The sequence below is a fragment of the Dipteris shenzhenensis genome, chromosome 5 (assembly GCF_047967505.1).
Source record: "Dipteris shenzhenensis isolate YYH24624 ecotype China chromosome 5, Dip_SZ_1.0, whole genome shotgun sequence".
Lineage (NCBI taxonomy): Eukaryota > Viridiplantae > Streptophyta > Polypodiopsida > Gleicheniales > Dipteridaceae > Dipteris > Dipteris shenzhenensis.
The window spans coordinates 24,354,255-24,498,433 of record NC_141600.1 but is presented as its reverse complement, the minus strand read 5'-3'; the positions used below and the strand labels follow the sequence as shown (position 1 = coordinate 24,498,433).

General features: G+C 41.2%; 2 protein-coding genes, 1 long non-coding RNA gene and 1 other non-coding gene across 5 annotated transcripts; 1 reads left to right on the top strand and 3 right to left on the bottom strand.

Moving 5' to 3' along the window:
* The first annotated feature begins 38,270 nt into the window (after window positions 1-38,270).
* LOC147901773 (uncharacterized) lies at window positions 38,271-53,415 on the top strand. Its single transcript, XM_087374792.1, has 10 exons — window positions 38,271-38,408; window positions 38,521-38,638; window positions 38,908-38,975; window positions 39,060-39,119; window positions 39,436-39,594; window positions 51,722-51,868; window positions 51,973-52,187; window positions 52,502-52,610; window positions 52,921-52,988; window positions 53,117-53,415. Exons 1-9 carry the CDS (start codon window positions 38,322-38,324, stop codon window positions 52,978-52,980), a joined length of 1,023 nt encoding a protein of 340 aa, XP_087230918.1. The 5' UTR covers window positions 38,271-38,321; the 3' UTR covers window positions 52,981-52,988; window positions 53,117-53,415.
* Window positions 53,416-71,438: 18,023 nt separating this feature from the next.
* Window positions 71,439-72,193, bottom strand: LOC147901772 (uncharacterized). The gene is made up of 3 exons (XR_015540953.1): window positions 72,055-72,193; window positions 71,899-71,957; window positions 71,439-71,765 (listed from the first exon to the last, which is right to left on the bottom strand). It is a non-coding gene; the product is annotated as an uncharacterized LOC147901772 (long non-coding RNA).
* Window positions 72,194-80,883: 8,690 nt separating this feature from the next.
* On the bottom strand, window positions 80,884-136,487 carry MCM9 (minichromosome maintenance 9). 2 transcript variants are annotated; one of them, XM_087374663.1, is made up of 21 exons: window positions 136,193-136,487; window positions 135,829-136,023; window positions 135,587-135,689; window positions 135,390-135,504; window positions 134,987-135,125; window positions 134,570-134,636; window positions 134,149-134,323; window positions 133,754-133,853; window positions 119,395-119,489; window positions 93,831-93,896; window positions 93,434-93,526; window positions 93,077-93,193; window positions 92,148-92,220; window positions 88,905-88,971; window positions 84,943-85,024; window positions 84,685-84,806; window positions 84,483-84,553; window positions 84,267-84,376; window positions 81,771-81,818; window positions 81,491-81,643; window positions 80,884-81,397 (listed from the first exon to the last, which is right to left on the bottom strand). In XM_087374663.1, the coding sequence occupies exons 2-21, from the start codon at window positions 135,987-135,989 to the stop codon at window positions 81,048-81,050; spliced, it is 2,307 nt and encodes a 768-aa protein (XP_087230789.1). In that variant the 5' UTR covers window positions 135,990-136,023; window positions 136,193-136,487; the 3' UTR covers window positions 80,884-81,047. The 2 variants fall into 2 exon arrangements, with proteins under 2 accessions (XP_087230789.1, XP_087230790.1); XM_087374664.1 differs by lacking the exon at window positions 81,491-81,643 and having other exon boundaries at window positions 80,884-81,439; window positions 135,829-136,487.
* On the bottom strand, window positions 83,646-83,743 carry LOC147901771 (U6 spliceosomal RNA). The gene has a single exon (XR_015541074.1). It is a non-coding gene; the product is annotated as a U6 spliceosomal RNA (small nuclear RNA).
* Window positions 136,488-144,179: the final 7,692 nt, after the last annotated feature.

The following is a 144,179-nucleotide window of genomic DNA, read 5'->3' as shown; positions in this document are numbered from 1 at the left end:
ACCTTACGTAGCCAAGGCCTTCCCAAAATCAATGGATAGGCACGTGCATCTGGCTTGGTAGGGATCACTTAAAAAGTAGTCGGCAAAAAAATTCCACATACATCCACTTCTGGATTCTTCAGAACTCCCAAGGTCTTTACCCTAGTGTTGTCAGCCAATTTGATGCGATAAGAAGAAGTAGTACTAGAGTATTTTAAATCAGCATCTATCATGGTCTTCTCACTCATGACATTAATCGATGCACCTCCATCAATGTAAACATTAGAAATCACTTGACCATCAATGATCACATCAACCACAGGTACATCATCATGAACCTCTATATCTACCTTTTGAACAATAGGAATTGTACTTTTCTTCTTTTTCTTCTTTGACACTCTTGTGCTTTTGTTAGCTTTCCCCATTCCTTCCGTAGTTTCGGAGACAAAGCAAGTAATTAACGTGATATGAGCTTTCTTTTCTTTAAGGTCGGACAACAAGTCAGAGCTTCCAATGCCTTGTCCTAAAGGAAATTCGGACTAGCTAATTCTCCTTCTAGATGCCCTCTTTTTCTTAATATGGTGTTCCTCTTCCTAATGTTCCTCCTGTACTTCTTCCTTGCTTTCTTCTTCTTCTTTTGCTTTACCACGCCCCCGTTTAGCCATCATTACCTCTCTTTTCTCATCCCCTAAAGAAGCTTCTAACAAGGATACTTATTTTTCTTCTTTCTTTCTCAATCTAGAACACTCAGGGCGATAGTGACCTTTTTCATTACATTCATAGCAAGTGACCCCACTCTTATCTCGAGGCCTATCCTCACTCTTTAGTGCTCTAGGTTGTCGTGCATTAACCAAATGCAATTTCAAATCAGCAAACTCTGCCATCAATTGGAAGATATTATGATCTAACTCAGAGGACTTTGGTACTTGAGGAGTGCCCATTACCTCCATCTCAGAAGTTGAAGCTGTTGAAGACACAAAAGAGGATTCGATCTTTAGAGAAGCTTCTTTCTTGGTCGCAATGCGAAGTGCCTCCACGTATGTTGTTGGATCTTTACTCATTACTTTTGAGCGAAGACGAGGCTCCAAAGCCATAAGAGGTTGGGAAGTCCAGAGGGCCGAGATTGAAAAGGCCTCCTTCAAAGCACAATACATCAAGAAGGCACAACAAGATGTGATTGAAACTATCTCTGGCTATCCATTAAGCATGGTTCAAAGACCGCATTGGAAAAAGGCCATGGCCTCTATCGCCAAAGCTTTAAACACTAATTTCACAATGCCTAGTTATGATGTCATTTGTAATCAACATGCAGGATGCCTGGATAAAAGAGGAGATGTAGCAAGCTGTTTACGATGGCATTGAAAATACAGCTTGCACCATCATAACTAATGGATGGAAGAACATTAGCAAGAGGCCCTTGATCAATGTCATGGTTGTGATGTTCAAAGGCGAGGCCTTCCATCAATTGATTGATACAACTGGTGAAGCCAAAAGTGAGGAATTTATTGCGGAGCAAACAAGTAGAGCTATTGAAGATGTTGGCCTCGACAATGTCATTCAAGTGATTACTAATAATGCCAAGAATTGTCGAGAGGTTGGAAACTAATAAATCTAGATATCGGCATATTTGGGCCTCACCATGCGCGTGCCACCACCTCGATCTTGTCCTGGAGGATTGGTACAAAACACTTGAGACCTAGTTCTTTAAATTCTCTATGATATTCTTGTGTAAGTGGAAGGATGAAGAAAGAGAGCCAAACTATTGGAAATCGTTACAATTGAGCATGAATCTATCTCAATCCAACAACACTACCAAGAGTTGAAGATACATGTTATAGCAACTTAAAAAATCCATTTGTATAATTCAAAGACATTACAAATGCTTCAGTAGCTGCAGCCCGCCCGATCGATCCTGCTGCAGAAGCTACACCATATCAGCAGCTAGCGCCTCGATCGCAGTATATATGTATCTTGCAATTGATTTGCATATTTGATATCGATATCGCGGCACGCCGGCCAGCAGCTCTGATCAATTGCAAACTATCTGGTGAAGGTTTTTTGCCAGCAGCTGTACTATGTACGCCGCACCCTAGCTAAGCCAGTTTCATTCGATTCACCCTGCAGCTGTACTATGCGTGCCGTGCCCTAGGCCAGCAGCTCCATTCACCCTACAGCTGCATGCAATAAAAGGGCCGTCTGCAGCTAGTGTACTAGCTGCGCATGCGCAGTAAATCATAGTTAAAGGGGATCCGGAATTCGAAGCACCTCGAGATCTAGAGCCCATTGCCCATGACTCCGTGACCAGCTGCAGCTCCCAAGAGGATCGATTGCGACAAGAGTACTTGGAGGATCGAGCTCGAGGCAGTAGGGTACTGTACATTTGCAGGTCAACTCCCGGTCATCTCACCATGGGCAGCAATTCCCATGTACTAATTCCATCCACTTACCAAGGAATGTTCTAGCATTAACCCCCATTTTCTATCCTAGAGTAACTTTATCTCTTCATGTAACAAATCGTGTCAAAATTGTTGCCGTAAATTTGTATATGCCTAGCATGTTTTGCCTATGTTTATGCTTCTATATTTGTATAATATGCTTGTACATTTTTATTCTTCTATATTTATATGCCTACTTTATGCTTTATGCCTATTTGCCTATGCTTCTATATGTCTATATGCTTTATGTGAATGCCTATTTGCCTATGCCTATTAAGTTTATGCTTTATGTAAATGCCTATTTGCCTATGCTTCTATATGCTTCTATATCTTTGCTTTATGTTTCTATATTTCTATAGGCTTCTATATATTTATGTTTCTATTTAATGAATGCCATTGCGTGCCTTACTTTATGCTTGCCTATTAATGCCTTATGCTTCTATGTGTGCCTATGCCTATACTTCTACACTTGCCTATGCTACATACATACATACATACATACATACATACATATATATATAGTATATACTTTATGTGAATGCCTATTAAGTTTATGCTTTATGTGAATGCCTATTTCTATGCTTTATGTGAATGCCTATTTGCCTATGCTTCTTTAATCTATGCTTCTATGCCTATTTAATGAATGCTTTATGTGAATGTCTATGTCTATGCATCTACGTTTATGTGAATGCCTATTAAGTTTATGCTTTATGTGAATGCCTATTTCTATGCTTTATGTGGATGCCTATTAAGTTTATGCTATGCTTTATGTGAATGCCTATTAAGTTTATGCTTTATGTGGAGTTTATGTGAATGCCTATTTCTATGCTTTATGTGAATGCCTATTAAGTTTATGTTATGCTTTATGTGAATGCCTATTAAGTTTATGCTTTATGTGAATGCCTATTTCTATGCTTTATGTGAATGCCTACCTGCTTCTATGTCTATATGCTTTAGTCTATGCTTCTATGTCTATATGCCTATTAGTCTATGTCTATATGCTTTAGTCTATGCTTCTATGTCTATATGCTTTAGTCTATGCTTCTATGTCTATATGCCTATTAGTCTATGCTTCTTTAGTCTATGCTTCTATGCCTATTAAGTTTATGCTTTATGTGAATGCTTCTATGCCTACCTGCTTCTATGTCTATATGCTTTAGTCTATGCTTCTATGTCTATATGCTTTAGTCTATGCTTCTATGTCTATATGCCTATTAGTCTATGCTTCCATGCCTATTAAGTTTATGCTTTATGTGAATGCTTCTATGCCTACCTTCTTCTATGTCTATATGCTTTAGTCTATGCTTCTGTGTCTATATGCTTTAGTCTATGCTTCTATGCCTACCTGCTTCTATGTCTATATGCTTTAGTCTATGCTTCTATGTCTATATGCTTTAGTCTATGCTTCTATGTCTATATGATTATGCTTTAGTCTATGCTTCTATGTCTATATGCCTATTAGTCGATGCTTCTTTAGTCTAGGATTATATGCCTATTAAGTTTATGCTTTATGTGAATGCCTATTTCTATGCTCTATGTGAATGCCTATATGCCTAATTCTATATGCATGTTTTATGCTTTATGCTTTATGGATCTACTTTTTAAATGTTTATGGATGCCTTCTTTATGTTTAATGCCTATCGCTATGCTTTATGTGAATGGCTATTAAGTTTATGCTTTATGTGAATGCCTATTTGCCTATGCTTCTTTAGTCCATGCTTCTATATCTATATGCCTATTAGTCTATGCTTCTTTAGTTTATGCCTATGCTTCTATGTCTATATGCCTCTAAAGTTTAGTGGAGTTGAATATAGCTAGAGAGAGGAAGATATATACAGGTGGTGGATCTCCTCAAAGCAGTCTAGCAGGAAATACTCAAAGAAGAGGACCCTTGTAAATAATGTGAGTTGGCCTTTCAATTATGTGATATTTTATAAAACTGTATATTTGTAATATAGATATGATCTAGTCAATGTATTCTATTGTGTTTCAAAGGACGAAACGAGCAAAGTTCAAAGAAATCAGGAGCTTGAAGCAACTAGTCCTTATATTGACAAGTCTCCACATAATTCAATTTCAAAGAAGATATGTTCAATACATTTAATGGTTCTCTAGCATGAAGTAAAAATTTGTATTTATTTGCATAATTTGTGCCACTTCTTACTTGGATTATTTAACTCTTTAGCAGTCTATTGGAGATTCTATTTCTATTAGAGAGGAATTTCATGTACAAGGATATTCAACATCTCAGGTTGTTGATGCATTTGAAAGATATGTTTTTTCAATAAAAATTAAGAATATTGTACACCAATTAAACTAAGTTCTCATTCCTTTGGATTTCAAAATGATCTATAAGAGTTTAATAAAATTTTGTATGTCTATTTGAAACTTTTTAGAGATATATGGAGCCTCAAGCAACTACTCCTTGTATTGACGAGTCTCCACGTAATCCAATTTCAGAGAAGGTATGTTTATATTAATACCTTGAATGGTTCTCTACTTTTAGTAAAAAATTATACTTTTTCGTGTAATTTATGTGACATCTTACTTGGATTATTTAATTCATTGGCAGTCTATTGAAAATTCAGTTTCTATTGGAGGAGAATTTTATAGACAAGGATGTCCAACATCTGAGGTTGTTGAAGCATTTCCAATAAAAGATATGTTTTTAATTTTATAAAGAATACAAAATGTTTTCTTTAATAAAATCATATGTTCTTTTGTGTAGATAGATAAGTTCATGGCGAAGAGATTCGAAGGGTTTGAGTATTATCACTCTGATCAGGTGTGTAAGTTTCAATCATGAGTTGTCTTCTATTTTGAAAAAGTATTATTAACCATTCAGTTATTCACAATTCATCTATCTTGAATATTTTATGTCAGGATTCTTATGGTGAAGCGAATGTTGATATGAATAGATGACATTTTCTAAGATGCTTCATGGTGACATCACTACAAATGAAGATAAGGTATGAATTGCCTTTATCTTTTAGATATGCTTATGATTGAAGCTATTTTCTTTGATTCAATTGTGATTAGCATCTTCTTTTTAGACAAGTTTTAATTTAATTTTGTCATATTTTTAGGATCCAATATCAAATGTGATTGATTCTACGAATGAAATGTCTAGAAAAAGTGAACGAAAGAGAAAGGTAAAAGTTTTCATTTATGCAATACCCTTTAAAAGTAAAGCAAGTACTTTGTATGCTTGTATTCTTTACATAATTCTTTCCAATGGCATTAACACTACTTGTTGTTTATCATTTATAGGTGAGTGAAAAAATGAGAGATCACTTAGAACAAAAGACCGTGCAAAGAAGTGATAAATCCCACGGAAAGAGATGCAAGGTATTCTTATATTTAGAATTTACTTTCTATGATTTGAAGTCTTTATACCTTGATTTTAATCTCAATTTTTTATTTGAATTAGAACTTAAAAGATATTCAAGATACAGACATGGAGGTGACTACGATTTTAAGCGAGTATAAAAGAGTATGTAACAGCCTTTTACATTAGGCTTGATTATTTAAATCATTTGCTTCGAATTTGTTAATATATTGTCACTTGTTTTGTTATTATGCCCTCAAGTGGATGACATTTTAAAGGAAAATATGGAGACGATACTTTTGAAATACATGGGAGTCCACATAATTCATGATATGTACTTTTCCTTAAAAAGTACATATGTAAAGCTTAAAAAGATGGAGAGTAGCTTCAAACAGTACTCTACAGACATCAAGAAACCAGCCAGTAACATTATGATAAGGGACATTGTGCATTGGCTTATTGAAAGTCAAAAAGTTAGATTCATGGAAAAATCTGATGTGCTTAGTTTAGAAGATATAGAGATTTTGATGTGACATTTAGCTTGATTCAAATAAGTCTTCAAAGATGTTATGTAGAGCTCTTTTAGCTCTCTTTGGTTGTCTTATATTTCTTATAGTAGAAGTTTTTTGCTTTTTCTTTTGAATATTGTAATAACGAATAGACTTTTTACCTTCTTATTATTTGTAGAAATATTAAAGAGAACTCCATAATCTTTTTGATGGTTTTGTTGCATCTTAGTGTAGATAATGTGAGTTAAGCTAATTATAGTAACAATTACTTATTGCTCTAGGTACTTTAAATGTTCAGATTACTACGTATAAAAATGTGAAACATGAGTGCTTCATTTCTTAAATGATATAACTTAGACAAAATCACTTATTTCGTGTTCTCCCTATATAGGAAAATAGAAGATTCTCAATATTGTTTACTAGTTCATAACCAGGAAGTTTGCAAACTATGAAAAATGGGGCATTTCCTAGTTTGTCTTACAAAGAAAAAGAGGATTCTCTATATCATTTACTAGACTATAACTAAGAAGTATGCAAACTAGGGAAAATGGAACATTTCCTAGTTAGACTATGTAGGGAATTACTAATGAATTTCACTATCTAGGATAATTTTCCTATATGGTGAAATTCTCTAATGATTCCCTGCATTGACTTGCATAGGGAATTTTTTGATTGATTCCCTAGATAAGGTAACTAGGAAGTGTTCCATTTTCTCTAGTTTGCACTCTTACTAGTTATGTTCATTTCAAACTAGTAAATGATATAGAGAATCCTCTTCTTTTCCTATACAGAGAACGTCTCAAAGTTCCTTGTGATATATTTGGAGTAAGAAAGGTGAGCAGAAAGCAAAAGATAAATAACAATGGGGTTGAAGGATCCGAAGATGAAGAAGACCAGTAAACGTTCCTGAGGCGGCGCCAGTGGAAAGTTGTGGATGGTTGAACATGGACTAACGATGCTTCACGCTCCAATTGGCAGTTGCCAGGCTCGGGGATGATTTGCGAGTCGCGTGTCTTATGGCTTCTCATACAGAACTCGGGGTTCTTGTGTTCCAGGATGAAGAGCACGACTCCTGTGGCACCAAAAGCCACGGCAATCGAAAGCCAGAACTCCCAAGAGAAACGCTTGAGGAAATCCCACAGAGTCCTGGCGCTATATTGGAAGGGTGTGCCCATGACGAGGAAGGATTGGATGTAAGGCTGCGTGAAGTCTACTTTTTCCATGCGGTCTCCGGTGATGGTGAGGTCGGCCACAATCGCGTCTGCGCCCTGCAAATGAACGTGTCAAGCATCGAGGCATATAAGGTTCACACTCTCTCTCTCTTCTTATCACGATCTAGATCATCCAGACATCGGCACAAGCACACGAGCTAGCAGCCGCACAGAAAGCGTTATCCCGACAGAGGCCTAGAGAGCGAGAAGAGATACCCCATTCCACACCATGTCCACCATATTGCCATAACTTGGATCCGATTTTCCGTCTTCGAAAGGAACAAAGATGTAGGTAAATGGGACCGAGAGGCTCTAGACAGCTTCCCGGAAGACTTGGACAGAGAAACCGTCGAAGGAGGTGTTGGTGGGGAAGCTCGACCAGTTCACGAGCTGGGTGAAACCAATCTTGAGGCGCACGAGCACTCGGAGAGGAGCGGAGGAAGAAGAAGAAGCAAGCACAAGGAGAACCTGCAACATGAAGAAGCATCGTGCACTCTCCATTATCTGCGATGGGCTCACAGTAGGTTGCACTTATCGTTATACGTATATGCATTCAGGTCTTTCTCCTTCCAATCAGAGACTGCACGAGCATTTGCTGCCACGGTCGGGTCTGGACATGGAGTCGCTCCATTTACGACTTACTGTAGGTCAAGTTTTTGCAACATCGATCATTTTTGTCGTTTAGCTTGGCCCTATAGTCCCTCGGAAGCCCTAAGTCGAATCCATGTCCTCCACCGTAAATCCGTGATACCAAAGGAATAAGATACACCGGATGTGGGCCCAAGAGAATAGGCTCCTCTCCATGAGAACCAAAGAAGTATCCAAGGAGCCAAGATGGAGGAGGAAGACGCCTCGTCCATAGATATTGACCTCCTAGATGTGGTCATCATTGAGTGCCAAGGTGGCCTAAATCCAATCCTTGATATGTCTCCTCAAGGGAGTGAGGCCAACCATCCTCCCTACAACTACCTTGTCCTATAGAAGATTCACTTGTTGTTGTACTTGTTGCTTATCCAAGGATGAAAGAAGCACTTTGATAGTTATGGGAACCAAGTGTGCTACCATAGAGCCCCTTTGGCCAAACCAAAGGTTGTTGCCACCAAAAGTCCCAATCATGCAAATGAGCAATAAACTGCTCCTCCCATTAAAAGGAAGGAACTAGAAAGAGGAAGGTGAAAAGAGAGGGAAAAGAAAGCACCCGTGAGGAGAAATTCTTCTAAAAACATGTCTCGACCTCGTCACAACCCAGGAAGAACCTCTATCTGAAGCTTGGAATAGGGAGCAACTTAAAAGAGATTCAATAGAGGAAGATTTGTTGGAGGCAAACCTACCTAGAGTGCTTTCACAAGCAAGCTCAAGCTCTCAATCTTGGACAGCGGGGCAATGGAATGCACAAGGTGAGATGCCAATCCTCTTTTGAAGCACAATATGCACTTAGGGTTGTGTTCAACAAATGAAGGCTCGAAAGGGGCTAGTTGAACCATCAAAGAAAGGACTTTGCTAGCTGGTCACTCCTTGCCAGCCCTAGTGCTAGAAGGCTGAAGTTCGCTATGAAAAATGCACATAATGAAGGCTTGCTGGAACTCAATGCACCAACGTGAGCTTTGACTACTGATCCATACAGGCTTGGGGGTGATATTCAGATGTAAGCAGAGTGCCTATGTGCTAGTCTTGGTTGTAGGCTGTGGTACACCCTTGAGAGGTGGGCTATACGGTGCAATCACAATTTGTACAGAGGGCTGTGGTGTTAAGTGACACAAAAGGAGGTCACGAAATCATCGGATGTGCACAGTTTTCAAGCAAAAAACTACAAGCAAAAAAGTTCGAGTGATAATTTTTGTCACCAACCTCTTGTATTGGTTAGATCTACATCTCCACTAACCGAGTTTCAATATCCTAGGGAAACTGGTTTGGTACTTACAAGTCTCTTGGATGACAAGTGATTGATATCTACTTGGGGTTAGTACGAATTCGAATCTCAGCATAGCCCAATTTGACAGTCATCAAATCAAAACCCCAATCATGCATTACCTTTGCACTTTTATGCCAAGGTCAACCCAACAAGATTGGGTACCCATTTTTCCCATAGGTATGACTAATGGGCTTATTGTGTAATAACCAATATTGTGATAAAAACATTTTGAAGCACTTTTGGCTCCACTCGTCATTGATCCACCATCCAGGTTTTGAATGGTGATGGCTTCAAATGCTTGAACGTAAGATGCTTGGCAGTAGCTTCTGCTTGATAATTTTCACTGAGATGAGCGTTACCTAGTAATCTACCACAGGGTACCAATGATTGGGATGGTCACTAGAGAATCAACATTTTTGGTTGGTGTCTATCCTTAGCTTGGAGTTACTACATTCATGCAATAGTATGAGGCAATTTTCAACAACTCAACGATGGTCATGCTGACTTTTATGTCATGAAAATTTTCCCATGCCTTAGCCACTTCTAATGTCAGGCATTGCTCAGTACAAGGCATTTCTTGTGGTCTACCTGTGAAAGCTTCACCAGGTTTTGTTGCCTGTACCGGTGAACTTGGCTTGGGTTGCTAGTCAATAGCAGGCACTTTCCCCTTTAATTTTTGGGTCAATTTCTTTCTATGACTTTCATTCAATATCACCATCTGACAGTGGATCTTATTTTGGGTGATGACTGGAACCTTTGACTGGGTAATTGCATAAGCATCGACCGAATCGACAAGATCATTGAGGAGTATGGCTTGATAGAGAGCCAAGGTCCATGTCCCATCTTTCAAGAGTGTCTTTTAGCACTTTAAGATGCTCCTACCATCGTTTGCATTTGGCTTGGGTGTGATTCTCTCCATATTAGAAACATTTTTTATAAGACCTTTACCTTTATCATTCCTTCCTTTGTTGTTGCTTTGCTTAGGCCTGGGTGGCTGTCCTTCTTTGAGCTTGGTATTTGTTGTAACTTGGTTCACATTTACTTTATGTTTCTTGGCAAGCCAATGCTTTGTCTCATCATGGCCCCACTTGGTGCATATGTTATGATACTTTTTATAGCAGTCTTCTTCTGTATGTCCCTTCTTGGAGCATTTGTTGCACCACTTTTCATTAGAGCTTGGATTTTCCTAATAACCCATCTTTTTGAAAGCCTTTCTAATAGTAGACTTGAGCTTGTTCTTCTTTGGTGAATCGGTCTCATCCTCACTATTATTCTTATTTTTCTTTGGCTTGGACTTGGCTCCACCACTTTTCTCCAAAGCCACCACTCGGTTTAGCAAGTCTTCATATGTCTTCATAGTGATCTACAATTTTTGGGGATCGGATATCTGCCTGAGTATAACCTATCAAGAGCTAAGCATGCAAGGACTTGTCATTGGGTGGCATGCTGAGTTGGTTGATTAAGAAATACATCCTTAAAGCAAAATCCTATATAGACTCATTTTCCTTCTATTTGCGCTCACTTAATTCAATGCAGACATATTCTTCGTTGATTTCCTATCTCTGAAGTGCTTCAAAAAGGCCTAAGTCATGTGCTCCCAATCCCAAAATAACTAATTAGAAATTGGTTATACCCCTTTAATCAACTTTTACCAAGATACAAGGGAAGTAATTTATATACTCCTGCTGTTAATGTGACAAACTTGGAAGAAGCTCTGCAAGTGACTATACAAGTCTTCATCATCTGTTCCCTTGTAATTCTGAATTTTACCTTGATTGGTGGAGACACCTTCAGCTTTACAACTACTAGCTCTAGCTCTGGTTCTGGTTCCTTGGGAGGCTCTTCATCTTTCTCACACTCTTTATGAGTCAGACCTCCATGTTTGAGTATGAACATGCCCATAGACTGGTGGAAACCAATATTTGGGTCAAATTTGTCTTCCACCCACTAGTATTTTTAGGTGAGACTAGGCTTGGTCCTCATGGTGGTCTTCCAGCTTGAACATGTGCTTAGGATGGTCGTCATCATCAAAATCCTAGTACAGTAGGACTTGGATCTTTTTGCTTAGGTACTACACCTTGGGATGGTTCTGACTTGCCTTGTCATGCTAAGAATATTCCATCCACTACCTGAAGGTTGCTTCTTGATTGAAGACTTTAGGTTGTCTTAGATGGCTCCCCATAACTGGCTTACTCCTTATGTATTCCAGGTTGCCACCAAGCTCAAGGAAAAGATAATGGTTAAGAAATGGGTGGAATAATATCATTGATATCCAAGCAATTTCACAAAGGATGTGGTTGGTAAAATAAAGCTTGTTGAGCAGCTAGTCACTATTTCTCAACTTGGTTCAAAACATTTAATTCCAGAGCCAACAAAAGAACTTAATCTAGGAAGTGATGATGTTCCTCATATAGTGGTTGTAAGTGCACGCTTAACTAGTGATTAATTGCAAATGGTTAAGGATTTATTCTTGCAATATAAGGATGTGTTTGCATGGAGTTATATAGACTTACGTGGACCGGATACGACAACAATGGTACCCAATGAATCCAAATTATGCCAAACAGGTCAAAGATGAATCGGTTAAGTTAATTCAGGGAGGTTTTATTTATGCCATTAGTCGGAGTGACTGCCTATTCCCAATAGTTTTGATACCAAAGAAAAATGGCAAGCTCTGACTTTGTGTAGATTACTGGAAGCTTAATGTCCAAATAGAGCCAAATAGATTTCCAATTTATTTACAGATAGGATCATGGACCAAGTTGTAGGACATGAGATGTACTCATTAATGTATGGATATAGTGGTTATAACTAGATATCTATTACCCTTGAAGATCAATCCAAAACATCATTCATTGTAGAATGGGGAGATAATGCCACAAAATTCATGCCTTTTGGGTTATGAAATGCACCTTCCCCCTTTTAGAGGTTCATGATTGATACCATTTGAGATGATCTCATCGAGTTCATTTCCATCTACTTGGATGATTTTTGCATGTATTCAAAAGCCACCAAGCATCACATTTACTTGGGCAAAGTCTTTGACCAACAAGCATGCATATCTCTCGACCTAGCAAAAAGTGTCTTCTATGTGCACATTGGCATATTGATTGGCCATGTGATATCTAAAGAAGGTATCCACACTAAACCAGGTAAAAGCAAAGCCATTGAGAAAATGTCTAAAACCAAGAACCTTACTTAGCTTAGGTCGTTTGTGGGTTTCATCAATTTTTACAGAAGGTTTATTAAATATTTTGCAAAATTTGTTGGTCCATTGTATGAGGACCAAGAAGGATACCATGTTTTAGTGGACCAAGGAGCTAGCTACAGCTTTCCATGACTTGAAGGAGCGGGTTGCTAAGACACCCATTCTTCATCAACCCAAGTGGGATGTGGTCTTTCTCCATGTTGACGCATCTCATTGGGATTATCTTGGCTCAACTAGAAGGGAAGTTGGATTACCAATTTACTATGTGAGCAAACTAATGACCCAAGCTGAGTCCAGCTATAGCACCATCGAGAGGGAGACTCTTGGCATGGTTTACAAGATGGTACGATCGGTTGACCTCAAAGGATAGTTGATTCAAGTGAAGCCCTACCAAGGAAATACATAGCTAGTTACTACTCTTAGGCCTAACATGCAGAATATTGTTCAATGGACATAGCTAGGAAAGACATACTAAGGAAAGGCATAGCTAGTTACTACTCCTCGGCCTAACATGCAGAATTTTCAATGGACATATTAGCATAGTAGTGCTATTAATGTCAAGTTTGTTCTAATAAATTATGAGCTGAACGTGGGGTTCATAGAGTCTAAGCTGCACTTATACTCCACTTAATGATGGTGCAAGAATCCAAACTATTGCAAGCTAAAGAAAGATGAATTGTGGCCAGCTTCTTCTTCACAATACACACTCTCTTCTTGTAGCATTGTCATATTCAACTTCTAGGTCTCAAGCCTCCTCACACTCCTAATCCCTTCATGCCTCTATGCTCTCATTATAATAGCCTATGCCTCATCTAATTTCTCCCAGCATGAATCCTCCTAGCCAAATCCTTATGTTGTTGCTGCTACCTCTTTTGTCCTTAGTGCTTCTGTGTCCACTCGCCTCTGGCGTGTCTGCCCCCATTTTCAACCTCCACACTTGATTGATTCCATTGAGGAGCCTCTTCACTCATGAATTCATTGAAATTATATTTCAAGCTTTGCCTCTCTTCCATGGGTAGAAGTTTGGAATGCAGATGCTACCCAAGGCATCATGAGCATGTACATTATCGATGACAACAACATCTTCTTTGATGGTCGATGTATTTCCTTGACTCAAGACTTGTATTGAGCTATGTTTTTGCTTCTAGCCAGTCCAACTTTAGCACCATGTACCGTGCGATTCTTACTTCAAGCTGGGTACATACTCCACATCTCAAGGTTATACAAGCAACAAGTTAACTACTCCAATAGTTTGCCCCTTTGACCATTTTCTTTTGGAATTTATCAGCTTTGCAAAGAGTGTGGGAAATATTACATGTAGTTTTCTTCAACCAACTGCTATAACCTGTTGAATGAGCCTACCTGTTGACTGGATTAGTGTTTTTATGAAGGATTTTGAAAAAGAGGGCCAAAGGGCAGGCATAACAAGCTTGGGCTCCTCTCTGCATACTTAAATATCGGCTTACCTCTAGACAAGTACCTTGGTCTACTCCAATCGCCAATATAATTGCTTGAACACTTGTTCCCTTGGCCTTGCCCCTGATCCCTGTGCTTTCCAGTGACTGAGCATGTGCATCAAGCATTTTCTCCTTTTGCAACCATGCAACATATACCCATTAGTTCACAATGCTATTCTATGAACCAATCACCAAGTAGGAACGTTGTGATAGGCTACCTATGGTGTGCAACAAAGGGCATCTTCTAGCCAAGCACTAGGCGTCAAGAAGTCTAAGGGGTGAGTGGAACCAAGCGTAGAAAGAGACAGAGAGAGAGAGAGAGAGAGAGAGAGAGAGAGAGAGGAATGTTGTGATAGGCTACTTGTGGAGTGCAATAAAGGGCATCTAGAAAGCCAAGCACTAGGCATTAGGAAGTCTGAGGGGTGAGTGGAACCAAGCATAAAGAGAGACAAAAAGAGACAGACAAACAGACAGAGGGGGAGAGAGAGGGAGAGGGAGAGAGAGAGGGAGAGAGAGAGAGGGAGAGAGAGAGAGAGAGAGAGAGAGAGAGAGAGAGAGAGGGGAATGTTGTGATAGGTTACTTGTGGAGTGCAAGAAAGGGCATCTAGAAATCCAAGCACGAGGCATCAGGAAGTCTAAGGGGTGAGTGGGAACCAAGCATAAATAGAGACAGAAAGAGAGAGAGAGAGAGAGAGAGAGAGAGAGAGAGAGAGAGAGAGAGAGAGAGAGAGAGAGAGGGAGAGGGAGAGGGAGAGGGAGGGAGAGAGAGAGGGCAAGAGAGAGGGCACGAGAGAGAGAGAGAGAGAGAGAGTTTATTAAAGTCTTTGAAAGGCTGCTGGGTCTATGAGACTATGAGAATCCTAAAATAAACTGTGAGGGTGGAGCTTGTATCCACCCATTGCACAATGCTTCTACCTTATCTAGAAGTGTTGTTAGTGGAGTATAGGCTAGGTTTGAAGGAGGAAAGTGTGAGTTTGGAGTAGGAAAAGTAGAAACTGCCACTTCTATCCATAGAGTGTTTTTCACATATTTGAGCTTGTTTTTGGGTGTTTTTTGTTGTCACATTGTGGGAATAGCTAGTTGGGATGATTGCTAAAGAGTGTGTGGTGTCACATCTATTGTCACTTTTTCTCTCTTTTCCAAGGTCTGAGGGTGTTAATCACCTACAGTCATGTCGTTGCTCATTGTAGCATAGGTTTTCACAATTGTAGCATAGGTCCTCGGGTCATATTCCGATGAGAGGTGTAGGCTAAAGCATGCAGTTATAGTGTGCACTAGGCAAGGAAGAAGAGTTGTTCACATGGATTGGTGGAGGTTTTCATCTCCATGGGAGTTCAAGGGTTTAGAAAAGGGTTTGTAGGGTTTAGAAGAAGGATGTGGTTAAGGAAGCTATCTAAGGGTTCGAGGGTTTAGAGGGTGTAACATCTCCATCAAGAGGGCTCAAGTCCAATTCACCACCTAGCCGTGATTCGTCAAGTGCTTCCCTTCGATTCATCCATGAACTCCCTGCTGAGTTCCTTGTCCTTCCTTCCTATTGTGGAGCCTCTCTCTAGAATCTCCCCTGAACCCAGTGCATGACATGTGGACCCCTTTTATGCCAAGTGTCCTTTCAAAGGACCTTAATCTTTTGACCCCTCTTGGCATCCTTCTATAATGCTAGGCATTAATTCGGATGTCCACTGTTGCACTGTCAAGCCCTCTGGCTTTCCACTTCACCATATCCACACTCCCAAGATTATGGCTGACTTAACATTCCCTTCCCCTTAAGAATGGTTTACGTCCTCGAAAACAAAATTGGGAAACCTCCTCTGGAGATTGCTTACCCTTTCCCATGTTGAACTCTCTTCAGATCTATCTTTCCACTTAACCAGACACTCTTGCCATATAGTATGTCACGTTCTTTTTTCTTGTTTATCTAAAATTCTTTCTGGTTCATGTGGTAAAGATGCAGGTTCAATGAGTTCAACTAGGACTTCATTTCCAAGGAGATTATCATCATCTCCTAATTTTCTTTTTAGCCTACTAACATGAAAAACTGGATGTACTCTACATCCCTTAGGTAAGGCTAATTTGTAAGCAAGTTCTCCAATCCTCTTAAGTATTGTGAATGGTCCACAATACCAAGGAGATAACTTTGGACATTTACCTGTCTTTAGTGATTCTGAAGATTCAGATACCTTAAGGTAGACTTTCTCATTTACTTCAAACTCCAACTTTCTACGGTGGGGGTTTGCATAACTTTGTGCTCTATCTTGAGCTCTTCTTATTCTATCTTTAGCTAACTTAAGCGCTTGATTCATATCCTCAAGAAAGTCTTTGGCCACTTGAACCTTCTATTTTTTGAGTCCCACTGTCATTGGGGCTCTTGATTGAAATCCATACATCATCGTGAATGGACTGAAACTTGTAGCTGAATGTTTGACACTGTTATATGCAAATTCTAAGATGGGTAGATATTGTTCCCAATTAGTTTGCCGTTTACTTACATATGCTCGAAGCATATCCTCAATGATCTAATTGACCCTTTCAGTTTGACCCACTTTATGGATGATCCACGGTGCTCATATTCAATGAAGTTTCTAACCTCTTAAAGACAGCTCTCCAAAAATGGCTATTAAATTTTCTATCTCGGTCACTAACAATGCCGACTGGTAGCCGATACAGTCTATAGATATGCTCCACAAATAGCCTAGATAATTCTGGAGTTTTAACATCTTCATTGACACGAATAAAATGAGCCATCTTGGTCAACTGATCCACAATTACCCACACAGAGTTGTGCCCCCTCTATATCCTAGGTAGTCCCATAATGAAATCCATGGAGATGCTTTCCCATTTTCCAGATGGAATCTCCAATGGGTGTAGGAAACCTCCTACCTTAAGGCGTTCAGCCTTATTGACCTGGCATTTTTGGCACTTCAATACATAATCTTGGACGTCCTTACCTATTCCAGGCCAAAAGAATTGTCTTTTCAGAAGGACATATGTCTTCTAAATTCTCGGGTATCCAGCACTCAGACTATTATGACATTCAAAAAGGATTTGGCGCCTAATGTCATTCATCTGGGACACATACTCTACCCTTGTAGAGTAGGTAGCCATCTTTTATAGTATATTTTTTCCACTTGAGTCCTTTATCATCAATCTGTGGTGTGTCGCCATTTCCATGCGACTCCTTAGTGAAAGCCTCTTGACTAGTTGGATTAGTGAAAGCCTCTTGATTAGTTGGATCTCTATTTTTAATTGCTTTCCATATTTCAGAGAAGTGAGGATCAAACTCACATTTCCCCTTTAAGGAGTCTAGGAAATCATTTTGAAATTGAGTAAAACACAATTCATTAACAATTGGCATTCGGCTAAGAGAGTCTGCTACCACATTGAATTTCCCTTTCCTATATGTCAATTGTATATCAAACTCTTGCATTAACTCAGCCCATCTAGCCTTTCTACCTTTAAGCTCTGGCTGATTACAAATCCATTTAATGCTCTCTTGATCAAAGATGATCTCAAATTTTGCACCATATAAGTAGTACCTCTACTTTTTTAAAGCATAGACTTAAGCATATGGTTCCTTCTCATATGCCGAGTAATTCCGTTGGGCACGATCTAACTTTTTGCTTTCAAAAGCCATTGGTCGACCTTTTTGTATAAGTACCACCCCGACAGCAAAAGCACTAGCATTTGTCTCAACCACAAATGGTTCATTGGGATCCACTACTTTTAAGACAGGAGCTGCCGTTCAAAACTTCTCTTTTGAGGTTCATCCCATATGAAGGTGCTTCCCTTCCCCTTAAGCTGGTCTATCATCAAAATAGCAATTTTAGCGTAATCTTGGATGAATATCCTATAGAATCCTGACAAACCTAAGAATATCTATAATTCTTCTAGATTTGTAGGATGTGGCCATTCCAATATGGCCCTTACTTTGTCAGGGTCCATACAAACCCCTGCTTGGGATATTATATGTCCCAAGTATTTCACTTCTTTTGCAAAGAATTCACATTTGGATTCTTAGCAAAGAGTGAATTATCTCTAAGCTTGGAACACTTTTTGCAAAGGTTCCAAATGCTTTTTTCTAGTTTTACTATAAATAAAGATATCGTCTAGAAATACTACAGCAAATTTTCCTAGATATGGTCTTAGGACACTATTCATAAGTGTCATGAAAGTTGCTGGAACATTTGTTAATCCAAATGGCATTACTTTAAATTGATAATGCCCATACCTCTAGTATGAAATGATGTCTTAGGGACATCCTCTTCCCTAATTCATACTTGGTGATATCCTGATCTTAAATCAATTTTAGTAAAGTATTTTGCCCCTTGCAATTGATCAAAGAGCTCATAAATGCGAGGCATAGGATACTTATTTTTTACGGTGATTTTATTTAGTGCTCGGTAATCTATGCATAAATGCATAGTACCATCTTTTTTCTTTACCCAGTAAAATTGGTGTAGACCAAGGTGAGCTACTTGGTTGGATTTGTCCCTTCCTAAGATATTATGTTAACTGTCTTTCAACCTCACGTTACTCCATTTGACTAAGCCTATATGGGGGTTTACAAATAGGGGTAGATCCAAGAATTAAATCTATTTTATGATCTACTTCTCTCTCACGAGGTAAACCATCAAGTAAATCACATGGAAAAACATCTTTAAATTTAAACATTAAATCATTGAAAGAAGATTTATACTTTTTAACATTATCAAAAACAACATTACATCTTTCTGATGCAGAAGACATAAAGTCACCAATAAAAGTAAGTTGACAAAAATATACCTCGCATTCTTCTTGGTGTAGTAGTCGTTCCAATTCCATCGAACAAATAAGAGGAGTGTTAGGCACATCATGTTCTCATTGAATCTGGAAGATCTACCCTCTTTTTCAAACATAATGGAGTTATTAAGATAACTCCTCTATAAGCTATGCCCAAGACTATATAGCCATTCTCAACCAAGCACTACATCTGTTCGGTCAAGATGCATGATTTGGAAATCCAAGGCATCCCGATAACCTTGAATATCCACTTCTACACCATGTATCATGGTATCCCAAACTTTTTTATCACTACCCTTTGCCAAAGAGACCACATATTTATGGGCACTAGGGCTCTCAGGCAATTTTTAATTTCTTAACTAATGAGTAGTTCAAGAAATTATGTTGCACTATCATCGACCATCACTCTTACTCTTTGCCCCTTAATTTTTCCATGCATCCTCATTAAATCATGAGGACCAAAGGTGGGTTGCCACATTGCCGATGATAGACAGCACATGTGGGTGCTATCCTCATGATAGACCTCTACCTCAATGTACTTTTCAATACCATTAAGTGGCAACACATGCACCACATGCACTTGTCTTTGTGGAGGTCTATTTGGAGCTTTAGCTCCCGCTGGTTTATTTTTAGGGCAGTTCCAAGCAGCATGGTCTTTGCCCAAACATTTGAAGCAAAGATTTTCTTGTCTGGCCCTTTCATAATCCTCTTTCTTCAAGAGAGGATAATTTTGTTTGAGGTTTCTTAGGTGGTGCTTGAGGAACCTCCTTCTTAAAGTGCCCCTTCCTTTTCAAATTGGGAAATTTATTGAACTTTGGAACAAAGCCTGTTTGCTCTGAAGTTCCAACTCTGAATTTCCCCATCGTATCGTCGTATATTTGGGCATACTTAATGGCTTCCTCAAAGGTTTTAGGAGAATTTCTTTTCACCTCAACCTAATAAGTGTCTTTGAGACCTCTGACAAAACCCCTTATCTTTTGGAATTCATCAATTCCTTTTAGCTTAAGGACTGCCTCCCTATAATTCGCTATGTACTGGACTAGAGTGTTTTTACCCATAGTGCAATTGTCCCAAGCCTCCCACGCTCTTTCTAATTCATTTTCCGGTAAAAACTGTTTTAGGAAGGCTTGTTCAAACTCAGTCCAATATCTAGGAATTCTATCACTCTCCCTGAGGCTCATCCACCATTTATAGGCTTTATTTCCAAGGGAAAGACTTGCTTCCATGACTTGATTTTCAGGAGGTGTATTCCTGAGTCGGTGGAAGTCTTGCCACTTTTGCAAGAACGTATTAATCAAATCTTTATTATGCTCCTTTTCTTCCCCATTAAAAATTGGCAGGTTTAAGTCCTTAAGAATGTTCGATGTTTCTCTAAGCCGAGCGGTAGCCCTCTCAACTTGATTAGGAGGAATTGGTGATTTTTCGATAATAGATACTGATTGAGAATCAGCTATCTTAGTTATAGCTTCAGCTAAGATTTTAATGTTTCACTACTGATAACCCCTAACTGTGTTTCTATATTTTGCGTTCGAGTTTCAAGTTTAGTGAATTCCGCATACGGAATTCCATAATTACTGTAATCAATATCCTCCATTTCTACATTATCCTCTTGCATTTCAGTTTGTATCTTCGCAAAGCGTGCGAGCCCTGAATCTAAGTAATACCTCAGCGACAATGGCATAGCCCTCAAACATCAAACACAATGCTTCAATTCAGCACCATAGCAGACTAGCAATAGTAGCTGAGGCTCTGCGGATTTTGAAAACGGGCTCTAATACCAATGTAACATCTCCATCAAGAGGGCTCAAGTCTGAAACACCACCCAACCATGATTCGTCAAGTGCTCCCCTTCCATTCATCCGTGAACTCCCTGCTGAGTTCCTTGTCCTTCCTTCCTATTGTGGAGCCTCTCTCTAGAATCTCCCCTAAACCTAGTGCATGACATGTGGACCCCTTTTATGCCAAGTGTCCTTTCAAAGGACCTTAATCTTTTGACCCCTCTTGGCATCCTTCTATAATGCTAGGCATTAATTTGTGTGTCCACCGTTACACTGTCAGGCCCTTTGGCTTCCCACTTCACCATATCCACACTCTCGAGATTATGGTTGACGTAACAGAGGGAGTCTAGTGTTGAGAGAGGGTTGCAGGGTTGAGGAGTGGAGAGCTAGTTTCCTTCACTTATTCACGAGGTCAAGGGTTTAGGAGGAGGTTCCAGAGTTCAGGAGGAGGAAGGGAGGAATGAGGGAGGAGGAGGAGGAGGGAGGAAGGAGAAGGGAGGAGATAGCAGGAGATAGGAGGAGAAGGGAGGAGGGAGGAGGAGGGAGGAGTGCAAGGGTGAGAGCATGCTTGAACACAATCACGTGAGAAAGCGTGGACACTTGGAGACTATTTGCACAAGAACACCAAAGAAGTACTGAACACAATGCCACTCAAGAGTGGGAACTTCATTGCATAGGGGGATATTTATACATGAGGGTCCCTTCATTGGTGAAGGCACTTGTGAAGGTACCTCAAAGAGTGTAGGCTTTTAATCGTTCTCTCTCTAGTTTTAGTATTTCTCTCTCCAGATCTTGATTTTACAAGTATGACCAAATCCCTTCAAGAGAGGATTTTGGCCATTCTCGTCCCACTAGATTTCTCAAGTTGTATTCCAATCTCAAGATATTACAAGCAGAGCTTTGACGCTACTCCACACATGCATTGATTGGCCCTTGGCACCACAGAGGCAATGACATCTTACTTACAAATACCAAAAAATGAGTTTGGATTAGTTTGAGTTGACACAAGAGTGATTTCAGCTGCCTGCTTCAAAAAATCTCATGTTTTATGCTCTTAAGTTGTCGTTTTTTGTGCTAATTTGATTTGGGTAGGTAGAATAGTAGTATAACACCCATTCGTGCTCATAAATCTTGAAAAAAAAACTCAAAAATCTTCAGAGATCACCAAAAACTAGTCAACAAGGCTGAGCCATATTGTGAGTCGTTGCTTTATAATGCAACAACTACATGTGGACTGCCAATTGGCCACCCACCCCCACCCACCTCACTTGACACCACGTGGCATAGTGAACTCACAACTATCACTTCAGAGGTTAACCGCTCCCTTAAGGCTAATCCAGTGACTTGTAACGAGCTACTTTACTTAGTGCTGCAATATTTAAACCATTGCGATTACCAGTCGCATTGCATTACTCAGTTGTCATCGCTGCCATATTTGACCCATTGTGATAGCCAAACCTTGCTTTACTAGAGTCGCGGATTTAGTCACCCGTGGCATTATTCAGTCGTTGCTTTAAAAGTCACTACTATATTGCTAATGTGGGGGTTAAAGGTCACTGTGCCTTTACCCCGGTTATGTACAATACTCAAACACATATATAAATGAATGAAAAATAAGATTAGGGTGTTCTGCACCCACCAAAACTTGTGTGGCTCTCTATTTCTCTCTCTCCCTCTTCCGTTCTTGCTTCCATTGAGAGCACTCTCAACTGGTATCAGAGCGCGGGTGATCTGTGTGTGAATGCCTGGAAGCTCAGCAGCTCTGTGGGAGGAAGGAGAAGCTTTGTGGGAAGCTTTGTGGGTGACTTTACTTACATCCGAGTGTGCAGAGACCCTGGAGGAACCTTTGGAAAAGTCACTTTGGTTTTGCGAAGTGATTTTGAGAGCCTGTTAAGTGTTTTCAAAGAAAAAGTCGTTTTTTAAGCTTTTTCCTGTTCCGTTCGACGACAGAGACTCCGTATTGACTTGTAGAGGCAACTATTGCTTGCTTTTGGTGTCCACTTCACTTCAGGAGCTTGGAAACACCTTCATTCTTGAATCTGGGATCATTTCATTGGATTGCTGACTCACTGTGTCAGTTCCTAAGTTTTTCTGCCCGGGTGTTAAAACTCAAGTTTGGAGCAACCATTTGTAGATCTGTCAATTCCAGTGGACTCAGAGGTCTTAAAACTTCTATGTTGCTCATCATTTGCACTCAGATGGAGTTTACAAACAGTTCAGTTTCCAAAAACGTTTTTCAGTCTATGTGTTGGATGTAGTGATTGAGACCACTGTTTCTAAAACCGTCTATACCATTGCATTCTGGACACCCAAAAACCCCTACCTATCAATTCTTGTGCGATTCGGCAGAGTATTTTCAGAGTTATAGATCTCTGTGTATTGGATTTCATCTCTCTGTTATGAATTTTTCATTCTAAGGTTTTGAAACCTTAGATTTATGCCACATGGCAGTGGATAAGTGTTGACTTCCATTTCTCACTCATCGGTTGGGATTTTGGAGTTCCAGCAGAAGAGAGATATTTGCAGATTTTCTTGCTGAGTCCAATTATGCAATGGCACCCATGTTTTGAGGCATCTCAGGTTCTATTTTCAGTAGCGGTCATTGCCGTGAGACCATGATTTCTTGAGCATACCTTATGCAGATCACTCTGGTTGCAGTTTGAGCCATGTGCGCTCATTCGTGGCATGCATTGCACTACAATGGATGATTTATAGGCCATTTGGATGCATTGCCATCCTTATTGGATGTGCTGATAGGCCCAGATTGCCTTGTGGGATGCTATTTTTATGGACACTTTGCACATGGATGCTATTTTATGCTGAAGGACAGCTTTGACACATTGCAGGTGATGCATTGATAGTGTTATGCTTCTTGGATGAGATATTGTTGATGCATATGCCCATGGACAGTGTTTATGCTTGAGCCATTTGGCACTTATTGGCATTTTGGATTGCCATTGCAATTGGCATTTTCTTTTGGGCCAGATTTGCTCATATGGATGCATAGTACATGCACGTGAGTCAGCTGTATCTTTTGTGCTTTGAGATTTGAGTTTTGATGATATTTCACTCTATTGTGGCATACACATTTGGGTGCACCTAGTATTTGGTGTGATTCTCTCTTGCAGGCATTTGCATCATGGCATCCTCTTCCATGTCTGAAAAGGAGTTTTTCAACATTAAAAAGTTTGATGGGACAAACTTTTCTTTGTGGAAAGAACAGATAAGGGATGTGCTTACTCAAAAGAAGCAGATTAAACCCTTGGTAGGGATTGAAGCTAAGCCTGCAAATATGTCTGAGGATGATTGGAATGAGTTGGATGCATTAGCAAAGTCTACTATTAGACTTCATCTTGCAGAGTCAGTTTATTTCATAGTAGTAAATGAGCAGACTACGGAAGATTTGTGGAAGAAACTGTGTGCCACTTATGAGAAGGAAACTGCCTCTAATAAAGTTTACCTCATGAAGAGGTTGTTTGAGCTGCAGATGAAGGAAGGGGTCTCCATTGCTTCTCACCTGAATGAATTCAATATTATTTTCAGCCAGCTTCAGGCTCAGAAGATGAATTTTAATGCGGAGACTAAGGCAATATTTCTCTTATGTTCATTGCCATCCTCACGGGATACCTTCCGTATAGCCATCAGTAACTCTGGTGGAGTGCTGAAATTTGATGATGTTGTCGGTAGCTTGTTGGCCAAGGAGATTAGACAGAAGTCTATGGATGGCAACAAGCAAGATGCAGCCTTAAATGTGCAAAGGGGAAAATCACAGTTCAGGGGGAAGTCCCAAGAAAGAGGGAAGTCTCGTAGCAAATCCAGGGCACAGAACATTGAGTGTTACCACTATGGCAAGAAGGGCCATATGAAAAAGGATTGCTACAAGCTGAAAAGAGAGCAAAAGGATAAGAAAAAGAATGCAAATTGGGGTGCAAATCAGAAGATAGAGAGTGCAAGGGAGGACAAAGGAAAACTAAAGATCGAGGAGATCAATGCAATCACACATGATAGTGACGATGACATTCTCTTCATGTCTAGTTTATCTACAGAATTTCTTACTACTTCAGATGATGCATATTCCCAGGATTGGATTTTGGATTCTGGTGCTTCATTCCATGTTACTCCCCATAGGGAATGGTTCTCCACTTATGACAGTGGAAAGACAGGTTGTGTGCATCTTGGAAATGACTATGCATGTGACATAATGGGAGTAGGTGACATAAAGTTTTCTTTTGCAAATGGGTCTGCATTTGTTTTGAAACATGTGAGACATGTGCCTAAGTTGACCAAGAGTCTTATTTCAGTGGGTCAGCTAGATGATGCTAGTTTTCACACCACTTTTGGCTTTCAGAGTTGGAAAATTCAGAAGGGCTCTATGCTTTTGACCAGGGGTGCCAAGTGTGGGACTTTGTATCCCTTACATGTATCAGGGGTATTTGATCATGTTGTTGCAATAACCGAGCAGCCAAGCACTTCTTTATGGCATTGCCAATTGGGCCATATGAGCCAAAATGGGATGAAACTCTTATGCCATTTGGGTTACGTACCGCATTTGCGTTTCTCTGATTTTGAATTTTGTGAGCACTGTCTCTATTGGAAGCAGACTAAATTAGCCCATAAAAGAAGGGGAAAGAAAGAGTTTGAAAAGCTTGATTTGGTGCATTCAAATGTATGTGGTCCCATGCCTACATGGTCATTAGGCAGGGCTAAATACTATGTGACATTCATTGATGATGCAACTAGGAAAGTGTGGGCTTATGCCATAGCTCGGAAGAGTGATGTGTTCTAGGTATTTTAGAAATGGCTGGCCTTGGTTGAGAATCATTCAGGTAGAACGCTTAAATGCCTACGAACTGATGATGGTAGAGAGTATCTCTCTCATGACTTTCAGCATTTCTATGATACACATGGGAGTAAGAGGGAGCTCACATCCCCTCATACTCCGGAGCAAATCCAGTTGCAGAAAAGATGAATCATACCATTCAAGAAAGGTTGCAATGCATGCTTTCCAATGCAAGTCTTTCTGGTGGTTTTTGGGCTGAGGCAATGAAGACTGCAGTGCATGTGATCAATAGATCACCTAGTAAGAGTTTGGATGGTGGTATTCCTGAAGAGGCATGGAGTGGCAAGAAGCCCTCTTACTCTCATTTGCATATATTTGGGTGTGAGGCATATGCACATGTGCCAAAAGAGCTTCGAAAGAAGCTAGATACTAAGTCTAAGAAATGCATCTTTCTGGGTTATGGTGAAAGTGGAGAGATGGGCTATCGTCTCTGGGATCCAGAAGCAAAGAAGATCATACGCAGCCATGATGTAGTCTTCAATGAGAAGAAGATGCATAAGGCACCCATGAGGGATGTGGAAATGAGGAGAATCACTTTCCAGGATGTGAATCCACCTACATATGTTGATAGACAGCAAGCTGTCCATGCATCAAATGTGCAAGAAATGATACCACCAAGTACTCCCACAGGTATACAATCAAGGGTAGATGATGGATCATCTATTGGTGGAAATGATGAGCCAAATGTGGCTGATATGCAAGTGGGACAACAAGCTGAAATTCCCTTGAGAAGATCATCTAGAGTGTCTAGACAACCTGATAGGTTTGTTCCAGGGGTAGACTATGTGATGCTTATTGATTGCGGGGAGCCTTCTTGCTACAGAGAGGCTATGATGCGTGAGGATCAATGCAAGTGGGAGTATGCTATGCAATTAGAGATGGGTTCACTTATGAAGAATAAAACTTGGGACTTGGTTTCTTTGGCACATGGAAAGAAAGCATTGCCATGTAAATGGGTCTACAAGATGAAGGTCATAGGTGATGATGTGCCTAGGTACAAGGCTCGTTTGGTTGCTAAAGGATTCAAGCAAGAGAAGGGTGTGGACTTTGATGAGATATTCTCTCCGGTTGTGAAGATGACCACACTTAGATGCATGCTTGGACTAGTGGCAGCATAAGATATGGAGCTATGCAGATGGATGTCAAGATAACTTTCTTGCATGGGGATCTGCATGAGGAAATTTACATGGTGCAGTCGGAAGGCTTTGAAGAAAACGGCAAAGAGCATTTAGAAGAAGAGTCTCTATGGTCTTAAGCAAGCACCTAGAGAATGGTATCAGAAGTTTGATGCTTTCATTCGGTCCCAGGATTTTAGAAGGAGTAAAATTGATCACTGCCTCTACACTAAAAGGCTAAGGATAATAGCCTGATAATCCTAGCACTATATCTGGATGATATGCTATTGGCTAATAAGAATACTTATGAGCTAGATGCATTAAAGGCCAAGTTGCATGAGGCCGTTCATATGAAGGATTTAGGACTTGCAGGTCATATTCTTGGTATGCGCATCACGCGTGATCGGAGTAGGAAACTCCTTTGGCTTTCACAGAAGGAGTATGTTACAAAAGTATTGCAGCATTTCAATATGGAGGGGGGGAAGGCAGTGAGTACTCCATTGCCTCCATATGTGAAACTGAGTCATACAGATAGTCCCAAATCAGATGAGGATAGGGCCATGATGGCCAAGGTTCCTTATGCATCAGCGGTTGGGAGTCTTATGTATGCTATGATAGCTACTAGACCAGACATTGCATTTGAAGTGGGAGTTGTTAGCCGGTATATGGCTAATCCAAGAAAGAGGCATCGGGTGGCAGTTAAGTGCATCATGAGGTACATGAAGGGTACCAAGGAGATGTGCATCTGCTTTGGTAGAGGAGACATGCATGTACTTGGGTACATAGATTCAGACTATGCAGGGCATGTGGATAGTAGGAGATCCACTTCTGGTTATGTGTTCACCTTTGCAGGTGGTGCAGTGTCGTGGATGTCTCATGCACAGAAGTATGTTGCTTTGTCTACCACAGAGGCTGAGTATGTTGCAACCATAGAGGGTTGCAAGGAGGCTATATGGCTTGATCAGCTAGTGGGAGATTTGGGGATTCATACAGGTGTACCGACATTGCATAGTGATTCTATGAGTGCTATTCAGCTAGCACGGAATCCGATCTTTCATGCAAAGACCAAACACGTTGAGGTCAGGTACCATTTCATCAGGGAGGTACTTGAGGACAAGCGCATAGAGCTTGTCAAGGTTCATACAGATGATAACCTATAGATATGCTGACGAAGAGTCTACCTAGTCAGCGGTTTGAGTATTGTCGTGTATTGATGGGCATTGGATAGTATGCTCACTAGTTGTTCTCCCTTAAAGGCACATTGTCCTTTAAGTGGGAGGTTGTGGGGGTTAAAGGTCACTGTGCCTTTACCCCGGTTATGTACAATACTCAAACACATATAAATGAATGAAAAAGAAGATTAGGGTGTTCTGCACCCACCAAAACTTGTGTGGCTCTCTGTTTCTCTCTCTCCCTCTTCTGTTCTTGCTTCCGTTGAGAGCACTCTCAGCTAACACAAGGCGACTACTGCTTTATTACTAAAAGTCATGCATATCAAACAAGCCAGATAAGTCACTACGTCATGCAAGACAAGCAGTATATTTCGGTGTATCAAACATCTTCTGTAATGCAGCGAGCTAAGGACATAAACACTATGAATCGCAAACCAGCATCCAATGCTACACTTACCAAGGTTCACACCACGCAAATGAGTGTCCATATAAGGTAGTTGCCAATCAAAGAATTGCCTATTATAAATGCCAAGGGCCTCGCTTTCTTAAAGAATGCCCATACAAGGACATCCAACCTGCATCCGGTACAACATTAACCAATTCGAACACTCCCTTATGCTCCGATTGTGGGGTGGACCATCTTTATAAAGACTGTCTCGAGGCTCCCAAATCGGCTCTTGTTACTAGAGCCAGCATTAACCTACTAAGTATTGAGAGAGGCCAAGTGTCCTTAGTATCAATGAATGTGATTATGAGGGCCCAGGCTATGGCCATGAGTAAGGAGCTCTGCAAATAGGCTAATAGGTAAGCCCAGTGGGTCAAAATGAATACCCCAATCAAACCATGGAAAAGCAATGCATGGTAGAGGCACAACGGTAGTCCGAGAATGTCAAGAGAGATTTGATCAATGGCTCAGGACTAAACAAGGGTATAGACACCATCCATCCCAACCATCTGACCCAAAAAATGCTCTAAAACCTTTGCCTATTCTAGATAAGGTGGATGAGATAGTCGCATCATCAGGAAAGTCTCTCCTACATCATAAGATGTTTGATGAAGACCCTACTTGGCAACAGGCTACATATGAGAACTCCACATCCTTTTATAGGTTTGAAGAACCACAATCTGAAGGCCAAGATCCAATTTTCCAACCTCGTGATGTTGCCAAGCTTGCTGCCTTCTTATCTACAGAGGTGAAAATGCCCATAGCAACCTCGTTAAGAGGGAACCCCATCCTATGGAGAGATTTCTTTGATTGGATGAATGGAGAGATCTATGGAGAGATCTCTTTGCCCTATAAGAGGTGGCTCTTGATGAAATCAAAGCTTCGCTTGAAGAGCCGAGTTTGTTGAAGATACTAGTCAACAAGCTAGGTCAATACTTTGAGAGTGATGACATGAATGCGGTGATTCTAATTTTCTACCAAATTAAGAAGGGCACGGCAATATTGGATGGCAGAGTGGGTGTTAGCACTGTTATAAAGTAGTGCTGGGCAAGATGGGAAAAGCCTGAAATGGAGAACACCAACCTAATTGTTAAACTAGCTAATGTGATCAGTAGCCCTTGATGTTGATTAAAATGTTTAACTATACTAGAGCATTTAATGAGATCATAAGCTTTTATTATTAACAATCCAATATGGCCTTTAGCCCTTAATCTTGATTAAAATATTATTGCTAAATAATTTTATAGCTCAGAAGTTAACCTCAACATAATCTTTCCCTCACCATCTATCTAGCATTGAGGCTAGCAAGGGTCCCAAAATAGATCCAAGGGACTAATTGCAGTAAAAGATAAGAAGATAAGTTAAGGGAAAAGGTGGTCTCTAGCCTTTAATATTGGCTAAAATGTTGCAATATGGTGTCACTAAGATGTTGAGATTTCCTTCTTCCATATAGTCTTTAAAGGGAATTCTTTGGAAGTGCATCACAACTTACTACGGGTGTGATTGGGGAGTGAGCTTCAGTGGTGCATGCGTGATGAGTGGTGTGGTGACCTAAACCACTCCAAGAGGAGTGTGAAATGACATAAAGGTGATGGAGCATATGTTGGGGAGGTGGCCATGATGGGGAGAGTGCCTCAGGGGATGTGGAATGCAAGGGAATCGGGAGATGAGCAAAAGGACAGTGGGGGTAGCCAAGTGCCATCATATCCTAAAGTGCTCATCAAATTACATGCATGCTTGATGTGGAGGATGCTAAACCTCTGGCAAACTGGGTGTATATCTCTTCACCGGTCACCTTCCAAGCATGGAGGAACTGGGGTAGTTTCTGGCTTACAAGCATGATCTACTTCCAACCTACTATTCAACGAGTTTTTTGGATAAAGGCTTCTTTTTTACTTTGGTGTGCAATAAAAACTATTAGGAATGAGATTGTCGAAATGTTTTTTATGCTTTCTAGTGCCTCAGTGGTGTTGGTTATTCCTTGGAGACCTACATTCAGTATTGATGATTTTCTCTACCATAAGTGCCCAGTTCCTGGACTTCTAGAATGGGTGGGGGGACCACTGGAGAAAGTGGTTTCCTCTCTGGGGCAAGTGTTAATAGTTCCGAGGTCAACCTAGGAGCCCTAGGGGAGGAAAAGGGCTTGGATCTTATGGGATAGAAGCCAGCAAATACCAAACTTCATCAATAACAACGTTTCAAATGGAAAATTGTTTACTTGGCAAGTCAATTTTTGGCCTTTCCAGATACATGCTATGTGTGCAAGGAGACTGGTCACTTTGCAAGGATTTGCCCAAGGCGAGAGGAAAATACATGGCTGGTGTGTGGGGAACAAACAGAATCGGATGAAAACTCTCAGACTGAGGTGATGGATTCCCCCCAAGAGAAATATCCAGAAGTAGATGTCTTCTCACGGTAAAAGAAAAGATGTTCCAAGTGATGCATTTAGGCCTCATGACATGATTCCTGTTCAATCTGGCGAGTGGAATATGATGGGTAAGAAGGGCAAAGCAATTTTGGTTGTTAGCAGTTCTACAGGAGAGGTGCTTCATTTGGACAAGCATCTGTAGATGAAATTGCCAGCTAGTCCAAAATGGCCTGAGGGGGAGGACGAAGCTCCCCAGATTAAAGGGTCCACTCAAGCTTGATTTGGAGCCCCTAACACTATTTTGGATTTGGATATGCCCAATGCAAATCATAGGAAGAGGAGCCATGAAGAAAAGAGTCATGGCAGAGAAAAATTTATTAACAAGAATCTTGCTTAAATCAGCATTCCACTGCTCACCTTTTTATCATTAAATTTCTACATTTTGACTTCTTCCCCTTTGCTAAATTCCTTAAAGTACCTCTTTGGGGGGGGGGTGCAAATTTACAAGCCTTTTAAAAAGCCATTTATGCGAACGCTCCATTAATAGCCCTAACTAGTGATCCCTAGCTCGAGATCCCTAGCCCGTAGTAAGAATTTAACCTCTGGTGGTAATCCAATAAACCACCTACAAAGCTTCTAAGGGGGGCTTTCACAAGCATCCATTGGACTTGGGGGCCACAAAAAGTCCATCCATTCATGATGGCTTTTATAAGGGCCAGACAATTCATAATACGTTAACCATGAAATCACCAAACAGAGCTAGTCCAGTTGGTAAGCTGCTACCCCAACCTAGGGGGCCTAGCTTCAAATCCCATTTGGGGATGGTGTTAATAGTCATTGGTTGGTTTTTCCAAGCACTCTCTTAGGTGGAATTTTAATGTCTCTTGACTTTTGTTTCCCACTCAAGCGTGACTCACCTACTAGCTCATTTTTTTGTGCAATATGGGCGGACGCTTGTGAAAAGTTGAAAACACCTATGTGCAGTTTCCTTTGTAAGGACAATGTCTATCGATGTGGGGGCATGGATCCTTGTGACCCCTAAGATTAAATCTCTACTTCACTTGTAAAAAGCTCTCTATAGAATTGATTCTATGGGAATGATCTCTTTCATTTCATGTGAGCAAAACCTTACTTGAGAGAATCCCAAAACTTTGAATTTGCACACTTGTGTGGAAACAAAAACCCATGTGGAGGGGGGGCAAAAAATGGGTGGGTATATATCAAGAAGATGATGGGAGCACTCACATTGGTAGTTAATTGAGGGGGTATTAACATGAAACTGTAGTGATTGTGAACAAATAAGGAAGAATAACTCCTCCTCCTCTCGTAGTAGTGATCAAGTACTTATTGTCCATGATAGGTGTAAGGGAAAGCCTAAAGGTGGTTCAAAGTCAAAGGTTCTTAAGGATAGCCATCTAAGAAGGCAAAGGATAATGCAAGAAACATCCTACACACAATAATATGATAGATCTTTTCACCAAGGCACTATCCTTAAAAAAGTCTAATGCATTATGCAAAGCTTTAGTCTTCCTTCCTTTTGGTGTTTGATCTATTTATCTGTACATATTTATACTACCATTGGGGGGACTTGTTAGATAATGAGTAGCATGGTGTGAATCTACACTTGAAGCACTTTTTCCCTCTCCCCTAGGGTCAGTATTAGGGTTAGTATGCTTTTGTAAAGGATATATTCCTCAATTTGATCTTGCTTTGTAATACCCACTCTGCTATACGGTTCATTCTTTTGTGTGTTCACCAGGAGAAGCAGGGTAGTAATGAAGATTTGAAGGAAAGATTTGGAAAGCAAAGGGATGCGAGAAAAAGACAGAAAGCCCTTTCATCATAGAATCCTTAATTCAAGCTTGGGGCACCAACTCCCTTCCTTTGAGTATGAGATGAATTTAACAACATGCCATGAGTAAAAGCTACTCAAATCAATATGATTGTATTCTACACTAAAAGAGCTTCAAATATGTTTAAACACCTTGAAATTTGGGTAACACATGAAAAAGTTACATGATTTTGAAAGGAGTTGGTTTTTAATATTTAAGTATATTTTTTGTTTTAACCCCCCTCCAAAAGACCCCCCCCTTGGTCTCACATATTATGAAAAATATGTACAAATCTTAAAATTTTTCATATTTTTGGAGTATAAACCTTATGTTTTGTGGGGTAAGGAGGACTAGATATTGTCATATTTGTCCTTTTCATGTTTAAAACTTTTATAGCAAATCCATGCATATTATATATGGACCTTGTCCCCCTATACCCTAGATTTTGGACGAGGGTAGTAACATAATACATATCGAGTTGGTGCCCTGGGGGTTCAAGGAGACTAGGATTCCTCAAAGCTAAAGAAGGTCAAGCAAACAAGAGCTTAGAGTTCATAAATTCTAAGTTGTATAAAAAAGATTTGTAAACACATGTAGAGATTGGGATTTTGAGCTTTGTAGACAATATTTACAAAGGAAGAGCTAACGGTATGGAAGGATAGGGGGGGAACTTGGGTGATGAAGACAAAAGACTCACTAGCCCTAAGAATCATCACTTTATAATTAGTTGGTACAGGTGTACCTTGAAGATGACTCTTTCTATTCAAGATTCTTGCATTTTTATGGAACAAGGAGTGCCTTCACTTTGTTATTGGGTTTATAGGCAAATCTTCGAATCTCCTAGCCCTAGTCGTGGCATTTTTGTTTTCTCTCATGAAAAATTTGATCTGCAACATGAGAACTCCTATGAATAAATTTGTTCACTTTTCTCTATATTTCACCTTTCATAATTTTTATCCATAATTGAATGGTTGAGATACATAGACCCTACAACATCATGCATGGACCCCATTTTCTCATGTAGGACCCACAACATCATATGCCCACATAGCCTCACCAATAGTTTCCCCTCTCGCCTGCTTAATAAGTGACCTCATTGTCGAGATCCCCTAAACCATATCCTATATTAGCTAAAGAAGATTCATTAAGGACATAGAAAAGAACGTGTTTCCCCCCCCCCAAAAAAAGACATAGAAAAGAGCTTCCGCTACAGATGGGGCCGATAAAGAATCAGGTGGCATGTCCCCCTGCATGATTGATTCAATGTGGCATGGATGTCAAAGAAAGGACTTCCACATCTGCATCTTAAGAGTTAGTTTTCCCAAAAGATCCGATTGTGGAATATTAGGGCATTCGTTGAGGAAATAGCTCTCAACGAAATAATGGGGTGGCACATCCCTCTCCTAATCTAACCAATGTAGTCAGAGAAAGGACTTCAACATCTAAATCTTTGGAGTTTGATTCTCTCAAAAGATCCAATTGTGGAATGTTAGAGCATTCATTGACCTTAAGAAGAGGAGAAGGGAAGAGGAAAGATCCACTAGCCACAAGAAACCAGTCTGACCCAAGAAGCAAGCCACATTTACCGACTCACCTAACATCGTAGAAGCACCAATGTCAAAGGCACTAATAGAAAATCTCCTTGGACTTGAAGACAGAGATTGGAACCTTTGACATTCACACCTACCATTTCCAGAAGCCCCAATGTCAAAGGCACTGACAAATAAGGTAAATTTTCCTTGGACTTGAAGAAAGAGATTGGAACCTTTAACATTCCAATTGGCCTTAGATAAGCCTTAGGTAAAAAGCAAGTCCCCTTCATTGACCCATATACCATCCCAAAAGCAGCAATGTCAACGGCACCAATAGAGAAGGTAGAATCTCCTTGAACTTTTTGAAGACTCAATAGTGGAGACTCGTCTCATTGTCTGCTAAATCCTTCACTAGCTCGTGGCACTCAATCCACAAGTCATGAGCTCCTATAGGGCCTCTCTACTCATAAGTTAAAGAAAAAGGGGAAGGTATATGTGAAAAATCTTCTACTTGTGAAGACATTGATGGCAACTACACATTTTGGATATTGCAAGGTGAAATGCACTTATTGTGATAGTAGAGGTGCTTGCAACATACTTGGTGCCATAATGACGATATTGAATATTGAATGCCATACATAATGATAATATTGACAATATTTGGTGCCATACATAATGAAAATATTGAATATCTCTTGCACAAGGCAGTTGGCTGCCCACATGGAAGTTGCCCATGGTCAAAAGTTGTCCATTTTTGGGGTGAATTCTTAGATTAAGTGTGAGAATGTATAGAAACAAGGAGCATTCACCGTCTTCTAGAATACACATTTTTAGCATACATGTAGATGGAGACAAAGGCCAACACCTATATGACAAGGGTGGCAATGTGATGTCTTGGAGACGAAGACCATATGATGAGGGTGGCAACTTTAGCTCACATGAATTTCTAGCTCCCAAAGTACATTTAGAAGATGCAATGCCTATATGACAAGGGTGGCAAGCAACTTGATGTCTTGGAGACCACAACTAATACCTATATGACAAGGGTGGCAACCTGAGCTCATATAGATTGCCATTCGTCCTCAATATGAGATGGCGATACGATTGTGGGAGAGAGAGAGAGAGAGAGAGAGAGAGAGAGAGAGAGAGAGAGGGCCTCTTCATGCGAAGGGCATGGTTTGCAAACTAGGTAGCCATGAAAAGCCAAGATCCATTTACCAATGGGTGTTTTTGGGGGCAGGGTGTGCATGCAACGTGACGTGTTAGCCAGGAAGTCCTGTAGTGGCTATCAAGGTCACGTGGTGCTATTATAAGGGGTTGCAGGCGTGGGTGCTGCATGTGCCATTGTTCGTGATTGAGGAGGGATGAGCCCAAAAACCAAAGGGAGAGGGTGGCTTGCAAACTAGGCAGCTAGATTGTGCTATACTCTCTAGGTTGCTGTGCCTTCCACAAGTCCAGAAGACAGGGGTTCTATATAACGAAAGGCGGTCGGGTTACTGGAAGGGTTACAAACCTATAATAGCTCACCACTTTCAAGTTCTCCAACAGATAAGCAGCCATAACCTCCATGTTGTCGTGTGATTCGGGTGCAGAAGATGAACTTAAAACATATCCATCGTTATAATATGTGAGCAATAGATCAGCAAGATTTTAGATTGAACTTTGAGGTCTCCTCTCAGACTATGTGTAGCTATTTGTTTAATTGATTTTGAACATCTCTTCCCTCAAGAGTAAGATCTACAAGATTGGTCTTATGGAGACGTAACTGTTGCATCGCTTTCAACAAACAGTCCAGAGTGCAAATCATCGTGAAGGAATGATCATTGTTCTCCTTGATGATGAGAAGAAAGCGTTGCACACCAGCAGAAGGCAGCTACATTGAAAAATATGTCAAAACAGGAAGATAGAGACAGAGAAAGGACGATCCTTTTCGATCTTTTGAAAAATATGGGGGAATGAGGTGTTTTAGCCGGATTGGAGAGATAGTACTTCTAGGCACACTTTCAAGACACACCGACGAAGTGCTGGCTCTTCGATACGCTACTGCGGCCGACTACAGTCTACCATTTATGTGACACCCTTCTGGGGATGTGACCTCCCGATAGTAGAGTGGAGGAGATTTGAACAACTATAGGTGACTATGGGATCTAGGATGATTCAGAGCGAGCCCTCAGTCCCGCATGAGATAGTACATGCAGAGTTTGCCATGACACCACTACAGACTGATGCCATCTTCCAGACAGTGACATTCATTCATAGAGTCTGGGACTTACCCCAGTGGAGACTATTGAGGCTAGCTCTGGAGTCATCCAGACGACTAGTTGAGAGCGGAGCGGAGACATGGTATACACATATATCCACATGATTTGCCAAACACGGGATTCAAATGGACAGGCTCCCTCCCTTTTAGTATAGTATGGGATACACCCCTTGAGTCGATTCCACGAGATGAGATTAACCGTATCATACAATTAGATCTCCTCCGACTCCACACATCTTGGGCTTGGGGCGGAGTTCAGGAGCTCCCCACCAGTTCTACCACTACCATTTCAAGACCCAGTTCTACTGCTACCATTTCCTAAGAGTCTCAGAGGAGGGATTCATCATCAGACCCGAGTATCTCAAGAACAGGGGAGTCTCACATGCAATGAGGATCGCCATTGGGCAGATGTGGGTTTCATCCCATCAACTGAGGATTGAGACAATGAGGGCAGCACGTATACCCAGAGAGCAGCGGATCTGCATGTTATGCACACTAGGAGAGATTGAGACAGAGGAGCACTTTCTCTATGCCTGCCTGGCCTACTACGAGATCCTAAGGCGATACCATTATCTTTATCAAGATGGGAGTGGGTTCGGCTCATTGTCGCGAGACGATTGATCCACTTCCATGACCAGGTCTGCATTGGGCTCTATGTACTTGAGATGCGCTGCCACAGGGAGACCTTGCTACTACGACAGCTCAGGGAGCAGCAAGAGGGGACTAGACCACATGATACAGAGGTTGACCAAACACAGCGGCATATCACAGATTTTTATGCATTTGAGTCACCTCTAAGACAATGGGTGGAGGAGGAGGAGCTAGCTGATATGCGGGTGGCATGGATTGCTAAGAGAGAATTGCAGAGGCTACCCGTGACATGGAGAGCGACTAGAGCACACTAGATTGAGGTCCGACCTATTACTGCTTTACTCAGAGGAGACCACCTGAGATGAGGGGTCACTTTGACCCTGACTCAATGGGTTCAAAGATCGAGGAGACCACGCCCTCTTCCACTACCACAGTGTGATATGGCCAAAAAGATAAAGATAAAGATAGAGAAAGAACGATCCTTTTTTATTTTTTGAACCCTTTGAAGTTGCGTAACGAAATTGTGATGCCATCCTAGCTTGCAGAGACTCGCATGATATAGCTTCCGTGGTCAAACCATTACCGTCATATAAAGAGAGCCTGTTAAACTTGGTGAACCTTGATGGGGAGAGCTGCAAAAGGCGTTGCTTTGAGAGAGGACCAACAATATGTGGTTAACGGAGAGGACTAATAGATCTTTTGTGACCCATATTCGTTGCTCACATCGGGATTACCCTCCCTAGCAAGCAAAGATAAAACACCCAATCTAGCATAGCAAATCGCCTCCCAAAAAGAAAACATACTCAGGAAGCCTTGATTGAAAACATTATTATAGAGCATAGGATACGGGGCGATATCGGCTTAATATAGAAGTTAGATCATACAATATTTAGGTTTCGCTTTCGCTTTGGCTTTTGCTGCTTTCTTCAGTTTGCATGTTACGATATGCCACAAATAAAGCTAAATAATTCACACCATTAGATTTGAGTAAAATCAAGGTTATCAAGGTTCACGATTGCGACAAGTGGGTGAAGGAGAGTTCAAAAAACACAAACTTCTCCCTAGGCTGCCTACTGTAACAAGGAGAGAGAGAGAGAGAGAGAGAGAGAGAGAGAGAGAGAGAGAGAGTCTAGCACAAGCTAGGGACAAAAAAGAAGGATCCTTCTCTATCTTCTCTATGTTTCTCTATCTTCTCTATGTTTTATATTTATATATATTTTCTAATAGAGAACGTTCCACATGGCACTCAGAGGAGAGTCAGGTTCTAGGCAAAGGAGGGCCCCACATGGCGAAGAGAGAGAGAGGAGAGAGAGGATGCCCGTCGTAGGCGACTCGTCTTCTTCTCTTTCTAAAGAGAAAGGTGTCATGTGGAGAGCAGTGGCACTGCAAGCGCAGGCCATCCACGTGGCATGCCCCCCTCTAAGACAACCTAAATTCCTTCGCTCATTTAATGCCCGTATTTTGCAGGGGTACATAAATAGTTGAAAGGGAAAGAGACATATATATATATACATTTACGGCAAAGGTGGCCAGCTCATTTTGAATCTTGATTTGGAGCTCCTCAGAGTTTACCATGCCTCCTGCTGCTCCTGCTCCTGCTCCTGCTGCTGCTTCCCCTCCTGCCATGGCTTGGCCCGGTTTGCTTCTTGTTATCGTCGGGGTACGTATTCTTTCTCCTTTGCATCTTGTTTCATCCATCGCATCTCCTCACATTCTCAGTTTACCTTGGTGATCTTCTTCATTTATGCTTCTGACTGTCATGCTGGCTGCAGATTCTGATTCCCGTAATCGTTGCTAGTTCAAGTCTAAATCTTGTGCATCAAGTCCCTGAGGGCCATGTTGGTGTGTACTGGCGAGGGGGTGCTCTTTTGAAGACTATCTCAGAACCTGGTGCGTTCGTCTGCCATAAGCTCAATTCACACGTGTTCGCATGAGTCCAAATGAGTCATAGAATGACCTTACCTTCATCTCAGCTTATAGAAACTCGACCTTTGTATCGTGAGTGTGCAAGTGCATTGGTCCCAGTATTCCATAGATGTTGGTTTGTAACCTCGCGGGTGACAATAACTAGGACTTACAAAGATGTGCAGGTCAATACTAGACGTGAGCTTCTGAGGCTGACTATGTTATCTGTTTTTTATCCACCGAGAATTATGTAGGGTTCCATCTGATGATACCTTATGTCACACGGTATGAACCTATACAAGTTACACTCCAAACAGATGAGGTGAGGTTGCATGCAATTATAAAACTTAATTTCATGGTGCTTTTGCATTTATAGAAGTATTTTCTAAGTACTGTAGTTATCCAGGTTAAAAATATCCCTTGCGGTACTAAGGGTGGTGTCATGATATACTTCGAAAAAATTGAGGTGAGGAACTTTTTGACTCATCCCCTTCAATACGTGATATGGTAGGGTTTTCAATGCTCTATTTATTGAATTGCCTGCCTCCACTTACTTAAAAGTTCTAATTGTGACACAATTATCAGAATAATTGCATGCTCACTTTGCTCAGCCACAACCACCTTAAGTTGGTTGAAAGCAGGCTGAGATCAAAACTGTTTCCATCTGTATTTGGCATAGTAAAAGTGAGGTTAGAGATTGGTACACAGTACAGGATTTGTATTTGCTTTTGTACGTGATACAGTAACATCACGTGAAGCTACCACAATGGTCGTGAGTGCAGGTGGTGAATCGACTAAGCAAGGACTTTGTTCACGATACAATTTTGAATTATGGCGTGAGTTATGACAAGACGTGGATATATGACAAAATCCATCATGAAATCAACCAATTTTGCAGTGCTCATAGCTTGCAGGAAGTATATATCGATAAGTTTGACCAGGTGAGCGACAATGCCTGAAAGCAAATTAATCTACCTTGTGAGGCATCACTTACAATGTTTGTAATGACTCTCTTGAGAGTTTTCAGTCATCTGGGTCCTTTTTTTTTTTCAATGCTTTCTTGTGTTTGTGTAGACAGTTATAGTTGTAGGTTCTACTTATAAAATATTATTGGCATGGCTGGCTACGTGGCAACCCTACCGCCCACAGCAGCAGACAGCAGGTCTGCAACAGCAGGTACAGGTGCAGGGCAGGCCTGCGCAGTCAGCAGAGGGCTGACATGAGCAAGACAGCAGTCAGCAGAGTCTGTACAAGTGCATGCAGCAGCCAACCAGAGGCTGCCGCGTGGATGTGCAGACTGGCTCAGAAACAGCACAGAGTACCAGGGCAGGAGGGCTATTTATAGGCCTCCCCAGCCAAGTTTGTGGATGTATTGACTCAGCCAGTCTAGTTTACAGACTCAGTCTGTGGAAGGAGTTTGGTTTATATAAGAGGCCATTTCCCCTCTTTTCTCCATCAGCCTTTGCAGCTCCAATGCAGCCTCAGAAGCCCGTAGCCTCCAGCAGTTTCAGGGAGAACCAGCAGGTCTTGAGCAAGAGATAACGTGAGGGTGAAGAGGATCACCTTATCCATTATATCATGAGAGCACATGCCACACATCATGATAACGTAAATTGAATTTCCGCAACCTAAACCACCCCAAATCCGAGTGACCTGGGTTCAAGTCTTGGCAAAGAAACGATCATCACGTATAGGCAGGGATCCCCCTTCTCAGTCTGTAGATCTAAGCTCAAGTGTGTGAAAGGAGTTTGACCTTGAGGTCTATACAAGGGGCAATTTCTCATTTCTCCATCAGCCTTTGCATCTTTAGTGGAGCCTCAGCAGCCCGCAGTCCCCCAGCAGTTCCAGGGAGGACCAGCAGGCCCTGCGCAACAGGTAAAGTGAGGGAGAAGAGGAGCAATCAGCCTTTTCTCCATCTCAGCCTTTGGGCAAACAATTGTATTCAGCCTATGGGCAAACGGTTGTGTTTAGCCTATTTGGCAAACAATAAATATTCTCGATTGAGGGTGGGGGGTTGCTGTCACAAAGCTGTATTTACCTCAGCAATAAAGAGAGAATATTTATTTTTTTCTTTGGTTAAAGGGTATTGACTTTGGTCAAAGTGAGTTGGCTTCTATCAACTAGAAAAGTTTCTATCTTTTTTATTGTGTTTGCTAGTTGCATGGTGTCAATGCCTACGGAGGACTAGGATTAGTCCAGAGAACTAGAAGACATGCATTGGCTAATTGTTAATGGGTGAAAATGTGCTTGGTGGTGTTTTATTTGTGGCAGGTGCTTGGAGAGGGCTAAATCCCTACATTTCGAGCAGAAAAGGCATACAAACTGGATGTTTAAAATGCCAAAGGGAACCACATGTTTTAGATTGCTATTTTTAGGAAGATTTGCTACGATTAGAATTCCTCACATCTCTCCTAGTCTGGATGACGAATTTTGGAGAGCACTTACTCTGTTGTATTGCGAATTGCTCTAGCTTTTTCTTTGCGCTCTGCATGGGCTGGGCTGTGCAAGCCTCTCCAAGACGAGGAGGAAGAGAAGGGGAGGAAGGGGGAGAGAGAAGGGGTGGAGCGGAAGGCAGGGGGAAGGGAGAGGAGCGGGGGGGAGGAGGGAGGGAGGAGAGAGGGAGAGAAGAGAAACTAAGGGAGAGAAGTGAGTGAAGGGGGGCTGAGCAAGGAGGGGAAGGGAGAGGAGTGGGGGGGAGGAGAGAGGGAGAGAAGGGAAACTGAGGGAGATGAGTGAGTGAAGGGGGGCTGAGCAAGGACGTAGAGAGGGAGAGGAAGTGGAGGAAGGAAGAAGGAAGGAGGAAGCGGAGCAGGGAAGCAAGGAGGGAGGGAAGGAGAAGGATTAATTTGCGATTAGGTATAGGTAAGTTTGTGAAAGGGGGGGGGGGAGATTAATCATGAGGTTTCGCAAGCACGAGCCATTTAGCAGCCATTAGTATAATTTGCATATTCTTTTTAGAATTAACCGCGGCCCACAATATCGGAGTGACAACTTAGCACACTCTCTTGCAATTAAAGACTTGAAGCGTGTACGAACTCTAAGAAAAACTTTTTTTCCTTAAACTCTCTAAAAGATACGTTTCCATCCGCATGTCTTAGCTCTATCCATAGCTTGGCGAATGTTGGCTCTCACAAGTGCTAGCATCTCCCATATCTGAACAACATAGTTCGAAGCACTAAGCACTTTTTGAGGTATCCCAATCGTGGTTGGATTTGCTGGTTTGTAACCATAGTTTTAACTCGAACAGACTCTCTTCTTGTAGAGGAATGATTTCTATCAGTGTAGGCAAACTCTGATAGTGGCAACCACTTGTCCCATGTATGTTGCCTTAATGATACATGCTTTGAGCATAACCTCTAAAGTTTGATTGACTATCTTTGTCTGGTCATCCGTTTCAGGATGATCCCCATTGCTCATTTCCAACTCAATCCTTAGTGCCTCAAACACTGCAGTCCATAAATGGTTGGTAAATTTAAAATCCCTATCTACACTACGGATATGGGTAGTCTATGCAGACAAAATATATGATTAATAAACAAATCCGCCACTTGTAGGGCATTAATAGAATCCCTAGTCGGAATGAAGTGAGCCATCTGGTAAGAAGATAAACCACCACAAGGATAGAATCGTATCCACCTTGTCTCATAGGTAGACCAACTATATTGTCCAAGGAAATGCTCTCCCACCTACTTGGTGGTATCTCCAAGGGTTGTAAAAGGTTAGGTGGCTTTACCCGCTCTACCTTACTCACTTAGCAAGAGAAACACAGTGCTACATATTCATGAATATATCTCGTTTCACGAGATGATGATGTCTTCTCGACACTTGGATGCCCACATATGGGCTATCATGGCACTGTTGAATGACCATCTGCTTGAGATCATTCTGACTAGGTACAACTACCTTGCCACTATGTTTTAGCATACCATCCGGTAGGGTAAATCTTGCATGAGTTTGGCCTTTCCTAGATTCGAGGTCATCTATTTCCCGGAGTTTAATCACATGAGTCTTAGGCCAAAGGCTTTGGACATACTTGTCCACTTTTTGCATTCTCTGATCTCAATCATTAGAGCAGTCTCTAATACCATGAAACTCATATAATGCACAATACATGACAACACATCAGTAATCCTAGTCTCCTTTCCTCTTCGGTACCGAATCTTCAGTCACTCTTAAGATCTACCTTTCTGAAGATTATGGCTCCATATAAGGCATCTAGCAAATCATCAATCCAAGCTATTGTATACCTGTGCTTAATAGTGATAGTGTTCAGTCCTCTATAATCTATACAGAGACGGAAGTTATCATCTTTCTTCTTCAATATCATTGGTGAAGCAAAAGATGAGAAAATTGGGTTGAATCTGTCCCAGCTTGAGGTATTTTCCTAGTTCCTTCGCACCTCAGCTTCTTCAATAAAACCTATTACCAAGTTGTGCCCCGAGGATAAGTTTAATCTTGTGTTGAATATTCTGCTCTGGAGGTAACCCATAAGGTACTTCATATCTAAAACAATAAGAGGACAACTCTATGACCTAATTAGCCAACTTGGCCATTTCCTCATCTTGGGTAGCGTCAATGCTAATCGACAGACCACCAATTGACTCTATTGATGTTGTATAAAGAAATAAAAACTCTTTTGGAGTTTTTCGAACTTACATCACGGAAACTAATGATTCTTGAGGCAAATTCTTTTCACCTCGCAGAACATAATACACACCATTCATCATAAATTGATAAATGTGCTTTTTTCAATCAATGATTGGATTCTTCTTGGAGTGCCATGCCTTTTCCAAGGCTATATCAAGTGAGCGAGCCTGGTCATTTCAAAGTCCAACTTTTCTGCATAGTCTAGAATCTGAAGCTCTAACTGGGTAACCCTTGGTCCCATACTTCAGTAGAGATTCCAACCATTTTGACTATATACGCATAGTCAGATGGACTAGTTTTTAGTTTTAGCTTCTTCACGAGCTTGGAGTTAATTACATTGTGTAATGACATTGAGTCAAATGACACAATAACATCATGATTGGCCATTTGTCCTTTCATTTTAATTAACTCTATAGCACTGTTGCTATGGGCTTAGACATAATGCTATCAAGTGCACTATTCACTAACCTAGCAACAGACAAACAAATAACACACGTACTTACCTCTAAGAAGATTGTTGTTTCAGCAATTTATTTCAGTTTGATTTTAGTATGTCATCTCTCAGTTTTCACTCAGTTCTTCTCAGTTCTCAACCATGTCTCAATTATCTTAGTCCACATACCTCTCAGTTCATCTCTCTCACTCACGCAGTAACCTTGCATGCCCATGGACATCACTAGCCTCGTAGAGTGGTTTAGATCTACAATGTGGACATAATTGAGGTCTTGGGTATTGGTTGGAGCTGCCTCTCAAGTCTTTTTGTCCGCTCTAGTGCTCACAAGTAGTGTCTCTTCAGAGTTGCACTTTGTGCTCTCTTGAAGAGTGTCTTTTGTTGTATTTCAGCTCTCTAAAATTAAAGCGAATTCTTCCCTACATCAGGTGTCGGGGCACTCAATGGATACAGGGACCCAATCGCTCTATCTCTTAACCCTTATCTCACTTTCATCTCTTTGTGGTGCACAAGTAAAGACGACTTGCTGAAGGTTTAAAAAAGGTCTTGTTGCAATTACACAATCATTAACTGCCGCGTGTTACAAGCTCCAATGTTTGACGATTGTCTACTTGGATGTAGATTGTGGCCAAAAGCGGGCTCATCAAAGAGGGAAAATCCTCAAGAAACAATGATAGCTTGAGATAGAAGGAGTGTTTCCTTCAAAAGTGACGATGGGAAGATTTTTAGCGACGTGTTTCTTCAAATAGACATCATGGCTTGTTAATAGCCACCGGGTACAAAGGTAGGTTGATGTAGATGCTTTAAAAACAACAGCTTGGAATACAAGGATGAAAGGACATTGTTCAACACCAAGAGAGAGCACCAATACGTCAAGATGCATCATGCCAACGAGGCGCTTCTTGAAAAGGAAAAAAAGATGACATATTCTTCAGCACTGAGTAGCAGTGGAAAGAAACGTGAGCAGGGAGATTTGAGGTAGCAAACAACTTCCGCAGATTGGCGTATCAACAGTAAGAACAAGAAATTTTAGTGGCCATTGTTGAGTAATGAAAGCCTCCATCAAGGAAGCTCGAGTGGAAATCTGAGGTGATGTTGACTGGAGTCAAGATTTGGCGAACCTAGATGTAGCTAGGAAATCACAAACGAGGCGACCCTTTTAGGACTATGAGAGCATGGCGATGTCAGGGTTGAGGAAGTCAGCAGCAAAGGGCAACGAGGAGTCCAAGAAAAGGAAACGAATGAAAGAGTGTCACTGTGGGTAGGAAAGAACGACACAGGAGAGCCGTCAAATGCTCTGATACCACGTTGGATTACATGGTTGAGAGAGAAGAAGATGATAAACAAAAAACAATGTATTTATATAATTGAGTGCATGTTTATATAGGCCTAAAGCCTTATAACCTTTAACCCATAGGACACCACAAACACACAGAGAGGATAGTGACACATGGATCTCACACTAAGATTAAAAAGCCACATACTTAGATGTCAATTGGAAGTTTCTTCACTCCAATTATCACATTGGATTTTCACATGTATGCTTGAAAGCCACATATTCAAATGTCAATTTGGGAAGGTTCTCTGGACTCCTCCGAACATCACATCGCAACCAAACTAGTAGACAAGAAGCTAACTTATTTTCTCTAGAGCTTGTTATCCACCTGTGAATATGGAAGCTTGTGCTGAATTGAGAGAATACACATAAACACATGTGCTTGCTTTCGTGGGTGTGCAAGAATGAATGCAAGATTGGGTTGCAATAGTAATCAGCTTGGAAACCCTAAAACGAATTTGTAATAAGACTGAAAACCCTAAAACGAATTTATAATCAACCCAAAAACCCTAAAATGATATAATGAACCCAAAAACCCTAAAATGATATAATGAACCCAAAAACCCTAAAATGAATTTGCATTAGAGTAAACCCTAAAACGAATTTGTAATCAGCCCAAAAACCCTAAAATGAATCTGTAATCAGCCACCTAACGTAGCACTTCCTAGTGAATTGGCAACCAAAGATCTCAATTCACAGTAGATGAGAGGAGATCGTAGTAGTTGAACACAACGGGAAGCAGCAAATAGACGCCAATAAAGAATTCGAATTTCAAAGGTAAATAGCGAAATCATGTATCTTAGATAATTGCAACAAATTGCTTCTAGGGAGTAAGGAGAATTGAAATAGGAAAAGGAGCAGAAAACACATACGCTAGTGGCGAGAGATAAGCCCCCTTGAAGGTTTTTAATTTAAAAAATCAATAGTTTTGTTACAAGATCAGCTTATGCAGAGCGCAAAGAAGCAGCTAGAGCAATTCACAGATACAATAGAGTAAGTGCAAAACTCGTCCTCTTGACTAGTAGGTGCCCCGGATCACTTGTATTCCTCTATTTGTATTAGTAGTGACAGGTTGATGGAAAATTAACCCAACTATAACATAACTTTTGAGAAACGGGCGAATTAACATAAGGCTAAAATTGTCAGTTCGAGAAGGTTTGTTGAGTAGAACATTCGCGCAACTCCCGTCCTGAGCGAATATATGAGGGCGAGGGGGGACTTTGTGAGGCAGACTTCTCCTTGCGTTTCCCTCTCTCACCCAGCTGCCGTCTTCCTCTCCCTCTAGGCTCCCTTCATCACACGGTCCTTCTCCCTTCCTCTAGGCTTCCTCTCCCTCTAGGCTCCCTTCATCACACGGTCCTTCTTCTCCCTCCCTCCAGGCTTAAAATGATAAGAAACTTTTCTAGTTGATACAAATAAACTCACTTTGACCAAAGTCAATAACCTTTAACTAAAGAAAAAATATAATATTTGCTCTTTATTTCTTGGGAAATTTTTGACTTTGTGACATCCCCTTGGCTTCTTTCTTAGTTGTCCTCAACTGATAAGCTTCTTCGTATAGTTACAAAACTTGTAGATACTCTGAAGAATACTCCTCATCCACCAACTTGGCATCTAGCCTCTTGGTCAACACAGTTGTGCACATGAATGTGAAGTTTCCCAATATAAAGAGTAACGAGAACTGAGTTTTCCCAAAACATTCGATCTGCATCTACAACCCTTCTGAGAACCTCTGTCTTGATCTTAAGTCGTAGGCCAACTCCTCATAAATAAAACCCTAGGTCAAAAAAATACCCAAGGTATTTCTATCTCTCATTTTACCCCAAGAGAGGCAAAGTTCTCTAGCCTCTAGACATGGTTTATATTAGCGATATGGAGAAAGAGATGGGATTGGTTTCATAGGCCAATGCACACCGTCGCACATATGCTCAATCTCTTGTGGAAGGAGCCTGCTACATGGAATGATCGTGTGCTTGTGAGCAGATGGACCCAGTACTTGGACAAAGTATTCGAGCCATTGGTCCAAAATAAGTGAGCCTTGAGATGATTTTAGAATCTAGATTTAAGATTAGCAATTTAGGTGCTAGCATGCTACATGGCTTCCAAGTTAGTAAGTTACTGTGGCTTGCAGTAGTCTAAATTCTAATTGCTTTAATGTTTATATGATGATTTATCTAATAATTTTTGTATTGCAAATTGCAATAGAATTGAAGAGGATATAGTGGAGTTTTGCAATGACATGGGTCATTTCTCCTGTGCAATTGCAAAGGAAAGAGACAACAGGCTGTTGGCTCTTACTTGGTGGGAGAAATTTGGGATTCTAAATCCCTCATTGCAAGTCCTAGCTATTCGCATCCTTTCACAAGATTGCACATCAAGTCCAACTAAGAAGATATGGAGTATATGTGCAGACATACACACCAGGAAGAGAAACAAGTTCTTAAGTGCTTCGTAGATTGTAAGTTATAACTTATATTTAAAAAAATAGCTTCAGCCTTAAATTGACTTCTTTGTCCTTTATAAATTATGTCAGGTTGAGCGTGGAGCAGCTCAACAGGTTGGTGTATGTAAATGCTAACCTATCTGCTTGAGACGTACAGGTCTGCAGAAGGTACTGGTAGCCTTGAGTAGAAGCCGAAGGAAGTTAATCCCGACAAGATAAAGCTGAAACTTGTCGATATGTCTATCATCCAGTGAAGTCGAGAGAACGACGATGTCTTCGACTTTCTCTGACAGGATACACTTCGATTCCGATGTCAGACGCGCTCACAGGCTCAAGCTTGTGCACCACGAGTACTAGCTGCAGCTATTGGAGAGGATATAGACACTTGCCACGGCCTCGGGATCATCATAAGCTTCTTCTTAGATTTGCGGTTATCAGCGTCGAGTACGAGCCTCACAAGGGGACACATGTACCTGTTCTTGCATCCTCATCCGGAGGACATCGAAGCAAAGATGAGGCACATTAGGAGGAGGAGGCATTGTCAGACACCACAGACTCAGAGGACTCAGATCAGTTGTGCGAGCCACAGGTTGGTTCGAGAGTGATACTTCCGCTTCCCCTTCAGAGGATGCAAATTCATCTTCAGAGGATAGTGAGGAGGTAGCAGATCTTGGAGAAGAACCAGGGCCCTAGGCTCCCCTCCCCTAGCTATAGAGACTAGATAGTAGAGTGTAGGCTGTTAGCTATATGCTGTATAGCTAGCTTGTAGCCCACCGCCTGTAGGCCTTCGACGCTTGGATCATGATTTCATGGATGATGGATTATGTATACAGTTATTTGTTTATCATTTGACATTATCACATCAGGCATGTTACATGTATTACATTTTGTATCGATTGACGATGATTTCAGATTGACACTTGAGTCTTGAGCAATGAAATGATTGATCCATTTGGCTAGTGCCATTGGCATGTACCATCTTTCACAATGTTTCTTCAAAGTTTAAACTTTAAATAGGCATTAAGTTTTAAAATTTAAAATTGAAACATTAAATTTTAAACTTTAAACTTGAACTTTTAAGTTGAATGACTGTAGGTTGCTACTAGGTGACTTGTCACCTGTAGGTTGTTACTATGTAGGCTTGCGACTTTCACCTGTAGGTTGTATGCTTGCAGCTTTTGACTGTTGTCTCTTGAATTTTCAGAGCGTCCATTGTGTATGTATATATCTGGGGTATGTGTGCATTGTGTTTATGTAATATATGTATATATAATAATATATTTTATATAAAATACATATTTATAGGTGTTTCTATATGGAAGGGTTGTAAAATTCTAGAAACGTTTCTTGCAACACTAGACCTAGATTGATGACATGTGGCATCTAGGCTCATCTAGGGAGATGTGGGCTTGTAGTGAGATGCGAAAAACAAAAGTAACAAAGCTTATGATTGTGCGTTATAGAGGTTGGTTGGGTGAATATAAATCGTGCCATTGCCTGTGATTGCTAAAAGTGTCACAAGAAACACCTAAAAATATGTATTTTGCATATATTTTTACAAAAATTTATATCTAGGTGTAAAATTTTGTAGATAATAGGCTATATCATCTGTAGATAATAGGCTATATCATATGTAGATAATAGGCTATAGATATTTCTAGAATGCTATAGAATCTTACATCTGAGTCTTGACATAGATCTTACTAGTTGCAAGTACATTATGTTGCACAGTGCATGCATATGCCATGGCCCATATTTTAAACAGTAAACTTTATTATCTAAGGTTCAAATTTCATCATAATTCATTCCACTTCAAAGTTCAAGTTTAAAGTTTAAACTTTAAATTTTAATATTTAATGCCCATTTGAAGTTTGAACTTTGAAGATACGCATTGCGAAAGATAGTCCATGGATCATATTTCATTGCTCAAGACTCAAGAGTCAGTCATTGATAAAAAAGACAACAAAATGTAATACATGTAACATATTTGGTGTCATAATGATATACAACAATTGTATACATAATCCAAGAAACCAAGGTCCAAGCCTCGAAGACCTACAGGCAGGGGGACGACTACAAGCTAGCTGCTACAGCCTACATCTAGTCTCTAGAGCTAGGGGCCAAGATCTGTTGCCTCATCACTGTGATCAGTAGATGAATTTGCATCCTCTGAAGAGAAAGAGGAAGTATCACCCTCAAACCAACATGTGGCTCGCAACAACTGATGTGAATCCTCTTAGTCTATGGTGTCAGACAATGCCTTCGTTTCTTGCACTGCGTCATCTCTGCCTCGACGTCCTCACGATGAGGATGGAGGAATAGCTACATATGATCCCCCCATGAGGGTCGTGCTTGACGCAGATAACCACGAATTTGAGGAGGATCCTATGATGATCCTGAGGCTAGCAAGTATCTCTGTATCCTCTGTAGTAGCGCCAACTAGTGTCACAGGGACGTGCAGTTATGAACCGTGACTAACTTTGGCTTAGGGGACTAGCCCCAAGGGAAGCGACACTTCCCGAAAGTCCCTAGGTGCACACACTAGGCCTACTTGCTAGGGGCAAGGCAAGGTTTAGAGAGGGATCATAAGGTTAGGCCCAAGGAAACCAATGTTTCATTGGTTAGAAGGGTTAGGATTTTAATGTGAGGGGCAAATCAATGTTTCATTGGTTCTTGTGGATTAGAGCAGTAATGAGGCACGTGGCAGCCCCTCATGCACACCTACCCCCCTCCTCTCCTTTCAAAGCAAAAGGTACGGGCTTTTTGACGTTGCTGTTTTTCTCTCATTTTGTACGCATCCCAAGGCTGTTGTACGGACGATTGCACACATTCCGAGGCTCTCTCTTTCTCTCTCTCTCTCTCTCTCTCTCTCTCTCTCTCTCTCTCTCTCCCCAAGGCTTCCGTATGGCTGTATGGAAGCATTAATCATGGATTGTATGGGCTGTTGCATGGGATCCAATATGGGCTGCACGGAATCCTCTTTGCTGCCTGTACGGAAGAGGCACACATTCCAAGGCTGATTGTACGGGCATTTAATCGCTGCTGTATGGAACGGGCTGTTTCACGACTCCCAAGGCAGGCTGTATGGATGTTATTAATCCTCTTTGCTGGCTGTACGGACGTCATTAATGATTACTGCAGGCTACAATAACTTACTAAATTGCAAGCTTTGCTAGTAGCTAAACTTGGTCTTGCGAAGGTTGATTGTTAAGTCTCTCTATGCAAACCACCATCTCTAGGACCTCTAGATGTCTCTAGAAGCTTGTTGTTGAAGAGGATAAGAGGACTATGTGATCTGCGTACAACAATATATGTATCATCAAACCGGCAAGCAACGATCCATCACCTGCTAAGCGGTCAATGAAGGTTGCGATCGCATCAATGTAGAGTCTGAATAGTGCTGGTGAGAGGGGGCATCCCTGCCTCACTTTGATCATGCTCTAAATCTAATTCGATAGGCCTCCAAGGACATATACTCTTCCTCTGATTGATCCATACAGGTTCATCACCCCCCAAATTATGTCTCCTGGGATTTGCGTCTGTTGAAGTCGTCTAATCATGCAGGATCGTGGGATTGCATCAAAGCCTTTTGAAAGTCTAGACTGCAAGTGTAGACTTTCTAGGATCTCAATCTCGCCTCCTCAATGATGGCCCATAGAGTGAAGATATGGTCAAGAGTGGAATGCTACCTCGGAATCCAGCCTGTCCCAAATCCTGTCGTCCTATGTCTCCGCGTAGGAGTTGATCTCTCTCTCTCTCTCTCTCTCTCTCTAGTACTGATCCATTGATTTTGGCCAAAGTGTAAACAATCATGAGAGTACATTAGTTCTCATTGTCATGGCATCCCCTGCTTTGTATATCGGCATGATGGTAAGCAGGGGGGAGTTGTGACATACAACTTGATTGAACATCTGCCCTAAGATTGGGGCCAGGGCCTCCTGTCCATGTACAAAGTGCTCAGTCTAATGGCCCTCGGTTCTCCGGTTGTGTAGCTGATGCAATGCAGATCGCAAAATGGATGTGGTGGTCCTGTGCAAAGAGGACAAGTTAGGTGGTGCAATGGATCTGGATCGTTGCACGCGCATGTGTGGGGGGTTCATGTTTGCATAGAGAGAGAGAGAGAGAGAGAGAGAGAGAGAGAGAGGATTTTTGTGCAGGTTTTTAGCTAGTTTTCATGTTGGGCACTTGAAGATAGATGAAATTATGAAGGATGCAATTCAGCATGATTGTACACGCTATGCTCCTGGGATAGAGATAATCAATGTGCGTGTAACCAAACCTGCCATCCCAAAAACAATTGCTCGCAATTATGAGCAGATGGAGGAGGAGAGAACCAAGGTATTATCCTTTGGTACTTCAGGATATCTGCTGAAATACTTTTTAATCTTCATGTACATGATTTTCAAATCTTATGGCTTGAAACAAGTTTGTTATTATTGAAGGTGTTGATAGCGGCTGAGATGCAAAAGGTGGTAGAAAAAGAAGCAGAAACGGAGAAGAAGATGGCCGTAACAGTGGCTGAGAAGGATGCACAGGTGAGTCAGATACTGATGAACCAGCGTGTCATGGAGAAGGAGAGCATCAAACGGCAGCAGGAGATAGAGAATGAGATATTTTTGGCACGAGAAAAAAGCCTTGCAGATGCAAATTTTTATAGGTACGTCTTTAAAAAAAGCATATTTCCCGTTACATACGCCAATTTCTTTTTCTTCTATTTTTACTGACTGAATAATTTCTGAGTGTATTTGAACAGCTTTTCTTTTTAAGCTTGGATTTCGTCTTTGAGAAGTTGAGTGTGTGATATGGAGTTGTTTAGAGATTCAGAGGGGCATTACGATTTTATTGGGGCATCATTGTGAATGGTGTGGCCTATCTGGGATGAAGTTCATAGCATGAATTACCATTTTATTTTATAATCTTTTCAGATATTCATGATCATGAATGATTATCCTAAGGTCTTGATTTTGACAGGGTTTTAAAGGAGGCAGAAGCCAACAAGTTGAAACTCACTCCACAGTTCTTAGAACTCAAGTTCATTGAAGCTATTGCAAACAACTCCAAGATGTTCTTTGGTGAAAAGGTCTTTACTGTGAAATATTCTTGATGTTAGAAACCACAATTTCTACTTTGCTTGAAGTGATGAAGATATGTGTATAACATTGTATTTCTTTTGAAACTTCTGCTTGTGCATGAAATATTAATACACCTATTCTGATTCTGTCCATGATGAATCTAAATAATATCTTATTTTATGAGGGTTTGAGTTTATGAGAGTTCGATAGTGCAAGCAGTCCTTGGATCAAGGCTTAAAGACATGATAGGAGGTACATGGATAATAAACTGATGTGGACTGGCAGTGGAACTCACAATGCTACTACTTCTGTGAACAGATACCAAGCATGGTTTTTGACCAAAGACTGCTTGGAAATTACCTAGCAAGAGATTCTTAGTTGCAAATGTCAGTATGCTATTTATTTTTTGTTTGCTCATGCGTTTTTTGTCACAAGTAGAAATGAGCAAAACGGTAAGCATGTTTCTAGAAGAGCAAGATTTGAAAATACTCCTAATTGACCAGTATTGGTACAGATGGAAGCTGCGGATTGCTAGGTTATCAGCACCTGGGGGTAAGCCTGGGCATGCACTGCCAAAAGAGCGAAGACAGGATGGAACAGTATTGAATTGAGGTATTTGTAGCTTTGTATCTCAAACAAGGTTGCATTTTGAAATGGAAGCATTGCTTTTGCTGCCCTTCAAAGATTCTGGAAGATCCCCTTCAAAGGTTTCAATTCTTATACAAGTTTGAAAATTTCATATTTTTGTGAGACAAGAATCTCAGATGATTGTATTAAAAGTCATAATTTTTTATTACAACTTTTGTTTGAGTACCACAATCTCGTCAACACATGCTTTTCCTTTGTCAGAAGATTGTATGGCTAAAGCCCCTCAATACTAACAGCATTGTGTGTTCAAGTCTCGCTAAAATAAGATTCATATTCCCTGTGTTTAGAGTTAGAAACAATACTAGGAGCAGCCTTTCCAAGGGGAGGTTCTAGAGTTCAGTCGAAACTGCATGGTTTTGTCTGTGCTCCGCCATGCAGCCCAGGCCATACCTTGGTAGTGGTTGGCATATTTAGCTTGGATCATGCACTTGCAAGTTTATCTGTTTGGAGGCTTGCTTTTTCTGGTGATCTTGTTTCTTCCATAGCTTGCAATGCGGGCCCTCAATTGAGCTGGTGATCAAGGTGCTATTGGAGAACTGGTGTTAAGCACCCCCCCTCCCCCCAAGTGGCCTATCTCAAAGAAGAAAAGAAAGAAAACCACTTCATAGGTATTACCGTAGCCTGTTACTTTCTTAACTTACGAGTGTTTGAGTGGTCTAATATGTAGTCTGAGGTAAATAGATGAATGCATGCTTTTTCTTAAAGACATTGGATTAAAGCTCATTGCTTTATTTTCTTTTGTGATTCACTTTTTTACTTGGCCAGCACTAGAGCGTTTTAACTCTAAAATCCTACGAAGCCATGTGGCACATTCTAAGCCGTTAGCTCAATTGGCCTATCATTAGCTTCTTCCTATGAAACCATATGGCACATTCTGGCCTATTATTAGCTGCTTACAATATACTTAGCAGCTGGCCAAGCATTCTAGTTTCTTTTGGACAGACACATTGTCGTAGCTTTGACAAGCTACAAAAAAGCTATGAATGCCTATGGAACTTTCTTTCTTTTGTTTGCTTAATAAGCAGCTCAACGACATTTTTCCATTAAGTTGTATTTAGTTGAAAGTGTGTTTCATTGAAAAGTTTTTTCAATTTAAATTATCTGATTTTTGGATGTGTCAAATACTCCAGCGTTGATGTGGGATGGGTAGTAAAGTCTTCGTTGTACGTGCTTGATGCAAAAGTTTTTTTGACAAAGGGGGGGACTTAAAGGACAAACAGGAATGCATTTTATAAAGAGGTCATCTAATATGTATAGTTGATTGGCAAATACAAGCTGTATTTGCACTTGAAGCCTAGGCTCTTCGCTGAGGCCAGCACTGGCTGTGCCCCCCTCCCTCTCCATCTGTACTTTTCGTCCACCCTTGTTTCACACTAATCAATATAGCCTGTTGTTGCTCTGGTTTTGGCTTCCTATTTGCAGAGGTACCTTATTGTTTTCAACTCATTTCACAATTTATTGTGTTGCAGTATCTAAATTTTTTGTGAGAAATATCCATTCAATGGATTGCTAAGCTCCAATTTCTAAACTTTATCTCACATAGTCTAAGGCAAATAGATAGTATGCTTTTAGTTAAGACATCTTGTTTTTAAGTTTCATTAAAACATACGTAGTAATTTGATCACTTTGCTATTACACAAGAAGTATAATCCAAGAAAATAAGTGAAAAAAGTACGCACAATCTTAGTTATGGAGTCTTTTATCTATAGTGTATCGGCCTTAGGCTTGTTTAGAATGATTAAACTTAAGCTGAAAACAAAAAGTGGGGAGCTGAACAGCCCGCTTTTCTTTTAGTTTCAAAAGGGAGTTTAATTGAGTATGCATGTGCTTTCTAAGTTACGAATGTAATTTTACTTCTTTGTAGGAAGCGGTACATACGTGTAAGAGGTTCCTTTAGTATTTGATGTTTTAAATATTTCATTCATTCTTAAATTCTTTCTTTCATTCATATATGAGAGAGAGAGAGAGAGATTTTATTCTTGTTTTTTGGTCAATTTTGTTTCTTGATTTGTTTTTTAATTTTTGCTTGGTCACCTTCTTCCGTTCTTCTTTATTTCTTGTTAACTTTCTCTTTTGTTTAATTGATGTATTTTAGTAAGCACTGGGTTTGCCCCAGAGACTCCACGGGTCTTTAGAAACCCAGTATAGTGTTGGGGCATCAATGGAAACATGGTGCGGACACAAGATGAAGAAAAAGCGTGTTTATTCATATGAGCGATGGCCAATATATAGGCACGAGTTACATCCATGTATGACGTCATATGTGAGCTCGGTAGAGCATCTAGATCCACAAATTTCTCCTAGTATCTCTCAATCACACACCACACTCCTAGATTTTCTCAATCACACCTACTAACTGACACATCATCAGTCACATCTAACTCAGGCACAACTATACAAACACACATGTTCACACACTCACTCATGTGATCTCACTCTGAATTTGGTCTCTTGGTTTACAATTGGGAGACTGAACAATGACTATGCATGGGAAGTTCCTATAGGTCTAACAAGGTAAATCTCACACACAAGACTAACAATTGTTTAAGGGGGACATGCCAGGGCAGAGAACCCTTATTGACCACACACAAAAACTCTAATATTTTGGAGATGTGGGGAAGATTCCCCCATTGATAGCAATCCTTTTTCAGTGTCTGGTTCACAAATGTAGAGTGATATATTCAATAGGGTGCATATTCTTGACCACCATGTTGATGTAGATGAAAGAGTCCGAGTTGATGTCCAAATGCCAATGCTTTGGAGAGGCTCATGAATCATGGCATTGCAAAACTTTTCATTGTGCTCTAGCCTCTGAGAGAGCATTTTGCATCCTTCTAGTGTCTATCCTACTTTTGTTTGAGTGCCCATGAGGATAGATGAGAGGGTCTTCTCCTTGATTTGGGCAATGCCTACTCTCTTACAAGAAGTACTTCTTAACACGAAAATCCCCTCAGACGATGACTATTTCTTTGCATGCATACACTTTGAAAATATGCCAAACTGAAATATCAGTCAAAAATTCAACTTTCCAAGACTTATGGCTGAATGAAAATGATCAAACACAGTCAAAATACAGTAAACTGATCTTCAGAAGTAAAAGCCTCAATTGTATGTTGGCTGGTCAACTGTCAAAGTCCAAAGATATGAAGGAAAGGCTTGTAAACAGAGACTGAAACTGGAGGATGAAATTCGACCAGCAAAAAGCAGCTTTGAGAGGGCTTTCTAGGGCAAATGAAAGCCTAATTTGTGGGCAAGATCCAGTAGCGAAGAAAGGTGGAATAGATGCACATGTCGATAGAGAGAACAGCAGCAGATCTGGCCGAAAGTTCGTCAAATGCACCTTGAATATTGAAGCATATGAGCTCAGATTTGAACTGGAGGTTCCTCACATTGTTACCCAGCCACAGCTAGACGGAATTTCAGAATGGTGCCCTGTAGCATGAGAATGAACAGCAAAGAAAATCGGCGACGTTTTTTGAATGAGACTTGGAGTAAAATGTCGAGGCATAGACTTGTACAGACAATCGCCCTGGTGTGGGGAAACTCCAGCTGCAAAGGGATCAGGGAATGGTTGACTGTAGCTCCCTCATTTGGCCCTCCAAGGTTTGGCTCAAATTGGGAAAATTGGGTGAAGGTGGAGGAGGATGAAAGTGATGAAGAAGATGAAGCTAGGGGCTAGGGTAGGCTCATGGAGGCTGATAGGGCTCTGATACCACATGTTGGAGCATCAATGGAGACATGGTGTGGACACAAGATGAAGAAAAAGCGTGTTTATGCATGGCACTGGTTACATCCATGTATGACATCATATGTGAGCTCAATAGAGCATCTAGATCCACAAATTTCTCCTAGTATCTCTCAATCACACCACACTCCTAGATTCACTCAATCATACCTACTAACCGACACATCATCAGTCATACCTAACTCAGGCACACCTACACACACGTGTGGACACACTCACTCATGTGATCGCACTCATAATCATAGACCTCGTAACCTTTGGTGTGATTCCAACATATAGCTGTTTACTAATGACGACATAAGCGATGCTTTGCTGGCTAAGTATGTGTATCTTTGTTTTTCTTTAAGAAATTGTTACCTCATTTTTCCTTCTCTTTCGTTTTCTCTTTTATTTTCTTTGTAGAATTGGACATTAGAATAACAAAAGTCTGAATTTGTAGACTGGATTTATTCTGGTCTTACTAAGGTATATGTTTTGAGACAGGACAGAGCTAATGTTTTGAGACAGGACATTTTAGCTCTGACAAACTAGAGGAGAATGACAAGTCTTGTTAATACTAGCTCTGAATGCCTAAGGAACCTTTTTTGTTTCTTGCTTGATAAATACCTCAATCGGCTTTTCCCTTTAATATTGGGCTGAAACTGATGTGTTTCTCTCCAAAACTATATTTATTCAAAAGTGTGTTTTAATCAAAGTTTGTTAAAATAGAAAAACCAAAGCATTGGCATGTCAACTAAACCAGCATAATGTGAGATTGATACCGAGTTCTTGTTGTAGGGGATTGATCCCAAATCCTTTCTAAAAAGTGGATTTGGAGGCCAAGAAATTTATACTTTATAAAGAGGTTCAGAAGGTGCAAGTTATGGCTACTTTGAAAATGAAAGGGGCTTGTGGTTTGGATGGTCCATCCATGGATGCTAGAATAGACGGCTTACTCAACTTGATGAATTTGAAGTCCAACTTTGGGGTTTACTTTTCAAGCACCCCTCTTGTTCCATTTTAATTTATTCGGCAGTCACTCATGGTTTTTAAAAGGAGAAATCTCTTGCGGAGAGGCTTCTCAATCCCCCCAAAAAGGAGGAAAGGTGAGTTTCGTCAATTGGGATTATGGGAAAGTTTCCATTTCATGAAATGCTGAGTTGCTTCAACAATGATCTAGTGGTTTGATGCAACTTGAAAGCTTTGGCTTTATGGGCAAGGATACTATTTTGTGGCATGGTGGATATCATTGGACAACATCAGATGGTGCTTTATTGATAATTATGGCTACCAGACTTTTCTGTAGAGACTGCACTGCTCGTAGGAATTGTTCAAAAGCTGTTGAGCTCGCCCCCATCTGGCTTGACAGACAGCTTACACTCATCCTTTGGAGGTTAAAATGGTGGAAAAGGTAAAAATAGGTTGTGTTTCTTAGGTGATGAAAACCAGGGCCATAGTGATTAATCACAATCTGTTTGAGGGTGTCTTACTCAAGCAGGAAGTCTATTTCAGTTCTTTTCTAATGCTTGCTATGAGTGTAGAGAGGTGGGTCTTTTTGCCTCGAGAAGAAGCTAGCAGAGCAAGTAAAGGTTGAGGCAGGGCTGTACCAAGCTCGAACCCAGTGACAGAGGTCAGCTTAGAAGGTGGGATTGGAAATGAACTCTTGGGAGGTGCATTGGCAGCTTCAGGAGAAAGTGAAGGCTCTGGCTAAGACTGAGACTCTTATTTTGCTGCTATGGACCTTATTGTTGAAGACAAGAAGTGGGAATGGGCGAAGGGCGATTGCGATGTCCTTGAGGTTATGAAGGTTAAGGGTAAGTTGGTTATGGTCCCAAGCGTCTTTAGCACAAAGGAATCCAATTATTGTGCTCAGCAAACCCATCTGGGGGACTGACAGTCTCATGGAGCTCCAAAAAGATTGTTGGTGGGCAACTGATTTGCCTCAATTTGTGGTATTGGTGCCTGGTTCCATGGATATTGTGCTGTGAAGTCTCCCTAATTGTGGTGTTGAGAGCCTCTCAACAAGAGTTGGATGGATGACACAGACAACCAAATTTTGTCTTTGAACTCATGTGGTTTATGGGATGCAGAGAAATGAATATCTGTGCTTGTAGTGTTAGATGGAATTGCAGTGCTATATGCCTCTTTTAAGTAGAGAACTTAAAAGTGGTAAGGGAGGGGGATTTGAAGCTCTTGTCGCCCTCTCATTCTTGTTGTTTGGTCTGGAGGTCTAAAATTGTGACTGTGTTTATAGGTCAGGATATCAACTTGAGAGTGATTTTTGAAGGACCTGCAGGGGCGCAATCTGATTAGGAATAGGATGACGGCTGCCGAGTTTCGTCTGGTTTCTTTCTATACTCCTAACTGGTTCTGAGCCTTGAGCAGACCTCTGGGATGAGTTATCCAACTTGCTGGCTGGGAAACATGCAGTATAGGAGAATGAGCTCAAATGCAGGGCACTAAACACATCCGATAGAGATGAAGGTTAGGGAATAAGTAGAGGAGCTTTGAAATGAAATCTGTGTTGAATTGGCAGATTATAAAGCAGAGATGCCTTGGAGAGTTCACAGCTCCAATTCCCGCATCAGTCTACCCATCACCAGTGTTCTATGAAGCTCATCTTGACAATCTGGATTAAGTAGAGGGACGTGGCAGGGGAATTTGATCCTCCACCTTCTGCTCCTATTGCACTGGTTGAAGGATACTGTTGAGCTGGTTCCTTCCATTTTGTCTATTCCACTTGAGGCACAACCAATTGTTTTTGAGGTCTAAAATCTCTTTATCCTGATTTGCTTTTGCCAAGAATAGTTTCTTTAGCATATCTTGCGCGTCTTTGAGTGTCTCCTGGCTTTTCTTTGGCATCTCCACGCGATTTGTGCTCGGTTCTGTTTGCTTGTGCGTTTTCATTTCTTGTTTTGTAGCTTTAATTTCACTTCTTGCTTTCTAGCTTTAATTTCTAGGTGGTGTGGAGCTCTCGTTTTTTCTTCTTGCTCCCATTCTTTAACTTTGAATTGGAATTTCCTTTTTGTACATAAAATGACAGCCACTCCCTTACTTTGTCTTTGACAACACATGAATCATAGGAGATTTTCAAGGGTCTCTATGAGACGAAAAATAAAGGGAATGATTGAAACCTCAAGAAGACCAAACTAAAATACATATACTTGCTCTGAAGGTCATGTGGTGTTTTTTGGATTAGTTTACAGATGGTGTGAGTTAATAGATGGGTTGAAATAGACATGGAGACTTGGTGCTTTGTAGGATTTTGGGTTTCTCAACTTATGAGGACGCCTGGATGATCTGTTCTTGGTCTAGGTTTTCGTCTCTGATATGTGAAAAACGAATTCCATTTTGACCCACGGATAGCTCTATTGCATGCCCTTGGAACTTGGGCGTTTTCGGTTGTTTCGATGCTTTTGACATGTAGGGCATTACTATAATTAGAGTAATAGCGTCCTAGATCTTGATTTTGTTGGTCATGGTTGATAGACATAGATTATGTTGATTCTTTTGGTTAGGGATAGCACAAAGAAAGAGTTTATGTATTCGAGACAGCTTATTCAATATGCCCACATTAGGTTGCAAGCATGCAATAGCTCATCGGTCCATGATTTCACTTTATTACAATCTTAATAAGGCAACATTACCATTCTTTTATTTTCTTGAATTGCTTAGCTTGCTATGCATTGGTGTTGGTATTATGCAATCAGGAATGGTTGGATCATTAGTTAGTCTACGGACTAAGTATAATACACTAGTCTAGGTTAGAAGGCTTGATCACCTTGTAATGGAGCTTTGCCGTGTGGCCATCATGATGATTTAGGTCACTAAAAAAATGAATGTCCTATGATCATGATCAATCTTGTATGGCCGGACCCATGTTCTAATAAATTTTGGCATAATTAGCCTCTGTCTTGTGGAGGTTAATTTGTAGTTGTAATTACCACTATAATGTGAGGGTAGACTCACAATAATATCAAGCAAATAGAGAAGTTGTGTCATGAGCTAGGTGAAGAATTTTCAAAACCATACTATGAAAGATAATTACAAATAAAAATAACAAATAAATAAAGAAAAATAAACAAAATGTTTGGGGTCCCTATAGCATAGAATGTCAACTACATTACCAATCACAAATAATAGGTATAACTTGCCAAGGATTATGAGACATTGATTGGTCTTTTGGTTCAAAGTGCAAAGTGGGCTATAGTTTAGTATGATTATGGTTCTCATTTTATTCAAATAAAAATGTACAATCACATAAAAACTATATAGTGAAATAGGGATTTTAAAGCTCTATTAGGTCCCTAGTCCATGTATAAACATGGGGTAAAAAGAAGAGCCTCAAGGTCATTCACTCTTTGCCTATCTAGGAAGTGGAGACTCAAGTGATAGTACAAGGAGGTATGATCATTTTTAGTTTATGTATTAACTTTACTTTTAAATTCTTTCTCTATTCCTTGAAACAAGGTATTTTGCATGAAATCAGAAGGAAATTGGGCTTGTGTGCTACTCTAATCATTTTGGTTTCATTCTTTCATTCATTTCTCACAATGAGATTTTAAGTTTTATTATCTTTACATGTGCCCAGAGAGGTCGTAATATAAGGAGGTATGACCACTTTTTAGTTTATACATTGAGTTTTATTTTAACTTCTTGCTTTATAATGTGTGTATCATAAGCTTTGTGTGTGCTCAAGGAGTGTTTGATAATCATTTATAACCTTATTATGAGCTACCCTAAGGGTTTTACAAGGGTTTTTCTTTCTTTTCTTACATATTTGGAATAGGGACCACATGCTTGAGAGTTAGGACTACAATGACATATTAGGAGCTACTATACGTCTTCCATTGTGTAGTTGTGTGTGTATGTGTGAAAGAGAGAGAGAGAGAGAGAGAGAGAGAGAGAGAGAGAGAGAAATTGCATAGAAACACATTGCATTTTTTCAATTTTGGTGAGTATATGCTATTTTACTTTTAAATTTGATTTGTTCTAATATTTTAAGGAATTTGTTAGCAGTTATTAAGTAGTTTTTGACTTTAATTTAACCATACTATTTATTGAATAACAAACGTACATAACAAGCTTCATGTCTTTTTTGAAAGTTTAGCTCCCATGATTTGGAGGGAATGAGTGAGTTGCCTTTATCTTTCTCCCTCCAAGCCACTTACTCAACTCTTTTTTTTTTTGTTATTGTAGATTCGTGTGAAGGAGGAATAGTTTTGTGGAGTAGTAATAGTCTCTTAACTCTTTCAATCCCCATTAATTGCTATTTTTTTGGTTGAAATTGTAGGTTCAAATTGTTTTGCCATATACTTTTAATAAGTTCAATCAATTGTTTTTCATTTTGTTGTTTGTCTCACTTTAACTGTTTTTAATTTAATTACAAGGTTTTCATTTTTTTTTCATGTGGTTGATTTGTTATTTTTTATATATGATTTTAAATTTATGGTTGAAAAAGAAAAAAAAAAACATACAGCCCTTTAGTTGTTTCACTATAGCATGAATGATTTGAGCGATAAAGTTAGAATATGTTTTACTATTTTTCCTACACATTAAACTTGGTACAATTAGATTAGAAAATAAGATATATCAAGGCATTTCTACTTGCTTTACTGATTTGATTTTGTTGGCCTTTTTGTAAATTATTTGAAGAAAAAATAGTTTGCAAGGAAAAAAGTGTCTTTTAAACTATATTCAAGACTTTATTTTGAAGTTATAAAATCCCAACATCAATAATTAATTCTAAGGATTTATTGTTTATTGTTTTATTTCTCAATGGAATAGGAAAATGAGCGATATTGAAGTAGGTTATAGAGGTCTTTGGACTTGGACAATATGGAGAATGCTAATTATGAATAGATGCTCCAAGTGCATAAAAAATATTGGAGATTCACATTGCCATGCACGAATTGGGGATATGCTATAAAGTCAAGAGGAAGGATTTCAATGGACTTGTCCAAACATTGAAAGGGAAGAAGTATGGACTTTAACATGCCTTCTAGGGGGAAAATAGTGAACAAGGTCTATGTTTAAGATTTCTTCATGCACAAGGACATTTGTGTCCATCCTAATGAAGCCCTTCCATATTGCAAACCCAAATCATAATTCTTTTAGTAGTTTTTATCGCTAATAGTAAATGGTGTATTATAGGTCTATATCCATATAGCATGCTTAATTGGATTTGCTCATGTTGAGCTAGGAAATATGTAAGTTGCACTCCATTAGAGAGGCCTCAAAGTTGAAAAAAATTGGGCTCTCTTTAATAAACTAATGCTTATTGCTAGATAATCAAGGAGAGTTTGGAACAATACAATAAGTTCCCTTGCCTACCTTTGGGAGTTCAAATTGGCCACTTCATAAAATGATGATAAGGAGGCTTACAAAACATTCTATAAAAAAACATGTAACACATGCAAGTAATCACACATTTTAAATGCCCCTGTAGTGAAAATACTACCTTTTAAAATAATAGCTTAATACTATAATTATGGTATATACACATAGGGAGGGGACTTTTAAATTAAAAATTATAACATTTATATGCACAGACAAGCCCTAGACACACACTTCCACTTTGGAGACAAGATTGTAAATAACGAAGGGAAAAGAGTCTAGAAAGCTTTAAGAGGCTAGAGCTCTGACTCAAAAGATGAAGCAAACACATTCACAAACAAGTAGAGGAGCAACTAACCTACAAATCTAACATCAATCAAGAAACCACCCCCAAAAATATTGAATTTCGACTCATCAACATTGAATCTAGGGAGTACAATAGCATCAACACTAGCAAATCAACCTAGTTCTAAAATGTAACACCAACGAAGACTATTGGAAGTATTTTCTAGCAACGTTCACGAAAAAAAGAAGTTGAATTGTTTAATCAATAGCCTATTGGTCATTTCAAAAGATGGCCAAAGAAAAGGTTCCAACATGAATTTTGTAAAGAAGATATAATAATCAAACTCAATAGATTAAAGTAGCACCCATGTGAAATAGTTTATGATTCATTGCATGGATGAAAGTATTAATAATTTTAGTGACAATAGTGTTAGATGAAACCAATCTTTTTTTGTGTTTATTAAGTAGGTTTATGAGTGGTTCCAAATTAAGAACCATAGAAGTCACTAATCCCACCAATAATTATGGTGACCTTTTGCAACAAATCCAAAGTAGGAGGAGATAGGTAATACTCGGGGGGGTCACTATGTATAAACCCTCTATATCACATGCGTTCAAGGCCTATATTTAAAATCCCTTATTTGTAAAAATTTTTCATTAATAAAATGTTCCTCTTTTTTATTCAAATTTGTAAATTTTTTCCAAAACTACTTTAAATAGTCTCTTATGTATATTTATTTCTCTAAATTTTAGGAATAAAAAATATCCTTCTTTTGAACTCATGTGATAGGTTACATATGATGAGTGACCCGCCCGAGTAGTAATATAATTAAAGAAAAGAAAGAAAGTGATCTTTATGACTGAGGTTAAATAGATGATGAAAATGTGGTATTAACATTAAAGAAAGAGTCATCAAGAGTTGACAAGATGAGTTGTAAGATCTTGGAAGAGATAGGAATGAGATGGTCACTTGGGAAAGAAGAAGTTTGGTATACTAAATGTAAAAAAGGTCATTCTTGAATTGAAGTCATAGCTAAAAAAATAGTACAAAAGCAGGATTCTAATGGATTGCACTTTTTAATTATTTGAAAAAATATTACATGAGGTAGTGACACATGTCAAAGACGTTGTATACCAAAATTTCACAAGGTGTGACATCTGTCAAAGAGGTGGTAGACCAAGATTTCAAGATCAAAGTCCCTTAAATGCAACATACCTTAGGAACCATTCTAGAAATGAGGATTGGATTCCGTAGGTCCCTTCACAGAGGCCAAGATAGAATAAATACATCGTGGTTGCCATAGAATGGGTTGAGCAAGGGTGCTTAGAGATAGCACAACATGAATCATGGATAGATTTCTTTACAAAAATGTTATGCAAGGTTGATTACATGTCCAAACAAGGGATATTTTTCATTAATTTGGTTATGGAGCACATAACAAAAGAATACCTAGTCCAATAGAAAAATTCCACAGCTTACTACTCAAGGGTGAATGCCCAAGGTGAAGCAATGAATAAGGTGTAAAATTGATTCTCAACAAAAATGAGAGCTAAATCTTAAACTTCACATAGCACTGAGAACATGTCGATAGGCATTCGAGATAATTGACTCGATTCACACCGTTTCAAGTAACTTTCAAGCAAGAAGTGGTGGTACTATTGAAATTTCTATTGCCAAGTCTAAGAATTTTAGATAGCTTATAAAACAAGACGACAAGTATTAAGAACTAGACTAATGGAACTATTGGAGTTACATGAAATTCAATTGAGAGCAGCTTCACTACAGAGTGCCATACAAAACCAAAGTAAGGCTTGGCATGATAGCCACATAAAACAAAGAAAATTCACTGAGGGCATGCCTGTTTACTCTACAACACTAACTCGGCCTACATAAAAATTACTAAGATTTTGGATGGGCCTTGCTATGACAGTAGGAATGAATTGTTAAAGCCAATCAATAGTATGAAAATCAAGAAATTTTAACCTGAAATTAATTGTGTCTGTAGAGTAAGGTATAAATAAAGAAAATATTGAATATCCAAGCCATTCTAGGAACCAAGAAGAATCCAATTTAGAAAATGAACATATCATAAAAGCCCTAAAAAACTTTGAAAAAGTGATAGGGCCTTGCAAAGCAAAGATAAAAGAGAAGAGCCCAAGCAAAGAGAAAAGTAGGTCAAAAATCACGAAAGGGAATGGAGAGCACATGAGTGAAGATCAAAGGAGGCAACTTGAAAATGAAAAAGGTGGTTTTCTTTGTTTTTTTTTTTCCTTGGTTCTTCTTTCTTAGTTTTGATCTTTTCTTTAATGCAAAAGTGCATCAGCTAATTGACCAAGGGTGCTCATGGATGTGAGCAAGAAATTTCAAAGTAACCAATACCATCAAATGCACGACCATCCTTGTCTTAGGGTGAGCATGTGCAAGGTACGGACGACTTATCCCATATCTCTATAATGGTAGTAGGGTAAAAGCATAGCAAGATCATAACTACCTAGTGACTATGCTTTGGTCTTTTATGCAACCACTTCAGCTTATTCAACATTCAGCAAAGGTTAATGGTCTTAATGGTGGTCCACTTACGACGGCAGGCCATGGGATTAACATGAGGATCACATAGTTTGATATTGTAGTTATCACGTACTTAATGATGACGCTGGCCTTGACATGACCTGTTATACAAGCTAAAGAAAGTAATTGGGATGCATAAGCCTCTACAATTTACCTTATTCTTCTTCCAGACTTAACTCTTCAACAATCCATTTTTTGTGTTTTCCTACAGCTTCCCTCTTTCTTTCTACAACCTTCGTCTTCATCACTATCCCTTCAGTTGCCACTACCTCTACCATTGACGTTGCATCCTCCTCTGCTCCACTCTCCTCATGATAAGTCCAACATCAGCCTTGCTTCTAGGCTTCACATCTAATTGATATTATTGTGGCGCCTCTTTGATTACGGCTATGTTGCAACCACATGTTGCACTTTGCAATGCTTCCATGGGGTATTTTTTGGGACCCATAGTCATAGATGGCCTCATGGGCACCTATCTCCTGACCAACAATAGTGTTGTCTTCAATGAACACTATTGTTTCTCACACAAGAGCTGTATTAAGAATTGTTCATGCTTCTAGCTGGGCCAACAATGGCACCTCTGCCCAATTAGGGATGTTGCAATGGATATTTCCAAGAGGTTAGCTATTCTTCACCATAGGGCTATATGATCAACAAGTCTATTGATCCCCAAGTTTTTTCGTTCTTCAGATTTCTCTCAAATTTGATTAGGATCAAGAAAAGCACGTGCACTATGCCTTGTAGCTTTGTATAGTTGTGGCAGCACTAGCTTATCTTTCTAGCTAGGTAGTCAATTAGCTCATGGTTTTTATCAAGGGATTCGACCAATAGCTTCACAATATTTTCACGGGGAAATTTCACTGAAAGATCGGGCCCCACTTGTGTGTGATCATGTATGGCTTGGCTTTTGGTGGGGTTCCCTAGCCCCCAATCACCCAAGCTTGGTGGATTGCTAGGATCTCTGCCCCATTTACCTTAATGTCTATTCTATCCTTGCTAACTCTTATCCATCCACTTCTTCTCCTGCCTTTGCTTCAATTTTTGCCTCTATTTTGGTTGCTACCACCTTGGCTAGGCCTGATCTCTTTGCTTTAGCACTGCCAATGCCCAAGCCTAAGCCTCTTCTACCCAAGTATCCTTTGCTGCCATTTCCACCCCTATGACATCAATTTTCCCTACCATAACTATTGTTTCCTCCAGTACCGCGCCACCATCATCGCTTTCTCTCTTGCTAATACATTTGATCCAAGTACCTCTACTCCATTGCCATCAATGATGATGACTCTCCCATAAGTCACTTATTTTTCTCTTTTCAATGTGGAGATGACTATCTACTAGGAGCAAGAAAAATCAGACATCCATTGCCGATGGGGCAATGGGCTGACGACTACCAAGCCTGACACTATTCGATCGGACCCATGAACTCAAAGTGCCACTATGGCCACTGGGCCCATTATGACTTCTCCCCTCTAGTTTTGACTTCCACCTTGTTGACAGGTCCAAAGACCTCAACTACTTAGCTCCACCCATGAGGAGTACTTTCGCTCTTGCCAAATTTTCAATGCGTTATTGTCGAGAACACAAAATTGGACCAACCCTTGTTCTCGCCTCTAGGTGCTATAGAATGCCAATGTGTTAATAAGCTCTTCCTTTTTTATGAGGATAAGGTATTTATGGATCAGTACTTGTCCTCAAAATCTAGTTGTAGCTTATGGCAGAGGGGAGCAATGCCCTACACACCTTATACCAATTTGTTTAACCTTGGGCACCCATTCAAGACGCTCGGATGATGCAACAAGAAGTCATCACTAGGGACCAGGAATAGCAAGATGCACACAACCAGTGTAGATGGAGCATGATACTCTGAGAAAGGAGCACATGGAGTAGATGGAGAAGGATAGCCTTTGCATTAATAGAAAACCATGAGAAGATGCGCGCCAACCATGCTGCATTGAGGTTCCAAGTGCAAAAGAATAAAGTGTTACTCAACGATGAGGTAGAGAAATGAATTAACTTGATCTAGTAGAGGAACATGGAACAGAGGCAACACATTATTGCCTTGGAAGCAGAACTAGAAGTTGCCCGCCTCTACGAAGACAATGTTGTAGAGACTACCAGACCAGGTTGTAGGGAGAGGTGGACAAGATACTTGTTGCTGAAGGTGCTACAATTCAGTAAGAAAATAATTATTAAAGGGACCAAATTTGTATGCTGAGGAAGATTAAAAGATGTTTAGAACTCCTGCAGATGAGCACCCTACAAAAGTCTGAGATGGTAACGGGACTTGGATGGTGAGAACCCTTCTAATCAAGGAGGATCTACCTCTAGAAACCTTATGGAACCCATCCATCCATGAAAATTGATCGGTCAACTAGCTCTAAGTCTATGCCACCACATGGGACTACATTACTAGGTGCCATGCAACCTAGTGCTCAACAAGTAGGACCCATGCCTGATATTTTTGCTGCTTGTGCCTTAATGCTATTGGATGAGCCAAGTCCGTCTAAACAGATGAGCAGTTTGTCGTCATGAGAGACTCCACCTTGTGTCTACATACTTCACTTTTCATGTAGCTTTCCAAGCTTACATTGAGCTCATGACTCTTTACGTCTTCACAAAATCAAAGTAGGTCGATGCTTGTCCATGGCAAGCAAAGCTCTCAAGCTGCAAATTCTTCTTTGGAGCCTTTTTGATGGCTAAGTTCTATAACTTGTCCATCAATGAGCCAAACCATATACCCACTACGTGATGCTCCTCTAGCCATAAAGATTTTATGGTTTTTCCTCTCTCTATTTTGATCCTTTCTTCTCAAAACCCTTTGAGGAATAGCATTAATGCCTTTCCAGATGCATACCTTGAAATTAGCCAACTATATGGCTAAAGCACTAGTTGGGAATTATGCCCTAGTTGTGTTTTTGTGTTGTGTGCATGGCTTGGTTGCTCAACTTTGCACCAGACATGTTCTTCTATGTTTGTGTTTGTTTTAGTTTGTATGTTTTTTCTTCCTCTTCTTCCGTGTGGGATTTCAAAATTTTGTTACTTTCTCAAGATCTTCCTCCACTGATGTGCCTGCCCGCCCCCCCCTTTTGATTGCCAAGCCATTGACTCGGCCATGGTAAGTTTTGCCAATAGCCACGTTTACCTCTATGGATACTTTATAGGCTATCCGTGGTCATGATAATTTTTGGGTCAAGTATTGGACCTTGCATGTGGCATTATCAGAACCTACATGTAGCGCTCACTATGCTCAAGTTTTGTATCAAGTGCCAACTTGTGTCATTCCCTTGGAATATCTACTGCCGAAGTATCACTATATGACCCACTTGAGTTTGATATACAAATAAAGAACAAGGCATGTAACCAATGAGGAAGATACAATTTTGAATGATGATGCATTTTGGATAGCATCAAAGCTTGCCTTGCCTGACCACAATAACTCTGCCATAGTATTTTGATGCTCTACTTTGACTTGTAGAGAAATTGTTAGAAATCACCGACGACCAAGAACATTGGTCCATGTCAACACTTTTTGCAAGTAGTATCTAAGTGGCCCCAAGCCACAGGTGCAACAAAAGCACTACAAATACCAATTTGTGCACTTGGGGCTCACAAATCTAGAGATCATCTAGGTGATCAAGCAATGGAAGAAGGAGTGGCATCTTCACCTACCGAGGTTCCCGTCAACAATTAATGCTCTATGTACCCTTGCACTCCACCAAGAACACATGAGAATGAAGACCCACTTTGGGCCTACCATTTGCCAGAGAAAACTACGGTTCCACCTCACCACATGCTGGACTCAAGCAACCTTCTTCTTCTTGTAAAAGTAAAGGATGTTGAGAATGTTACCCTGGGGCTCTCAGATCTTCCAACTTTGAGGAGTGGCTCGTGTATGTAAGATTTTGAAGTGTCTGACATTCGTGTAGACGAACAAAGAAAAGATGAGGCGAAGTGTTGACCTCGGGGACCTGACTCTGGCAGTAGGTAATCACGCACCTTGGTCGCTAATAACAAACAACCAAGTGGTGGGCACCTCTAAGTGGTGAGACTCTAGACGGTAAGGATGGGCAGTAAGTTTTTCAAGTATAAGTTTGATAGGAGATAGCGGTACAGAGAGGTTCCCAATTAAGAAATAGGAAGGCAGTTGGTAGAACCGCCTGATAGGAGGGACCTCTTAACTATATAGAGTGAGTCATTGTAATGAAGCACAGACGTCCCCTTGCTATTGTCTTATGATTGGTGAGTCATCTTGTTATTGAGTGAGTGCTCCAAGGCATGAGGGGTCTTGTCTCTGCAGCCTCAGGCTGCTTGTCATGGGTTGTCTTACTTATTAATACAAACAACTTTGCATACTCCATGATGCTCATTATTCATATTTGCATTATCCACACACTCCTTCACTCGTCTTCATACGATTTCGCCCATGTACATGGACCCTTCTCCCTATGTTAGTCAAATTGCTTCTTAAAGTGTATCTCTCGAAAAGAATTCTTAATAAAGATAAACAAGCATCAACGTATAGAAATGCTTGCCAAGTATCAGATCCTGGAGTGCAAGAGAAAGCATCATCCTACCAAGCACCGTGCACGCACCTGGGTCACTAGGTCCAGAGAGGTCAGTAGACCCAAGTATCAAAATTGATCTATGAAGGGATCAACCTGTATGAGTAGCATGATGACATGTAGTTGCATGTAGACAATGCATCCTATGAGGAATGGATTGCTTTAACACAATAAACATTTAGTGACCAAGTAAGGGGATAATCTTCTTTACATGCAATGTTGACAAAGTGACATGAAATGCAACATTTTCTATGAAGAATTTATGGAGGAAGATAAGCTAGGTATGCTCCACTATGTTGCTCATACAACTCACATCAAGGAATGGATTTCTATCAAAAATTGTGCCCCTTATCCAAATTGTCTGATTATTTTAAGTCTTAGTCTTTAAGATTCTCTCTTTAAGATCAAAACTTCTTCACGAAAGTAAGGAGAAAGGTGGCAACATATTTTAGATGCAAAGTGACACATTATTGCAATTGTGATGCGGATGCCTTTACAACTATTGATATTGTTTTAAATGTAGAAAGGAACTCGAAGAGAACAATTGGCATCGCTTCAAAAAAGTATTTTCCGTCTAAGACGTGGATTCATTTACTTCAAATGTCAGCCTAAGTCGATGCTATAGCATTGCATCCACAAGAGTTAACAAGAGCACGTCTTGGCAAGCGTACATACCTTACGTGTAATGGAGCGCACATGTACCTTACGTATATATAGAGAAGGTCCTTTTGCTACAAACGTTTTACAAGGAGCAAGGAAGGTAGAGACGCGATCTGATATAGTTTTCTGCGAGCGAGTTTGCGCGCGCATTGAACAAAGAGTGGTAGCCCTTTTAATAAAAAAGTTGTGCAGAGAGAGAGAGAGAGAGAGAGAGAGAGAGAGCACTCTAAACCGAAGCTTTCAGAATTAGAGAGCATCGAACTGAAGCTTTGAAGCCTTCCACGATTCAGTGGATAACTGGTGTGGGTCCGGGCACTCCATGAGACGGTGATGGCGGAGATTGCGTCTCATAGTCCATACGGGCAGCCGTGCTGAGAATCTGTGACAAGCGTGGAGCAAAGCCCGCGTTAATCGTAATAGCATAGGAAGGGAGAGAGAGTCCATAGCAGTGGCAGGGAAAGACTTCAACGACATAACCGCAATTATCGTAGCAGAGGAATTAGAAGCATTACCCAGTTCTGCGAGTTCGTTGTAGATCCGACGTGATCAGAGCGTGAGCCACCGCCGACGCCTGATCGCAGACCAGCTCGTTAGAATTTCCTACAGGGTCGACTCTCACTTTAAAATCGAATCGAAAGGCGAGTCATATACAGCACCTCGTTACTTACCTGCAAAAATGATGACAAGTAACAATAACAAACAAGCGAGCAATTTCAAGTGGCGTCTGATGCCAGCGTCCATTCTGCAAATGTGCAGATCGCCTTCCTGCTTCGTTCCTAAGACCAAACGTGTTGGTTGTTTAAGCCTTGCAAGAGACGGTGTTTATAAAATCGTTCAAAGCGCGTTTTTGACCCTTCTAAGGGTCTTCTTGAATTCAAAAAGTAGTCTTTGGTCACAATGTAGACGCTGTGTTTGAGTCTTTTCCACAATATCTACACTTTATGTCTTTGAGTCTTTCCCACAATATCTACACGTTTACAAGGGTGTGTTAGTTGATGATAGCTACCCAGATTTTTGACTCTTGACCTCTAGATGTTGGTCTTTTCCCTCACACTTAAAATGAGCTATGGTCAAAGTTCAACGTGGTCACATCAATTTTAAAGCTTAAGTGGGCCCTTGTTGAATGTGCTACATGGGGTATATTAACTCTATGATTCTTTTCCATTCACATCCCTAGGCCCCCACCCTCCAAGTCACCCCTGCCCTTTTCACCCATCTTGCTCATGTGCCCCCCTTCAATAATAAATAGAGAAGTCATGATATTTCCAAGGATCTCGGGGGCTAAAACACTCAAGTCCAAAATCAATGGCATCATCAATGGGTAAATGTCAATTAGTGTTCACAAAAAACCTACCAAGTTACAATGAACGTATAACATTTTCATTTTCACATGCAAATTTTTTTTCTCAATTCTATAAACTTGCAAACTTTTAGGTTATATTTTGGTGAAAATAATGCAAATTATCCAAAAAACCTTGGAAATTTTTGAAACCCCAAGTTTTGTGATTTGTTGAGAAAAATAATTTTTGTAACATTGATGTCGATGTGGCTTTTTCAAGTTCTTTAACATTTTGGCATGTGCCATTTGTGGCCATCCCTCTCTCATTGTAGGCCTTTTACAAAATGCTTGCTGGTCATATATTTGTGTCTTGCATATCAAAGCATTTGACATTTTGATGTGCTAATGCATGAATGATTAAAACTCATCTTGTAGTTTCTTATGCTCTACATCTAAGACATCAATTTTTTTAATGCATCTAATGTGGCGAGATTTTTGCATAGTTTGAGTTCGCTTAGTGCGTGGAAAACATCCTTTGATGCACATAACCTTCGTATACATGTTCAATCTCTTCCACAATCCCACTTCAGTTATTAAGTAAAATACTTCACAATATATTCAAAATTTACAAATTTCTACCAAGTACACATTATGACTTGTAGTTTATTGTTTGCCTCTTAAGAATATACTTACACTTTATTAGAGATTTTGGAGAAAATTTTTATGCAATGTGTAAGCCATATAAGGGTTTATTGACTTGTAAAATCTTACTAAAAATTTGTAAATGTAGTTGCAGTCCAATCTAGTGCAAAGAATATCTCTATAAGCCTTCAAAGGCTACCCTCACATAGGACACATGGATAAGCTAGTACTGTCTCTTAAACATGTAGATAAATAATCTACCCCGATGCTCAATGCTTCTTTAGGTTTGGCTAACCATAATTGTTGAGCAATTCATGCACAAAAGAAGACCAAGATAACTTCAAGGAATCTAGTCACATTCCTGACAAATTGAAATCAACAGTTATGTTTTTATGTGGAGAGGATCTAGATTCACTACTACAAATCATTGCTTTAACGACTCCAATTTTAATGATAGCATTAAAATGTCAAAAGTTGGTAAAGCATTGTTAGAGGAGTCGCACTGGGAAAATCACTTGATGATATCAATAACGAAGCTATTTTTTTAATGGCATTGTTAAACACGATGATTTTTTTAATTAAAAAGTTGTCATTTAACAATGCAACTAATAACCTTTTTTTTGGGAGGGTATATGAAGGGCCCAGCTTGGCATTATTTCCCCCAGAATCTTGAGAATTGTATCGACTCTACATTAGTTTTGCTAGCCTAATCCATATCTTCTATCATCCAACCTCACTCCCATCTCGATTTGCGATTGGAGTCCATCTTCATCCGAGGCCATATTTGGGTCGTCTTTTTCTTTTAGCTTGTACTAAGTCATTTGATCATACATGCTTTAGTCTATTCTTTACATGTATTCTTTTATCATACATGCCCTTTAGTCTATCCTCTGATATATATATAGTTTACATCTAACGTTCAAGCTTGTAAGTTATTTGATCTTACATGCTTTAGTCTATTCTTTACATGCATTCTTTTATTATATATTCCCTTAAGTCTATTCTTTGATATATAAATAGTTTACATATAAAATGTCAATCATGTTCATGGTTGTCATGCTAGATATAATAATATTTGAGTGGATGAGAAAATTACCAAAGAGTGAGTGGTACATGGTTGACTGAGTGAAAGAGTGAAAAAATTCACACATCATACACTTATGCCACATCAAAACATTAAAACATTTCATAATCCATCCTTTAAGGACTTTTATTAAAACACTTCATCAGATGCCATGTCACAATGTGACCTTTTCTTCCATAGAAAATATGGTTTTCATCCAAAAAGCTTGAAATGAAGAATAGTAACCGTCGAAATCATCAAGATTCAATACAAAACTGGCATTGAAATCACCATAGATCCATAAATGAAACCATTAATAATAGACTATTATATCGATTCAAGTATAACATCCCTTTGCAAGAGAAGTTAGCGGATGGTAGGGTATGAACTTTACAATAATTGTGTGCTTAGTCACATGGGCCTTTATAACAACCTTAGTTTCATTGTTATAGTCATTACTATTTGTTGTTGGATGTAGTTTGCACCTCAAGGACCTATAATGTTTTTATAAGTTATGGATATATACACTATATAGTGGGCTAACAAATTATAAGTTATGGTTATATACACTATACAGTGGGCTAACAAATTGAGTTAGGCCATGGACAATCCAGTCTCTATTAGTTTCTACAATTTAGATATATTCAAGGCCCCATTATTATCAGAGACAATCTAAAACCATACCTCCTCCCTTAGTCACCTCTTTCTTTCTCTTGGTTCTAAATTTCCCATTTCCCCAAATCCCCCTATCTTCCTTTTAAAGTCTCCCATGTTCTCTCTTTCTTCCCCTTTCTCCCCTCCTTCCTTGTCATCTCTTTATCCCCTTTTCCTTTCTTCCTCCTATAAATTTTCCATTTCTCCCCATCCCCCTTTTGAATTTCTCAACCCCCCTTCTTTCTTTTTCCTCCTTATTGATGTCAAAGAGGGAAACTGAAGGGGGGCTTTATGGCCTCCTCTTGAACTTATAAAAAGGAAAACTAAAAGGGAGTGTTTATGCTCTTGAAATTAAAGGATGCATGTATGACCTCCTTTTGAGCTTTGAAAAGGAAAACTAAAGGGACGTATATGACTTCCTCTTAAAATTTAATGGGTCCTCCGCTTAAAAAATAAAAAGGAAACAAAACTGAGATAATAGGAAGGCCATTTTAGAGCCTCTCCATTTTCTCAAGAAAATCAATTTAGAAGGGGACTTGACATGCAATGGCATAAGGGAGTTGGAAATGGTTTCCCATGTGGGATCCAATAGGACCTCTATTTAAAATTGGACTTGTTTCAAATGTACTTATGGTTTGCATATTTAGTCTCATGAAACATAAAATTGTCTAGGACTCGAAGCAAAAATTTCGACTATGATATGATGAACATGAAAATACACAGCTATCCAAGCCACATTCAAAGCAAGAAAACCATGTAGAAACTAACCTAGATACTATACAATCCAACCTCTCTCTCTCTCTCTCTCTCTCTCTCTCTCTCTCTCTCTCTCTTTCCTCTCATATACACACACACAAACATGCACACATGCACACTCGTGTGCACGTATGCACACAAAAGGAAAACTTCACCAAAAAACCAATTTGTAAAGCAACATAGTGAGTAGCTAAAGTGGCAAAGAAAGCACTAGGGAGAGACACAAGAAGGATGTAGTGAGGTAGATGGAGATCCCACGTACCCAATACTCTGAGAAGCCCATTCTCCTCATTTTCCATCTGAGAAATTGCAATCCACCATCCTTGTTGTCCCTCCAAGAAAGCTCAATCCACCCTATCTTAGGCCTTCTTAGGCACATAGGTGATCAAAAGTCCCATTCCAACTAAACCTGGGTTCAATGAGGCATCTATGGCTACGTGGGCAATGACGTAACCAACTACTCTCAAGAAGTGACAACAAGAGCCTCCCTTGAAAATCAAGAAAACCTGTAGAGTATGAGAGTTGATTCAAGAAATTCTTCTCAACCTCCAATAGCTTGGATCAACTAGTGCCAACTGTCCAGCAAGAGTCGCTTCATTTCATTATTCATCACATGGAGCAACAAAAGTGAGAAAGCGACCCATCATTGTACGTCTACCTCTAGACACACAATAATACAACAGATTCTCTAATGAGAGGGTACACAATTGTTGCCTCTTTGCAAGCAAAAAGAGGGCATAATGTGATCCTTTCTTTAACTAGCGTTTTTTGGGAAAAAACGGCCACAAGTATAGCTTCAAGAAACATTGGAAAGGCATTGCCCAAGCTATGTCCTTCAATTTCACAGATTCACTTCAAGAGGATGGACATTCCCCTAATTCATGGAGAAACGAACATCATACGCTTATAAGATTATTTGACGAGCAGGTCAGACACATAGCCCCGGATAGAGTTAATGCTTCATTGTCGAGAGGAGTAATGGAAAGGATATTTGCAAAAGACTTCCCTTTATTTGGATATTATTAGGATCCTTCACAACCACCTAGGAAGCTTTGTTTGTTTGACTCATGTTTCTAACATGTCTCACATCAATCCATGAGTAATGAACAAATTGTTAAAAATAGTGTAAATTGCACTATCCACATAGAACATAGGGGCAAACCCTAACCCTAGCCCTAAGGGGTTCACATGTATATCTTCATATTCATTGTCAATACACTAAGTGTACAGGTAGCTATATCCTGTGCACTCCTCTCTCTCTCTCTCTTTCACTTCCGCTATCATGGTATCATAGCACTAGGTGCTGGCACTCCCTAGGCAGAACTAGACAAGGAGATGTGGCCCATACTCAATAGAGTCATGGCTTCAAAAAAAAAAAAGTGAATCATTCTAGAAGATACTAAAATCTATTTAAGGGAATGGTGGGCAAGAAAAATAGATAGGCCAACAAAAGAGACATTCCAGCTTATCAAGAAAAAGAAAGCTAAGGAAGAAGTCCCTCTTCTTAATAAAGAGGACAGCTCCTTTACATAATCCACTGAAGAAAACGTCCAAATAGTCCACCATCATTACCAGAGTCTTGTTTCCACATCTCTTGAAGCAAATGAGATTGTCTTAAATGCTAGGAGGAAGTGCCAACAAGTCAAACAGAGATCTATCCAAAATTTTGATCAAGAGACTTCTAGAGGATCAGAGACTTTTAGCAGTTGGCCACTTCAGAGGGAGTGCAGTCTCAAGATACAGTAGATAGAGGTAGCCATTTTGCCAGAGTGGATTGACACACATGACATGCCGATCACAGAGTCCACTTGGTGAGGAGTGTTCTTAGGGATGGGCATTCCGTTACAAATTATTGCCCTGCACGATGCACATGAGAATAGCTGACCCTACTTGTCCTCGTTGCCACACTGCAGTTGAGTCAGTACAGCATTGCCTTTGGGAGTACAGACAAGCGAGGATGATTTGGAAAGGTGTTGCTAGGATTTTCAATACCTTTCATACAACACCTTTCTATATGACCTGGGGTTCAGTAGCTTAGTTATCTCTTACTAGCCCTCAGGTCTTTTTTGAGGGACATGATCCAGATCCAGCTCTCATTGTACGGCGTCACTCAGTGGAGTCTTGTTCCCTCCAAGATGTTCCCTTCACTCCTTTCAGAGCTGCTCATGCCTCAATACACAAGTCTTGGGAGATTCTGGTTAGCATTGCAACTTGGCATATTTGGAGAGCCAAGTGTATAGAGGCGATGGAGGGTATCCAGGTTCAGCCTTCCCAAGCTATGGTCAGTATTTGGACCGACACAGTACACACTCTGATGGCCATATGGGTGAGCATGTAGGGATTGCGTCCAGAGCAGCCACTGCCAAGAGAGTTACTTTTTTCAGAGTTTGGAGAGAACCTCCTTTCTTCTCTGAGTCTCCCTCAGGGTTGAGGTGGCATTTTCATCCTCCGCCTTGGTTTTTTATTAGCTCCTTTTGAGCTGTTTTTTTCCCTCACGCATTGCATGATGTACTCCCGCATTTGAGCTTGTTCTCGTGGTTTTCATTCATACTTAATGAAGTAATTTTCTCGACAAAAAAAAAACCACTCACTCTAAAAAGGAACTAAAGGTGGTTGTAGACTCTATGCTGATGGGAAGATCCAAGAGAGGATAGACTCTCTATTGAGTTTTATAAGTCCTTTTGGCACTTCGTTGGTCCTTCTCTTTTGAAGGTGTAGCAAGAGAGCTTAAGCAAGCAACAACTTCCTCAACACATAAATGGAGGTGTCGTTCAACTCATTCCCAAGGCAAGGAACAAAGAGAAGATTAAAAGCTGGAGAGACCTCTCACACAATGTTGAACTACAGTTACAAAATCTTTGCTAAAGCATTAGCACTAAGAATACAAAAGCGCATGGGAACCTGCATACTTCAAGAGCAAAAGGGGTTTATAAAAGGAAGATACTTACGAAAGATATCATTAATATCTAGGAAGGCTGTGAGAGTATACCAAGGAATCAGGTCAAGAAAATTGATTTTCGAAAGAAGACTTTGACAAGGCAAATAACAAGCTAGATTAGGGTTTCCTGATACAATCTCTCTATGATATGGGTTTGGGTCAAAATTATGTATCTGCAATCAAGCTTTTTTAAGCAATGCAATTGCAAAGGTATGCCTAAATAGAGATATAACAAAACCTTCTATCCTTAGAAGATCCATTAGACAAGGTTACCCTTTAGCTCCTCTATTATTTGCAATAGTTGTTGATTCTTTAGGCGGGCTTCTCCAAGGTCAAGCAAACGCTTCATAAAGAGCATTGAGCTTCCCTTCGGTAAGAAGTTACTCACTCAACAGTTTGCTGATGACACTAACCTGACTCCTAGAAACACTGAGCAATACATCAAAGGAGTACTAGAATTCCTTGAGACATTCTGCAAGGCCTCTGGATCCATAATCAACCACTCCAAAATGGGATTTTACACTAAAAGGGAGTGACTCAAATGTTTAAAGGAACTAGGCTTGCCACAAAATTCCTAAGGGCAGTGTCTTCAGGTAGCTAGGCATACCATTGGAATTTGATGTCTCCATGAAGGACAGATGGGAGTGGTTCCTTTGCAAATTTAAGGAGAGTTTAGAAAAGTGTACAGTCCTTCAAGCCAACTTGGCAAGGGGAAGACTGGTTCTAAACCATTGTATTTATCCTATGGCTATCTTCTACCTAACCTGCTAGACTCCCTTCAAAACTGGGCTTGGCTATTTCATTGCATATCATTTCTTTGGGGAGGCACTGATACAAAGGAAGGATTACTAAAGTCAAATGGTCTTTTTGTACCAAACCTAAAGAGAAAGGGGGTCTTGGCGTGTTGACAGGGAGAGGTCAGCATACAAACTAGTGGCACCTTGGATAATCGAAGCCATCCTTAACCTTGAGATGGGTTGGTCCATTCTCCTCCTCAAAAATTTCTTCTTAGTCAAGCTTCTGAGAGCTCATAAGTGAAAATAGTACCCCAGACTGTCAACTCTCTGAAGGAAGCCAGCTGTGAAAATCTTTGTGGGCTTCCTTTGAGACCCTTAAAAGCCAAATTATTTTCTCATGTAAAGAAGCCTTCATGGCTCTAGATTCCATCAGGGTCTTCAACCATCTTCAAAAACAGTCCCTTGGAAGACAACGATTTCCTCAAAGACAGCAAGCTCTTCAAAAAAGGATTTACAGACTTAGGGTCAACTCTGGGTAAAGGAGGAGTTTAGATGGAAACTTGACTAGATATTAGAAGAGAATTCACATTATCAAACCAAGAACAAACAGTTGTGATGTCTATGATCAGGCTTTGGAGGTGCGGTGGAAAGGGGACAACTTTGTGGAAGGAATTCAGCTGGATGGGTTGCAATCATATCTTGCCTATTCCTACCTCCTACCTCCTCAAATTACATTGAGCAAGTTTTCAGGATTCTCAATAAAAGGTGGAAAACAATAGACTATAGACACAAAATGAAAGACAAGTTTATTCAGATCTGGGATAAGGAGATTCTAGAAAAAAGCTTTGATTGATATTACATAAGGCTGTCTGGACCAACTGCAAGGGCCACCTGATTAGCAAAAGAGATGGCTTCTGCAAAAGATGCCCAGGTCTTAAGGAGGATATCTTTCATCTCTTTGTGTATGCAAGGAAAGTATGGAAGACTATCCAATTCTAGTTAGGGAAACCAGTGAACTGGTAAGGCATTCTGCTTGGTGATGCTGCCAAAGTCAAAGCCAGTTTGTGGTCTAATGTTAGAGCTCATGCATTGTGGTCTATTTGAATTTCCAGAAACAATCTTCAGTTTAATTATGCAATCAACAACCCTGAAGAGGATTTCATGAAATGGTTCAATAGAAATAGATCTGAAAATAAACTATCATTTCGATGTTATTGATACTTTGCCTCTGTGCACTCTGGTGGTTCTACAGGCCCAGAAGGTGGTGTGATCAACAGAAGTTTAATGACAATGATGCCCTCAAACAACAATATCTTTTTTGCCCGAAAATATTTGCACAAACACGAAATTCACGACCCAACAATAAAACCACAGAAAAGTTCGGTATTTAATGACCTATCATGGGAACATAAAATCAGCATACCCAAAATAGAAATAGTATAACAAATTTTGTACATCAGAATGCTTTGGCTAGACTGCATTGCCATTTTGACAATGATTCTCCAATCCTACGGAGCCTGAGGAAGACCATATAGCTTTCAACTGATACTACAGTGGGACGAAAGCAGGCACCTTACACAAAAGTAGCCACATTAAATATCTCTATTCATGACAGGTACATTTTCTTGCAGATGCTGGCTTTTGTACAACAGAGCTTCTTCTGTGAAAGTGCTGGACAGTCGTCCCTTCTGCTTCGAGCCCCTCCTGGTACTTCTCAAGGCATTACGAGCAGTGCACAGTTGAAGAGTTGACTTTGATTGGCACGCAGTATTTTCTTCAAGTAAGGACCCCTCCATTGCGTTGCCAGAATTCGGTATTCGACTCTCCAAGCTGTGTAATAACTCTTGCTCACGTGAAGAGAGTCCAGCTGACTGATTCGATAATGCCTCATCCCTCACCAGAAGATTCAATTTCTCTAGAATCAGCTTCTCTTGTTTTGCATCTTGCACAATGTTAAGACAACTTGCAAGTGCAATATTGGAAGCTCACATCAATAAGAAAATGAAGATTGTGACAATATATTATGATAGGATACATTCTTCATCAGGGTTGTCTGCAAAACTAGAATGGAGGGCATTGCCAACATTGTCTAGAATAGCAGAGGTGGTCATCGATGACTCAACACAAAAAACAGCAGCAATTGCATCTTTCCTTGTGACCATATTTCGAAACATAAGTCTGGCATGAGCTGATGATTACGCAACAAATTAGAGCCTTCCAAACTGTTTACAAGTTCTCCCTTTGTAAAATATATTACCCCAAATCCATTACCATGTAGAGTCACAATTTAAGGTCGTGCATAAAGATTCTCTTACCTTGTGCTAGTCTGATCAAGCTTTCCAGCATGCGTATGGTAGTCCTTGCTGCAAAATCAATGAGAACAATCAGGATACACATACTAAACAGCAAATGATACCGGATGTGGTTTTGATCCTTTATTGTCTGCTACTTATTCATGCAGGATAAACAGAAATTTGACATCACATTTTCAAACATGTATGAAGGATAACTATTATGATTCAATAAAGCAATTGAGGGCTGACCCATATAGGTGCAGCCTCACCTTGGACAAAGAACCTACTTTTTCAACTTGAAGTCCTAACGTGCTATTGAAATGTAGATGTCAATTTCTTGAATCCTTGTGCAAGAGATTAGATGTCCCTGTAGCTGCCTCCAAAGGATTCAATGGCTTTTTGGGACAGGAATTTGCTAAATTCCTATTTCCTAAATCTTCAATCGCATTTTGACTCTTGAGCAATGAGGATAGGGCTCCAGTGAAAGGCTGCAGCTCTGATCTGCCAAAGATGCAGAGAATGCTAAAGTTGCAAAAAAGTGTCCCTTTTGACATTACTATATTATTTCCTCTCAATGGATTTTGGGACAAAGATTTCCGAAGTTCTCTATTTCCTAAATCTTCAATCACGTTATTCAGTTGTGTGTTTTTAATGACATTGTAGACTAGACATACATGGTGGCCTATATGGTATGCCTCTCATTCATCTGGGATGAACATGACAGGCAACCTAGAGCATGTTAAGACACTGTGCATTGAGCATTTTCAGCTCTAGGACAAGTCATATGTTTGTGGATGGCTGTCAGAATTTTCAGAATTTTATTACGTGTGGACCAATTAGTCAATTATAGGGTTTTTGTACAGACAGATTTACTAAAGGTACCCCCACGGTCTGCAAACCAACTATGGCTGATCTTCTACAGTGAAGCTCAAAAGTAGCAACAAAGTAAGGCTCCGTCAGACCAAGATCCCCCTCAGAGGTAAGAACGTAGGTTTACATGCAACATGGCATCTAGAATCACATGAAGCATGGACCTGTTTAAGATCATACGTAATTGCAGATAATCCTGCAGATCTTTCACCCAGGAAAAAATAAATCAACTAGCTGCATCCAGTAAAAGAACAAATTCTATCAAGAGCAGCTAATGAGGAGGGGCATAACATTATATCCTCAAAAGGAGTTGTGGAATCTTTTCCTCAGATGTAGTCCTCCCAAGAGCCATCATCATCCGGCTTACCATTCCCTTGGATAAAATACACATGGTAAACATTCCTCTTCGAATGCTTAGTCCTTTGATCAAGGGCTGCAAGCGGAATATATCTTGATAAGTCCTCGAGCTGAATTAAATTCCTCATCAGGAAGTAGTTCCTTTCATTTAGAGCTGACCAGACGAATCTTCATTATTTTTGCCAGAAGTACTAACTGATATGCAATATCTTTCTGATCTTGTGCACTACACAACATCTAAAAGATGTGATCAATGTTCATTAGTGCAGCCTACCATACAGAAGGCATCATTATCATCACTATCAGTACTGCTTCACTAAAGTGATCACACAGAAGATATTAATCAAGACCCTCAAAATGAAGCACAATCCCTGGGGTTTGAATTTCATCAATTAAACTTCAGACAACCAAGATTATCAAGACTTTGGGCGCAAAAGCTTCTTTAAAGTACACACACGGAAGTGCTTGGGTGTCAAGCAATTCCTTATCCTTAAAGTAAAAACTCACATGGAACACAACACCCTCCCCCCCCCGCCCCGCCCCGCCCCCCTTCTCTCTCTCTCTCTCTCTCTCTCTCTCTCAAAGGTCAAGGATGGGCAGGAAGGTTTCTTTTGTTTAATTCTCTATTTCTTGGTAAGGGATACAATTGTTGTTAATTCTCTCTCAAATAAAATTTTGACTATTTTTTCAATCGTGCATGTCATGCTTGCCCGGGCCCCATGCTAATCTATATCGTTCCAATATAATCAGGTGGCCCCAAAGAGACCTTTTTAAGATTATAATGGACCAATCCTGATGGCAAGTTATTTTTGAACGCAAGGTGCATTTAAGACTTGACCTAGCAAGGTTGTTCAAAGGTTAAGAACATCAAAGATTTGAATATGGGGTAGTCTGATTGGACTTTCTTGCTGTGAGATTGTAAGTTTCTGACTAACAAGGCAAGCAAAACAACATTGTCATGAAGCGCTGGCTTTTCCAAAGTCATGCTACGTTGTTTTATTGAAAGCCTCATTCACCATGTGTCAGTCGCGATAAATAAGAAAGAGACCAATAAGATAGGTGCAACAATAGAACTAGTATTTATATGTTCAATTTATGAAGGTTTGAACAGCATCTGCAATTGTTATAAGACTGTTGAATAAAATCCATATCCTAATTTTAAAAGCCCATGTCACATGCATGTCTCCATGTTCATAAGGCACATCCTATTAAACCCTGTTAAGGAATTTAAACCCCAAGATCATATGCTCCAATGCCATGATTCGCAATAATCGCAAGCAGAGCACTAACCAGCATTGTGTGTTGCCGATCGGCGTTGTAGCTGGTAGTAACTAACAATTACAGACTCTGCTTCACCAGTTAGTACTGGCTGGAAATGTTCCTTCACATACTGAATATACCTGACAGAGAAATTGCAAATCGCAAGTTTGATCAAAGCAAGTCTAGCCAAGATGAAACACTCGAACATAACCTGACGCTACATTGCTGAATCGATTTCATAATTACCTCCTGAGCATTGCCAAGTTCCAAAATCCTCTGGCATCATTCACCCCATTACAGTTTCCTTGCTTGGCATGCTGTATAAACCAATTGAGTATATTGCATAATTAGTATGCATTGTAGACTCATGACCCGTAAGCAATATGAACATTATGTCCCTTGACATGACATTATTATGCAAAGACAGGATGCACAAACAAGAACTTACTTCCCTTAGAATATGTGAGGATACAATCTTATCCCACTCTGGATTCTTCGTGTCCAGAAGGACCAAGACTATATCAAAACGACTCAAAAGTGGGCCAGACAAGGTTGTATTTACACATAGAGCTGACGAGAAGATGTCAAGGAGCTTCGGAATCACATAATCATGAAATAAGGTATGTGTCTCTGCTTTCAAATACTCAGAGCCAGAGCCAATGGCCTACACTGTAAAGCAGGAAAATAGCAGCACTGCAAAAGATACGCTGGTAAGGGTCATATGTGCCTTTGGGATTTGTAACACCAAACACTGTTGTTCTCGTGTTAAGTGTTGTCACAAGGCCAGCCTGCCAGAAAGAAAATAGCAATCCTTTAACATTGAAAGCACATCATGCTGATGGAAATTATGGTGTTGAGCATTCCAAGTACAAACAACTGTTTGGTTTTCTTCCCTTTCTTTTTTTTTTCTCGAGTCAAGCTTTTATTTTAAGCAGGAATAAATACAGCATCATTACATGCACCTCCAAGGACCCATGGCAACCAACAGTAAGAAGGAAGCCAAAAAACACGGCAACAAAAGCAGTCTATGGCTACACATAAATGACCCACGACAGTCAGTACACACCAAGGTGCCTGCCTTGTGAAACGGACTCCTGTTTACTGAAAATTTCCTCCAACGGAGCACATGGAGGAAAAGACGTTTTGGCAAGAAAGGTGGGAAGAAGGAAATACAGAGATCCAGTAAGAATTTGTCCTGAATTTGTCATGATCCAAGGTTTCAAAAAGTATCGGGGTCTCAAAGAGATGATCAACTGCTGACATGGGTGGAAAGGTGATATTACCAAACTCTGTCAAGGATTACCAAAAAGCGAGTGACAAAAAGAGAGTGAGACAAAAAAAGCAAGTGATACAAAACAATAAAACATCTATAGATCCCCTATTTCAGTAGCAAAAAATTTATTCAAATGTCCATATGTTTCCTCAATGCTAGAAGGTTACATATGCATATAACTTTAAAGCCACTAACATTAATTTCACATCACATAAGAGAGTTGGTATGTTTCGTTGCCAATTCATCATTTGGACCAAAGACAAACAGTAGTGCCAATTATCAAGAGCTCTCCTTCTACCATAGTGCTTGAGATCATCAATGCAACCTTCCACACAAGTGGGGCATTTCCAACAAGGACTCCTTGAATGGATTTGTCTATATTTAATGCATGTATAAATGCTTAACTTTTTTACTCTATTCACTCTTGGAACAAAACCCGTGTCTCTTTGTTACCACAAAACATCCCTCCCCAAGGATTCACTCTTACATCCCACTATTTCAATTTTCAACCAGTGCAACAAACACCACAAATTCATATTTTGGTGCAGGAAATTTTACTAGATGGTGCAAAAAGACATGATAATCATCTAAATCATGCCTTGCCATTTGATTGATATGTAACATGACCCCATTCGGACTTGTAAATCAAAAGTTATAGGGACATGAAAATATCATCTTTTGGACCAAAACAGGAAGCGTGTTAATGCGCTCCCTATTTAGGGAGCGTGTTAATGCGCTCCCTATTTTGGCCCAAAAGATGACATTTTCACATCCCTGTATCTTTGCAAGTTGTCCAAATTTGGTTGTTTGGCTCAAAAAATGAGTTTTTGACATCCCTGCATCTTTTGATTGTCAAATTCAAATGGCATAATGTTACAAATGACAAGGCATGATTTAGATGAATATCATGTCTTTTTGAATCATCTGAAAAAATTGTATGCATCAAAATATGATATTTACGAAATTTTGTCCAATTTGTTGCACCAAATTTAAAGCAAAGTTTCCCATAACAGGGAGGGAGAAGACATAGTCTATTTTGACAAAATAAAAAACCAAATTTTAACATTCACTACCTTTTAATTGCGCTCGATGGGTCACTCTTCGGAAACCCATAAAGCATGTGCGAGCAAGCATGTGCTAAAAATTACCCCTATTCTTTTATTTTTACATTTTTTCATGTACTTGATTAAAACTATTTTCGTGTTTATATTTTCAATCTTAAAATTGTGAAACCCCTTCATTAATTTACATGTATAAATCATGTTAAGTTGCTATTTTATAAACCCCCTCATGCACATAAAAGACATGTAAGTCCCCCCAATAAAAAAATACCCCTCAGTGCACGAAAGTGCTATGTTACATGTTTATGAGTGACCCCCCTCTCTGTCCCCCGGCCCCAACCCACAAGTAATTGCCAAACCCAAATGGATCAAGTTAAAATAGTCCTTAACTTTGGACTACTCAATTTCAAGAAATGTAACACACAACACCACTTTTGAATGCTTTCTACTTCAAGAAATTATTTTATGGGACACTTAGATTCTTTATTTTCGTGCTTGATTTTGCTAGCGCTTCAACAAATTCTCGCTCGCTTTTTCCCACTTGCTCTATCGTCTGTGTCAACTCTATCCACCACATGGCTGCAATTTCACTTACAGACAGAACAATGGAAAGTAATAAGGCAGGGTCATGAGTACCCTTAAAGGTGATCCATGGAAGAGATCTTGGTTTAGGTGCAATCAAAGAATGAAATAGATTGACAGTTGCCATCAAAGATATGATCGCCTGCACCATCAAAAGATTAGTCATGGGAGGAGACATACAGTTGTCATGAGAACCATTGTGAAATCTGGAAATTCCATGTTTTGCTCCTCAACATGAATCTATTCTTCATTACATATATGTACAACTAGGCCAGTAAGAATGGAGCTTGGGTCGCCTGACCTATAACTGTTGATTTGGTGATGGCTCACTGACGGAGAAGTTGATATTTTCTGGAAGAGTCTCTATTTGCCTAATAATACCCATGAAGTTAACCTTGATAGGCTGAAATCTGCCTTTCAAAGCTAGAAGATTGGAGGAAATACCAAGGGTCATCCGAAAATAGCTGTCCAAGATCTAGAAAACCTGCCCAACTGATGTGCCTGCAAGCAAGCATACTCCTTGATCAACAAAAAGTGCAACAAGAAGCTACAAAGAAGTAGGAGGATGAGGGTGATGAGGGGAATGACCTAAGCAAGGTGGGAGAGAGGCTATTTAGAAGGAGCCACTTGGATTGGAGTTACATGTAACAACGAGGGGTAAAAAGAGGGGAGAACAGAGGGAGACGTTGGAACAAAGAAGGGCAAAAGGGAAGGAGGAGAAGGACAATGCGCAAATCATGGCATGTGCATTGATCATACTACTTATTTGGCCATAACTTGCTTTTTATAGCTTGCCTTCACTGAAGATTGAGGACAAGCTTGTCTAATTGAGGTTTAAGACAATCCTTGCCTTCACAGAGTATGGTCATTGAAGACAAACTTGTCTTTGGAGATTCTTTGGATTGCCTAGGGATCTTGTGCCATTTTAAGATGAACTGTCTTCTAGAGTTTTGAGGCAAACTCGTCTTTGTAGCATCTTTTGTCAGTTTAAGACGCACTTGTCTTCTCACCTACCAAGACCGCCTTGTCTCCGGGGCACGTAAAGACGTGTTCCCCTTTTGAAGTTCAAGAAGAACTAATCTTTGGGATGTATTCTAGTATTTCAAGACGAAAATATCTTCTAGGCCTCTATGCCAAACTCATCTTTGGGGCATCTTCTAGCAATTCTAAATGAACTTGTCTTCTAGGCTTCTAAGACGTCTTGGGTCTTGTTCAAACAAAATATATATCTTCATTATTGCATGGATGCATAATCACACAATCAAGTTGAGATCACCAATCACCCATAATGGCATGATGAATCCTAACGCAATAGGTATACTGCTTGAGAAGGGGATAATGTGACCCATGGCAACAGTAGCAAGAACTTTCTTACCTAAGCAATCACCAATCTCCCCACGGAAGCTTGCCCGCTTGGAACAGCACCATTGTTATCTGATAGCAGAGAACATCAAGGAGCAGCACATGCCCCATAGGCATGCTAGTTGGGAGCAAGCTATCAGCATGATCACAAGGAACCCAGTACAAAGACAACAGGGAATACTTTGCCGCAAGGCGGAACAAACTCCAAAGGTCTGTGGACTGTTCAGTTAAAATTATTAGCACTGCTTAAGATGGTAGACTGTTGTTTGATAAGTCAGTCTCCTAACCAAATGTGGAGTCCTCTAGAGCATTTCTTCAGCAAAAGAGTCATGGAATTTTGGAATGACATCATAGGCTATTTGAAGCAAAGAGCAATTGGCAAGAGCCTACCTTTGCAACACTTATTGTTTGTTGCTCCATGGCTTCATGAATTGTGGCTCTATCGGGCTCTCGAATGCTGCAAAAAAGTGAGGCATTGCACGATTAACAGATCAGTATTCTAAGGCCAATGGCATCATTGAATCGTATCTCTAGGTATGACCATACTCCTTTGCATGCAAAGAACACAGATTGACCGTCAACAGCAATGCTCCCAACTGAGAGGCTAATAGAATCAGGATTGAATTTATTTTGCCTCCCACATGATGCATTTATGTGTAATTGGGACTTAATCTTGCTACCTGTTCCGCTCCTCGTAGTTTTGTTTTCCTAAGATGCAATATATCTCATACTTCTCCAAAAGTTACTTACATTAAAGAAAAACAAACATTTTCTCTACAGTAAGGACAAGCACACAACAAGAAACATCCTTGGAAAGGAACAAAGTAAGAAACAGGTTTCTTTCTGAGCAAAAGATGAGATATGCATCTCTCTTTCAGCCACAGTCTCTTCTGCCTTGTTTTAATAAGCTATTTTACTTTTCTTCGTCTTTGTACCAAAAAAAAGAGATGTCTTAAAAGGGGCCAAATAGCCAGCTTGTGGAGAGAATCGCCGTACTTACATGCCGAACATATGGATGACCAAGAGCTCACACGAAGATTGAACAAGAAAGGATGTATATAGACAAAGTTTCGATTGCCCAACTGGAGGGCCTCTACCCACCCTGGGAAAATGGCTGAAAGTGGAAACAATTTATCATTTTAGGTGGGTGCCAGTAGCATGACCTCTGCCGGGAGCCTGGACATAGTGCCCTTCTATCTCTGCTTCCAGTGAGTTAGTGGCCCGAACAACGAAAGTATGAAATAAGACTAGGCCATATTGGCTGCCATAATGAGATAGCAGACACTTGCATATGCACAGCAAATATGTCTCTAGAGCTGTCACAATGCATCATGGGACAAAGACATAGCAAGCAGGGTGTTACGCAGCTATCGGATCTTCACCGAATTCTTCAAACAGCCCCCTGGTAATCAAAATGCTGAAGACTTCTACTCTTGTCTCTATTCCTCCACCCCAGCATATGCAGAGCCCCAACACAGAGTTTGGAAACATATGCCTAGCCAAGTCAGAATCAAGATGAGGACTCACTCTCATGCTCCCTTCACAACACAAGATCTCAGGACGACACTTCTTGCCTTGCCAAAAGGCAAGTGCCCAAGTCACATCTGCCTTATTCATCACTTACTGGGATTCAGTTGGGGCTTCCATCAATTCAATCTTCCACAAGATTTGGGATTCCTAGCCAAGTCAGAGAGAGATGAGGACTCACTCGGATGCTCCCTTCACGACACAAGAGCTCAGGGCGGCACTTCTTGACTTGCCATAAGGCAAGTGCCCAACTGATCATGGCATCAGGTCTGCCTTATTCATCACTCACTGGGATTGAGTCAGGGCTTCCATCAATTCAGTCTTCCAGGAGATTTGGGATAGCAGTAACATACCTCATTACCTTTCAAAGGGATTCTTTCATCTCATCCCCAAGGATAGGACACTCGTGGAGACCTATCACCCTCCTTGGCACTACCGACAAAATCCTAGCCATGGCAATGAGCCTCAGACTCTAGCCTCTTCTACCCAACCTCATATACAACACTCAGATAGGCTTTGTACAGGGCAGGATAATGTCTTCTCATTCTGACAAGCAATTGAATAGGCCAAGGAGAGTCATCAACCCTTGGTCATCCTTCTCCTTGACTTTGAGAAGATCTATGACAGTGGACTGGAGTTTCTAGGAGGGAACTCTATGACATATGGGCTTCTTTAAGCAATGGATCTTAGGAGCTTCCTCATTTTATCACTCAGCTCAGAGCCTGCTTGTCACTTAGGGTGGCAAAGGAGACAGATTTAAGATTTTCAGACGTCTTCACATCCCCAAATGGAATGCTGAGCAGACTTCAAGGCTCTGAAGCATATTGGGCAAGTGGGATCTGCTCCAAATATTGGTCTCCAAGTGTTGATCAGGAGTCCACCGTACTGAAAGAGCTCTGTAAAAACATGGAAATCTCTCTCTTTCGGGACAGCCTCTGGAGTCGTCTCCAAAAGGTGGTCTGCATCGGCAAAAGTGATGCCAAAGGACTGCCAATGGAGCTGGCCACACCTAGTGTTCTTGACTGTGTCATCGAGAAAGGAGAGTGTCTTATAAGGAGCTGCTGCATCAATTCAATCCCACTCTCCAGGGTCCCAAAGAAGATGCTAGAGTCCAGAAGCGCCAAGAACAACCTATGACAAGTGACAGGTGTGGGTCTATCCTCCATCAACCCATCATTGAATCCAACCATTCTGATCATGACAGGTGTGGGTCTATCCTCCATCAACCCATCACTGAATCCAACCATTCTGATCATGACAGGTGTGGGTCTATCCTCCATCAACCATAACTGAATCCAACCATTCTGATCATGACAGGTGTGGGTCCATCCTCCATCAACCATCACTGAATCCAATCATTCTGATCATGTGAAGAACAGGATCCTCAAATTGGTTCTTGGTCTTGCAATTTGAGTAGTTTCAAACCCTCTACAACCTTATAAAGCACTGTCTCTTCTCCCTGGTTCCAAAGCATGCATATGCCTGAAGCGGAACATGTGTGCCTCAGAACATGCCTAGCCAGCAAACCTGTGGGATGCTCCGTCTAATCTGCTCCCTGAAGCCATTCAAACTCCTCGTGTCATGTGTGCCATCAAATCCGGACCAGAGAATCTCCTAAGTTGATCAGTACGAGACTGTGAAAAGCACCAGTAGGAAGGAATGGCTAACAAGACCTAATTCACCTCGAGGGCTCTGGAGGCTAAGTCCAGGTATGATTTTGTATGAGGTCTTTACTTGATTTTATCCAACTTTATGTAATTTGGTCATATTTTTCCCCCATCAATTTTTTTTATAAAAGCAACTTTAAACAAAAAAAGAAGGTCTGATCTCGTCAACCAAAAAAAGCCTACTTAACGACTCACTTAATAGGTCAAGGACCCAGTTGCACATGTTTTGCAGTGGTTATGCCTCATGCACTCTGTGGCAACTCAAAAAGGTGAGAAAAACTGTAATCCTAGTATAGAAATCGTCATAATCAAAACATGTGACCCTCCACAATAGAGCAAAACTTTGTTCAAAAAATTGTGAAATGAATGCCTCATCCTCTCAATATAGATTGACAAAAAGTGCCATTAAGCATTATGAGAAGGTATCTTACTGTCAAACCTGTCAAATTCATCAATACAACATAAACCACCGTCTGCCAAGACAAGGGCACCAGCTTCTAGCATCCATTCTCCTGATATCGCACAATGATGAAAGCTTCAGAGACTGCATATTCTATTTAAATTCGAAGCAAAAAACTAAATGTACAATTATACTATCTAGGGCTAAATTGGAAGCGGAGTAGCGACTGAGCTTTTTTTACTTTCTTTGTTTCGAGAAATAGACTTCTATAAAGTACGAGAGGAACCACCCAAAGTAAAAACCCCAGGTTGAAACACGTCATGCAGAGCATGAAAAATTCATGGCATCAAAAAGCCTGCAAGAGCCAAGACTGTGGCTGGAAATGCCAAATCACGCCAGAGGGAGACACTTTTTCGCAGAGAATGTTTCTCCATTCCTTGAGAACTTGGTCGAGACCGCTCTGGAAGATAGACCATATAGCCATGAAGGTATGCACAATGTCTGTCGATAAGCTGGCCAAAGGCTAAGCTTGATGAACCTGCTTCTTGTCGACTGCCTCTGTACATCTGGCCCTCCAAATGTGCTAGGAAATAATACTAGCACAAACAAAATGCTGCGAGCTTTGAAAATCCTTTTACAGGAAGGAAGCCAGGCGAAGCAAACTTACTCACCTAAAACAAGGAGGATCTTTCCACAGGTGACATAAATTTCAAAGATTTTGAAGTATTGAAAGTAGCAGACAATTATTAAAGGGCATAGGCTACCATCATTTTCCAGTAACTGACCAAATTTCCCACAAAGACCTATGGATTAGACTGTCACCAGCATTGACCTAAAGTCCATCTTTACTATGTAAATAAACAGTTTGCAAAATGAAAGGATTGTACTTTTTGCAACACTAGTATTTACTCCCTTAAAGCGTCTTCACCCTCTGGATCTTAACAAGCTCTGCTCAATAGAAAATCTACCTCCATCCTTAACTGCAGTCACAGTCAAACCCGCACTGGTGCTTCCAAGTCCAGTCGTCATGACAGAACGAGGGCTCAACTTTGCAGCAAATTTCAAAAATTGCGATTTCCCAGTACCTTAAAGCAGGCAAAACAGTAATCAATATCCGTCCCTTGCTTCCTTATCATGTTGAGGGTAACATAAAAGTGACAAACACATTGTCATTGTGAGCTGACATTTCAATTCTTATGTCTCTAAAATCAAGTACCAAAAGAAAATATAAAATAGAAAAGAGGTTTTCAGTTTTTATATCAAAGATTTTGAACGAACGCCCAGGATACAACAGAGCTCAAGAATCAAAGGACCAAAATACTGACCTGGGTCGCCAACCAACAAAAGATGGGATTCTCCACGCACTCTTGTCCCTGAAGCATCCACATGTTGCACGCCACCTATAAGAGTCAATGCCACTGCATAGGGAAATTGGCAAGTCATTCATTTCTTTCTGGGAACATTTTCAGCCCTACACTTACTGTAATAATCAAATAATATGAAAAACATCAGTCCAAGAGATCCACAGAAAGACTTTTAAAATTCAAGCTATGCATGGTCCGCTGAACAATAAAATTCCCTTGCGGAAAAAAATTCAGCCTAGTTGCCATACAGATCCAAGCTCTGGATTGATGATAAGCATGATGATTAGCCAATACAAAATTGACCTGCTTTCAATGTCTAGGACAAATTTGCGATACATGCAAATACAAAAACTTTTACCTGCAAGCTTCACAGTGTACAAACCAAAAATTTGAGGACAAATGCTCTGCAATATCGTATTTCTACCTGCACCAACGTATTTTCAAAAGGCTAGCATCAAATGCAAGGAAAAATCTCAATTATGAGTGGCAATAACAAATGCCTCTCTGACATCGATAAATAAAAATTATCTGAATGGGTGCCTTGCAAAATCCAAATATCTTATGGACGTTGTGGAAAATTCAAGGTTCAACAAAGATGCTCATGAGTAAGCATACTTATTTACCATAGAAAGCACAATAAATCTTCTATTTAGTGCAGATAGCAGCTCATACTTTCATTGTTGAAGCTAGGCCGCATCACACTGAAGGAAAGAATCGCTGGAATGTCAATAAGAAAGAGACAATTCAAGAATTCTGAAGTTACCATAAGAATAGAATTGGGCCCATGATATAAAGAGTATAGGACAGTATACTGCCCACTGGACAGTGTCTGATCTCACAACCAGACCTCCTGCCGGGAAGCCCATTGGCTTTACCTTTTCATAACAAAAAATTGTTCTCTCTTGTTTTGTAATGGAGTCTTACATTAACATAAGGATAGGATTGGGTCCATTATAAAAAAAGTACAGGACACTGTATGCAAAAATTCAATATCTCTTATTTGGTAATGGGGTCTACTTTATATGGATGCGTGTGAAAGAAGATTGTGGTGGAAGCCATCAATTGGTGGCTGAGTGATGTTGACACTTTACTTTCTCTTATACAAAAATGTTGCAAGAGGATGTAAAATAAAGTGGATTGGATCATTGTAAAATACCATGAGCACCTTCATAAGGGGTGAGAATGAGTTTTTGGATCAGCGGCATATGCTTTTGTTCCCAAAAAAAGGTCTTTTAATATAGCAGTGAGATGATGGACAAGTGCTAGGTGGATGAAATCTTTTCTGGCACAAGGGCGCCCATCCAAGTGAGATATTTTATGGCAAGGGGAAGATTCCCTGTTTTTTCCAGTTCAATCTGGAGGTAGATTGGAGGAAGCCAGAGATGATGATGTTATCCAAGATGCGCACCTTGAGCTATGAGTAGCGGATCGTGTTAAGAAGTTTGGTTCGCTTCAATGTGGCATGTTGATCCTCATCCCGAGGAGCTTACTAGTGGCACTTGGAGATTGTGGCTTTATGGTGAGGTCCCTATAAAGTACTTGCAGTGGAATCCTAGCAAGTGAGAATGGATAATTTGTTTGGGCATAGCATCTTGACATGACGTAGTTAATTATCTATCATTTTGTGACTTGACATAGATTTCAAATCACGCCACAAAGTAAGGGCAATTACAGTGTATGTAGTAGTCTTTGAAAGAGCTTCATTGGGCAAATCAAGGGCGATTCTAGTGTATGTAGTAGTCTTTGAGAGAGCTTCATTGGGTAGTCCACATTTGTCCGCAGTTCTTCTTATGCTTCCTTCTAAGGTCTATCCGTAGTACATGAATTGAGCGGGTTGATCACATAGGAAAAATCAACGCAGTTTCAGAATTAGCACATTTGATGTTTGGCCAGACTAACGCAATGTTGGCATCACAAAGTATTACAAGCCCTTTACATAGGGATTGTAGTGACACTCAAACAGAGGAATGACATTCTCTGTGTGTTTTTCGGTTGGATTTACTTAACACTGTAATAGATCTTGATCTAAAGGTGAAACCATTGTCCTATATGGTGGTTGAAGCAATGGTTGAGTCGTCATCAAAATGGTGACCAAGGCATGTCATATCATGCATCTATTTCCAAGGAGCACTTCTTCCCTTATGTTGCAGTTTGTTTTGAAGTTATTTGCGTGATTGGGATTTGCAATTTATTGTATTGCACTAATTTTGCAAGTATTGGAAAGTGAATTTGGAAAGAGATTTTAAGCTAGAGATGGAAGTAGAAGGGATAACTTCCTGTGCCAAAATTGACACTTTAGAAGATGAATGGACTTTAATGTCAACTCCTAGAGAGCATGAAAAGTTAAGGTACCATTATGGCAAGTGGCAATTGAATCATTTGATTTGGTGACAGAACCATCTATGGAATAACAAGAGCGACTTGGTCTCTATCTACACGGAAACTTTTTGTGCATGTTGTGGAAAGAAAGAATCATGTGGTAGAGAAGCAATCAGGGCCACGCATGCTGGGTTGTGGAAGTGTCTCAAATGCCCATGGTATTCAAGTTAACAATTTGTTGTGATTGACTTCGCTTCACGTTGCACTTGAAATAGGTGACTAGATCATCACACGTACATGGGGTGTATAAGCAATGAGCATGATGTATATCAGATTTTGGTCTCCTCTTTTTCACAGAGTTGATCAAGCTTAATTTATTTCTTATTTTTCTCCAATCCTTTTGTTTGTAAGTCCATATACATAACTACCTCTTGTTTATACCCACCTTTTTTCTATTTGATGCTTCCTAACATGAAATCCCTACTTGTAGACTCTTGTGCTCTTTGTTATTCCAAGGACTTTTACTCTTGGTCTACTAAAAATACATGGAGCTAGGGATGTTGGGAAATGGAGTCAAGTTGAGTGAGTTTTGTGTGTATTTTAGTCTAGTGTGTCCTATGGATGCCATGTGTCATATTGGGAGATATCCCATATACACCTTGGTATTCTAGGCCCAGAATGTCCTACAATTGTGTGGATGTGCATGTGCCCTTAGGTGGCGACTTGCCCACTTGTCTAGAATTAGATTTGATGTGTGTGGTGTGTGGGAAGATAAGGCATCTCTTGCCTATAGAAAGAGGCCTCATGTACTTGTATTCCAATCAATCTACATCATCATTTGCCTCAGTCTGACTTGTTATCTTATACTTCGTCTCTCTCTTGTGAATTGTTGTTCTCTGCTAGCTATGGAGATCTTCTATCCTCCATAGTTAGTTCTCCCTTTGCATCTCATGATCCCAACAATTGGTATCAGAGCAAGAGATCTACTCCCTACTTTTAGACACGCCGATACCCCCTCTACCTTCATTGAATTGAGTTGGACCTGAACATGATGGAGATGCTCTCTTGCTAGCCGGTCTGAGGAAGGTCAGTTTCGCACCCACCAAGCGAGACAGATTGCATTGAAACACTTTGATGGAAATATAAAGGTCGGTAGCCTTAGAAAGTGATATGACATTTGTTGAAGGGGCCACGATCACAGAATAACGATTTTTGTAAGAAAGGGTGGCGCATAGTCTGGCAGTGGATTCTACAAGGCATGCATGCAAATGATCAAACGTCACTTTCATCCTTGCGATCCCTTGCATTGAGGCATGGTTGCCGTGCTTTGCGTGCACCGGACTTTTGGCTTACTTCAGATGCAATGACAAGTTTTTCAGCAGTAATCTGGAAGTGTGTGGAGAGGGCGCATCCAACCAACAATTCTACTTTTGCCAGCCATTGTTGTCATACACTAGACTACTATGTTTGGGCAACTTTATCTTTGGCTGTAATGCTCTAGCTCCTTGTTTGTCACTAAGTCCCCGTTTTGAAATGCGAAGACAATACGACATAATGGGCACGGATGAATGGTTTGCGAAATATTGTCAATGTTGTACTTCTATGGACTATTAACATCGTGAAAGCTATGAGTCAGGGTGTGATTTCGCTACACTATCGGTGGCACCAATGTGCCTTATCTCAGGAAGGTTGTGAGATTCATCATCGTATGCCTCGCCCTAGTACACCAATGAATGCACATACAAAGCAGATTTTGCTCGCAGTTACTGCTTCCTGGTTCTCTCACGCCACCATGGCGCTTAGAACTTGGAGCCCTTTATGGAAGAACCCGTGGAGCATGTTGTAGCCAAAAAGCTCAATGATTTACCACTACCTTATGTATAAACTTTTCAAAGACACAGGCTGGCCAGTGTTTCGTATGTGTGGGTTCTTTGCCCTTGCTTTGCATAAAATGAATCAAAATTATGTGTTTGAGTCGAAAAAGGTTCTCAGCCTTGGATAATGATGTATTGCTTTGTCATGTGTGGCTCCATGTCACTAATTAGTCCTGTTTTGGAGCCACGAGGGGGATGTATTGTAGGAGCCTCATTGTATTGGTCTTTGATGGGTCTTTTCATCAGGCATGGCCGAGTTCTAGGATGTTGGTGTAGCCCCTAGACCTATGACCTGGTCATGTAGCCATGTGTCATGTGCACAGATTGTATTTGATGTGTGCTTAGCCGCACAGGACTAGCTAGGCGGGCGATTCTCAGGTTGGGTTGCAAGGGCAACGGACGAGTTATGGTCCCAACTATTTTTAGCGGCACTGGGCCAGAGCCTATATAAGGGGCCCAAGGGGTTCACGTTTCATTCACGCAAGTCAGAGTTGAAGAACTTTCTCTTGTTTTTCCCCTAGGTCTCGGGTGTAGTCAACTTCTTGGTCGAGGCCATCGTATCATCATAAATGCGTGCAAAATGTATGGCCTCCTTCAGGGTTGAGCTCTTATTGTTCTTAACTTGCAACCTGTATGAATTGGGCAAGCCGGCCACAAAGAAACCCAAAATAGTCACAGGATCCATCTTTGTAGCACGGGTCTGAACGTCACGAAATTTTTGGAGATAGGTCTCGAGAGTGAGGCTCTATTTGGTCATATCCAAGGCCTTAAACTTGGCCATGATGTCATAATCATCTTCCTTTTTTAGAAACTCAGTTCTAAAGGCTTCTTCAAACTTTGCCTAAGTGGATGGCTGAGGCCTCAATTCCTTCCACGAGAGTAGAGCCTTCCCGGTTAGATATCCAATTGTTAACTGTATGCGCTTGTCCCTGCGGGTAGGGGTAAAATGCGTTGGGGTAATATTTGGCCGGAGATCAAAAGCCATCGCATCTATGTGGGGCAAGGATTGAAGCTGGGACTGCATGGCAACAATTTGGTGGAACAACTGGTCATGGGTCAAATTTAGGAGCGCAAACTTTTCATCCAATCTCGTGAGGAATTGGTTGAAAGTGTCCTTTGTTCCTAGATCCTCATAAACATCATAGTTGTCTGCTTTCATATATGGGTCCAAGACCCATACAATCTGAGCATCCTCTCGACTGGGCTGCTGGTAGGAACATCTACATCCAACCAGTCCACAACCTCCTGGCGTCCCATACCACCAAAAGGTGCCCATAGGGCCTCAGGAATGCACTAGGACTCCGGGCTACGCTAGAAAGCAGGTGCGCGTCCGCAACACGATCCAGGATCTAGACCAGCAAGGAAGAGCTAGACCTGCTCTGACTTGTGTGAATGAAAACTGAACCCTTTGGGCAGCTACTAGCACCAAAGAAGTGAGATCTTTTGATCCTCCTTAGAAGAAGAAGCAGAAATCCACTAAGGGCAACAAGGAGCGCTTCCTCCGTTCGCTTCGGCTTCGAGCTGATTGCCCGAAGAGGCCCGAAGCCTCACAGGGGCCTACACCGAAGATCAAAGGACTACCTACGAAGTCAAAGACAATCGCTCAGACTACTTTGACAGGTATTTGTGTAAAAGTCCTCACCTGCCCTCATTCTTGTGATTGTTCTTTTAATAATTCATTGTTTGGCCCCCATGATCTCTACCAGCAGGCTTATGGTGAGATCCAAGGGACACGGATTCACATTCTTTTTGACCCAAGTAGTTCTCACAACTTTGTTAACCACAAACTTGTGCATAAGTTACAGCTAATTACCACGCCTAGTGATCACACCTACAAGGTACAACTTCCAACTGGGAAGCAGTTTTGGGATCGCAAGGTGGATCGGCTTCCCATCCGAATTCAAGCCTATGAGGACATTTTGGAGTGCTATGATATGCACTTGGATCATGTAGACTTGTTGGGCATTGAATGGTTTAAATCCCATCATGCCCAATTTGATTGAGAAGCTCATATCCTTTCTCTTTGGTACGGGGACACCCGACTTTTGATACAATGTGATGATACACATCCCTTCGAGGGACCTCTTATAATGTGATTGCAATTTGAAATATATTACAAACAACTTCTTATGATTGGTTTCAATATGTTTTGATTCCATTTTCTTCATTTGTTGTATATGTGTTTGCTGCAAATGATTTAAGTGTGGTTGAACATATTGAATTAAAGAAGTTATTGAACGATTTTAGTGATGTATTTCTTGAACAATTGCTGGTAGGCTTGCCTCCAAAACGCGGGCAGTAGACCATCGCATAGATTTAGTCTTTGGTTCTCAACCTATAAGTATACCACCTTATACGATGAGCCAGTTAGCAAGAGGACGAGTTAGCTCAACAACTTCAAGATTACTTGAAGTTGGGGTGTATACGCCCGAGCAAATGACCATGGGGTGCTCCCATTCTTTAGAGGAAGAAGAAGGATGGAACTTGGAGAATGTGTGTGGATTATAAAAGATTGAATAAAATCACGGTTACCTCTCCCTCGTGCTGATGACTTAATAGACACATTGGCTGGAGCGAAGTATTTCACTAAGATTAACTTACGGACTGGCTACCACCAGATTCGTATTTATGTCAAACATATAGAAAGGACAACCTTTCGGACTAGGTATGGTCATTAACAGTTTCTCGTATTACCTTTTGGATTGACCAATGCTCCCGCGACTTTCCAACAGATGATGAACGACTTGTTCCGAGAGTTCTTGGGCAAGTTTGTTGTTGTGTTCTCGGATGATATCTTAGTTTACAGCAAGACTTTAGAGGATCATATTGGTTATCTTAGGATCGTCTTAATTCTATTAAGACAAAATAAGTTGTTTACGGCATAAGATGCATTATTGGCACAAGTCATAGTTCTCCCCTTAGTGCATCGTATAGAGAAAGAAACTTCTTCTTGCAAGGAGTGATGTGCTTAGAAGCACCACTGCCGAAATACCATATGCTGAATGCATGTGAAACTGCCATACAATAATCATGAATGAAAGGATTATACTGGCATGTAACCACTACCGAAATACCATGTGCTGAATGCATGTGAAACTGCCATACAATAATCATGAATGGAAGGGCATTGGCTAAGTTGAGCCATTTCAACCATTGCTACATCTGGATATAGCGTTATCATAGACGGTTACCGTTGTGGCATCTACGATTTCAAAAATGGTGATACCATTCTTTTCATTGGGACATTGACACAAGATCTATATAGATTTCATGCCTATGACAGAGAGATAGACACTGCAACACTTGCATTAGAGGATTATGTGGTTGCATATACTCATTTGTAGTGTGAGCACTTTGGACATTTAAATTATGGCAGTCTGGTAAGATTGCATTCACAAGATATAGCAGTTGATCTCCCAAAGATGCATGTGTTTCCCAAACATGTTTGTGAGGGATGCCTACTTGTGAAAATGGACCGGTTTTCTTCTCAAAAGACAAGAGTGTCGGTGCATGTTGAAGCATAGAGGAGTAGGGAGAAGAGGTAGGGTAGGAAGAGGAAGAGGAAAGCAAAGAATGCAACTAAGGAAATGGAAATGGAAAGAATTGGAAAAGAAATAGAAGAACTAAATCAATGAAAGACTTACATTGAGAAAGCTTGATGTTGACTCCTATGATGTGACACACAACACAAGTACACCCTAATATAATCTAGACACTAGACACTAGAATACCAAAGTGCATATGGGATATCTCCCAATATGACACGTGGCATCCATAGGACACACCAGACTAAAACACATAAAACTCACTCAACTTGACTACATTTCCTACCACCTGCCCATGGAGGAAAGGTGAGGGACTACTGGCATGGAACCAAGAATATAACATGGTAATGATGGGATCTACTAATCTGTCCACCCCATGTAACTCAAAGGCTAAAGTCTAAGCATGTTCAGAGGTTGATCCTAGCACTCTCATGGCTTGAGACTCAACATGACTCAGAGGCTCATGTCTTCGCATGGCTACATGACCAGGTCATAGGTCTAGGGGCTACACCAACATCTTGTAACTCAGCCAAGCCTGATAAAAGGACCCATCAAAGACCAATGCAAAGAGGCTCCCACAATACATCCCCCTCCTGGCTCCAAAACGGGACGAATGAGTGACATGGAGCCACACATAACAAAGCAATACATCATTTTAGGAAAACTATCAAAGGCTAAGAACCTTTATGGACTCAAGGAGACAAACACTCATGAGGTTATTACAATCATTTTTTGGAAAATACCCAGGGCAGAGTACCCATGACTCATGGACAGATTTAGAAAACAAAATCTTCATCCTTAACTATCTCTTGAGAAAGAGAGAGATGTCGGATTTCAACAGTGAGATCATGAGTTGGTGTCGGAATGTCTTATTCTTCTTCTTACTGCAGCTGCAATTGAGTTAGGATGGTCCTTACATTGTTGCTTGGCAAGCTTCTGAAAACAACCATCCTCTGTATGGCCAAGCTTCTTACAATACATACACTTGAGAGGCTTGAATTTGTTTTTACCCTTAGAATATAATGCCGCTTCCTCGGGATATGGTCATCCTTATGTCTTCTATCATGATCAATGAGCATTGCAACCATCTCATCAAATTTCATATCTCGTGCCACACGAGTGCTAGAATAATGTCACGATATTTAGGAATATCCTCAATGCTGGAAAGGAGGACAACCACCTGATCTTCTTCCCCAACAAGGGCCTTCAACTGTCACATGCACCCCTGCACTTGGGTGCAAAGTGACACACTCGCTACATCGACAAGTGCGTAATACTTCCCTAATAGGAGTTTTTGTCGTATGCTGTGACCCCTTTATCAGCCCTTTTCCAAGGACAGTCAAGCACAAGCTACGTAAGTCAGTCTCTCAGCCTTAGGTCAAGTCAAAACATCAGTCCTTGTTCACTAGTACCCACTGGATGGTTGTCTTTCCTTTTTTTTCCTTATCACCATGAAATCAAGGAAATTCATGAGCCATCTCTCCTCTTGACTAACTTATCTCAAACACACTCCCAACCAGAAATACCACCCAACCTCTTTTGGGAAGAAAACAAAAATAATCACTCTACTAAAGAAAACTTACCTTGCATCTGACTGGCATTCTTCTTCCTAAGAGCAATCACTTTCAAAGCCTTTTGAACTTTAGCACGGAGACGTATCACCCGAAGTTCAACATCAAGGCATCTATCTCTCCTGTGTCCACACTCCCCACATAACTCACAATGAATCACTCTCATGCGAGGCTTTGTCTTCATAGTTTCAATCCCTAACCACACAGAAATTCAAGCAACATTCCCCAGCCAATCTTCTGGGCCATTTTGTCTTGATTACCCAATCTCAATTCAAAACTCGTCCTGTCCCCAGCAGGATCGCCAAAAAGATGATAAGGAAAAAAAAGAAAAGACAACCAGGAATTATGTACTTCACCACGTCAGATAGCTGAGACTTCATAGGGATCAGCTGCAATGTGGGCTCCTAGATGATGAGCTTATGCACCATATTCCAGAGTATGTGTCTTTGTACTAGGCACCGAGACAAACCCCCACAAAAACTAACTGAACATGGATCACATAGATTCAGAGAGAACCAAAAGACTACACAACCCGAAACAGATAAACTTAGAACTGAACTCTCCCCCCCAAAACTCAGAGAACAGTCAGCCTCAAAATACTATGAACCCACAGCCCACACCCCTAAGCTTCCATCAAGAACAACAGCTCGTAATTCCCACAAAGCTGCAATAGCGCCACCTACAATCCTTCAGATGATCTAAACCAGACCATGCATTCTCTGTATCAGCTCACATGCAAACGATGACCGTCACGCTTGTGTGGTAGCCATGCTCAGCAAAACTACAAACAGCTCGCTATCTCTGGAGGTCTCCAGCGCCAAGGTCTTCTCAACGCACACAAGCTCACAAAACTCCTTGGTCAAAAGCGTCTCTACCCTCAGCCTCGAAACGATCGTGTGCCCTGAATACCAATCAGCTCATGTTCTCACTGCAGCACCTTCGTCATCTATCTCCTTCACGTAAAGGTACCCAGCTCTACAGCTTCTCTTCCCTCACAAAGCACTCGGAGCTCACACCCTCCCCAAACAAACTATCCGTGAAGTAGCGACGCCCTTCCACAAAAAAAACTCCAGCCATCGTCAAACTCCCTGTACAGGATCTTCGAGCTGCTTTCACCAAGCCACAGTATTCCTTTCCTCAGTCCGCATCCTTACGATAACCACAAAGCAATCATCTACCAAACCACTTCTAATAAACACCTCCAACAAGAGCCACGGCCTCTGAGTTCATAAAGCTCACAGACTTACATCAAGGTTCACACACTACGATAGCTTCCTGCACGCACGTCGCCATGGTTCTCCAGCTTTTCTGTAGAGACCCCCCTAGTGCAACGTAGATCCTTCCAGCGTCAACATGATCAGGTCCCAGCCGCCATCTTCACGTAGCTCCACTCGTCAACCAAAGCATCCCAATTTTCGATCACTTAGCCACCTTACATGTGCACGTTCCCTTCCATATTTTCCAGCCACGTCATCACGTGGAATTTACCACTCTCCCATTAAAAAAATGCAAATACCCCCCAAGGCACATTAAATGCACATTTTGGACCTTTGGTCACACAATTCCCACACACATTAGCATGCACGTTAAGGCTTGCATGCACCCCCATAAACCCACATGAAAAGCCCCTTGACATGGGCACCAAAACATATCAAATTCCCGTAACATGCAAGACCATGTTGACTCCGGAAAATATTTATAAACCCTTCATGACTTGACTTTACATGACCCCAAAAACATTTCACTTGACCACACACTGGACACCCTTGCTCTGGAAGTCTAGTACAACCACATTGCATTTCATCATTTCCCATGAAGTCCCTGCAAAACATACTTATTGTCTCAAAAAACTATACATCAGTCCATCATGCTTGTGAAAGAAAAATCCACAAATGCCAAAAGCCCACACCCCTAGATGTGTACAACGATGTGCCTACCCACAACTATATACAGTGCTCAAAAACTTGATACAGGTTTTGTCCTATCAACGTATGACGAGGAGGAGAATGGAATGAAGAGGCTAGAGTGTACTCTCCGTAAGGAAAGAGGGAGAGTAGCTTCCTTTGGCCTCCCATTCCCTTGGAGAAGCAAGGACGAAGGAAGAGAGAAGAACTGGCTCTGATAGCATGTATTGGAGCATAGAGGAGTAGGGAGAGGAGGTAGGGTAGGAAGAGGAAGAGGAAAGCAAAGAATGCAACTAATGGAAATGGAAATGGAAAAAAGTGGAAGAGAAATGGAAGAACTAAATCAATGAAAGATTTACATTGAGAAAGCTTGATGTTGACTGCTATGATGTGACACACAACACAAGTACACCCTCATATAATCTAGACACTAGACACTAGAATACAAAAGTGCATATGGGATATCTCCCAATACACGTGGCATCCATAGGACACACTAGACTAAAACACACATAAAACTCACTCAACTTGACTCCATTTCCTAACAGTGTGTTCCATAACATTTGGTTCATAGTGATGTATGTTGCCCAATGAGGATAGCATCGATTGGGAGTTATTCACCTTGGGTCTACCCATTGAAATCCAAGTCATACGTATTTGCCTACTTTACGCAATTTTTTCCATGGTTCAGAATGAGAGTGGACACAATCTTCTCACATTCTGCACCGACAAAGGAGGTAAGTACATGTCCTATGGGTTTGCTAATTGTTTAGCATCTCACAGCCAGTGTATAATGTCATACACGCCATAGTAGAATGGTGTTGCGAAACGAAAGAATATAACATTGATGGTATATGAGGTAGGGTAAGTCTTTGCCAAATAAATTCTCCTTGGATGCTATCCTATGTGCCAATTATGTCTTAAACGGGGTACCAACTAGGGCATTGAAGACTATCACACCTTATGAGGCATGGACAGGTCAAAATCCAGTTATCTCACACATGAGAGTGTTCGGATGCCTACCTTATGCACATGTTCCATCTCAGTTACGACATAAGCTTGAGAACAAGGCTGTCAAATGCACTTTCATTGGATACATCTCAAAAAGCAAAGGGTACAAGTTATATCAGCCTACTGCAGGCAAGGTTACTATTAGCAGAGAGGTCTTTGTTGAAAACTCTGTCATTTCCTTGCTGGACTGGCAAAAATAGCCAGCTATTGTTCATTTTGAGATCTTTGATTCATTGTGGCCTTAGTTCAAGTCTGCATCAGATTTTGATCAGCCCATGCAGGCTCCAACTCAGCCACAAGCAGGTGCCATATTGGATCTGATATAGTTTCAAATAGGTTCTAGGAAGCAAGCCGAAAAAAAAGCTCTTTGAAAGTTTCGGGTATTTTAGAGCTTATATAGAAAGTTTAAAGCTGTAAAATGGTAGTTTCTTTCATTTTCTAGCATAGTTTTATGTCATATGATGACGTGTTGTGTATGATGCCGCATTCCGGTTCCCGTTGCCGCTTCCCGAACGTTCCTCGTCCCAACACCCAAACTTCCGGAACGTTCATGTTCCCTAGTAACTATGATCAAGACCCTTTTCATCCATAGAGAATTGCAAGAGGAGGTGTATGTCTCTCAGCCTCCTCGCTTCGAAGGCAAGAGGTGTGAAATAATGTATGCATGTTGCACAAGGCACTATATGGTTTGAAGCAAGCACCCCAAGCATGGTATGCCAAAGATTCATACACATCTAATCAGCCTTGGTTTTCAGAACAGCCCTAGAAAGACCAGTGTCTATGTCTAAGGACTACAAACCAATTTCTACACCTGTAGAGCCTAGTTTTCATTGCTCCATGGATAATGTCATTGAGCCATTTGATGCCACTCTCTCTTAATAGGCCGTTGGATGCTTGACAGATCTCTATCACATACATCCAGATCTTCTATGCGCTATGTCACAGTTGAGAAGATTCATACATAGTCTCAGTACACAACATTGCTAGGCTGTGAAGCATGTATTTTGATATTGAAAGGCTATCAAGTTTTGGACCTTCTCTATAGCCACGATTCTTCATGTACCCTGCTTGCTTTCACAGACAATGTGTGGGCTGGATGCTACGACATTAAAGTGTCACATAGTGACAACTGTTTATGCTTGGAGCTTCATGCATTCCTTGGATCATGAAAAAGCAGCCTATAGTTGCTACTTCCACCTATGAAGCTGAGTATAGGGCAGCTTTCACAACCACAGTGGAATGTATGAGGCTACGGAAACTACTTGCAAATCTTAATGTTGGTCAAACATCTCCCACCACTATTTACTGTGATAGTCAGAGTGGTTTAGCCGTTGCACGGACTCCAACGTTTCATGCACATACTAAGCACATTGAGGTTCATTATCACACTGTCACAAAAACTGTCAACAGGAGATATTTGCTTGTCTATGTTTTGATACAAGACAATGTCACAGATATCTCGTCAAGGCACTTCCACGACCTAAGTTTGAAGCTTTTCGGCAAGCTTTACACTTGATTCCATTTTGTTACGTGATTCTGCCATCCCTAATACTTCCATGCGTTGCTATATCCTCTTGGATGACCATGTGCAACCATGGCATTAGTCCCAGATATCTCTAAGATGTTCCGGAGTACTTCACCCATACCATGGAGGGGGTTTGATAGGTTAGCCTCTCGTATGGCCTTGTAGGCTAGTGTTAGTTGATGTGCTAGTACTAGCACACTAGCACATCAACTAATAGTGCTACTGCTAGCACACTAGCACTATTAGTTCATTTGGATAAAGTCAACTCTTAAACTTAATTTTTGCTCCATGGGTTGACCGGGGTAGGGTTTTAGGTTAAGCCCCCAAAGTGATGTCTTATCACTTCAGGTTTGCTTCTTCTTGCACTCTTGTGCTATAGCAATAACTTACACAGCTCGTTTTATGCTTCCTTGCTTTGTTTTTTGCTCCATAGCTTCCACACAAAGCCTTTAGTAGTGGCAAAGGCTCACCAACACACTCGTATAGACAGTAGAGCTGATCATGCATCGGGTCTTAATGCATATGGGGTGAAGAGTCAATAAACAATTTTCTCTACTCTTGGTCCTAGACATGGTAGAGGGAAGTATTTCTCAACGAATTGACTCTGACGGGGTCTTTGCAATCAAATCACGGATATTGCCATGCATATTGCCCTCCTTACTGCAAATCCTAACATGACTGATAGAGACAGTGCTAGATTGAGGGTCTGGCATACAGGATATGAGGATCTCTTTTGAAGCACCTTTCACCATCTTGGAATTCAAGACTGCTTTACTTACCCTTCACAAGAGTAAGTGCCTAGTTTCGAATGGTTTGAACCCTTCTTTCTTCATTGCCCTTTGGGAGGATGGTGATCATGTCACGTCTACTCTGCATATCGTTTGGGACTATGATGTTATGCCTATCTCACTTACTAAGGGTCTCATTCATCTTATCCCTAGGGGAAGGTGTAAGAACTTCATAAATCGGTGGAGGCCAATCACACCTTTTGATACTACATACCAAAATTTTAGCAAAGGCAATCAGCCTTCATTTCCAACCTCTACTTCCTAACTTGATACATGACACACACATTATGTACGTGACATCTTTGACAATATCTTCTCAATTTGGGAGGCCTCAGAGTGGGCTAGGCAGACTTGATACATGACACATAGATTGGCTTTGTCCATGAACGCAGTGTGATAATATCGTCTCATTTTGGGAGGCCTCGAAGTGGGCTAGACAAAGTGGCTGAGATCTCACTATTCCACTCTTAGACTCTAAAAAGGCTTACAACATAGTAGATTGGTGTCATGTACACGGATTGGTATCCGACGTGTACTCGGTACACAAGACTAGCTCAGGTAGCCTGGGGAGGCTTAGAGCTAGGCAGGCTTGATTCTCGGGTTGAGTGGCAAGGGTACGAACCAGTTAGAGGTCTTCGCTATTTTTGGCGCTTGGGGCCCGAGTCTATATAAGGGGCCCAGAGGTTTAGTTCTTAGAGAGCCGATGGGAGCAAGTTTCGTTCCCAAGTGCTAGGTCTGATCTTGGATTGAGTCGCGGACGCGTGCCTGCATCATAGCGTAGCCCAAGGCCCATCAGCAGATCCCAGGCTTCACAACGCCACCTGGTGGTATGGGACACCAAGCTGGTTAGGATCTCGTTGGGAGTTCGTGCCAGTAGCTCAACTCGTGGCTCGGAGGGGACATCTCCTGATTCAAATCACATCTCGTAGATGTCATGGTTGGGTGGTGAGCAGCCTGCTCAGTTTCCTCATGTTGGTGTGTTCTTGTGTTGCTTGCAGATCAGAGGTTTCAAGAGTGCTGGGGACGTGTCAGTTGGTATCAGAGCCAACTCCTGAGGTAGGAACTTCTGTTGCGAAAATTTTGGACGATTCTTTCTCCAGGTATGCCCTAATTTCGAAATTCGTGCTCAAACCCTGCAAGTGTCTGCTGGTTCATCGCTTAAGGGAAGTGGTATTAGATTGGGATAGAAGGAAGGAGAGAGAGAGAGAGTGCAAGGTGATTTCGTTGCAAGAAGTGACAGGTTGAGAGAGAGGGAGAGAGGTGTAATTAGGAGGAAGTAGTGGGGTCCAGGTAGAGGCGTCAGAAGGGAGTCAGGAGAGAGCGTAGAGTTGGGGCAAACCAAAGGGGATCCCGCATGTCGGCTGGCTGCTCAGGGGTTGTGATGGCAGGTAGAAGGGGAGAGCAGAAAGTTGCACAACAGGATAGGGCTAGATTGCAATCTAGGCCAGTTGCTTTTTGCCTCCGTTTTTGGAGGGTGAGCTTTTGGAAAAGCAGGGCTTTACTAAAAGCCTGCTCTCCCGCTATAAGTTTGGCCAAATTGCCTTCTCCCATAGCCTGCAGATTGCGCAGAATTCCAGCCCCTCTACACCTTCAGGCCCGGGAGCCAAAACACTTGTACGGCCTGCTACAGTCTTTCGTACGGACAGCCAGGAGCGGAGTCCCAGGTTCAAGAATCTGAGCTGAATCGTCACCTCAGCTCAGCCAGCTTACCTTCTTCATCGACCAGCTTTCCCTTCTTCCTTCGCCTCCTTCTTGGCCAGCTTCCACTTCGTTTCTACCTCCTAGCTCCGAGGCCACCTGCTTGTTTCTCTTCTCTAGCCTATCTTCTTTTCAGATCATGGCTGATTCTGTAGACCCTGAGCTTGCGATGGGAGACTAGGATTTGAACTACCATGCGGAGGATGACCATGGTCTCTACGATGATCCGATTACGAAAAAGGCCTTCAGTGAATTCACCACTGCTCTTGATGGAAAGTTTGAGCAAGTTAACACGAATCAAACAGGGTTGACGCAACAACTCCAAGGGATTCAAACTACACTTACACTTTTGACTAGCACTGTTCAGGCGCTCACGCATGTGGATGCCATGGCTTCAGTGTTAGGTCCGAACGTCACTCCAGATCCTTTTCCCGGAGATCAAAGTCTCGTATCAAGGAGGTTGTTGACACTTGGTTGCACAAGTGGCAAGTACACTTCCAGTTTCACCCTTATCCAGATGACAAGAAAATACAGCTTGCAGCCGGGTTTATGTCAGGAAAGGCTTTATTGTGGTGGAAGGAACTCCAACCCAAGCCTGCAACACGGATGGAATTCGAAGGGGTCTTCAGGAAAGAGTTTTTGAAGGAGGAGAAAGATTACGATATCGTAGGCAAGCTCAAAGCCCTCAATATGTCCAAGCTGAATTTGACTTTTGAGGTTTATCTTCAGAGGTTTTGGGATTTGCAGACTAGAGCTACAAAGATGGATCCAGTGACCTTGTTAGGTTTCTTTGTGGATGGTTTTCCTGACTCGTACAAGTTACAGATCAAGAACAACAAGTGTACCACGTTGCAAGAGGTCATGAGTTACACGCATATTTATGATGATACCATGGCCAGTGCAAAGGGAACCACAGTTGCCGACAAAAGGTGGGAAGAACAAGCGGAAGTTCTTCCAGTCTACCACTGGTACCGGGGAGACGAAGTCTTTAGACAACGCCTCCAAGAAACATTTGACTCAGGCGAAGAATGGTCGTGTCCGTTTCCTTCGTACCTTGAAGCTAAAGAAGGAAGGACGTTGCTTCTTTTGCGAGGAGCGGGGCCACACTAAGAATGATTGTCCTAAGCGCAAGAACCAGAAGCAAGCGCCGGGATTGAAGCTCCAGGCGGGTTTGGGTACCAAAGCCAAGGGAGCTAATCAAGTTTCGATGACAGGTATTTCTGTAAATGTCATTACCTACCTACTTTCTTGTAATTGCACTTTTAATACTTCGTTATTTGGTTCCCATGATCTTTTCCGAGTTCATGGAGAAGTTAGGGACCAAAGAGTTCACATTCTCTTTGACCCGGGCAGCTCTCACAACTTTGTTAATTACAAACTTGTGCAGAAGATGGGGTTGTCCACGATACCTAGCGATCACAACTATGAGGTGCAACTTCCAGCTGGGAAGCAGTTTTGGGATCGCAAGATTGAAGCCCTTTCTATCCGGATTCAAGAATACACAGCGGCTCTTACGTGCTATGTCATGCACTTGGAGCATGTGGACTTGCTAATCGGAATAGAGTGGTTTAAAACCCATGATATTCGGATTGGATGGAAGGAACATACTCATTCTTTTTTGAAAAAGGACACCCAATTTTGTATTCGGTGTGATAATATTCCCTCTTCTAACGGACCTATCGTATCTGCGATGCAGCTTCGGAATATATTAAAGACTTCTCATTATGATGTCTATCAATGTGTTTTGATTCCGCTTTCTTCATTTGTTGTCTCTGTTAATAACAAGAATGATTTAAGTGTGTTTGAACACCGTGAATTGAGAACATTGTTAGATGATTTCATGGATGTATTCCCTGCTCAACTGCCGGAAGGTTTATCTCCAGAATGGGCAATAGATCATCGCATAGACTTAGCACCTGGGGCTCAACCTATTAGTGTTCCACCTTATAGGATGAGCCAGCTTGAGGAGGATGAGTTAGCTTCACAACTACAGGATTACTTGAATATGGGCTATATTCGCCCGAGTAAATCACCTTGGGGAGCACCTGTCCTCTTAAGAAAGAAGAAAGATTCTACATGGAGAATGTGTATAGATTATAAACGATTGAATAAAGTGACAATTAAGAATCGATACCCTCTACCTTGTTCCGATGATCTAATAGACCGCTTGGTCGGAGCGAAGTATTTCACTAAGATTGAACGGGTTATCACCAAATCCGTATCTATGCTAAACACATAGATAGAACCGCATTCCGAACTAGGTATGGCCACTACGAGTTTCTTGTATTACCTTTTGGTTTGACCAATGCTCCTGCCACCTTCCAACAAATGATGAAAGATTTGTTTCGAGATTTTATGGGCAAATTCGTTGTAGTGTTCTTAGATGACATCTTGGTATATAGCCAAACGCTAGAGGATCACATAGGACACCTCCGGATTGTCTTAGTTATTCTAAGACAGCATAAGCTCTATGCCAAGATGAGTAAATGTGACTTCTTTATGAAGGAGATCATTTACTTAGGACACAAGATTTCTTCTGAAGGTATTAGCATTGATCTGGATCGTATCCAGAAGGTTTTAGATTGGCCTATCCCTCAGACTGTGAAACAACTTCGTTCTTTCCTAGGATTTACGGTATTTCTACGGAAGTCTGTGCGTGATTATTCACACATCACGGCACCCCTGACCAACATATTGAAAGGTCGTGGACGCAGGTCTACCCAACCGATCTCTTGGAATGATGCATTGAACAAGGCTTTTGAAACCTTGAAGTTAACTATCAAGGAAGCACCCATTCATGCATTACCCGATCCTACCTGGCCTTATGTTTTAGAGGCCGATGCGAGTGATTTAGCGATTGGGGCGGCTCTATTCCAAGAGGACAGACCTGTAGCTTTTGAGAGTAAGAAGCTAGACGACACCCAATATCATTGGCCCACACTAGAAAAAGAAGTATATGCAGTAGTGTATGCCCTTAAGGTTTGAGTGGAGAGGTGGTCCTTTCTTTTCTGAGAGCATCACATGCATGACAAGGCAGTTCCAGCGACAATCTTGATTCTTATCAGGCTTTCATTTGCTCACACTTAATGATGACTGGTATATTACCGCGGGCTTTTCATGCTCACACGATGTATCTATGCCTTGAGTTTCTTCTCTCGGCTATTTCTTTCAGATTTAGAAAACACTTTTAAGGAAAATTGTATATCTCTAGTATATGTGGTCTGCTAGTCTCCCATTAATATAATATAACAGATGGTAGCAAGAGCCTCCTCAGTTTGCAGTTTATGTTCAACTGAACACATGAGGCAGCCTCCTATACGAGTGGTTGAAATCCACAATAGACAAAGAGAGCTTGACATCTACTCCAGTCAATAATTTGGTGAACTTTGTGAGGGTTATTTGTGGCATTGGAAGAACAGTTGCTAGAACTCTGTGATAGTTAATACGGATATTTAGGCTTTGCAAAAAGGAATTACTTTTTCTCCAAGAGGTTAATGGGATTCTTGGTTCAGTGCAGCCAAGGACATAGGGCATGTGAGGATGCCCAGTTTTTCTAGAAATGAGAAGCACAGTCTGTGAAGATAGTGGGAGAGAGGGAAGGAGTCTCACTTGAGGCTTTCTCACAAGCACAATGGGGGAATACACACAAAGGTGGAGGTTGAAAACAGTTTTCCTCTTCTTAGTTGTGAAAGCCAAAAGAACTCAAGTACAAAGAAATAGAAGAACCCTATATGTGGGTCTCAAACCAAACTCAACTAACTAAGGTGGCATACTAACTGAGCCACGAACTAGTGTAGATAAGGATAGCTGTCATCCAGCTATTATTCGTGGGCGGTGTACCAACCGCATCTCCAGCTAACAAGTCGGTGACATAAATACACAACGGTCACCCTGGCATATCGCGAGTGGAGCTCGATATCTCAACACTCCCCCTCGAGCTCAATCCCAATTCCTGCACAGCAAGCAGATCTCTGAACTTGCGCAGCTTCTCTGTGCCCAATGCTTTCGTGAATATGTCAGCTACCTGATCCTCTGTGCTGACATAAACTAGATCAATAAGACCTAGTAAAACCTTCTCCCGCACATAGTGATAATGCACCTCAATGTGCTTTGTTCTAGCATGAAAGACTGGATTCTTTGCCAAGTGTATGCTGCTCATGTTGTCACAATAAATGACAACTGGCCCATCTATAGACTGATCCATATCATAGAGTAGCTTATGCAACCAAGCTACCTCACATGCAGCCATTGCTGCACCCCTGTACTCAGCCTCTGTGCTCGACAAGGTAGCTGTAGGCTGTTTCTTGCTGCTCCAAGTGACTGCAGCACTCCCAAAAGAGAACACATATCCACTGGTAGATCGTCTATCAGAACTACTACCAGCCCAATCAGCATCAGTGTATCCATGCAACTGTATCTGAACCCCAGCCTCATAAAATAGTCCATACTGCAATGTGGACTTCACATACCTGAGTATGCGTCTAGCCGCATCCAAATGCGGTTTCCTTGGAGCCTGCATAAACTGACTTACCAACCCAACAACATAGCTCAAATCTGGCCTGGTAATAGTCATGTAAATCAAACTTCCTACTATGCATCTGGACATAGTAGGGTCTTCCAGAAGCTCACCTGCATCTGCACTCAGCTTCACATTCTGCTCCAAAGGAACTGAAATAGACTTACAGTCTGTCATCCCATATTTGGACAGCATGTCCAATCCATACTGCCTCTGCGCAAGAGCTGTATCCCACTTGGTGATCTAATCACCTCAATGCCCAAGAAATAACGCAGTTCTCCCAAATCCTTCATCTCAAACTTCTGCCTCAATAGCATTTTCACATGAAGGATATCTTCATCACTATCACCTGTGATGATCAAATCATCAACATAAATGACCAGCAGCATAATCCCTTTCTCTGTTTTTCTCACATAGAGTGAGAAATCTGCCTTGGAAATCTGAAAGCCAATAGTGACAAGATACTGTCCTATCTTGTCAGACCATGCTCTAGGTGCTTGCTTCAAGCCATACAAGGCTTTCTTCAACCTGCAAACAAACTCAGGATGAGTAGCATGAACATAACCTGCTGGCTGCTCCATAAAGACCTCTTCTTGCAAATCACCATGCAAGAAGGCATTCTTTACATCCATCTGATGTAAAGACCATCCCTTTGATGCAGCCATAGCAATGGCTGCTCTTACGGTTGCCATCCTTGCAACCGGGCTGAAAGTTTCTTCATAATCAATGCCATATGTCTGTGCATACCCCTTCACAACTAATCTTGCCTTGTATCTATTCACAGAACCATCTGCATTGTGCTTGATCTTATAAACCCACTTACAGCCAATTGCATTCTTGTCTTTAGGCAAAGGCACCAATTCCCATGTAGCATTTGCATCCAAGGCATCCATTTCTTCATCCATGGCTTTCTCCCATTTTTCATTTCCCATGGCTTGCTCAAAAGAAGTGGGTTCTAGTTCCTGTATCACTTTGACCATATAGGCATAGTGAATGGCTGTAAATCCATCATATTTCAGCCTATCCACAGGATACCTAATCCTGGTAGACCTGCGCAAAATAGGCTCACTTCCAAGTGCTCTCAAAACATCCCTGGTCTTCCTTACTCCAGGTGTAACAACAGAGGGAATACCCAACTCATCATCAATGCTCTGTTCAGAGCCACTGGATTCACCATCCACACAAGAGTGACCTGCATTCACATCAAACATGGGCTGATCTACCTTCTCTTTTCCTTTTCGTGATACCTGCATACCACTCTCTGTATTGCTTTGAGGAGATTCTCCTGATCTCAATCTGCCTGTCCATGGCGAAGTATGTGAACCACTGCTAGACGACACTGCAGGTCCACTGATATTTTGTGATTGCTGCTGTGAATTCTGTGCAGCATTACCATTTTGTGCATCTACATCAATCATCACATTTACTGGTTTATACCAGCTGCTCATCTCATCAAAAACAACATCTCTGCTCACTATAAACTTACGAGTAAAAGGGTTATAGCATCTATACCCTTTCTGCTGCAGAGAATAACCAATAAAGACGCACTTCTCAGCTTTTGGATCCAACTTGGACCTCAACTCATCTGGCACATGGACATAGGCAATGCAACCAAAAATTTTCAAATGAGAAATATCTGGTTTCCTACCAGTATACATCTCCTCTGGCGTCATGCCATGTATTGCTGCAGTGGGAGTCCTGTTCATTATATAAACTGCTGTAGTAACTGCTTCAGCCCAATAATAATCTGGTAGATCTTTTTGATTTAGCATAGCCCGAGATACCTCTCCAATATGCCTGTTTTTCCTTTCTTCTGCAATTCCATTTTGCTGTGGGGTATGACTGCATGAATATTGCTGCTTTATACCATGCTCCTGCAAGAACCTTGCAAACTCATTTGAGAGGTACTCTCCCCCTCCATCTGACCTTAGGCATTTTATTTGCAGGCCTGTTTCTTTTTCAACCATAGCTTTGAAAGCTTTGAAGTGCCCAAACACTTCACTTTTCTTTTTCATAAAATACACCCAAAGTTTTCTGCTGAAGTCATCAATAAATGTGACAAAATAGTGACAGCCACCAATAGATGCAGCTTTAGTAGTCCACACATCAGAGTGGATTAATTCCAATGGCTTTTTACTCTCTTGAACATGCCTAGGAAAAGGTTTCCTTGCCTGTTTCCCAAATTGACAGGCTTCACAAACCTTGTGCATTTCTGCAACCTTGAATTTAGGCAATCCTGCAACAATATTTTGGGCTTGCATTGATTTAAGTCGCTGTATATTAACATGACCAATGCGTTTGTGCCAGATATCAATATCTGCAACTACACCGGTCCCATGTGCAAACATTGCTGCACTCAATTCAGGCATGTCCGCATCCAACGTAAACATCCTGCCCTTCTTTTTTCCTTTTGCTATCAAGCGACCATTATTTTTCATATCCTCAACAAAGCATCCATGAGGATTAAATCTGACCTGCAAGCCCTGCTCAACCATCTGACCAACAGAAACCAGGTTCTTGGTGATGTTCGGGACATGAAATACATCAGACAAGTATTTCTTTTTCCCATCCTGCATAGACAAAGAAATTTTGCCAATCTGCACAATAGGATGTGCAGTATCATCACCAGTCTCCACAAATCCTGGTTTTTCCATTTTCCTTGCATCCTGCATTCATTCAGCATGACCTGTCATGTGGTTTGACGCACTTGAGTCAACATACCACACATCATTTCGTTCTTCTGCACTTGTCACAGAATTGGTCATATGTTGCACCATAAATAGATGCTCATTTCTGTCATCACCCTGCCTACTAGAAGATGCATAATTGCCTTGCTGCAATTTTCCATTCATAATGTCATTCTGCTTTTTATAGCAGTCCTTAGCCATATGACCCATTTTGCCACAATAGTAGCATTCAACATTGCTGTTTGCATTTTGGCCTCTCTGCCATCCACCACGGCCTCTTTGGCTCCCCCTGCCTCTAGAGTTACCACGTCCTCCTGCATAGGACTGGTTTTCTTGCGTTTGCTGCATATTCTCATTTCTACCACGGCCTCCAGATCGGCCTCCTCTACCTCTGCCTCTATCCCTTCCAGCATTTGAGTAGAATTCCAGCATTTGAGTAGAAGACAGTTTCTTTTGAGGTTCCTCCTGAAGAAGATGCACCACCATTTCTCTGCTCTTCAAAAATTAGAAGAGCAATCAACTCCTCAAAATCAGAAAATTTTTCACGGACGGCAATGGATGTCTGGAACTGTGCATAATCCTTTCCTAGACCATTCAAGGTCACAGAAACTAAATCGTCATCATCCACTGGCGACCCAATGGAAGCAAGTGCATCCGCAATTTTCTTCACCTTCATGTGGTAGTCATTGATGCTCATATTTTCTCTTTGCACACATTGTGCAGCTCCTGCTTGAGCTGCATTTTCCTGGCTTGCGTATTTGTGCTGTACATTTTTGCCAAAGTATCCCATGCCTCCTTTGACGTACTTGCATCCTGAATATGCACAATCATGGAGTCCGAAATACTGATAGACAGCCAGTACATAACTTTCCTGGCTCTCTCATGCCATCCTTTAAATGCCTGCATTTCCTGTTGATTGGGAATATTAGAAAGAACAGGTTCTTCTTCATTTCCTGTAATGAACTCCCAATAGCCTTTTCCCATAAGGAAATTCGTCATTCTAAACTTCCATGCATGGAAGTTGTTCTTGTCAAGCTTTTCAGTGACAATCTGTGAAAGAGAATCAGATGCCATTACAGAACACTGCAAAATATTCTGTCACTGCAAAAAACACAGCTTTTGCCTCACACGGGCAGATCTGCAAAACTGACGAAAGTGGTATTTCACCACACAGTCACTTCCTAGTGACGATTTTGTATCAACAGGCAACAAGCATGAATCTGCAACTCCCAATGTCTCTGCGCACAGGCATACGATGCAATTTTTGCGGCAACTTTTCACCGACCTGCAGAATAGTGATCGCACAGCAAATACAGGGCCTTTTTCTGAGTGCCTGCGGAGAACTTACGCCTCCAAAACGGGCCCCGAAATGGCCCCGCAGCATATACTGCGCTCTCGCCACACCGCGAAGGACGTCTCAATCTGAGACAGTGCACTCTTAAACTTCTGGCTGTGCTACCTGCACAGATTTGCTCCCAAACTCGAAATAGGAAAGCAACACTAGTCCTCTTACCAGAACACCACAAACTTGGCTTGCTTTCTTGAGCTCCTTACCACGAACAAGGCTCTGATACCATGTGACGATAGTGGGAGAGAGGGAAGGAGTCTCACTTGAGGCTTTCTCACAAGCACAATGGGGGAATACACACAAAGGTGGAGGCTGAAAACAGTTTTCCTCTTCTTAGTTGTGAAAGCCAAAAGAACTCAAGTACAAAGAAATAGAAGAACCCTATATGTGGGTCTCAAACCAAACTCAACTAACTAAGGTGGCATACTAACTGAGCCACGAACTAGTGTAGATAAGGATAGCTGTCATCCAGCTATTATTCGTGGGCGGTGTACCAACCGCATCTCCAGCTAACAAGTCGGTGACATAAATACACAACGGTCACCCTGGCATATCGCGAGTGGAGCTCGATATCTCAACACAGTCAAGATACTAGCACGCAACAATGCATCTTGGGAGACCTCTAATCTTGCCTATGGAGCTTGCTCAAACAAGTTACAAAACACAGTAATGCCAGAAAAGCTGAATCTTGTAGATGGAACCCCGCAAGCACATCATATAATTTCAGGCCTGATTGTTTTGGCCAACGTTAGCTCACATGGTATCCCATGCCTCATAAGCGCAAGGAGACCAGTTAAAACTTTGAAGATGGCTTGCAAGAGAATGTATTTTCTTCTTCAGATATCAGTTTGGACCAACATAATCATGGAAAACAGTGTGCTGTTTGAATTATTGATTCCCAGCCTGCAGGAAGGTGTTATTGGCTCAAGCAGTCCTCCAAATTTGAGGCTAAATCGTTTCCATGCTAAAGTTGGATTTGTAGGCCTTATAGACACGTTTCAAAACTTGACAAACATCCCGTAGATTTAAAACAAAGTATTCCTTGAATTTCACATTTTCAGCTGCATTTAAGATCATCTCTACTTATCGATTGAATTTGACACTGCATATCAGTGAAAACACACTCTCAGAATTACCCTTGAATGGGGTTTGCTTGTAGAGGTCCCAAAATTGTTGATACTGCTCAACGTGTTCTGAAACATCCTCCGTTAGTCGAAATTCATTTGATTTTCTGGACACAGAATCGAAGCTTTGGTTAAAAATGTCAAACGACTTGTTTATCTGGATAATCATGATGTTTCCCCTTTTTTCGTTTGGGCTGTGCACAGCTTATTTTCCAATACTTGTATTTCCCACAATAAGAAGGCTGGATTTCAAACAATGTAGAAAATAAGACCTTGAAGTACAAGTTTTAGATCACTATTGCTTGACCACAGGAACTCTCCAAAATAAAGCATTAGATTCAGTCAAAACTAGAGATACATGAATCCAATACTAAATTGCTTCTATAATCATATGAAGACTTTAAAATTTTGCGATAATACCTACACAAGTAACACCAGAAATATAAGGAGAGAGAGCTCTTCTTCTTCAGGGCCAAGAAGCCCTTCTAAAACCCTTCTTTTTTCTTTTAAACTTTTGAGTTTGGCAGAGCCTATATCCTAGCTCTCCAAAACTAGAGAAACCTGGCCACATCAGACCATTGACATGTTGAGGCCCAGGTCCCAATAACTTGATGTATAATAAGGTCATAAGGCTCTCTAGTTGGGACATGTTGAGGCCTAGGTACCAATAACTTGATGTATAATAAGGTCACAAGGCTCTCTAGTAGATCCTGCTGCCCGTTTTGCTGCACCAAAACCTTTGATTCAATAAAAATCTCTATCCCTCGTTTCGTTATAGCGTCTTTTGGGTCCTTTGCTCACTAATGATATTAGATTACTAGGATTTCATAAAATGGTGTTTAGAGAAACCTTTTCACACACCTCATAGTGAAATGGCATACCCATTCACATTTCATTGTGAAAGCACCAACTCCTTCATTTTAGGAAGGCCCCTTGTCATGAAGCAGCAGATTTCTTCACATTTAAAACTCATCGTGAAGGGACAAAACCATTCATTTCAGGGACATAAGAAACGCATCCATCCACATCTAACACGAAGTGACAAGATCCATCATTTCAGGGATGGACCTTGTTATGAAGGAGAGTACATCTTCACATAAGAGACACATCCATTCATGAAAGGATACACCTCTTTGCTAAAAGGACAGCCTATTGCAAAACGACACACATGTCTTACCATTACAAAGGGACACATCCTTTGCATGGATACACACTTTTGTGTCATGCAAACAAAGGGGATACTTTCACCCTTACATGAAAAGGTGCATCTGTCCAAGAACAGACACCCTTCTTCAAGGAATCGTCTCAATATTTCATGACCTTAGAAGTGTTCATGCTCCCCCCCCCCCTCCTTTTGCACCCAGTAGTCCTTCCTTGGCAATCGCAAACTAGTAGCGCTTACCCCTCCCCACCCCCCCATTTTTTCACAACACCCCCCACCCTCAACACCTACCCCTTGCCGCAACATACTACACCACATAGGACCCCCTTACAAACATGGCCATATACCCCCCAACCTTCCCTCGGCCTACATATGCGGCCATACAAGCAATCAATAGAGCTCTAGTTACTCAAGTTTAGAAAGCCCATTCCACCCTTGGTGGTGCATTTGAAAACTTGGATCATTTTGCATCATGTGCATCCCTCAACTTTGCAACACTACACTCTCTTGCTTTGAGGGGCACCCCAATTATCCTCATAACCCCAAACTATAGAGGTTGTACTCGACGTGACACAACAAGCACAATCCTTATGATTACGACACCAATTCAGCACCAACCCATTTCTCTAACATACACTATTGATTCTTTGGCAGCACGCATCCCAAAAGACTTGACTTCTGAACTCATTAAAGTCTCGCCAAGATATTGTCAGCTCCCACCTCTAAGATACCCCCTTCTTAAGAATACTTCCCATTGTGGACATTGGATACACATTGTGCACAACCTATACATCTATGTTATCAAGAATACTCCCCATTGTGGACATAGAAGACACACATTGTGCACAACCTTGGACATTGTAGAGAACACCTATCTTATCATGTGTTGAAACACCAGTTCCACCCCGTGCCTCCCTTATGAGAATTCCATGGGGGGTTCCATCTTACTAACCCCTTTCCTCCATCCAAGATGAGTAGCTTCAACGACCAGCCCCATATTTTAGAGTACAATGGTACACAGCCTAAAGTGCAGATCTTATGCGCTCTTTCTACGAGAGACAGAGCCACATCATCACCACGAGATCCTATAGCATAGGTATCCAAATTCGCCAACACAAGAGATGCAGATTTATAAACCCAATAAACTCAATTGCAACCTACATCTCTCAATTCATCACATCGGTGTTTGAGATTGATGGACTTCTTGATAACACCACAAGTAAGACTATTGAATATGCCACATGGATTATCAAGTTCAAGGCTTCATTCAAGGTGGCTGCCTATAAGTATTTCTGAGGTTCCCTAGTAATAGTATTGTATTTGCCTTCATCCACGCTTTGTGGAGCAAGAAGACGAAGATAAATGTTGCCTATATTTCTGAATACTACTCCCGCCATGTAATCTACTTGTGTGTACACTGTAAATATCATTGCGAGTGAGATCTAAGGCAGTATAATCTGTGGAAACATATCATGCTTTCAAGGTTTGAACCCTTCATATTTCTAACATGGTATCAAATTCCTATAATTGGATAGAGTTAAAAGATCCACTAAAATAAGAAGAGCTCTTGACAAGCATCTCCTCTTCACTAGAAATAGATCTAGACATTTTATGAGCAAGTCAACAATCACCCAAAATCAATCATTCCCACAAGAAGTCAGTGGTAGTCCAACTAGAAAGTCCATGGAAAGCTTCACCGCTTTATTGACTTTGCACTATTGACAATATCAAACATAATGTTCGACACCAGCTTTCATCTTAGGCAGAAAATCCTTTTCACTAGATCCAAATTCCCTTGTACCCTCGAATAACTTGTACATGGAGTGTTGTGGTATTCGAACAGGATAACAATATATCTAGATGAATCTAGGAAACATGCCCAAACTCATCCTCTAAAAATACAACACATAGTGCAGTTTCAATCTCATGGTAGGTACTCATAAGGTTGAAAACCATAAACTCCGTCACGATACAAGGACTAGCTCTGGGAGAAGTCACCTCCCCATCTATAAGCCCCCCAAATGAGGGGTGCATAGGGGAGGTGGCTTAGGGTAAGAGTCGTCACATGGGCAACACATTGGTTGCCATGTGGGCAGCAAACCCAGAGGGAAAAGGACAATGAGGGGGCTGCCACATGGTCAGTACGTCAAGCATACATGGCATGTCAGAAGCTCTCTGGAGGACTAGATCAGCACGGATCAGAGGCGTAATGATTACAGGACACATGCAGCAGGTAAAGGACCAGATCCTGGGCCGACAAGTGTCTAGATGGAGGGAAGGACAGGCGGGTATGGTATGGATGGCGTCAGCAGCAGTACGGGACAGTACGGAAGGCTGTACAGATCCGTGGCGATGGATTCAGGGGGCCAGACAGAGGCAAACTGATGGCGGATCTGCAGAGCAGGATTGCACCATGGTTGAACAGCTGTATGGCCTGCAAGAGACCCCAAAAGGGGGGCTGAAAATAGGCTGGAGGTGCCTGGTCCACTGGCCTGCCGTGTGGACAGGCTGGGCCAGCAAAGCCCATCTATAGGACTGGAGAGGCAGCCAACCAGGCTGACACACAGGTCGGCTGGTTAGGGCTGACAGGTCGGCCAGTGGGGGGCTGCTGGGTCAGCCAATAGACCCCTACTGGGTCCGTTTTTAGGAAGGGCTTTTGCCCTATAAAAGGAGGGGCCTTGAGGCCTCGTAAGACACTCACCAGAAATCCAAGAGGGGATCGGGCTGGAGCAGCAGGGAGCCTGCCTCAAGGACCAGGATATGGACAAGGGAGGTAGCTACCATCAGCAGCAGACAGAGAGCTCATGAGGATGAAGATCTTGGCTAGCCTTCAGGGCAGCAAGGAAACTGAGAGTCAAGAGAGCCATTTAAGCATCCACAGGTGCAGACTTCAGAGTGCAGATTGGAGCAGGAGGCTGAGGGAGGTGGCAAGGACCTGCAGAGAAAGAGCCAGGAAGAGCTGTACAATTATCAAGGGAGCAGACTGGAGCAGCAGAGCAGCAAGGCTTGGGGCCTACATCCAGGAGAACCAAGGGTACTGCAGACAGAGCTCAAGGAAGTTTTGGACCCTGGGCTGTCATCAGGATATCAAGGTATAGGGAACAAGGGAACAAGAGAAGCTTGGGCCTCACCATTGGCTGCACATCAGGGCTGTAACACAATAACTATCTATTCCTCTGCAGATCACGGGAGCAGCACCATGGATATCCTCCCAGCCAACCTTGCTGAAGCTAAACAAGCAGATTGAGAATTCCGATCAAAAAACCCATACGTGAAAATCCTTCTCTTCTCTCTCTAGCCTCAACAAGCCCCATCTCCCTAGATGGATCTAGATGCCACATGTCATCCATATAGGGCCTTCCTAATGCAACATTTCACCCCTCTTGGGATGCATTAAATCGTTTGCCCCTAGGCACATTCTTTGCATTAGGCCCTTATCCTTAGATCCACCTAGTCTAGTGCTATCATCCCTCACCTAGGACCTTGACATTGATTCCCTCCTGATCATTTACATGAAGCGCAAACCAATAATTACAAACATAGATCCTTTAAGGGAAATGTCGACTGATTCTTCCGAGGTCATGCTACCTCGGCTAGAGCGTAACATTCCTTCCCTCTTCAGACATCAGCGTCCTCGATGATAAAATCTGGGAACACTCTCCGCAACTGGTATACGGATTCCCAAGTAGCTTCGAATAGAGGCTGACCATGCCATGCAACCAACACCGTGGGTATCTTCCGATTTCGTATTTGCATTGTTCCTCGGTCCAGGATTCTTGTTGGTTTGCGCCTCGCATTATCCTCTATCTCTTGAAACAAAACCACACCTTCGATTAATGAGTCACCTGTATGTAAAAATTTCTTTAAGCGCGAAACATGAAAAACTGGGTGCACCTTACACCCCTGTGGCATTCTAATTTATAGGCTACGTTGCCTATTCTCTTTAGAATTAACCACAGCCCACAGTATCGAGGTGATAACTTAGCACACTCTCCTGGAGTCAACGACTTTGAGTGCGAAGGAACTTAAAGAAAAACTTTTTCTCTTTTCTTAAATACTCTTATAGACCGGTTTTCATCCGCATACACCTTGGCTCTATCCATAGCCTGGCGGATATTAGCTCTCGCAAGTGCTAGCATCTCCCGCATTTGAACTACAAAGTTCGCGACACTAGGCACTTTCTGAGGTACTCCAACTATAGTTGGATTGGCTGGTCTATAACCATAGTTCAGCTCAAACGGACTGAACCCGGTAGAGGAATGTTTTCTATCATTGTAGGCAAACTCCAACAATGGCAACCACTTGTCCCACGTATGTTGCCTCAATGACACATATGCCCTCAGCATATCCTCTAAAGTCTGGTTGACTCTCTCCGTCTGACCATCCGTCTCAGGATGATCCCCACTACTCATTCCTAACTCAATCCTTAGTGTCTCAAATACCGTTGTTCAAAAATGACCGGTAAATCTGACATCTCTGTCTGACACTATGGATCTGGCAATCCATGCAGACGAAATATATGTCTAATAAACAAATCCGCCACTTGCGGGACGGGCACTAATCGACTCTCTAGTCGGAATGAAGTGAGCCATCTTGGTTAGGCGATCAACCACCACAAGGATAGAATCATACCCTCCTTGGGTCGTAGGCAGCCCTACAATAAAGTCCATGGAAATGCTCTCCCACTTACTTAGTGGTACTTCCAAGGACTGTAAAAGTCCGGGTGGCTTCACCTGCTCGGCCTTACTTACCTGACACGAGAAACTTCGTGTCACATATTCATGAATATGCTTTTTCATCTTTGGCCAAAAGAAATCTCGCTTCACGAGATCATAGGTCTTCTCGACTCTTGGATGTCCCGCACACGGGCTATCATGGCACTGTCGAATGACTCTCTGCCTGAGATCATTCTAACTAGGTACTACAACCTTGCCATTTCTAACTAGCATACCATCCCTTATGGTATATCTTGCATATGTTTGGCCTTTTCTGGATGCCAGCTCATCCTTTTCATTTTCCCCGAGTTTTAACACATGAGCTTTAGGCCATAAGCTCTGGACAAACTCGTCCACCTTTTGAGTTTCTCTGATCTCGATCATTAGAGCACTCTCTAATACTATGAAACTCAAGTTGTGCATAATGCGAGACAACGCATCAGCAACCTTATTGTCTTTTCCTCTTCGGTACCGAATCGTTAGATTAAACTCCTGCATGAGCTCTGCCCACCTAGCTTGGCGGCCCCTCAAGTCAGGCTGTTTACAAAAATGTTTCAGAGTATCATGATCCACATCCACATAAAACTCTGAACCATACAAATAATGCCTCCATGTTTTCAAAGCATGGATAACAGCATACAACTCCAATTCATGAGTTGGCCAATTCCTTTGAGAGGGAGAAAGCTTCTTGCTTTCAAAGGCTACTGGCCTTCCCTCTTGAAGGAGAACTGCTCCTACCGCAATGCCACTTGCATCGGTTTCCAGGAACAACGGTTTCTGGGGATCAACTATTTTTAACACCGATCCTGTGACCACAGCTTGTTTTATGGTGTTGAAACTTTCTTGTTAATTCTGTCCCCATATAAAAGGTACTTTGTCTGAGGTCAGATCAGTCAATGGCGATACTATTTCGGAATATCCTTTGATATGCCTCCTATAAAATTGGACAAATCCCAAGAATGATCGCAAATAATGCGGTCAGACTCTGAGGGATTGGCCAAGTTAGTATCGCAGCCACTTTCTTTGGATCCATTTCTACCCCCTCTCGAGTAATTATGAATCCTAAATATTCAAGCCTAACCATACACAGTATAGTTTTCTTTTTATTTACATAAAGGCTGGCTTTCCTCAAAGTACTGAACACTACTCTTAAGTGTTCACAATGCTCAGTAATACTTTTACTGAATATCAGGATATCGTCAATAAAATATACTACAAACTTTCCGATATACGGACGTAGTAAATCGTTCATAAGCATGACGAATGTCGCTGGAGCATTGGTAAGTCCAAAGGGCATTACCAAAAACTCATAATGACCAAACCTGCTTCTGAAAGCGGTTTTATGCACATCCTCGGCTCTAATCCGGATCTGATGGTAGCCACACTTAAGATCTATCTTGCTGAAAATCACGGCTCCATGTAATGCATCTAGCAAATCATCAATCCGAGCCATCGGATACCTGTGCTTAACAGTGATATTATTCAATGCTCTGTAATCTATACAGAGGCGAAACGTATCATTCTTTTTTTTCTGTAATATCACTGGCGAAGCAAAAGGTGAGAAACTTGGTTGAATCTGCCCCAACTTGAGGTATTCTTCCAGTTGTCTACGCACCTCCGCCTCTTCAGTAAAACTCATTCTATAGGGAGGTCTATTTACAGGTTCTACCCCCGGAATCAGTTCAATCTTATGCTGAACATTCCGCATTGGAGGTAACCCATAAGGTAGTTCATCCCTAAAACATTCAGAGAACTCCTCTGTTATAAGATTAGCCCGCTTGGCCATCTCACCACTTTGCGTAACATCAGTGCTAGCCGAAGAATCATCAACCGGCTCTACCGATGCTGTGCAAAGGAATAAAAACTCTCCTTGAGCTTTTCGGATTTCCATCACGGAAACCAACGGTCCCTGAGGTATATCTTTCTCACCTCGCAAGACATAAAGCACATCATTCATCTTGAATTGATATACGTGCTTTTTCCAATCAATGGCTGGATTCTTCCTAGAATGCCACGCCATACCCAGGGCTATATCTGCATGAGCAAGCTTGGTCATTTCAAAATCAAGCTTCTCAGCATAGTCCTGAATCCGAAGCTCCAACTGGGTAACCCTTTGGTCCCATACTTCAGTTGAACTTCCATCTGCCATCCTGACCGTATACGCATAGTCAGATGGACTTGTCTTTAATTTCAACCTCTTCACGAGCTTGGAGTTAATCACGTTGTGAGTTGACGCCGAGTCAAACAACACAATGACATCATGATTGGCCACTTGCCCTTTCATTTTAATTAACTCCGTATCATTAAAGGCTGTATACCCCGTTGCTGCGGGCTTAGATAGGATGTTATCAGGTGCACTCATCACTAGCTTAGCAACAGACACACATAATAAACAAGGTACTAACCTCTGAGAAGATCCCACTAGCTGAATCTGCATCTCTTCCGCTCTCGGACTTCCCTCCATCTCCACGTCGCATTCTGAGATCACCATCTCAGCCATCCGACGATCTTTGTTACGTGGACAATCCTTCCACTGATGAGGCTGAAGACAACCAAAACATAAGCCTTCTCTCCTCGCTTTTTCCCTTTGCTCTGGGTTTAAGGGAGACTTAGACCAAGCCCGGGCTGCCATTGGGGTAACTTTCCTTTTCACTCCAATGGTGGTACTTGGTTTAGGAGTTTCAGCCGGTTTCACCTGCTTGGCTTGACCACTCGGCTGAGAACCACTCCCTCTACTAGTCCATTTCTTCTTAAACCCAGATTTCTTCGGATACCCATACTTGGTTCCGACCTGTGCAAACCCACTTGGCCTGCTGCCCTTGGCATCCTCATAGTTCAAGGCTATGGCTATTGCATCATCTAACGTATTCGTGTACTTAGCCCGAACTTCCATTTTTATTCGATCATTCAATCCAAATATGAAATCTTTCATTTGGATTGATTGAGGCAAGGATTCATCAACCTTCATTACACTCTCTCGAAACTTATCAGTGTATTCTGCCACTGATAAATTTCTCTGACGAAGGTTCCTATATTGATCCCAAGCTCGGGATGCTTTGTCAAAAGGTAAGAAGTGTTTCCTGAACTCTCTTTTAAACCCCTCCCAGGTAGTGGATGCTATACCATCTTTTTGTTGTTTAATCCACCACCGATCCACTGCCTCACTAAACATGTAGGTGGCCTCACGGATCTTCTTGATGTCATTTCTGATTTCACAAATGGCGAACGCCTCGTCCCATTTGTGTAACCAGGTCTCAATGACATCGGAGCTACAGTCATTCATCTGACCAGAATACTTTTCAGGCCTATAATTGGCAATATTTGGCACTTTAGCCTTCCTAGGCTCGACCGTATGGACACTAGACTCCGGTTCCATTGGAGCCTTTCCCTTCTCCTCTCGAGAAGGTCTGGCAGACATACTGTGTATCGCTCTCCTAAGTTCAGACTGCCCTGCATTGGCCTGTAATTGCTGCGCTAACAACTGTTGCAAGGCATCCTCAAGCAATGCAATCCTGCCAGATAAAGTATGAGCTACTGGGCGCGACACCTGCTGGGCCGGCCGGACTCCTGACTCACCAGGGTCCCTCCTGGAAGCTCCCTCTTCTGCTTCCATCCAGTCCAATGGGTGTTTTGTTTTTGTTTTTTTTAATAAAATAAACACCACTAGAAAACTGTATTTACAAGCTGACACAATTCAGTGTACTAACAGTCTGACACGATTCCCTATACTAGGGAATACCTGCAATCCCACGTGCACACTGACTAGGCATTTAACACAGGCATGTATCTCAAACCGCGCTTTTCCCTATACTAGGGAAATTCCTGTAAACTGACTCTGACTAAAGCACACAGGCATATGCACAGGCATAATCTGTCCCTGCTACAACATCAAAGCCTCATGCAGGCTGATCACTCACGAGATCTTATCTATGAAAGTAGAGCATCACCCGACTAAATCAGGAAGAAAAAAAAACACGAAACTGATGGAGGTCAAAGAGAGCTCCCTGGTCATCAACGATTTCACCACAGCCTTCTTGGATTACGTGGCCTCTTCCTTTGTCTGTCGGGCTATTCGTGTCAAATGGTCTCCCCGCTCACGAGCTCCTGTTGTTCGTCGTCATGGGCAATCAACGTCAAAGGGTCTCCCTAATTCCCGAGTTCCTGTTACGCCCCCCCCTTCCGTTGTAGTTACGGGAGCGCCAACAGCTATACGTCCATGTAACCTGAGTTTCGTCACAGCCTTACGGGATGATCATCAACAATTTCGTCAATTACCCTACACACCGCAATTTCTACTCGTCAGTGCCAGAGGACCACCGCGCTGTTCGCCAATCCCTTCCTTTCCTGCGCTCTGCGACAAGCTTGCGTAGGCTAGCGCCGATCGATGCGTAGGCCAGTTGTTCGTCGTCACATCGCAGCATCAACACAGTCTGCCCGTCGCATAGACTCTCCGTTGAATTGGCTCTGGTCCTTCGACGATCCAACTCCACGTCTTTCTTCCCTCACTCCGATTGTCTCTCCAATCCTTGCCTTGGGCTCTGATACCAAATGTCACACAATAACTATCTATTCCTACTACAGATCACGGGAGCAGCACCATGGATATCCTCCCAGCCAACCTTGCTGAAGCTAAACAAGCAGATTGAGAATTCCGATCAAAAAACCCATACGTGAAAATCCTTCTCTTCTCTCTCTAGCCTCAACAAGCCCCATCTCCCTAGATGGATCTAGATGCCACATGTCATCCATATAGGGCCTTCCTAATGCAACATTTCACCCCTCTCTTGGGATGCCTTAAATCCTTTGCCCCTAGGCACATTCTTTGCATTAGGCCCTTAGCCTTAGATCCACCTAGTCTGGTGCTATCATCCCTCACCTAGGACCTTGACATTAATTCCCTCTCAATCATTTACATGAAGCGCAAACCAATAATTACAAACATAGATCCTTTAAGGGAAATGTCGACTAATTCTTCCGAGGTCATGCTACCTCGGCTAGAGCGTAACAAGGGCAGCAAAAAGGTCAAGTCTTCTAGGCATATCACTGCCTCACAAGTAGCTGTCTGGAAGGATAGCTTGGAGGTGTGTTTGCCCACACAGGTGACCAAGTCTACAGAAGATCAGGGTGCAGAGGCTCTAGAAGTGCCACAGAGGTAGTAGGGCAATATTTTGGTAGGGACAGAGGACCACGGTTTGGTGGGACTCTAGACCTCTTTTGTATTGTGTCTGTTTGTGGACAGAAATTTATTTTGTTGGTTCTAATCTCTGAAGCACTATCTACTTACTAGTCTACACATACACACCTGGGTTTTTTTTTGCAAAAAATAAACTTCCATTAAGTATGAATGAAAACAGCAACAGCAAGCTCTATGCGGAGACACATCATGATGTGCATGAAAAACAAACCCTCAGATGAGGTAGAAAATAACCAAGGTTGCGGCTCAAAATGCCTATTCAATCCTGTGGAAGTCTCAGAGAAGAAGGGGAGCCCCTCCATTCCTTGAGGAAAATAACCCTCCTGGCAGTGGCTGCCCGAGAGGATCCCTGCATACTCGTCCGGGTAGCCATCAGTGTATGTATAGTGTCTGTTCATATACTGGCTAGAGTGCAAGCAGGGTGAACCTGAGTCCCATCCAAAGCCTCTGTTCCAAATGTGCCACGCTGGAATGCTCGCCAGTGTCTCCTAGGAGGTGTCCACAAAAGCATGCACAGCCCTAAAGAGTATGCTGAAGTGTCAGCCAGAGAACATGACTCAATCAAGTGTCGTCTGATCACCAAGGCCCATGATGAGTCATGTCTCTCAAAAAAGACTTGAGGCCCTGAAAGAGAGATCAAAGCAACTGAGCCCCAAGTCATGAAGAAAGGGGAAGAGGCAAAAGAACTGAAAATCCTGGCAATCCCCTTCCAGATGACCCAAGCCTGTCTGCAGTCCCATAAACAATGCTGAATAGTCTCCACAGCCGAACGGCCAACGAGGGCAAGTAGGGTCCGCCCCACACCTGGTTGTTTGAGTACACAAAAGTAAAAAAGTATTTGATTCCCTATTTAACACTTCCGCATGTAATTCCTGGGACACTCTCAATCTTCCGTGCAAGATACCCTCTATACGGATTCATTTCTAACACTAGCTACTATGACATCCCTACTGACATCATCAAGCCCAACAGTGGATATAGGCCATAGTATAAATGTATGCTCTCACATATACAAATCCACACACCCACACATACGTGAGCATCCATTCATACAAAGGTCTTTGTACTGAGGTCCCGTCAACACTCCAAAGGTGAAGGGCAGACTCAGCCCCGTGACAAAGGCTAGCACTAAAGAAGAAGGCTAATCAAAAAGTACTACTCTTGTATCCCTCACCTAAGTACAAAGACCTTTCCCATTTAGAAAAGAAAACCACTCCAATGGAATACTCTCTAATTTTTCTTGCTAGAGGGCCAGCCGTTCATCCCATATGTGATGGAAAATTCATCTTCAGGATAAAGGGTCATAAAGATCCAATTGGATCTCTTCAAATCAAGATAATTCATACAGCCAAACTTGCTTAAAGCATCTACCACTTTGAGTAAGTTGCTGACAGTGGCAAAGCAAGTGAGAGTTGCTTGTCACAAAGCTGCCAAAGAGACGAGGCTTGGCGGCATGCTAGAAGCAAGTCCCATGACCAGGGCCATAGCATAAGAGCAGCATGCTAGAAGTCGCAATGAGAGAGCAATCTGCAAGACAAGCCGAAGATGAGCTTGAACGAGTACATTGGATCCCACTAAAGCCCTCTGAGCGGGTGAGCACATTCTTCACCATCCCTTCATGGTTGCTGCCTGAGTGTTGCTGCACATCCCCCAGAGTCGGAAGGATTGAAGTTCCTTCACAACTTTGTGAAATAAAGGCTACAGTTTGGTGTGACCTGTTGTTTGAATGCGGGATTGAGTTGTGTGCGCTCATCTGGAACCAAATCTTTCACTCCATTGACATATGTGATCATCTGGAAGGCTAGGTCAAGCTGGAGGAGGCAACTCTGAACTCAGCCAACAGGATCTAGTGTGAGACTAAAGGTTTACTACGGACCATCCGTGCAAATAGTAAAACCTAGAGCCTCTCCCAATCCATCTCTGATAGGTCGGGCCCCTAGTACGGACTGCCATACATACCAGCTTGGGCGGATCAAAGAGTCAAAGAGAAGAGACTTGATCCAATGATCTTGGAAATGAGAGTGGAAGCATGGGCACTCCAGCCTGGCAAATGTGGCATAGCTGTTGCTTAGTCAGTACTCAAGGGTTGACATTTTCTGACAATTTCACTGGAATAAGTCTGGCCATATCTAGATATGTTGGTTATCAGCTCTCACAGATTGACACTCTACGTCCAAATTTTTGAAAGCACAATGGTTTCTAATGTGGCTACCTGAGGCAAAGTAGAGATGCCAACACCTCAAGCAAGCACTTACTACAACAATGCTCATGCACATTGTTGACCCAAATCTACCATTTGGTGTCATGACTGACGCTCCTAACATAGCTACACAAGCAAACCAAATTACTGCTTTTGATAGCCACAAGTGTTCTAACACACAGTCAAGAGCATCCGTCTTGGGGTAAAGATGAAAGCCTTCGTTTTAAGGTGATGATACCATTCCAGCATTAGATGATTATGTTCTAATAATCCACGATGACTATATCATCCTTATTCCTACTACTATGCAAGACCTCATCATCGACATATCACAATTTTATCGTATAGAGAAGCAACTAGGAAAACTTCAATGCCATATAACAGAACAGTACCCTAAACTTCTCCAGCGCTTTTTCGATCATCTACTATTATCTACACAACTCCAAATCATCTTTTTCACCAACATTTTCAAGGATGTCACGATCTGTGGCTCTAGTCATTTCATAACCTTTAACTTTTGGATGGTTCAATGGATAGGTACTTGTCAAAAGATATGCCCTTTCAATGGAGAAATTCCTATGAGGCACATTCTTTCAAAAAATACAGAGCTATATTAAAGAGACGGACTCTTTCATCAGAGGGAAACTTCTATTTAGAGCAATACATTGTATATCTCATTAAGGGTCAAACCCTTCACAAGAGGTACATACATACACCTTTGAGACATGCAGCCTTTCCAGTGTGACTGTTCACACAATATATGAGAGAGGCCATGGTATTCAGACATTCTGATTCAATACAAATCTTGTTCTCTGCTATCATTACAGAGTTTTCCTGCTCCTTTACTCACGAACAATATCAGATAACTAGGGTTTCTTTCTGTTTATGTATGCTTAAGCTGCAAACAGTCCTTCACATAAGTTCGATGGAGATGGAGTTTCTCATAAATTTCCAATGTCATTCTAAAATTATTCCCAAATATTGTTGTGCGCGGTCTTTTCAGTCCCATGTCCTTGGCATTTACTACGCATTCATAGATCATCATGCGTTTCTATCTTTTGCTTTATTAAAAAGAAATTAGAAGAGTCTCAGCATCCTACCTGATATAATTGGCAAGCAGCATCAGCTCCAAATCACAACGCACATCCTTAATAAGAGGGCGCCATTTTGCAAAAAGTATCCCTGTCACAACAACATCGTCTACAAACCCCAAGTCGAGGTTTAATAGATTACAAACAGGTGATGAACCAACAAAAGAATCCCATAAACTCCAAATCTAGCCTTTGATTAAGAGCATAACTCTACAACACTCATAATCTTTTAAAGGTCATGATCTAAACTTTCATTAAGAGCATAACTGTACAATACTCATAATCTTTTGAAGGCAGGGGACCAGGAGTTTCTGATTGATAGTACTGATGGAAAATGCAACCCAATTGTTGTGTTATATTTTCAAAACTTCAAGAACAGCTTAAAAGGACATACAGGAGCTTACCACCAGCTTTCACTGAATCCACCAGGTCATCTTTAAGGACTACAGTAATGGACCTTGGCACTGAACCGACACCCAGCATCTGCATGTTCTCCTGAATTTTGATTTCTTGGTAATCATGGCACACTTTTGTCCCTTCCACGTAGTGAAAAGTGGTTCCATGGCATGGCTTAGTTCGCTGGGCAGCAAGTATTAGCAACAAAATCATGAGTGTTTTGCAGTCAGGAAGTATGCAAACAGGATCTGTCTCTTGAAATAAAAAGAAGATTAAGCCCCGAGTGTTCCACAATCAGGACACACGTCATACATAGGATGAAACTGTCCTAGAGAGATTACTAGAATCAGAAGTCTGAACCTTTAACTACAAGTAAGCCACACACTCCATGCTCGAATTTGAAAGAACCCTATCTGAAAAAAGTCAAACCTGAGAAGGACAAGAAGTTGGATGCTGAATAGAGTCGCCTGTCTCTAGGTCAGGATATACTTTGAATCTGTGAAAAAGGAACCTTGAGATTCAGTAAGGCCAATGACAGCAGCCATACATTGATGATAGCATGCGAAACAGTACAGATGAAATAATGGCTCCCACTCCACCCTCAAATCTTCACAACATTCGGTGAAAATTGTTTCCAAGCAGAAAGATTATTAAGCCACTATTCTGTCAGACCAACGTTGACCCTGTTTCGCTCTTGTATGTTTCAGAACACGTATAGGCCGACGCCTGACTTTGCATTTCAGAATTATCCTAGAATCGTTGTAAATTGATCGTCACATTCCTCTTTCTCCTTGAGGTTGTGCAGGGTGGAGGCTCGTGCTACTTAAATCCTATAAAAATTTGCACCTGTGCTTGCATTTTGCACATTCATACAATCGTTCTCCCTCCAGCAACTTTATAGCTCCTGATCGAATGACTGTTCCCTTGAGTGTGATGAGATGACCTATGTCTTTAACGCGTATTTTGCTTATATTTGGCTGAGTTTCTGCAAAAGGAAATGCCAGAATCATTAAAGGACCTTATCCAAGGGGGCACAAGACAAACTTTTGAAAGTGCCAGCATTTTTCCTGATAGGTTTTTTGAAAAAATAGGCACAGAATGAAATTGCAAAACAGATCGAGTGAAGAAATAAAAGCGAGTATCTGCATTGTTTCCTCAGGCGGAATTCTAAATGCGGAAATTCTAATTGGCAAGGCGGCACCATCAGTCAATGTTTTTGAATTTACAAAACGGGGATATAGATAATTGCCTGGACACTCGGCAGCGGATCCTTGAACGTTGAGACGAACGTGGACATTTTCTTTTATCGGTATGTCTGGATCTTGACAACCCTTTCCCTTTTCGTAGACGTTCTTGATCTCAGTCTGAGAAAAAATACTATTAGCTTTTGCAAAGATACACAGATTGCTGCACAATCAGGCCAATGAGCAAAAAAAATAGCCCTACTTGAGCGCTACGAATTGCATCATCGAATAAGAGTAAGAACTTGGAGGGTCGAAAATATAGACATTCCGCAACCCATGATTTGAAATCCAAAAGCTCAGCATATCTGGTTCAGCATCCAACAGACAAACGAACAAGGTATCGCCGTTTAAATCCAAAACCAATATGGAAACAATTTTGGAAATGTTCTAGATTGAAACGCTATAACACAGCGGCTAACCCAATTTGCCTGTATCGTCACGTACTCGATTATGATGGCATAATTGAGAGTGTCTTCTTCCGCAAAATAAATTGTCTCTAACTCCCTTTTATGGTGAGTCTGCAGGAAATCCTGGCAAGCTGATTGAAAATCCGAGTCGTGGAGTAAGGGCTTATTCCCCTTCTGATTGATCAGTGTATCGTCCATGATTCTTCCTCAGAAATCAGCTTCTCAATCCTGTCTGTTGGAAGGAAACAAAGCGTGCTCAATGAGAGAAGTGACGCATTTCGTCGAGCAAGGGCTTCTGGTGGATCAGTTTATCGTCCATGACTATTCCTCAGAAATCATCTGCTCAAACGTGTTTGTCGGAAGGAAACATAAACTGCTAACTGAGAGAGGGCCATGCATACTTAGACCGCTTCTGATGGAACAGTGTAATCCTCCATGACTCTTCCTCAGAAATCAGCTCCGCAAACTTGTTTGCCGGAAGGAAGCGAAGCCTGCTCACTGAGAGAAGCGGTGCATTTCTGAGTCAGCTGCTCAAACCTGTTTGTCGGAAGGAAACAAAGCCCGCTGAGTGACAGAAGCGATTGCATACAAAATGAGAAGAGGTGGAGGCATCATTTTTGAGCAGGATTCAGAAATTGGGGAAGCTACTCTCACAGGCATCAAGAAAAGCTTCTGAGAAAACAACAGAGCAGAGGTCCGTCGCCATAGCCGAGCACAGCTCGAGCTTCCATGGCGGGAAGCACTTTCATACTTGTCCTAGCTGGCCATCCATGTGTCATCCTACGTGGCACAAACGGTGGCCGAGGGACGTTCGGTGCCACTTCTTCGGACACTTAGGCTGAGTTCACACCACCCGCTGGCCACCTTCCAAAAGGTTGTAGGAGGGATCGGCCCAAACACTGAGGATAGATTCAGACCACCCGCTCGCCCGCCCATGGAGGAGGAAATAGAATTCGAAGATGGTCGCCCAGTCTAGTGGTCCACACCACCCGACGTTCATCTTCAGGGTGCTAATTCATGTGATTGGTATAGCAGTTGGAGGATGGAAGCACTTGGAGGACTATAGGCCGGGCACGTCCCTCCTATTGGGCCAAGTAGGACGGCAACCCTTCCCACCGCCTTTTTGTATCCGGTGGGCCATGAAGGCCGTCCGCTCCATGGCTAACTCCTACAACCACTACATGATCGGCCCACTCCATCTCCTCCAACTGCAACACCAATCACACCGTGGTGACATAAATATCCTCCAGTTCTATTTCCTCTTCCATGGATGGGCGGGTGTTCTGAACCCACCCACCCTTAAATAGGTTGCAGCAAGTAGGCCTTCCATCGTGGAGCATATAACTACCACTTAATCCAATTTTTAAAGGAAAAAAGCGAATGAGTAAAAATGTGGACATGAGACATAGTTAGAACCCAATCCTCCCTACAAATGTCAGGGTGGTGATTTATTATTGACTTGGCAATGTCCGTATTGTTTGTGCATTTTGGGAGTTGAAGCCCAAAAATACATGAATAAGGCCACGCTCACAAAAGCTCATAACTAATGCTCATTGAAGTCTATAAAATATTGTCCCATGAACTACAATCATATGAATAAAGCTATCGATATCTTTTGATCTTGCATTCAATTTGGCTTTCCTTGCTTCAAATGTTGTAAGAATTTAGATTGAAAACAAGCAATTTTGAATGGACGAGCAATTGTATGATAATATATAATATATAATTATTATAACCACACATAGTGTGGACGGGGAGGTGGCGCACTTCCTTCCCCAAAGAGTTATAATTCAAGGGAGCAGTCCCTTTCTTGGGTGCCAAGACTATAAATGCCAAGAATAAGCCTTGCAAATGGATAAGATACTGACATATTACCTACTCATCTTCTTGTTTGTATTAAATTCGCAAATAAGTCGTGCCCTCGTTACTTTTTTGTTGCATTTTCATGGTCGCTCGATTTCTCCTATAGATCACAGTTGCAATTTTACAGATTGCCACACATGCTACCAACCAGTCGTAATGCCTGCAAAGCACCAATCCAATTGTTTGATTAGACCAAACTATCCCAACTTTTTGGCAATGAGTATAAAATCAAGAGAGCTCGAACCTCCTACTCAAATTTTACTCTTACAAGCCTTAGTTGGCTTGTATTTGTATTGAACTGATTCAAATGATCAGCTATCGACCCACCTTCTGACATCTTCAGATTGAATAGATGCTTCATAAGAAATACCTTGTTAGAAGTTGATGCTTCAGATTGAATAGATGCTTCGTAAGAAATACCTTGTTAGAAGTTGATGGTTTTTTGTATAGTGTATCTAGTGTGCTCATCAAGTCCTTTGTTGTCTTCTTTTTAAGAACATTGAAAGCCACTGATGCTCCCAAACACAATCGTATTGTTCCTAGCACCTTTTTATCAAGAACCTCCCAGCCTTCAGCTAACATACTTACATGCTTCTTTGCGATCCCACCTAATGACAAGAAAAGGTCCTTCTGGTACAGATAATCCTCAATCTACATCTTCCAATGTTGGTAGTTCTTGCCACTAAACTTCTTGATTTTTAGCTTGCCTCTTTGGGCTTTCCCCTTTTTAAAGGACAAATTTTCACCACATGTGTAGATAGTCCACACAAGAAGCAAGAATTGGGCAAATTCTTATAAACTAGGGGCTGCTCCCTAAATGTACTACCATTTCTTTTTAGAATTATGAGGGTCTTGGGCATTTCCTCTACAATATCCTTCTTGATACACAATTGGGTTACCTCTACGATTAATAAAGTTCTCTTGTTCCACCCCTAGGGCTTCTCCTAAATTACAGCATAAGAAAGGTAATTGATTACACAGATAAAGAGGAAGGTTAGGTAGCTCTACCTAGACTAGAATCCTGGTGGATCTAGGGGCATCTGGAGAAAAATCCTTGGACCACCATTCCAAGTATAAAGGTTGATTTCAAATGGTCCATAGACCATGCTGTAGGGCTCTTGTTGCCATCTTAGGCTTTCCAAAGAGAAAGACACATAAACCTTTTTTCAAAAATCTAACTTTCAACACGTTCATGCCCTTCCTTGCCCAATTTGTTCTGATCCAAGTCTCAATAAAGACCATTGAGGTCTGACTCCACCTACCAAGGCATGAGTATTCAGCCACAATACTAAATCATTGAGGAGTTTGTCATCTAGGAAGGCCATAATTGACTTACTTGCGCTATGTGGTTCATCGTCACCCTTAGTGTGGCATGCTCCGCAAGCACTTGGTTGTGCAGGAGCTCCTATTGCTTGATTGTCCCGACTCCCAAGGCATTAACACATTCATTTTTGTTTGGTTGGTTGCAAGTATCCCTTGTGCATTCAAAGTCTTCCCAGTAAATTCATGATTAGCTCTTTGTCCTCCTGCGCCTTCCTCATTGGTTATGACACCGCTTGTTGTGCCTTCTCTAGCTCCACTTGATCCTTCTGGTTTCGTCTTTATTTCTAGAGTTCCTACCACTGGACTCACTCTGTAAGTGTCTTATGTCTATCTTTGCACTCATCATCCATAAAAACACAAGGAAAGTGCAAGCATTCCTTGCTCTATTGATCACACCACTTGTCTCTCAACATGGCCCTAGCCATCATTCCTTTAGCATACAAAGGCAGCACACTAAAACTGACAAAATTCAAACATGAATAAGTTTAAATTTGGAAGCAAAGTACACAATGACAAAGAAAATAGTCATAATAAGCTAACCATTATGTTAATCGATAGCTAGAAAGAAAATAAAACATCTAGGTTTAGGGAAAGAATAGTGATATCCACGTCTGTATTAAATTCAACCTATAGTGGGTGGACATAGGAGGCATAATTTGAGCTCATACTCCAGAAAGAAGTTATACGAAATACCAAAGATATTTTTATTCTTGGTCCTTACCCAAATAAGAACAAAATGAAACCAAATTAGGCAACAAGAATTTGCTTACCTGGAACACCAAACATGCCAAGTACCCTCTACTAAGAGGTACTAGCTTATAGTTCCCTTCACCTCTTTGTTTCTGGCATTATTTATGACCTGACGTTCTTGAGAGGATAAGGTACTCATAAAGGCCTAGGCATCACACTCACAAATGTTGTTGGCAGTTATGGGGCAATTATGAGAACGTCCCTTATACTGGGTTTTATGACTTCAATCTGCATTAAGAAAATTCCAAGACCAACTTGACTCAAAAAATCAAAACAAGAAATCTACAAAGTAGCAAAAAATTATGGCATTTTATGAATTCATGCACCGCAAACTGGAGGTCTTTCATGGATTGATCAATGTACAAATGAAACCATGTATGCCCTTGTTTCTCTGTAGGACTCCTCTATCACTGACGTCCATGACATTGTTATATCACAAATGTCCATGCCCTTGTTTCTCTGTAGGACTCCTCTATCACAAACGTCCATGCCATTGTTCTATGGTTACCCTCCCACACAAACATTTTATTAGATAGATAATGCAAATTTGGCCTTTGTTCTAACTCATTCTCAAACATATCATTGACCTCCCTCCACATTAGAGACCAATACTCTCTCTTAGCTAGGATAACCTCGGTCTCCTCCCCACTCCTTGTACAAATGGAAACAATGAAAGCACCCTTTTGTGGGAAATATCCCTCATACTCAAACAGACTCTTAAGTGTAGCTACACCACCACTCCTTAAGCCTCTCACTCTAGCGTAGGTGGTGAATCTGCAAAGAGGGATTTTGGGGTACTCATCTGAACTAAAAGTTTGCACTTTGAAATGATATCTCCCCTACCAACAAGATCCAAACCAATATCCTCAACCCCCGAACCAAGCTCATCTCTAGACTCCTTAGTATCATGAACATCTGTAGTATCCTCTATGTTCCCAAGCATATCCACTCCCAAATCCCCCTCGCTCTCCACAACATTAGTCTAGATAGTTTGCTCTTCTCTCTCTCCTCTTGGGAGGTGACCCTACTTTCGCTTTACCCTTCCTCCTGTCTTAGATGGAGGAGTTGTACTCTTCCATTTATAGAAATAGAAACAAACGCACAACAAGAAGCAAACAAATGTTGACAATCTCAAAAGAATAAGACATAAAGAGATGCTTTGAAATTAATGCCAACACAGAAGGACTTTAATGTATGTATGGCCCATTCAAATACCAAACCACCATCTAAAGTCAATAGCTCCATCCTTAGACATAAAATAGACATGCATACACCCTAACGTTCATTTTACCCAAAAACCTCCTTGGTCCTTTCTTAACCAATCATGAATTCCTCAAAGAAGCTTTGTACTTTGGGATGCATCAATTTTACGAGCAAAACCTATGAGCAGGTTTATCTGAGCATGTTTTTCAAGAGATTTAAAAAATTGCATTTCTTTAGGAAACATGGTTTTTACACTTTTATTTTCACTAGAACTAGATCCCTTTATTATAAAAATATACAGAATTGTCACTCATTCAGTTTTACATAACATAAATTATCTTATTCATAGACATCCTTTGTACCCTTGTTATTACCTTAAAAAAGTGCTGAAAAATAATTCTTTTAAGAAACATCCCTCATAATCACTCTCAATGTAATAATATTATACCTATATAATTACTTGTTTAACACATTTATATCAATATGACAAGAGCTTTCTAGTGCTTTAATAGCGTAAATAACAACATATTTATGGATATGTTTCTAAAGAAGTTTAAATTACTATTAAAAGTATTAACTTGGGCTTATCTATCACTCTCATAAAATACATGTAATATTTAATACTATATATGCAAGATTTTACAAAATATAACTCCATAGATGTGTTCAAATGGGGTTTTCCGATCAATTTGAGTGGCTAAATGACTATATTTGGACATTGGATGTGAAAGTTATGCAACATTTAAAAGTGTTGTCCATGGTAGTTTCGCCAACGAAACTACCTTAGAAGACCTACTTCAAAGGGGTTTTTTCTTGCGTCAATGAGGTTTCTTTGGAGAAACCCTGGAAGAATTAAAAAATGACCAAATAGGGCTCTCAACAGCCTTATTTGGTATTATTTTTTGCTCTTGAGAGCCCTATTTGGTCATACTTTCTGCTCTTGTTTGGCTTGCCTATTAGGTGCTTTTGCTTTCCTAGGTTATTTTTTTCTACCTCTAAAATGCTCTAAGATTACCAAAAAGTGGCTATAACAAGAGCAATTAAAAGGAGTAATGAGGGCTCTAAAAAGGATGCAATCTCATGGCCTTCTTGAGAGAACTAGTTGCTACTTTTATGGTGATCTTATCTTGTCAATCAAGGTCGAACAAAAAGCATGCATGTAACTCTCCAAGATGAAAAAAAAAGGGCATATTGGGCTCATGAAAAAAATCATCCATGGCCATGATATCATGGCCTCCTGGGAGCCCATTACACCCATTTTTTTTGGCATAGGAAGGGCAATTTTGGGATTAAAAAGAGGCAAAGAAATGAGCAGATAAGGATCCCTTGTAAGCTTTATTTGTTGCAGCCTCTTAAAAGCTTTATTTGCCAACATGACCAAAAAAAAAAAATATTGTTTATGCTGATATGATAAAGCATTTTCAACTCTTATTTATGCTAATTTAGAATGAAGTATGGTTATTTTTGGCAAACATGCTTTGGAATTTTCAAAGAGGCCATCAAAGAGCAAAAAGAGGACAAAGGGGCTTCAAGGAGGCCATGACATCGCAGCCTCCAGAGTGCCATGTGTCCATGTTTTTGGCCTTTCCAAAAGCTCTCCCAATATCTGCATGAAATCAAAATCATGCAGTAGTAGTTGCCCTCCAATGATGGGAAGAGAACTTCTTTGCCTTTTTTGTGTCTTGAAAAAGGTCATATCAAAACCTCTTTTTTGAATGGCTCCAAGAATACAGTCTTGGTTACTAAAATAAAAGGTAGAGGATCCTTCTTTTCCTCCCAATGAGAGCTCACTTTGACCAAATCTTTTGATTTGAAAAGGAATGAAACTACAAAGGATGAGCATTTTCCGAGCGAAATCTTTTGAGCTTTCGAGCAAAGGAAAAAAAAAAGCTTCCAACTATGTAAAAATTTGACAAAAATAGATCAGAACAAAACATAATTTCACTTAGAAATATGCAAAGTATTATAGCAATGCCTATTTTATATACAAATATTTACATGAATCTTTGGGAATGGTGAGTAACATAATGGGATGGCTTTTGAAGAAACCCACATGTAGAGTAGACTTCTCTATGAAAAATCCCTTATGATCCTTCTTACAACTTTTATTTAATAGGGGTGACATTAAAAACCCTCTCTCAACTTAGCCTCATCAATCTTTTTTTTGTTATAGCATATCATATATTTAAAGAAAAGCACATAGTGGTCTCCTAGGAGGCCGTGATATCATGGCCTCCTAGCAGCCCCCTATGCCCATTTTTTTGGCGATGTAAGAAGGCTTCATGGATGCTTATTGTAGTAGCTCAAGTGCCAAAAAGTGGAGCAACTAGGGCTCTTAGGAGGCTGCGATGTCACGGCCTCCTAATAGACTTATTTGCTCCATTTTGCTTGCTTTAGCTTTTCATATGCTGCAAAAAATGGATTGGACTCGTAGGAGGTTGCAATATTACGGCCTCCTTGGAGCCCAATGTAGCCTTTTTTTCCCTTTATGCATTCCAAGAGCCAAAATTTCCTCCCCCCCCACTTTAGCATAGCCCTCACATTAGCAAAAAAAATGCAAAGGGAGCTCCCAGGAGGCCACAATGTCACGGCCTCCTAGGATCCCACTTTCTCTTTTTTGTGTGCCTTTTAATAGCTTCTTGCAAGCTCTATCTATGGCAATGCAAGAAAAAATAATGGCAAAAAAATATCAGATAGGGATTTCAAGAGGTTGCAACCTTGAGAGACCCTTATCTACTCTTTTCTCTTCAAGAACTATTTTTTACATCAACGCTCATTGTGGAACAGCCTTTACATTAGCCCAAAAAATGGGCAAAGTGGGCTCTCAGGAGGCCACGTTATCACAACCTCTTGGGAGACCACTTTGCCGCTTCTTTAATACCTATTGCTTTGTAGACACTTCCTAAGAGGCCACTTTGAAGTGCTCCTTGCCTGCTCTTCCCATAGCTTGACTAGCACAAATGAACTCCTTCAGCACTCACCTCCATCAAAGAGCACCCCAAATAACAAGCCAATGTTTTTTGGCTCCTAATGTTTTCTTTCTTGCCCTTTTTTTTATTTTCCCCAATTTTTAAGCTTGAAACCTCAAGAGAAAGCAATTTCGAATGGGGGGGGAAATATGGCAAAATGGACTCCCAAGAGGTCGCGATGTCGTGGCCTCCTGGAAGCCCATTTTGCCATATTTTTTTGTCTCATGGAACTTGTAAGGGTTCTTGAGATCAAGTTGAAAGGAGATTGCACCATGAAAGA

Excerpts from the sequence above, each read along its gene's own strand:
- MCM9 (XM_087374663.1), bottom strand. The coding sequence starts at position 135,989 with ATGGACGATACACTGATCAATCAGAAGGGGAATAAGCCCTTACTCCAC. Across the intron at positions 119,490-133,753 it reads CTGCTTGCCAATTATATCAG|AAAATCAAATGAATTTCGAC; the intron begins GTAGGATGCTGA and ends TTCTGTGTCCAG. Across the intron at positions 92,221-93,076 it reads GACTGCAGTTAAGGATGGAG|GAGAATGGATGCTAGAAGCT; the intron begins GTAGATTTTCTA and ends GTGCGATATCAG.
- LOC147901773 (XM_087374792.1), top strand. The coding sequence starts at position 38,322 with ATGCCTCCTGCTGCTCCTGCTCCTGCTCCTGCTGCTGCTTCCCCTCCT. Across the intron at positions 38,639-38,907 it reads GAAGACTATCTCAGAACCTG|GGTTCCATCTGATGATACCT; the intron begins GTGCGTTCGTCT and ends AGAATTATGTAG. Across the intron at positions 52,188-52,501 it reads GCAGATGCAAATTTTTATAG|GGTTTTAAAGGAGGCAGAAG; the intron begins GTACGTCTTTAA and ends TGATTTTGACAG.